The sequence below is a fragment of the Chiloscyllium plagiosum genome, unplaced genomic scaffold (assembly GCF_037043375.1).
Source record: "Chiloscyllium plagiosum isolate Xiang-an unplaced genomic scaffold, Cpla_swu_hap1 HiC_scaffold_35, whole genome shotgun sequence".
NCBI lineage: Eukaryota > Metazoa > Chordata > Chondrichthyes > Orectolobiformes > Hemiscylliidae > Chiloscyllium > Chiloscyllium plagiosum.
Genome location: NW_028270173.1, coordinates 35,287,101 through 35,431,279, shown reverse-complemented (window position 1 = coordinate 35,431,279; position 144,179 = coordinate 35,287,101). Strand labels below are relative to the sequence as shown.

The 144,179-nt window shown below is 44.8% G+C and overlaps 1 protein-coding gene across 5 annotated transcripts; it reads right to left on the bottom strand.

Annotated features, from left to right (window-relative positions):
• Window positions 1-32,568: 32,568 nt before the first annotated feature.
• LOC122541316 (netrin-G1-like) lies at window positions 32,569-74,381 on the bottom strand. 5 transcript variants are annotated; one of them, XM_087978901.1, is made up of 8 exons: window positions 74,000-74,381; window positions 73,117-73,330; window positions 67,168-67,760; window positions 46,684-47,327; window positions 38,245-38,417; window positions 37,002-37,028; window positions 35,386-35,451; window positions 32,570-33,924 (listed from the first exon to the last, which is right to left on the bottom strand). In XM_087978901.1, the coding sequence occupies exons 3-8, from the start codon at window positions 67,408-67,410 to the stop codon at window positions 33,695-33,697; spliced, it is 1,383 nt and encodes a 460-aa protein (XP_087835027.1). In that variant the 5' UTR covers window positions 67,411-67,760; window positions 73,117-73,330; window positions 74,000-74,381; the 3' UTR covers window positions 32,570-33,694. The 5 variants fall into 5 exon arrangements, with proteins under 5 accessions (XP_087835029.1, XP_087835027.1, XP_043533893.1 ...); XM_043677958.2 differs by lacking the exon at window positions 73,117-73,330; XM_087978902.1 differs by lacking the exons at window positions 73,117-73,330; window positions 74,000-74,381 and adding an exon at window positions 72,667-72,929.
• Window positions 74,382-144,179: the final 69,798 nt, after the last annotated feature.

Below are 144,179 nucleotides of genomic sequence, written 5' to 3'. Positions count from 1 at the left end.
ACAGGAGTAGTGAAGTCTTACTTCATTTGTTTCGCTTGATAAGACTGCATGCAGACTGTATGCTGTTTTGGTCTCATTTTACCAGCACCGCTGCATACCTCATTGAGCCATTGTTAATCAGACATCTATTGACGTCACCTTTAAATATACTCAAAGGTTGAGCTTCCAAAACCCTCTGGGGTAGAGAATTCCAAAGATTGACGGATAGTCTAAAATAGCACCATGCTCCTCTGTTTATAAATTCTGTTTCATGGTTTATGGTCCCCCCTCGAAGGAAGTATTTTACTGTCCATCTCTTTAAATATGTTATAGGTTTTAATAAGAATATTTCTCATTCTATCAAAATCTAGAAAATGCAATCCTAGACTTCCCAATGTCTTTTCATAGGACAGTCCTACCATCATTAAACCAGTCTAGTGACCCACCATTGTACTCACAATGTGGTAATAATAGCTTTTGTGAAGTAAGGAGACCTATTCAACACAGTCTGACCAAGCTCCTACCCAACTGTCGCAAGACTTCACTACTCCTGTTCCCAAAATTCTTTTGATGATGGCTAACATTCCATTGGCATTCCTTATAGCTTGCTGTTGTCGTTGAATGAATGATTGACGAGGTTTTTTCTAACTACTCAGCGTTTAAAAAATGTTCTTCTTTCCTCCTGACAAAGTGGATCTAACCTCACATTTTTCATACTGTACTCCATCGTGCCCAGTCAGTAAGCCTGTCTAAATCCTCCTGAAACTGCTCTACATCTCCCTCACAATACACATCCCTGCTTAGCTTTGTACCATCTGCATATTTGGAAATGTTACTTTGGATGACCTATGCGCCACCCATCAATCATCACAGAAACATTCAGAGGAGCAGATGTTGGAGGTGGAATGAGCTCAGTGAAAGTAGCAGAATTGAAGATAGATTTATCAAACACGTCTAACAGAAAATGCTCAGCTTCACTCTGCTTTTATCCAGTTATTGTAAACTATTTTCATTCTCTGCCACTCAGACATGAATGAGAGGAAGAAATTCCAGTCTCAATGAGCTTGCTGTCAGGCGGTTCTTGTGTTGACAGCAATGAATGAATCGAGTCCCACACATCACACCCTCAACACAATAAACATTGTATTAGCAACTCATCCATCTCTCACTGCACTGCATTTGAGCCTAATGGAACAATATTAAACAGCTGGAAGTGGAAACATGTATCTACCAGTGATAGTCACTTCTGAAGTGGAAGACAGAAGTGACTATCACTGGTAGATACATTTTATGCTTCAGTTTCTGCTGGTACCATCTAAATACCTAGAGTAGATTCACCGTTATCAGCCTTTGCTGGTATCAGTCCAACCTATTGATACCACATGGGGAAAAATGATTGCACAAAATCTTCGGCAGAACTAACTCAGTCTTGACGAGCAGGAAATGGATTTATGATATTTAGCTTAGCAGCTAGTTACATCACATCTGAGATTCATGATTGTCTCCTGTCAGCCTCAGTTTAAGCTGAAGTTACTGCTTCAGCTGCATGTTGTTCATATTAAGAATAATTAGGGCACAAACTCGGGTGAATGCATTTACAACTTATAAGATACCGAGACTGACCGGCGCAGCTTAGTTAGTTGACCCTCTCAAGGACAAGCAGCAAGCACCTCTCCATTTTCAGGGGGTTCCAAGAAAGTCCAGCAAGCCAAAGGTTCAATCAGAAATATTACAAATTCTTGCAACTCTATGTCAACACAAACTGTCTAGATGCATCATCCATGGAGTTTATAGGGGAAAAAGAGAGAGCAAATTTGGGGTCTCAGTTCAAGTCATGTTATTATAGGGGCTGTTATGAGATTGGAGTGGGCTGTATTCTGGGAATCTTGAGGTGATAGTGTCACAACAACTTATATTCGTATAGATTCCTGAAAGTAATAGGATGCTTTGAAAGTTTTTCCACAAGAACATATGCTGACAAAATTGGGACACTTAACCCATGTAAAGAGATATTAGGATTGGTGACCTGCCTTAAGAAGTGTCTGAAAGGATGACATCGAGAGATTTGGATGTAGAGAGTTTTAGGAAAGGAATTAGTGCTTACTGTAGCGATTGTAACAAGGTCAGCCAGCTGGACCTCATAGAATTGTCCCTTTATTGGAGCTGTTCATCTGGTCCAATTAGGGAGCCCTGGCTGACATACAAAGAGTGAATGCCAGGGATACTGATACTCTGGTGCCTGACTCTGTCTGAGGTAGTACTTTCATCAATGGCTATGCATTTGTAAATAAAGAATGATTGATAATGGAACACTGGCCTCTGAAGAATTATTTCACTTTGCACCAATTCAGCTTAAAATATAGATATCAATGGTGGAACAGTGAAAATTGGTGCATTTCAAGAGGTCAGTTCATGGTGAAAGATGAAGATCAAGGAGATATGTCTGTCTATAGCAGGGTCGCCGAAATAGATAGGGGCAAGGCTATTGAAGAATGAGAGTTAACTCTGTATCTTGTGCTCAATGTCTGGTACCTGAACTAACATACCTCATTTCACCAAAATAAACTGTTTGGAAATCTTCACTGTCTGAAATCTGGTAGTCTTGAAATCAATGGATTTCCAAATGAATAGGGTGGTGAGAGACTGGCCTATTGTGTTGAATATTGTGAATGGATTTGTTGTCTTTTCTCGTACAGTTCCATTTACAGAGAAGACTAAACACAGACTCAGCAGCGTTTATTCTTAGGATGTGTGAGTGTTGAAGTCAAGGCCAAAAACATTATTGCTCACTCCCAGTTGGCTGTGGTGGTGGTGCCAGCTTCTGAGTGTGAATATCACTGGAAAGATCAGTATTTATTGTCTGTCTGTAAATGCACCTGTGCTTCTGCAGTCTGTGTGGTGGACGTACTCCCAGAGTACTGTGAATCAATACAAACACTGAAAAAGAAATGCCGGAAACAAATAAGTATTTACTCAGAGTCTTTCACAGATCCCTGATGATGGCTTTCTAATACCTGCTCTGTGCACTGTTTCCTCCCTTTGTAGTCTCCTCCAAACCCCTTCTCCCTAACTCTGTGACTGCCACCAGCACCACAACCCTCCTATCTTGAAAACTGACTTCTTGGGCTCTGCTTTCAGCTATCTCAACCCGAAGACGTGGAACTTCCTCCTAAAAGCCATCTTAAAACTCAACTGTTCGAAAAGATCTTTGATCACCTACCTAAATATCTCCTTGTACAGTTGATACTGTGTTCAATAACCTCTCCTGTGATGCGGCTTGCAATGTTTTCATGCTTTCGAGGTCGTAGATAGCAGCAAGTTAGCACAGCAATAGGAGAAATAAGATATTGTGGCGAATGCTTCACTTATCGAGTGTCTTCTGCAAACAATTGCTGGTTTTCAGCTCAACTCGCCTTCCCTGCCCTATCCAATATCCGTCAATTCCCTTGGTCGATTTCAATAGCTGGCAAGGATATTATGGTCAAGTTTTGTTTTTTTTGGAAGAACACGAACAGTGGCATTTCTGTTTTAAAAAAGAAATTGATGGATAGAACACCAATTCAGGAAACCATTCACAATATGGAAATCGAGAGGGGATTTGGCACCATTCCCATTTGAGTCAGGATGAAGGGGGGGACGTGCAGTGAGGTGTTGTTGCAGTCACTTGCTAATGAATATAATTGCCCAACTAGAAAATTCCCTGTCACTGATTCTGGGTTCTGTAACTCCTTACGTGGCAGATGATCCCAATTCCAGAGCTGCATCTCTGATCACACATCTGGCAGGTGGTGGAGTTGGCCCTTGGCCTTGAAATTTTTAGCTTTCCTTTCTCCGCTTTCCTTTTCCATACTTCTTCTTGCCAATGGGTGTTCTCAGGGAATTCTGTCCCATCCTAACAGAGCTTCCGCCATGTCATATTCTTCTGAGGGAGGGTCTCCCATGCATTGACATTTCTGTTGCATTTCTCAAGGGAAGACTTCTGGGAGTCTTTGAAACATTTCCTTGGTCCTCCTCTCGGTCGAACGCTTTCCTTGCTGAGTGAAAATGACTTGCTTTGGCAATTGGAACTCAGGCATCCTAAACACGGGACCAGCCCAGCAAAGTTGGTTTCAGATGAATATGGCTTCAGTACAGATTCTAATACAGGGCTATTAATCCATGGCCCTATTCTTGGGACCTGGGTTTGAATCCCATCACGGTGAAATTTGAATTCAATCAAACCTAGCATCATGGTGACTGTGTGACCATTGTTGATAGTTTGTAAAACACAACCAGTGGACTAGCAGCATTCAGGGGAGAAAAAGTGACAATCCTCTTGGTCTGACCTAAATTTGACTCCAGACCCATAGAAATGTAATTAACCCTGTAATTGAAATTTGCCCTGCTGAAGCATTTAACACCATCTTGCCAACTCTGCAATTAAATGCTTGGTGATAAGGTTAATTAGTGACTGCTTGACTCAGCTGAAATTAAACCCAACAATTGCACATTTATTGGCCTCTTAGGAGTTGCCATAAGGTTGTTTAATATTGACGCAGGTCTCCATGAAATCTCGCCACATCAGGTGAAACATGACAAGGAATCTTTCTGTTGATTATCACCCCTTCTTGGCTGAGTTGAAAATCACGCAACACCAGGTTATAGTCCAACAGGTTTAATTGGAAGTACACTAGCTTTCGGAGCGACGCTCCTTCATCAGGTGATCTCACCTGATGAAGGAGTGACGCTCCGAAAGCTAGTGTACTTCCAATTAAACCTGTTGGACTATAACCTGGTGTTGTGTGATTTTTAACTTTGTACACCCCAGTCCAACACTGGCATCTCCAAATCATGCCTTCTTGACTGATGAAGCATTATTCCTCGATGCTGAAGACATGTTGAATGAAGCACTGAGGGTGGCAAGAGCACAGAATGTGCTCCCAGAAGGGGACTGCAATTTCATCAGCAAGGAATAGAGATATCAGCTGAACATGTGGCTGTAAGGATGATGCAGGAGGGAGGGTTTCAGGTACTTGGATAATTGGGACTCATTCTGGGGAAGTTTGGACCTGTACAAACAGAACGGTCTTCACTTGAACCACAGGGGTACTAATATCCTGGGTGGGAAATTTGCTGGTGCTATTCGAGTGCGTTTAAACTAGCTCAACAGGGGGATGGGAACCTGAGGTGTAATTGCAGTGCACAGGAGGATGAGAGTAGGAGAGGGACAGGGACAGGATTTCATGATCACAGGAATGTGATGGCAGACAGCAAGCTGGTTTGAAGTGTGTCTATTTCATTACCAGAAGTATTGAAAAAAGGTAGATGAGCTTGCAGCATGGATAGATACCTGCAACGTCGATGCTGTGGCCATTTCAGAGACATGGATAGAGGAAGGTGAGGAATGGATGTTGCAGGTTTCAGGATTTACATCTTTCATTAAGAACAGGCAAAGAGGTAAAAGAGAGGGAGGAGTGGCTTTGTTAGTCAAGTATAGTATAACGGTAGCTGAAAGAACTTTTGACGAGGACTCGTCTACTGTGGTAGTGTACGCTGAGGCTAGAAACAGGAGAGGAGAGGTCACACTGCTTGGAGTTTTTTATAGGCCTCCACAGAGTTCCAGGGAGGTAAAGAGAAGATTGGCAAAATTATTCTGGGTCGGAGTGAAAGAAACAGGGTGATCATTATGGGGGACTTTAACTTCCCCAACATTGACTGGAAATGCTATAATTCTAGTAAGTCGGATGGACCAGTTTTTGTCTAATGTGTACAGGAGGGTTTCCTGACACAGTATGTCAAAAGGCTGACAAGAGGAAAGGCCACACTGGATCTGGTGCTTGGTAATGAACCAGGCCAGGTGTTTGATTTAGTTGTAGGTGAGCACTTTGGAGAGAGTGACCATAATTCAGTTACATTTAGTTTAGCAATGGAAAGGGATAGGTACATGCCACAGGGCAAGCGTTATCGATGGGACAAGTGCAATTATAATGCGATTAGGCAAGAATTAAGATGCATAGAATGGGGTAGCAAAATGCAGGGGATACAGACAATGGGAATGTGGAGCTGGCTTAAGGAACAGATATTGTGTCTCCTTGATAGGTATGGCCCTGTCAGGCAGGGAGGAAGTGATAAGGTAAGGGAACCGTGGTTTACTACAGAAATTGCACCTCTTGTTAAGCGAAGAAGGAGGCTGATGTATTGATGAGACAAGATGGTTCAAATGAGGCAATGGAGAGTTACAGATTAACTAGGAAGGATTTAAAGAGAGAGTTAAGAAGAGCAAAGAGAGGACACGAGCAGTCTTTAGCAAATAGAATAAAGGAGAACCCTAAAGCTTTCTATAGGTATGTGAGGAATAAAAGGATGACTAGGGTAGGAATAAGGACTGTCAAAAACAGAAGTGGGAAGTTGAGTGTGGACCATGTGGTGATTGGAGATATGCTAAACAAACATTTCTCATCAGTTTTCACTCAGGAAAAGGAGAATATTGTAGAGAAGAAGAATGAGGTATGAGATATTAGACTAGAAGAGATCTAGGTTAGTTACGAAGAGGTGTTATCAATTCCAGAAGGAGTGAAAATAGACAAGTCCCCTGGGCTGGATGGAATTTATCTGAGGATTCTCTGGGGAGTTAGGGAGGAGATAGCAGAGCCTTTGGCTTTGATATTTGAGTCCTCATTGTCTACAGGTTTAGTACCTGAGGACTGGAGGATTGCAAATGTTGTGCCCTTGTTCAAGAAGGGCAGTACAGATGACCCAGGTAATTATAGACCAGTGACCCTTATTTCTGTTGTATGAAAGGTTTTGGAAAGGATGATCAGAGATAAGATTTATAATCATCTAGCAAGCAACAATTTGATTTCAGATAGTCAACATGATTTTGTCAAGGGCAGGTCGTGTCTCTCAAGCCTTATTGAGTTTTTTGAGAAGGTGACCAAGCATATAAATTAAGGTAGAGCAGTTGATGTGGTATACATGGACTTCAGTAAAGCCTTTGATAAGGTTCCACATGGTCAGCTGTTGGAAAAAAAGCAGAGGCATGGGATTGAGAGTGATTTAGCAGTTTGGATTAGAAACTGGCTTTCTGAAAGAAGGCAGCGAGCTGTGTTTGATGGAAAATATTCAGCCTGGAGTTGGTTACTAGTGGTGTGCCACAAGGATCTGTTTTGGGACCACTGCTGTTTGTCATTTTTATAAATGACTTAGACGCAGGCATAGGTGGATAGATTAGTAAATTTGCAGATGACACTGAAGTCGGTGGAGTGGTGGACAGTTTGGAAGAATGTTACAGTTTGCTGGGGGACTTGGATAAATTGCAGAACCGGGCTGAAAGATGGCAAATGGAGTTCAATGCAGCTAAATGAGAGGTGATGCACTTTGTGAAGAATAACAGGAAGGCAGAGTACTGGGACAACAGAAAGATTCTTGGTAGTGTAAATGTGCAGAGGCATCTTGGAGTCCATATACATAGATGCCTGAAAGTTCACACTGGTAGTGCTGTAAGAAGGCATACGGTGTGTTATGTTTCATTGGTAAGGGATTGAGTTTTGGTGCCACAATACCAAGCTGCAACTATACAAAATGCTAGTGCAGCTGCACTGGGAATATTGTGTACAGTTCTGGTCGCCAAGTTTCGGGAAGGATGTGGAAGCATTGGAAAAGGTACAGAGGAGATTTACCAGGACGATGCCTGGTCTAGAGGGAAGGTCTTATGGGGAAAGGCTGAGAGAATTGGGTCTGTTTTCATTGGAGAGAAGAAGGCTAAGAGGGGATTTGATAGAGACAGATGAGATAATTAGGTAGGGTAGACAGTGAAAGTCTTTTTCCTCAGAAGATGACGTCAGCTTGTATAAGGAGGCATAACTACAAATTGAAGGGTGATAGATTTAAGACAGATGTCAGAGGCAAGTTCTTTACTCAGAGAGTGGGAAAGTCGTGGAATGCCCTACCTGACAATGTAGTTAACTCAACCACATTTGGGAGATTTAAACAATCCTTGGATGAGCACATGGACGACATTGGGATAGAGTGGGAGGATGAGCTGAGAATAGTTCACAGGTCCGGCGCAACATTGAGGGTTGAAGGGCCTGTTCTGCACTGTATTGTTCTATGTTCTCTGTTCCATCGTATTGAGAGACATCATCGTTTTGGAAAATTGAATGGTCTTTAACTGGATCTGATACTCAAAACTGAGCATCCATGAGGTGCTGTGGGTCACCAGCAGCAGCAAAATTGTACTCCAATATAATCTGTATTTTCATAGCCCAGCATATCCTCCATTCTACCATTACCACCAAACCACGCAGAGCAGCAGGCATATTCTAAACATAAAGGGCCATCCTGGTAAAGCTGTCATTCTGATGTAGCTACGACACAGGACTTCTTGCATGCCAAATAGTGGAAACAGCATATAGCAGATATGGTTCAGCGATCCCACAAACAAGAGGTCAGATCTAAACTTTGCAGTCCTGCCATATCCAGTGGTGAGTAGTAGTGGGGCAATTAAACAATGAACAGGAAGGTGGAAACTCCATAAATCTCCCTGGCTTCAAAAATTGGAGCATGCATCACATCAGTGAAAAATAATTTGCTGAAACATTCACATTTACCTTCAGCCAAATGGATGGTCCATCTCAGATTTCTCCTGAGGTCTCCAATATCTCTGATGTAAATCCTGAGCCAACTTAGTTCAATCTACATGATATCAAGAAACAGCAGAAATCATTTGATATTGTAAGGTCTATGAACCATGAAAACCCCTCCAGCAACTGTACTGAATACTTGTGCTTAAGAAGCAATGATGCCCCTAGCTAGGTTGTTCTAGAATAGCATTAATACTGGCATCAACCTGACAATGTGAAAATTTATCTACTAAATGTAGTCAAATCTAACCTAGCCAATTACCACCCTGTCTAGTCTACTTTTGATAAGTAGCAAAGTTATAAAAGGTATTGCCAACAGTAATACTTGCAAAATAATGCTTGTAAAAATATCATCTTATCACTGACATTCAGTTTAGCTTCTGCCAGGTTCACTCAACTCTTGAACTCTTTATCATAACAGGCACAAAGGATCTAAAGTCAAGACGAGAAGTGAAGCTGAATGACATTGGCATCAAGCCAGCACTCAACTGAGTATGGCACCAAGGTGCCTGAACAAAACTGGAGTCAGTGTGAACCAGCGGAAAATTTTCCAGTGGTTAGTATCACATGTAGCACAAATAAAATGGTTGTGGTTGTTGGAGCTCAATCGTCTCAGCACCAGACAACACTGCAAGAGTTTTTTGGGGAATTATCCTCAGTCCAATGAGAATCGTTTACTTTATTGATGACTTTACCTTAAATAATATGGCTAAAGGCAGAGATGGTCATTGATTGTTGCACAATGATCAACAAAATTTCTCAGATACTCAATCGGCCATGTCCATATGTAAGAATACCTGGGCATCATTCAGGCGTATGCTCATAAGTGCCTACTGTCATTTGTGTCATATAAATTCCAGGCAGTGATCATCTCCAGCAAAATAGCATCAAACCATTATCTGCTTAACTTTCAGTGGCATTGCAATCCCTGCATTTTCCATTAAAACATCTTGGGAGTTTTCATTGACCAGAAACTCAACTGGACTAGTTATATAACTACAGAGAAGACAAGGTCAAAGGTGAGGAATACTGCAGTGAATAACTCACTCCTGACTTTCTGATCCCTGCCCACCATCTACAAGGCACAAATTAGGAGTATGATGAAATTCTCTCACTTACCTGAAGGAGTGAAGCTCCAACAGCACTCAAGAAGCTTGACACCACCCAGGACAAAACAGCCAGGAAGTTGATAGTGGGGGATTCGGTGATTGCAATATCATTCAATTTCAAGGGAAGGTGGTTAGACTGCTCCTTGTTGGAGGTGATCATTGCTTGCCATTTTTGTGATGCAAATATTCCTTGTCTTTTTTTTAGCCCCAGTCTTAATATTGTTCAGGTTTTGCTGCTGAATACAGCTACCAAACTGGAAAAAAGTATTTATAAATTACTGTTTCACCTGGAAGATGTGTTTGTGGTCTTGGATGTCTCAAAGAAATGAAAGATGGCATTTACACTCAGGTACATGTCTAGGAAGATGGCAGGTGAATTGGACAGGGTATTGAAGGTGATGGAAGAAGGACCCATGGTGTTCCAAGGGAAATGGGCAAAAGAGGAAGGTTTTCTTTAGTGTAATTACATTTGGATTGATGGAAGTAAAGTGCAAAATTCTGTTGAACGTGCAAGGGAAACCTTATCTTGTTTCTCATAGGGAGAGAAAGGCAATCATGGCAGTATCGTGAGAAACAGAAATGGCACAGTTGAGAGCTCTTGCCAGCAGTGGACTCTCAGAAAGCAGTGGTGTTGGAGCACCAACTGAAAGCATCTGAAAGGGAGAAGGAGAAACTGGCAAACAAGAAATAGAGTCCTTCCTAGAAACAGAGGGAGAAAATCCAATCAAAAGAAATGTCAGACTCTGTTTGGTAATCGTATTTGGTGACTAATCCCTGAAATGTCACTCAAGATGTTAAGAAAGTGACATGTTAGACAATTTCCCACATGAAAATGAGCAAAGAGCTGAAATCAGTAGCAAATTGATGCACTTGTCCAAGTCTTAGTGAAAGAAGTAAATGAAATCAACACAGTTATCAATATATGAAAAAATAACTAGGGGATCCAGATTAAAATTAGAGTCCCTCTCCCTCTCCCACTGCAACTCCCAGGTCATTTCCTCTGCCCTGAAGCTCTTCAACCATGTCATGACCTCATTTCCCCTTCCCCATCTCACCCTACTTCCAAACTTCCAGCTCAACACTGTCCGGACTTGTCCTACTTGCCTATCTCCTTTTCCACCTATCCACTCTACCCTCTCCTCCCTGACCTATCACCTTCATCCCCTCCCCCACTCACCCATTGTACTCTATGTTACTTTCTCCCCACCCCCACCCTCCCCTAGCTTATCTCTCCACGCTTCAGGCTCACTGCCTTTATTCCTGATGAAGGGCTTTTGCCCGAAACGTCGATTTCGCTGCTCCTTGGATGCTGCCTGAACTGCTGTGCTCTTCCAGCACCACTAGTCCAGATCTGTTATATATCAATCAAAACAAAAAGAAGCAGAGTTGAGACTGCTCAGGCTCTTATAGCAGTTCAACTCCATGAAGGATGATCCTATTTTTCACTTCGGGGTCAATGTACTCCAGCTACGAGGATGTTGAACTGAGATCATCAGTGAGGGTTTTCATTACCATCCAGAGTCGGACAGGGGCAGACTAGCTTCCAACAGAAAGTGCGAATGAATAGAACCAATGACAGAATTTCAAATGGGATTGACAAAATGTATCAGCAGGAGACTGCAAGGAAAATTGGGGCTGGGTGTCGACCTCTCAGTGTTTAGTCAATGGTCTGCTGTGGGTTTGGGGGCAATCTGGGTTTTAGTGGAATTTGTTCCTCAGACTAGGAAGAGACATGGGCAGAAAAATATAAGCAGATGTCTGGAGTGCAGCACTGTCCTCAGAAGGAAGAAATCAATGTGTGCAGTTGGAGAAATATTGACGAGCAGAAGATTGCATGACCAAGGTTACTCCCATCCACAGTATTATGCATCTCACTCAACAAAACACTATAAAGAAAAAGTGGGAAAATTCCACTTTCAGATATATGTGTCATTTTCAGAGATGCTTCCTGTCTTAGAGTAGCTAATAGCATAGATGGAAGTATGGGGTAACATGTGCCAAGCCTCTGAATCATAGATAATGATAGGTCTGTCAAACATTAACCAATTTGAGAATTAAATGGTGTAAAGGCCATTGTGCAATATTCAGTTCTTATAAGAGAACTGATTGGAAAAATACAGTGTTCATGACCACAGATTCTCAGAATGTTTTTTTAAATTCAGTTGTTTGACTTCGGTGTTGCTGACTGGCCAGCATTGAGCCCATCCCTATTTGTCCTTGGGAAGGTGGTAGTGAGCTGCCTTCTTGAATCACTGCAGTCCACTTGCTGTGGATTGACTCACAATGCCGGTACAGAAGGAATTCCAGGATTTTACTCAATGACTGTGAAGGAATGGCAGCATCTTTCCAAGTCAGGGTGGTGAGTGGCTTGGAGGGGAACTTGCACTTGGTGGTGTTCCCAAGTACATGCTGCCCTTGTCCTTCTAGATGGAAGTGGTCATGGGTTTGGAAGGTGCTGTATAAGGATCTTTGGTGAATTTCTGCTGTGCATCTTGTAGGTAGTACACACTGCTGCTACTGGGCTCCAGTGGTGGAGGGATTGAATATTTGTAGTTTGGTGCCAAACAAGCAGATTACTTTGTCCTGGATGGTATCAAGCTTCTAGAGTGTTGGAACTTCACCAATCCAGGCAAGTGGGGAGTATTCCATCACACGCCTGACTTGTGCCTTGTAGATGGTAGATAGACTTTGGGGTGTCAGGAGGTGAGTTACTCGCCACAGTATCCCTAGTCTCTGACCTGCTCTTGTAGCCACTGTGTTTATGTGATGAGTCCAGTTAGATTTATGGTCAAAGGTAACCCCAAGGACGTTGACAGTGGGGGATTCAGTGATGATAATATTGTTGAATGTCTAGGGGCAGTTTTAGAGTGGCTCTTAACATTGGTCATTGTCTGGTATTTATGTGGAGTGAATATTACTTGCCACTTTTCTGCCCAAGCCTGGGTATTGTCCAGATCTTGTTGCATTTGAGCACAGACTGCTTCAGTATCTGAGGAATCATGACTGGTGCAATTATCAGTGAACATTCCCATTTCTGACCTTAGGGCAAAGGGAAGATCATTGATGAAGCAGCTGAAGGTGTTGGGCCCAGGTGACGACCCTGAGCGACTCCTGCAGAGTTGTCCTGGAGCTGAAATGATTGACCTTCCACAACAACAATCATCTTTTTTTGTACCAGGTATGACTCTAACCAGACAGAGGTGGGTACTGCAGATGTTGGAGATTAGAGTCAAGATTAGAGTGGTGCTGGAAAAGCACAACAGCATCTGAGGAGCAGAAAGATTTACGTTTCGGGCAAAAGCCTTTTTATTAGGAAGGGCTTCCTGATTGAAGTGCTTTTGAACAAAACATTGATTTTCCTACTCCTTGGATGCTGCCTGACCTGCTGTGCTTTTCCAACACCACTCTAATCTTGATTCCAACCAGTAGAGTGCTTCCCCCGGTACCCATTGATTCCAGTTTGCCAGGGCTCATTGATGCCATTCACGGTCAAATGCAGCCTTAATGTCAAGAGCGGTCACTCTCCCCTACCCTCTGGAATTCAGCTCTTTGCCAATGTTTGAACCAAAGCTATAATGAGATCAGGAGCTGAGTGACACTGGAAAAACATAATCTGGGCGTCCCTGATGAGGTTGTTGCTAAGCAGGTACTGCTTGATAGCACTGTTGATGACCTCTTCTATCACTTTACTGATAGTGGAGAGTAGGCTGATTGGGCGATAATTAGCCGAGTTGGATTTATCCAGCTTTTTATGTACTGGACATATCTGGGAAATTTTCCACATTGTCAGGTAGATACCAGTGTTGTAACTGTAGAGGAAGAGCTTGGCTAGGGGAGCGGCAAGTTCTGGAGCACATGTCTTCAGTACTACAGCTGGACTGTTATCAGGGTCCATTGCCTTTGCAGTTTCCAGTGTCTCCAGGTGTTTCTTGATATCCCATGGAGTGAATTGAATTGGTGTATGTAATGCTGGGGACCATTGGAGCTAAGATGGATCATCCACTCGGCACTTCTGACAGAAGCTTGTTGCAAATGCATCAGTCGCATCTTTTTTACTGATGTGCTGGGCTTGTCCATCATTGAGGATAATTGTGGAGCCTTCTCCTCCACTAAATTGTTTAATTGTTCACCACCATTCATAACTAAATGTGGAAGGACTGCAGAGTTTAGATCTGATCCATTGCTTGTGAGATTGCTTAACTCTGTCTATCACTTGCTGTTTATGTGATTTGGCATGCAAGTAGTCCTGTTTGGTAGCTTCTCCAAACCTCATTTTTTAGGTATGCCTGATACTGCTCCTGGCATGCCCTCCTCCATTGAATCAGCGTCGATCCCCTGGCCTGATGGTAATGGTTGAGTGGGGGATATGTCAGGCCATGAGGTTACAGATTGTGCTGAAGTACAGTTCTGCTGCTGTTAATGGCCCACAATGCCTCATGGATGTCCAGTCTTCAGCTGCTAGATTGGTTCAAGATCTGTCCCCACTTAGCATGTGCTGGTTTCACACAACACAATGGAGGTTATTCTCAATGTGAAGTCAGGATTTTATCTCCTCAAGGTCAGTGTGGTGGTCATTGTTACCTATACTGTCATGGACAATGCTTCTGCAGCCAGCAGATTAGTAAGGACGAGGTCAAGTATGTTTTTTCCTCTTGTTGGTTCCTTCACGACATGCTGCAGACCCAGTCTAGCAGTTAAATCTTTTAGGACTGGACCAGCTCGATCAGTAATGTTGCTGTTGAGGCACTCTTGGTGGTGGACATTGATATCCCCCATCCAGAGTATGCTTGTGCCCTTCCCACCCTCAGAGCTTTATCCAAGTGTTGTTCAACGTGGAGGAGTATTGATTCATCAGCCAAAGGAGGACAGTACATGGTAACTTGTAAGAGGTTTCCTTGCCCATGTTTAACCTGAAGCCATGAGACTTCACGGGGTCTGGAGTCAATGTCAAGGGCTCCCAGGGCAACTCCATCCTGACTGTCTAACACTGTGCCGCAACCTCTGCTGGGTCTGTCCTGCCAGTGTGACAGGACATATCCAGGGATGGTAGTGTTGGTGTCTGGGGTGTTATCTGTAAGATATGATTCCGTAGGAATGACTATGTCAGGCTTTTCTTTGATTAGCTTGTAAGACAGCTCTCACAATTTTGGCAGTAGCCCTCAGATGTTGGTAAGGAGGACTATGCAGGCTCAACAAGGCTGTTTGTGTTTTGGCTGTTGTCTTTTCCGGTTCTAAGGTCGATGCTAGGTGGTCCGTCTGGTTTCATTTCTTTGTTGTGACTTCCTCGCAATTGATACAACCTGAGTGGCTTGCTTGGCCATTTTAGAGGGCAATTGAGAATCGATCGCATTGCTGTGGCTCTGGAGTCACATGTAGGCCAGACCAGGTAAGGATGGCAGATTTCCTCCCCTAAAAGATATTACTCACCCCAGAACCAGATGAGTTTTACTGACAATCGACAATGACCATGATTAGACTCTTAACTCCAGAATTTTATTGAATTCAAATTCCACTATCTGCTTTGGTAGGATTCAGACCGACGTCCCCAGAACAGTATCCTGTGTTTCTGGATTAATAGTTGAGTGATAGTACCACTTGGCCATCACCTCTCCGGATGGTGTTGATGAAGGGGACTAATCAGCAACAGAGCAACTAAAGTATCTGAAATAATTATACTTGGGTATCAGAGGAGGTCATTATCCAAAGGATTTGAATGCAGTAACAGCGCTATCCAACTCTTTATCTGTCAGTAACTGGTTAACATCAGTTTCTGTTGGTGTAATTTAAGTAGAGACAAGCAATATCAATACATTATACTGTATCCCTTAACTGGCAGGCAGTCTCAACCAACAATACAAATATTCCCCCTGGCCATTGATTATATTCAGAAACACAGAGACAGATCCATGGAGTAGAGAGATCAGTCACTTCAAACAGCAGTCTCAAAATAGAACCAGCTTCTTAAGGTTAGTGACAAAGGTATATTACAATTGAACAGTGATGTGTACTCCCAGTACTATCGTCCTTTCTGTGAATTTTCTGAGCTGATTCAACTGTGAATTTACCAAAATGGAATTACTGCTTGGAAATGCTCTCCTCCACTAGTGGAGCAGAATGTAACATTATCAGTCTCAAAGTACAGCCAGACAGCAGCTAATGTTCTCATTTAAACCCAATGGCCATAGTCACACACCAGGAACACCAATTACACCAGGACTCGTGTCGCATATTTTACAAATTCTGTCAAATAATTACATATTTTCTCTGTACAAAGTGATCTTTCCCTTTGTTCCAAAAGCAGCTTTTGGAATTAAACTCTATATTCAGGGAACCTCTAAGTTACATACATTTTCTATTCATCGATGTTATTACATACATCAGGAGCAGGTGGACCTGGAAACGGGTCGTCTGTTCAGAGGTAGTGACACTCACTCAACACCACAAGAACCATTTAAAGGATGAGGTACATAAGATAATAGTGTATACCTCGATGCTGGTCCACAAAAATTAGGTTCACACCATGCAAATATTCTTAATCAATCACAAAAGACATGAGCAGGTGGGACCAAATTCTAAGTCTTATAGGCCATAGAGATGGACACTGCTATTATGCCATAAAAGCCCTACTTCCAATTTACAGTATACTTCACTAATAATATTGTGGTAGAGGTTGGGAATTTGAAAGGCGTTGTTAAAGGAGCTGGACAATTTCCTTTAGTGCATTTTGTAGACGGCACATTCTGTAGCCACTGTGCACAGTGGTGGACAGAATGGATGTTCAAGGTGATAGATGGCAAGCCATCCTGAATGGCGGTGAGATTCTTGAATGTCATTAGAGTATCCAAATGAGTGTTTTTTTTTCATCACACTTTGTATTTGTGCCACTAAGATGGCTGAGGGAAGTCAAGTGATGAACTACTCACCAGCTCTGAACCAAGCTGGAAGACTAATTTCATATATAACCAGTCTAGTTTCATTTATGGTTAATGGCAGCCACTCAGGATATTGATGGTAGAGAATTGAGTGATGGCAATGCCATTGAATGTCAAGATGAGATGGTCAGAAGCTAACCATTTGGAAATAGTCATCGACTGGTACTTTTTCGACATGAATATCACTTGTAACTTATATCCTAAGTCTGTTTCCTCACTTGTGCCTGTGGACACACACTTTTCCAGCATCTGATGGTGGTGGGTACTAACCATCATCAAACTTCCCCAGTTCTGACCATCCAATGGATGCAAGGTTATAGCTAAAGCAGTGGAAAATATTTGGGTGTAGGACACTGCCTTGAGAAACTCTTGAAACAATTTACTGGGGCTGCACTAATTGTTTCCAGCAGCCACAACCAGAAGCAAGAAGAGATTGCTGGGAATGCAAAAAAGCAGGAACGGGACCTGAAAGCTTTGCACTGATTGTTGGAAACACAATGATAAACCAATGTTCATGCTACCCTGTTGAAACTACCAGAATAGAAAATGCTGTTCAAGATAATTAAGGAAGTTCTCTCTTAACTATTGAAAAATGGTCAGGATGTTTGAAGTTATGCAAGTTTTGTATCTAAGAAAGAGGTATTCCAGAAAAGCATAAAAACTTGGTAAAATTGTAAGAGACATGAGGAAAATTCAGTCATGGATTGCAGCTGATGATTCACTTGATGATCTTGATGGTTTGATGGAAGAGAAAGTATTTACAAGGGGTTTTCATGGAAGTTTTGAAGCTACTTCTCTGTAAGTAGTCACAATACAATGTGATTTAGCAAGCAGAGTCAAGGCTGGAGGAATTGTTCCTAGTGTGCCTTTTGAAGGATATGTTTTAAATATACAAATAAGCTATAATGCATCACTGAAGAGGTAGGGCTTGAAGCTGGGTCTTTTGACTCAGAGTTTACTGGCACTTCCGTGCACCATTATAGCTCCCAAGGAGCAGTGTTGATATTGGTTAATGATTTGACCAACATTGAGGGTAACATGACGCCAACTGATTTGTAGTAGTTGTTCAATCTTACTTTACTTGCCAAACCTCCTATAACTACTGTCACCACACGTACGAAGATCCCTCAGTCAATTAAGTACGTTTCAAAGTAGAAATTGATAGATTTCCAATGATCAATATCGTAAAGGGTTATGCAGAAAGTGAATGTAAAAGGCATTGAAGTGTTCGATTGGCCATTGTCATACTATATGGTGTTGCATATTGAATGGACTGAATGTCCTCATGTTTCTTTGTCCCACCAGTGAGCAACTAAAGGAAAAACAGATCAATATGGCGAAATAATATTTTCACATGAAAAATTAATTTACTAAGAAGATAGATGAGCAGCTGGTGAGAAAACCTGAACATCAGTCACAAGAACTGAAAATGTGGTATGAGGACTTAAAACTTCTAAATAATAAATTTGGCAAAGTAAATTTCACAAAAGGAGATCTGCAGTTTAAACTGGATAAACGTGACATATCAGAAGCCTTTATGAAGTGTACTGAAAAATACATGGAACAGGAAAGGGAATTGCTGAAGAACCATAATGAGGAATTACAAACTCATACTGACAAACTACTGTAGTTCCATCAATGAAAGAATAATGAAAGCTTCAAACTCTGATACAGTCTGAGCAACAGGAAAGATGAGGTGTGCAGTGTTAATGAAAAGATCCAGATGTTAAAAGCAGCTCAAGGAAGCAATCAGTAATCATAGAGGAAAAATTCTAAAATGACTGGCATGTCTTTATAAAGTGGCCTCACTTGTGTGAGGGTTCTATAGATGAATCTGAAACAAAGGCAACTGGTCTGACTTAGCAGTGGATAAGATGTTTGAAAAGATCAACAAACTTGAAATTGAATTGCAGAATAAAAGAGAAAATAAATATTTGCAGAAAAATACTAGAAAGGATTGGAATTGAAGGTTGCACTTTGGAGGTGTTTGCAGGAAGAAAATTAAGGTGTGCAGAAGGCTTTGGCACATCTCTTGGACAAACTAAGAAAACAGCTTGCTCAAAGAAAGCAGAAGTCCCTCAGTGCAGATCTATTCATCTGATGTGAACCAAACAATGAACCAACAAAATCTGATCTGGAAAACGTGATTTAGGAAGAAGAGGAAAGTAAGGAAAAAAAATCCAAAGAAGGTTGGAAGATTGTGGTGTGTGTGTGAATTGCATTGAAGACTTAAAGTGAATTCCACAAAAGTAGATCTTCAGCTAAATTGCCAAATTTAATGCATTCAGAAGACTCTATGAATTTGCTTAAAGAATGTTTCAACAGGAGATGGAATGCTCGTGAAAAAGAACAATTAGTCGAGCACAGAAATCAACATCAATACTGACAAATTACTATAGTTTCAACATGATAAAGTACAATGGAAGTTTTAAACTCTGATGCAGTCTGGACAACAAGGAAGATGAGAAGACCAGTGTGGAAGAAAAATTGAAAGTGTTAGGAAAAGGAGTAAAAGTCTATAATGAGGAAGCCATTGACATCACTCAAAGAATTCACTAATGCCTGTTTGGAATAGGACTGGGAGAAGATGGACAATTTCAAGTTGGTCACAGTATAATGCACTTATTAATTGAACAAGAATCACATCTTAAGAATATTGTTGAAACAGACAAAATGATTTTCGTGATGAGAACAGAGAGGAATTGTTGGCCCACAAAGAAGGCCTTTGACCTTATTTAATAAAAATGGGAATTTTACATGAGCATATAAATAGAGTCACACCTATGACCAATGCAAAAAGTGAAAAATTAGCTGTGGAGCTATAGGAAAGGTGTTAAAAATATGCAGGCATTGAGTTATATTAATGCTAGAATGCTTAGATGTTAAACCATGCTGGTACTACTTATTATATGTACCTGCTTTTGTCTAAGTTAACCTTTTGTAGCTTTACATCTATACATACAAGTGTAGAAATGAAAGGATTATATGTATTAAGGTAAAGGCAAAGTCACCATTGTCCTGCCAGACCATAGGCTGGTCTTCCATTAGAGGGAGATAACCTATTACCACAGATCAGGTGATGAGTACGCCCTTCATGGTGACCTCACCTGATGTGGAAATTGAACCCATGTAGCTTGTATCACAAGCCAGTTGTCAAGATAACTGAGCTAACCAATCCCTCATATGCATATCCTTTGATAAGCTATTTGTTTTAAGATTATGATGATAAGAACTTGTATTTTTAAAGCCATTGTTAAGAAACCTTCACTATGGTGTAAGTTATATTTTCTTCCTAAGGGGATGGTGTTGTGAAAATGAGAGATCCAAATCTTAACAAAAGAACATAATAGGGATAGAAGTAGGCCATTCAGCCCTCAAGCCTGATATTCTATTTGATCCAGGCCCCAAGAAAATCTATAAGCCCACGCCTCACAGCACTCAACTTGCTGATATTTTTGAAAATCTAACTCCCTGCACAAAACACTATATAGGACAAACAGGAAGACAGCTAACGATCCGCATCCACGAACATCAACTAGCCACGAAACGACACGACCAGCTATCCCTAGTAGCCACACACGCAGACGACAAGCAACATGAATTTGACTGGGACAACGCTACCATTATAGGGCATGCCAAACAAAGAACAGCCAGGGAATTCCTAGAAGCATGGCACTCATCCACAAACTCCATCAACAAACACATTGACCTGGACCCAATATACCGGCCACTACAGCGGGCAGCTGAAACTGACAACCAGAAGTGGCAGGGCCAGGCCACTATAAATGCTGGAGGAAACACCACAGAAGCACTTCACAGGAGGCTCCCAAGCACTGAGGATGTCACCTAGACAGGGGATGAAACGTTTGCAACAAAAACTTCCAGCTCGGCGAAAAGAACCACAGCAACGAGCACAAATCTTCTCACAAACTTTGAATCTAACTCCCTCTTTACTTTCAATCATAAAGCTTCCACTACTCTGTGGCATGGAGAACTCCAATAGTTCACTACCATCTCAAATTTAAATGAGTGACACCTTATTTTGTCATGATGGTGAGAATCTTTCCAGGCTCTGAGTTACGTGGGCTATGAAGAGTTGAGTGCTGGAATTGTGTGAAATTGTCATCTCGATGCCAAGATGGTCTCGCTGCAACATCTTCCTTTCGATGAAGAGGCATGGTGAGATTCTCACAGGGAGGGCAAGTTCCCAATTGGTGCTCATTATTGTTTGTTGAGGAGCTTGTTGATAGTCCAATGCAATACGAATTGGAGTCTTACCAAACTCATTCGATGAAGTAGCCATTGCGCAGACTCAACACATAAACCAGAGTTTGTGACGGGTTCAACTCACCGCTTGCTCTAAAATGCTTCAAGTTGGGCACTGGACTATCGATATCTCAGACACACTCACTGGGCACCAGCCATATGCACAGATGTTGGCATTCAAACGTGTCCTATTCTCTTTGTAACTTCATGGTCCATCTTCAATCCACTTACTTGATGTTTTTGCACTTCAGTGCTTCATTTCAGGCTGCAAGGGCTACTATCATTGAATTGCTGCAGCAAAGACATTGTGCATTCAGGGACACAGCCAGCTCATGAACTGATCCAAACTGCATCTCACTGTCAAAGTGTTCATTCATTCTGAATCTCCCTGAATAGTCGCAGCATTCCTACCCTGCATCACTTCATCTTGCCTTGGTGTCCTCAGCCAGAGTCAGAGAGTCACAGAGATGTTCAGCACAGAAACAGACCCTTCAGTTCAACTCGCCCATGCCGACCACATATCCTAACTTAATTCAGACCCATTTGCCAGCATTTGGCCCACATCCTTATAAACCTTTCCTATTCATATACCTATCCAGATATTTTTTAAATACTGTAATTGTATCTATCTCCACCAATTCCTCTGGTAGCTTATTCCATATACGCACCACCCTCTGCATGAAAAAGTCATCCCTTAGGTCCCAGATTGTCTTGCCATACTATTTAATATAGACTCAAAGCAGGAAACTTGATATATTTGTCAGCAGGCCTCAGTCCAGTCAAGGGGATAACCTTTGCTCAGGGGATCCCAGTACAGCAAATCAAGCGTAGTCTCCAAAAACTGTCCAGGCCCTGCTTAAGAAGGTCAGAGTTAGAATACTCTCCTCCTCAAGTAGAAGCTGAATGATAGGCAGCACCTCAACCATATTGACTCTTTCTGCACAATTATGGTCTGCTTTGGTCTTGGAAAGAGGGAAATAGGTATTACTGAAGATGAAGGTGAGTGGCCCAGCTATTACTGTTGAAACAGGTTGGGAGGTTTCATGAATGAATGATACGGAGGCACAGAGGACATGCATGGAGATCAGTGTCCAGTTTGTGGTGGGCGAGGGTGAGTGGGGAAGATATTGCACACATTTGTGAGAGGGTAGTTTGTGATCCTTGGTGGGAGGCATATACAGTAAGAGGGTTTGAAGAAGTGTGGAGAGAAGTACTCGATGTGGTAGCATTTTAACCACTGGAGTGCAGAAGGATATTGACTGCCTTCCTACAGTGCTGGCATTTCCCCCAGATGGCATGGACTGCCTTGAAATGGGTGGCAACATTGGAACAGAATGTCATGGTCTAGTGACATGGTCACCACTAATAGTCCTGGCAAAAGAAAAGTCCCATCTGTGCACCACCACCCCACCCTTCCGGAGGGCAGGATGATGCCCAGCAGGAGATCAAGGCGATGTCTGCAACCCGGGGCAACGTTTTCACCCTGTCTGCCTTTTCTGGGTCAAATATCAGAAACCATGCAGAGGGCAGCTCCAGAATTCATTTTTATTCATCTGTGGGATGTCAGTGTCACTGGCTGTGCCAGCATTTATTGCCCATCCCCAGTTGCCCCTTGCGAAGGTGCTGGTGAGCTGCCTTCTCAAACAGCTGCTGTCCATTTGATGTGGGTTGACCCACAATGCCCAGAAGGAGAAAATTCAAGGATTTTGACCCAGTGACAGTGAAGGAAATTTCCAAGTCAGGATAGTAAGCGGCTTGGAGGGAAACTTGAAAATAATAGTGTCCCAATGTATCTGCTGCCCTTGCTCTTCTAGATGGAAGTAGCTGTGGATTTGGAAGGATCAGTGTGAGAATTTTGATGGATTTTTCATTGATAGTGCTTACCCAGGTACACAATACCCTATTGGTGAAGCCACGGATGCTAGTGATGTCAGTGAATTCCAGCATCGCTGATGATTGGGGTATCGTTTCAGAACAGCACATGGTTAGATTAGGTGGAAATATGCAATGATTCTCACCATAAGGGCTCAAACAGCTTAAAAATGGCCAGGTCAGTAAGATATGGTTACGACAGCGCACTCCATCTTGTGGGACAATCACTCCATCAAACACAAAATGAGGCAGAGGGCAGTTTTCAATGTTGAGATTGCACTTTCTATGCCCTATTTCTAGATTAACCCAACTCGCAGCAACATCTTCTCAAAATCTACCCTGCTAAGCCCTGTTTCAATAAGGTCACCCCTTATTCTTCCAAACAGAAATGGATAAAGGCCTGATCTATTCAGTCATTAAATATCAGACAACCCACTCATCCTAGAAATCAGCCTCGTGAATCTCTTTTGATTGGACTTCAAAGTCAGTACATCATTTCTTAAATGTCTGTACTATGGTCCAAAATTCTGCTATAACACGCACCTTGTTAATGCAAATTCACTGTAACACAATTGACAAATTCGGGACACTGTTGCTAAAGTGGAAACTTTTAAAGCTTGCATTGGTTATAATGCAATTCTGCTCCCACTAGTTTAAATGGTACTGCTATTATATGATTTTCCCATAACATGGGGTTGCAAGAGAATGGAACTACCACTTTATAGCAGAACTGACTGTACTTTCCATCCTTAACAATGCCACCCAACCTCCTCAACCTGTCTATTCTTTTGGAACACCAATTACATTTGAATGTTGAGTTTCCTGTCTTGGTCACACCACAACCACAAACACAGACTAAGCGATCACTTTACAAAATACCTTTAACTCTGTTCATAAGAATGACGCTAACCTCCTGGTTGCTTGCCATTCTATTAAACCACCTTGCTCTTACGTTAGCATTTCTGGCCTGGGCCAGTTGCACTGTTCCAATGTTCCGTCTCTGTAATAGTTATCAAGTCATAGTCATTTACCCTGCATCTCACTTATTCCTTGATATTTTTTAAACATCTCAGTTAAATCCTCCACTACCCCCTCTCCCTCAAATTACTTTAAAACCCAAGTCATATGATTTATCAAGACTCTGGCCATGGCATGGTTTTAAAGGAACTCATTGCAATAGAAGGTCTGTTTCCCAGTACTGGTTCCAATGCCCCATGAATTGGACCCATTTCTCATACTCTGATCTTCGAACCAGGCAGTTACCACTTTAACATGATGCACCCTGCATTAATTTGCATGTGGCCAAGATGGTAATCCTACATTGTTACCTTTGTAATTCTATTTGTTAATTTAGCTCCTCATAATCCTTCAGCAGAATCGCTTTCCCACCTGTGTAAATAATACCTACATGAGCCACAACAACTGGATTCTTCCCTTCCTACTAACATTGACAATAAGTGAATAGCCTGTTCTTTTGTTGGTCTCTGGTTTTCTTGAATAGAATTGAATCCATTTCCCTAATTATGCTGTTATAAATATTAATTTCAATAAGATTAATTTGAAGGATACATACATATACTTTCATTTTCTTTCATACGACTCTTTGTAAAGGGAAGGTGCACCAGATATAGCAAGAAAAGACTGTAGCTGAAATGAGGAGAGGTTCACATGCAGACTTAAATGAAGGGCAAAAAGGTTTGCTCAAGTACTGTCTGATGATATGGCTTCAGAATACAAGCACATGGTTGTCTCCATGGACCAGATGATGGCATCAGTGAAGCAATAAATTCAGCAGAATATTCAACATTTTCTCAATATGTGCAAGAATCTTCATTTCATTCGTCAGGGTTTAGTGGCGAGGTGAGAGATGGCCAAGGGACTATGACATCCTTCCTGGTGACCCATCCTCTCAATGATGGGTTACTGATAGTGAGGAAAAGCAACAGAGAGGAAATTATCAGCTTTGAAGATACCAGAGGTGCTCTGATACACTTGGGTGGCTAGGGTTATCAGAGTTAGAGGGGTGTGTCCTTTAAGGGTCACACAAATCAGCTTCAGAGTTTACTACGGACAGTGGTTCAGTGGTGGACTGTGCTCCTGGCGTAGTGTGATGTCGCTGGATTAGTAAAGCAGAGGTATTGGTTAATGCTTTGGGGTGGGGAGGGGTGGTGAACATGGTTCAAATGCCATTATGAAAGCTGTTGACATTTGAATTCAATAAATAAAGAATGGAACTGCATCTCAGGAATAGTTACCATGGCAACTATCACTGACTGTTTATTTGGTTCAATAAGATCCTTTCTTCCATTTTGTGATTTTTTTTGTTCTTGTTCTACAGATGACAGTTTGGGTGACAAGTTAATTTGGAGGACAGTTAGTAAAAATTAAAGAGCTGGATTCTTAGCACGTGGGGTTTACCTGTAGCCTCAACCCTTTTTGAGAGAGGTGGGCCACCGCAGGAGGCTAAAGCAAATTATCTTCCCTTTTAAAACCATTTTACCTACTCTCTGTCTTGCCATTGTCCCTTTTTGAGTGTTTATTTTGTTATTGTTACATCTGTCCTTCCTGGACAGAGTTAGTTATTTATTGTCAAGATTAGAGTGGTGCTGGAAAAGCACAGCAGGTCAGGCAGCATCCAAGGAGCAGGAAAGTCGACATTTCGGGAAAAATCCCTTCATCAGGAATCAGAAATGAGGAATCAGTCATTCGTGATGAAGAGCTTTTGCCCAAAACATTGATTTTCCTGCTCCTCGGATTCTGTCTGACCTGCTGTGCTTTTCCAGCATTTTGTCGCATCTGCAGTACTCACTTTCGCAGAGTTTGTTATTTATTCTTTCTTATCCATTCAGTGGGAGGATTATGTCCTGAAAGAAAAAATAAAAATCTGAGTTCTTCCTCTGTTGCCATTGCCTTCTAGACAAGAAAAGGATTCTGAACAGAAGTGTGGAAACTGGTGTTTGTACAAAGCTATGGGTTTGCAATAAACCCTATGTAAATTGCTGAAACCCTTTTACTGTCTACCATAACAAATGGATGTCCATATATGAAACAATGTTCCCAACTTGGAAGAGGTTGGAAGCTTGGTGTTCTGCACACTTGTTACAAAATTCTTTTGTGAGATGTGGGCGTTACTGGATGTGGTGGCATTTGTTGCCTATCCCTAGCACCTCAGCACCACCTTCTCAAATGAAACCAGGGATGGGACAGGGAATGGAGGAGAGCATTCAGCTCTTCAAACCTGTTTCGCCAATCAATATTACTGAAACTGATATGATTGGAACCTCAAATCCACATTCCTTCCTCCCACTTGAAAATGTCTCACTTGTTTAACAAGAACCTATCAGCCTCTGCCTTCAAGGACTCTCTTTCCATCTGGAAAAGAGCTCCAAAGACACATGACACCTCAGAGAAAAATATTTGCTTCACCTCTGTTTTGAAGAAGTCACCCCTAATTTTTAAACAATGACCTTTGTTCTAGATTCTCTGTAAAAGGAAAGGTCCTCTCCATATCTACGCTGTCAAGGCCTCCCAGGACCTTATATGTTTCAATCAAGCTGCCTTCCAATCTTCCACACTCCAACATCAAGCCTAACCTGTCCAACTCTGCCTCTTAAGACAATCCACGCATTCCAATGAACCTCTGAAATGCTTTCAACATTTTTACATCCCTCCTTAATAATGTGACTGACACTGTGCACAGTATTCCAGTGGTACTCCCATCAGTACCCTGTATAACTGAAGCACAACTTATGTATTCAATTCCCTTCGCGATGTGATAACATTGCATTAGCTTTCTAAATATTTGCTGTAACTGCCTATTAACCAATTTGTGATGCAGGCATGAGGAAATATATATCCCTTTGATTCTCAAAGTTCTGCAAACTCACAACATTTAGATAACATGCAGTTATATTTTGCTTCCTGGTAAAATAGACACTTCCCCACATATCTTCCAACATTAGGTTCATTTTGCCAGATCCTTGACCACAGTCACGGTATTTATATGGCTGATCCATTTCAGTTTCTGATCAATGATAGCCCACAGAATATTGATAGTGGAGGTTTCAACAATGATAATGCCTTTGAATGTCAAGAGAAAATGGTTAGATTCCCTCTTGCTGGAGATCTTCATTCCCTGGCAACTGCATCTCACAAACCTCACTTGCCATTTATCATCCCAAGCCTGCATACTGTGCACGTCTTTCTGCTTTTGGATAAAGACTGCTTCAGTATCTGAGGAGTCACAAATAATGCCGAACATCAGTGAACAAACCTACTTTTGAGGGAGTAAAGGTCATTGATGAAATAGCTGAAGACAGTTGGTTCTGGGGCACTACCTCGAGGAAATCCTGCAGAGATTTCATGGAGCTGCGATGACTGACCTCCAACAACCTTAATCATCTTCTTTTGTGTCAGGTCTGTCTGGAACCAGCAGAGTTTTTTTTTTGATTCTCATTGACTCCACCCTTTTGAATTCCTCGATTTACCTATCTCCACCACACTTCCAGGCAATGCACACCATACCCAAACTACTTGCTGTGTGAACAAAATTGCTGACTTTGCACTTCCTTCTTTTGTAAAGCTATTGAAAACTTTCCCCTCTGTTTATGGATCCATTTATGACTCATACCAATTTCTCATTTTCCATTCTGTTCAGACCTCTCATGATTTTGAAAAATTCTGTGTCATCTAGCCTTCCCCTCTCCAAGGAAAACAGATAAAAATTCCCCAATCTTTCTTCATAACTGAAGTTTCTCATCCATGAAACCTTTTTTGTAAACACTTTTGCACCCTGTCCAATGCATTTTCATTCTTCCTTTAGTTTGATGCCCAAGAACTGCACACTTGAGGTCTAGCCATGTCCTGCATAGAGGTCTCCCCTTGAACTCTATATCCTTGTTATGAAATATAGAATACTTTGTATTTTATTAGCAGTTCTCTATAACTGTTGTGTCACCTTTATTGACCTGCAAACATATATATTCAGATTTCTCAGCTGTTGCACATCTTTTATAATAGTCCCCTTTAATTTATACTCTGTCTCTCCATGTTTTTTGTACAAAGTACATCACCTCACACTTTTCCACATTGAACATTATCTGTCTCCATTGGATCAGTGCAAGGTCATGTCATGAGAGCCGTCTACTGAGAGACGCTTACTCCAGCAAAGCTCTTGACATGTGTAAATGCTCAGATGTTGCCTGCCCTCAGCTGAAGGGTATTATTGGGAGATCTCTTCCCAGCATTGAGCTCACCTAGTGCAGCTGATTGAACATAAGCAGTGACTCCATGCAGCCTGAGAAAGGACACTGATAATGGAATACCTATTCTGCCAATGGATTTCCTGCATTTTGTGGAAGCATTGCTGCTGGTGGTTCTTGCTGGATTTGAGATGTAGTCTGCATATCATCCATGTTTCCAATGCTGCCCTTTAGATAATGAGCTTGGTGCTGGGTTTGAGGTCTTTGCTGTAAAAATATATCCGGTCCAAAGATCGTACAGGCACATTGGGTACAATATTGAATTTCATCCTCTATACCAACCCTCACTGAGAGAAGGCTCCCATCCAGCACTGGGATTGTTTAGTCAACTCAGGATCTAAAACTTTGAAGTGGAAGATGTTTACTAGACTGGTATCCATATGTTGAATTAGGCAGCAAAAGACTTTCAGAGACTTACAGGGGTTTTATTGTAAATTTATCATTTAGCACAAACACGAGTTTCCACCTTTCCCTTCTCGATCCTTTCCCTGTCCAGTTGCCATTGGGGAAGAACCCAACACTTTTATTTTCCTAATTAACAAGCATTACTCACCATGGTGAAGAATTCAACCTTTTTTTAAAATAAATTCACCAGTGTCACTAGATAAAATACCAATTAACAAGAATAGGGGAGGTTAGGAAGAAAGGGAAGGTATAAATTATAATGGAGTTAGAGGGACAAATAAGGCCCTCCAACCCCTGTAGTGCCCACCTTTGAATGAGCCCAGGCCCAACCTGCTCATAAATAGAAAGTGACCATAGTTCCAGAGAGCTGCTTTCTCATTAGAGAGAGATGACTCGTGGAGGTTTAATCTGAGGTTCACCAGGCCTCAGGCAAAGGGGAGAGGTTGAGAACGACAGTCCTTCATGAAGACCTCAGCCATTGCAAGAATTGAACCCACACTACTGGCGTCACTCACCAGTGTAAAACCAACCATCCAGCTGACTGACATTCAATCTACACTTAGCGTTCAGCACAGAACATTTTTTTAAAAAAAGATAGATTTCTTAAGCAGGAAGGCAGACACGACTTGTTCAACGCCAATTTTTTTATGTGTAATGAGTGGTGGTGGTGGAGGAGGGTGGCGGGGGGGGGGGGGGGGAGGGTTGGTGTACTCCAAGGAAGTTATTTCCTCCAAACACTGGGTTATTTTTCCACTCAACATGCATGGCTCCAATTAAAAGCGAAATTCAATTTTTATTCTTGAGTAGCAAGCAGATTTTAAATCTTTCTATATGCTGTTAAACCATTCACTAATCAAGTGCAGACTATTAAATTCTGATGAAACTGCTCAGCGGAGACTCTTGAATCTGCCGAGGGATTTTTTTTTTTCAAATTTGATAATCTGAAATGTCAGAGAAAAGGATCTTTGACCATGATTCCCTGAAAGCAGAGAATGTTCGTCATGTTCTAGAGGCAAATTAGGAAGAGGTTCTCCCCAACACCAAAGAAAAGTGTGATTTGTGAAGCTGTTCAGGAGGCGATTGTCTGAATTGTTTTAATATTTCCTGTTTTATTATTGTCAAAACTTTGTATCCTCTGTGCGAAACAAGTTCAACACTAAGCACACGTAAGCAGATGGAAAGTACTTCACAAGCAGTTAGGCATTTCACAGTGTAGTCACCGCTGTAATGTCGGAAACACAGCACTCAACGTGTGCACAGGAAGATCTCACACAGCAATGATTGACAAAACCAATCTCCAGTGTTGCCTGTACTCTCCTTCCTCCCTGAGTTTGTCCCTCTCCCCCTCCTCGCTCATCCCTTGTCGTTCCCAGAAGCTCCATGAATCAGAAGGCTGCCTCCCTGAAACCAGGACCCGTCATGTAAATTACTTGCTGATTGTCCAGTGATCAGGGACCAGTCCTTTGCTGCAAAACGAAGCTGCAGAGATATCCGTGCAGGGGAATCAGGTGCAGAGGGCAGACCCCATTGCTGGCATGACTGGGAGGAGTTCCACAGCCACAGGTGTATTCACCAAACACGGCCCATTAATATACAAACTGCGCGGCAGCTTTGGAAAACTGCAGGAAAATCAGCAACAGCAAAAAACAGAAACCGCTGGAAAACCTCAGCAGGTCTGGCAGCAAGAAAACAGGGTTAATGTTTAGTGTCCAGTGACCCTTCTTCGGAACTGGTGACAACGAGGAAAAGGTTGGCAATGTGCATAAAGTAGAGGCGAGGAATAAACGATACGAGTAGACAGAGCCCAAAGAGAGAACAAAAGCACCTGAACGGACAAAGGAGTGGACAGAGGTCAGCCTGGGAGAATGAAAAGCTGCTCGTGGGGACTGCTGATGTGTGACAATGGATTGTGCGTGTGTTGAGAGCCCATGAGATGACAAGTTAGACAGACAGGAGGCTGGAAGAACACAGCAAGCCAGGCAGCATCAAGAGGTGGAGAAGTCAACAAGACCCTTCTTCAGGACTGTAGGGGGCGCTGCAGATTAAGAGGGGTGGCGGAGCCAGGGTGGTGAAGTGGGAAATGGGATGATTAGGCCAAGTATATGGGGCTGGGGTAAGGACATGGGAGAAGGTGCTCAAGGCCTAAAGCTAAAAAAGTCATGATTTGGAGATGCCGGTGTTGGACTGGGGTGTACAAAGTTAAAAATCACACAACACCAGGTTATAGTCCAACAGGTTTAATTGGAAGCACACTAGCTTTCGGAGCGACGCTCCTTCATCAGGTGATAGCGGAGGGCTCAATCGTAACAGAATTTATAGCAAAAATTTGCAGTGTGATGTAACTGAAATTATACATTGAAAAATTGATTGTCTGTTAAGCCTTTCATCTGTTAGAATACAGTGATAGTTTCACTTCTTTCATGTGTAAATCACAAAACCTTTTTAAGTTGCATTCTCGGGTTAGCTGTTAACAATGGTGATAGCTGGGCAATATGTTGAATGTGTTAGCCCCCTGTGTTCTCTGTCTATAACCTGATGTTTAGATTAATTCTAATCTAAAAAGTGAGATAACAGAGTTTTACATAAATTCATGCAGTTTTTGAGCTCAGAGTTCTACATGGATGTATGCAGTTTTCGAGCAAAGTGCAATGTAACTCTGCAAGTACAAATTCACCCCACAAAATATATGTGTGCATGTGGGTCTTTATTTGTCTGCGTGTGTGTCTGTCAGGGTTGGGGGTTGTGAGTATGAGAAAGTGTGTGTGTGTAGTGAGTGCAGAGTGTCTTAAGTCTGCGAGGGGGTGCATGTATGAATGTGGGAGTGTGTGTGTCTATAAGGGTGTGTGGGTGTCTGTGTGTGCGTCTGTGTGTACCTGTATCCGTGTGTATGTCAGTGTGTGTGTAGGAATATCTGTGTGTGTGTGTAGTGCAATGGTGATCACCTGTAATGTGACATGAACCCAAGGTCCCGGTTGAGGCCCTCCCTATGGGTACCGAATTTAGCTATCAGCTTTCCTCTGCTGCCTGTCCCGAAGTCCACCTTGGAGGATGGTCACCCGAAAGTCCGAGGCTGAATGTCCTGGACCACTGAAGTGTTCCCCAACTGAGAGGGACCCCCCTGTCTGTTGATTGTTGTACAGTGCCCATTCATCCGCTGTCAATATTTCAATGTATAATTTCAGTTACATCACACTGCAAATTTTTGCTATAAATTCTGTGTTACGATCGAGCTCTCCACAATCACCTGATGAAGAAGCGTCGCTCCGAAAGCTAGTGTGCTTCCAATTAAACCTGTTGGACTATAACCTGGTGTTGTGTGATTTTTAATTTTAAAGCTATAGAACTCGACATTGACTCCGGGAGGCTGTCCGGTGCCCGAGCGAAAATTGAAGTGTTGCACTTCCAGCCTTGCGCTGACAGTCGTCGGAGCACTGCAGCAAGCCTGAGACAGGAGATGTTAGTCTGGGAGCAAGGTGATGTGTTGAAATGGCAGGCAACTGAGAACTTGGGGTCATTTTTGCGGGCAGAACGTACGTGTCCAGCAAAGCAGTCTCCCAGTCTTGTCCCAAAGCATTAGCTCTGATTTCTCTCTGCAGATGCTACCAGACCTGCTGAGTTCTTTTCCAGCAATTTCTGTTTTTGTTCTTGATTTCGGGCATCCGCAGTTCTTCCAGGGTTTTTTTTGCAGGAAAATCACATTATCTTAAATCCACAACAATCACTAAGCACGCGGAAGCTGCGTGATCACTTGCACCACAAGGAGATTGATCCAGTTTTTTCATGACCAGCCAGCAGCTAAATTTCGCAAGGTGGGGAGCTGGGGATTCTGCAAACCCCAGTCACCAGGGCTGGTTACACAGCAACCGCTCGCTAAAGGCCAAGGCAGACAGGGGGCCTCTTGAAATCTACTCCTCGCGTCTCCCTCGCATTGTGATTTGGAGATGCCGGTGTTGGACTGGGGTGTACAAAGTTAAAAATCACACAACACCAGGTTATAGACCAACAGGTTTATTTGGAAGCACTAGCTTTCGGAGCGCTGCTCCTTCATCAGGTGGTTGTGGAGCATAAGATCGTAAGACACAAATTTATAAATTGCTATAAATTTTGTACTCCACAACCATCTGATGAAGGAGCAGTGCTCCGAAAGCTAGTGCTTCCAAATAAACCTTTTGGACTATAACCATCACATTGCGAAGGCCTGATTCCCTACAGCTTGTGTCACACAAAGAAAAAGGGAGTCGAGGGGATGAGAAAGACTGGGAGGGAGGGTGGGTAAGTGGGCAACAGAGCAAGATGGAACATGGATAGGAGAGACAGTGAGAGGGGTGGATTCGGGAATGACAGGTCATAGAATCCCTCCAATGTGGAAGTAGGTCGTTCGGCCCAGAGAGTTCACACTGATCCTCCATAAAGCTTCCTGTATCTCCCGTGACTAATTTACCTAACCTGTACATCCATGAAGGAAACCCACACAGTCCCACAGGGAGAAAGTGCAAACTCCGCACGCACAGTCGCCAGAGGTGGAATCGAGTCCCTGGTGCTGTGAGGCAGCAGTGTCAAGAACTGACCCACCGTGCTGCCCCAAATAGCAATAGTTAATAGATAGCAATGCAAGTATGCAGGTAGGTGTGAGGAAATGGTTTGGGTGTGTGAGAAAGAAGGAATTAATGCTGCATTTTTTTTAACACAGATACGACCGACTGGATGAGACAATATGTCAAGGCCCTGTCAAAGATCCCACAATCACCATTTGGAAGCTGGGCAGGGAAGGTCTTCCCTGTGTTCTGACCAATATTAATCCCACACACATCACTAAAACAGGTTATCTGGACATTATCACGTCACTGCTCATCGAGGAGAATTCCTCAAAGCTTGTCAAGCGCTTTGGTAGGTCCTGAGATGGTGAAAGACTGTGTAGAAATCTCAGTCCTTTTTTCTTTGTCCCAAAGTAGAATATGTAATAATCGGCTGACAATGAGAGGATGAATTATGAGGAGCTGCCCGAGTCCTGTGAGGAGACACAGAGTCCAATTTCCCCACTGACTGTCCATTCCTTCCTCAGATCCAGTCGGCCTGGGTGACTGGGCAGGCTCAGACCTCAGCTGCAGTTTTCCTTTCCCGAGAGAGGGGGGGTTGGGGGATGGTGGGGTGGGGGAGAGGGAAGGTTGGAGCGTGTTTGAACGGCGCCGCAGTAAACGCTGCATCTGTCCTGCCGCTCTCCTCAGCTTTCCGGTGGCGCTGGAAGCGGCTCAGAGCAGCGGGCGGCCGTGGGCGGCGGTGAGCAGCGCGGTCAGCGAGAGCAGCGCCCGGTGCAAGGAGGGCTCCCGGGCCGATTGGGAGACGCAGCCTTCCGCTCCCTTCCTGCACTGGACTTTCTCACACAGGAGCCCGGTGTAGGGAGCGGGGCACCGGCACCTCCCGTTCTCCTCACACACACCTCCGTTCTCACACCGTGTTAGCAAGTTATCGCACACTCCCCCTGCGAGAGAGAAAACAAAATAAAATATACAATAAGGTCAGGCTACATGAAAGGCTTTGCAGCAAAAGCTTTAAGAGATAAGAAGCAGTCGCCAAAATATACAACTGGTGACCCGGAGAACACAGTGAAGAATAATTAGCGTGGATTCTAAAGGGGATGTGGACAGAATCTGAAATTAGCAAACAAACAGATTTTAAAAAAGAAAAACTACATAACTGAGTTGTCAAACAAATATAAAATGAGATGAAGTCGAGTCGCCATAATCCGAGAGGACTACAAGACTAGTCTCTCATTAAACAGCTTGGGGCAGTTTAACCTGAAGGTCACCATGCCTCAGGCGAGGCGGGGGAAGGTTGAGAAGGAGAGTGATTCATGGTAACCTCAGCCGGTGCAGGAATGGGACCCATGCTGTTGACATCATTTGAAAACCGTCCAGCCGACTGACTTTAAAATAGAGTACAAAGGGAGATCTGGACAGCGAAAAGAGAGAAAGAGTAGTCTTCATTTTACATCGAGTGAGGGAGGGAGCATATTCAGTGAGTATTTTTCCATTTAATCTTTCAAACCAATGTCATTCTATTACGAATTGTTGGTAGTAACCTCGAAACAGTAAGCCATTCAACCCATCAGCCCGTTTCCCCATGTTTTATTTGTTCATGGGTTGTGGGCATCACAGACCAGCCAGTTGTCCACGGGACAGATATGAGCCAACTACTTTGCTGCATGGGTCGTGAGACACAGAAATGCTAAGTCAGTCAGGATGGCAGATTTCCTTCCCCAGGTTTGTGTGAACCCACCTCGTTTACAACTGCTATAGGAAAGATGTTGGGATGGTAGCTAAATTTGCAAAGACACTGAGATAGTTAGGAAGGTAAGTCGTCACGTGAAGATAGCAGATCTATGCAAGGATATTAGTAGGTTAAGTTAGTGGCAATAATTTAGCTCATGGAGTATAACAGAGGAAAGTGTGAACTTCTCCTCTTTGGCATAAAGAATATAAAGGTAGTACAGCCAGAAATTCCAGCTTCAAATACTATTTTCGTTGACACATGTCATAATATGTCAGAACAGCTTGACTCAAAATATCTAAAACTTAAATGGAGAGAGATTGCAGAACATTATGGTACAAAGGGATTAAAGATCAGGCAAACGGAACATTGCAGTTTACTGGAAACCGATAGATTAGAAAAGGAGTAAAATTTTGCTGCAGCTGTACAGGTCATCGTAAGATTACATCAGGAATACTGTACACAGTTTTGAGCTGCGTACTTTATATTAAGAAGTACATTGAACTAGATGGAAGTGGAAAGGTAGCAAAATGGACAAGAAGCAGCTGTAAGATGACATTGGCAAAGGTGATGAAAATTTAAGGATTTAACATGCTAGAGGATAAACTAGGGATTGGGTCTCAGCGGATGCTCTTCCTGCTCAAAACAAGTCATAGCGTTTGTGAGCTCCTACCTTGCTTTGGGTTTGCAACATCGAGTGATGGGACAGTTGGACGTGGATGAATCAGCTTTGCATCAGCTGCATGAGTCAGAGGAAATCAGCAATTATTATTCCCAATTGGAGTAGGTATACACACACACACACACACACACACAGTCATCTCCACCTCACCATCAATAAAACAAAACAACACCAAGATATGGCAGAAAAGTAGGACTTAATGCAGCAGATTTTAAATAAAATCTTCAAGGAGGAGGCAGAACGTCTCCAGTGCTCAGGAACCTGAACACTTAATTTGTATACATATTTCTGCTGTGGTCGAGAGTTTGATGTTGGACACACTCTCGACTGTGATCTTCAGCACTTGCAGTCCTCACTTTCTCCATATTTCTGTTGTAGTACCACTTTTAGTCAGTTTGCCAAATCATAGCCACTCCTGTTTAGTAGATTGAGATTAAACCATTCTGGATCAGTGCCAGATGTTATGGCACTCCCAATAAGTACAGGGAGTGAAGCTCATATTTGGCCATTATAGGAAGTTACAGTCACTCTTGGTATGAGGCGTTGGTCACTTCCAGTCATTATAGTGAGTGATGGTCATCCTTCATCAATGTGGAGAATTGTCATCATTCTTGGTTAAGGTGGGGAATTATGGTCCCACTCAGTTACTGGCCATCTCTATGAGAAATAGTGATCTGTCTTTGTCAGTGTGGAAAGCTATAGTCACTCTAATGTATTGTAGGGAGTCAGTTCGCCTTGATTATTATGGAAGAGAAAGTGAGGACTGCAGATGCCGGAGATTAGAGTCAAGAGTGTGGTGCTGGAAAAGCAGAACAGGTCAGGCAGCATCCGAGGAGCAGGAGCATTGATGTTTTGGACATATGCAAAGTCATGGTCATTCCCTGATCAGCATGGCAAGTTATACCTATCCTCAGTCAGTTTTGGGAGGTATGGACACTCCCAGTTGGTGTTGTGAAGTAATTGTCACAATCAGGTAGTATTGATTTAAGAGTTCAATATGATAGATTGAGCAGAATGGTACAGACAGCATGAAAATGCTTAAATAATAGGGCATGAGCTAAACTTGGGAACATACGTGAACAGATTTTGGCTGGACACACTGTTCGGTTGCCAATGCATTGTCAAAGATAATGAGGTTGCAACAGGTTGCCATTAATCCTAGTCTCCAAAATTTTCTCCAGACATTCCATCCATTTTCCATTGAATATTCTCACAAAAACATAATTAAAAATGGCCTTTACCTGAGCTAATCATATGTTGCATATATGTGACAATTTCCTGGCTTCATGTTGCACCAGTTGAGGAGATAATATTTTATTTCAGGGAAATCAAATAAACAGACTTCAGATCTCAGTCTCTCTTCATACTTACAATCTGTTTGACAGTCACTGCCTATTCACACCTACAAGCATTCTATATACCTGTATTCACTCTTCTTATTACACATTCATTTCCAATGTTCTCCTTAACCTTTTCCACACCCGCTTCTTGCTCACCCATACGCTTATTTCTTATTGAAAAAGGCAGGAGGTTTGTGGGGAGTGGTTCAGTTCTAATACAGACAAGGTTTAGCAGGTCACAGGTCAGGAAGAGTAGTTCTTACTTACAGCCACTAGTGATGGTGTCAGGGAGGCCTGGAGAGAAAATTTAAAAAAAAATGTGTGTGATCTCTTATTAATAATCATTACTGATAAATGTTTACAAGCACCGCCCATTATATAGAGTGTTCACGAGTTTGATCTCAAACTCATGAACAACTAGCTCATCAGTGAGAGGCATGCTACATTCTCAGAGCACTCCCACAGCGCTCAGTCCTGCTCAAGAAACCTGTGAGATTACTGCACAAGTACATTAGCACTATGTATAATTAAAGTAAAAGAGCACCGGGTTAATATGTAAGGTGGCAGCAACCTCAGAAACAGAAATTGAGCACGCACAGCACTCCCTCTCAACCCACGCACTTTATTCTCTCTCTCTCTATCCCTTACTCTCCCCAGCACCACGTCATTGGACATTCATGTATCACCCTGGTAGTTGATTTTGGGATATTGCACACACAGCAATGGCCACAGCCATCCCTCCTTCCCTGCCTCCGTTTCTCCACCGGTTTCAGATATTCATTACGTCCAGGCTGGTTCTCTCTTCACTCATCTCCAGCTGTTTCCAGATGTTGAACCAGCTCTTTAACATTCCACTCACACATCAGTCTCCGCCTCACTGTTGCCTCTGTGTCTGAATGCGTGTGCAGGGAGAAGATCTGTCACAGTTAACTCTTACAGCTATTACCACCTCACCTGCTGCATAATGTTTAGCAATACCACCTTGCTCACTGACTCTGACATTGTGCCGATCGAGGCATACATTCAGGAGAGGCTTCAATAGAATAAGTAAGGAGAAGCTGCCTCAAGTGAGGGGAAGGTCAGAAACTAGAGGTCACAGATTCGAAATAATTGGCAAAGGAACCAGACGGGGAGATGAGGTGATTTCAGACAACAATTGTGATCTGGACTGTACTGCCTCAGAGTGCAGTGGCAATGGATTCAATCAGAAATTCCAAAATCCAATTGGACAACAAAAAAAAACTTTGCTGTGAATTGAATTAGACAGAACATTCAAAGGACCAGCAATAGGCCGAATGGCCTCTTTCTGCGCTGTCCGAATCTCTATGACGAATCTGTACAATGTGTCACTCTGTGTCTCTGTTCACACATGAACACACTCTGAAACGTCCACTGGGTTGGGTTTAGAATCACCTCGTTTTCAGGGTTTAGAATCAGGATGAAACAGGAAGTGAAACTCCCCCTCCCCCCACAGGTGCTAGACTGAGCCGGAGAGATGTTCATTACTCACAGACATTGGCCGTCCCTTTGGGGATGGGAAGGTACGAGCCTGCTCTCCATCGTCGGCCATGAAAACCTTTCTTGCATCGACCGCAGTCCGGCCCCGTGGTGTTGTGCTCACACTCACAGCTCAGCTTCCCCTTCTTCATGACACAGTTGTTGGCGTGAAGGTTACACTTGCACCTGACAACACACAACAGCAAAAAGCCACTGGTCAGCTCTGTGAGAGATCACATTCTCCGCACCGGCAGCCCGCACCTACTCCCCCAACCCCAACCCCCTCCTCATGACCAACTTCACAAAGAAACACAGCTGTCACATTTATCACATTTCAATACCAGGCGAGGGGTCTGTTTCTGGTTGGGGTTCTGCCTGTTAGTGATCAGATTCTGAGCAGCAACAAAGGTTAAGTTGGCAGAAAGTTTGTCACCGGGCTCAACAAAATGGATTTGAGTTTGCATAGCGCCTGTCACCGTCCGGCCCAAAATTAACAGCCGGCAAAAATGCCCGTGGTAACAATAAAAATGACCAGACGTTGCATTTTATGGCGCCTTTAAGGCATCAAAATATCCCATGGCATTTACTGCAGCATTGCAAGTGAGTGAGTCTTCAGCTGTTCGGGCGTTAAATCCCTTCGCTAATCTCCCACCGATTACTAAAGCAGGGAAGATACGTTGCTGCTGTACAAAACTTTGGTTAGGCCACATCTGGAGTTAGATACAGATATAGATACAGAATCCCTACAGTGAACCCCTCGGCCCAACAAGTCCACACCAACCCTTCGAAGAGTCACCCACCCAGACCCTTTCCCCTACTGCTCTACATTTACCCCAGGCTAATTCACCTAACCACATATCCCTGAACACTATGGGCAATTATAACATGGTTGATTCGCCTAATCTGTGCATCTTTGGACTGTGGGAGGAAATTTACACAGATACAGGGAGGATGTGCAATCTCCACACAGACAGTTGCCCGAGGCGAGAATCAAACTTGGGTCCCCTGGTGCTGTGAGGCAACAGTGCTAACCACTGAGCCACCGTGCCACCCACAGTTCTGTGTGCAATTCTGGTCACCACACTATAAGAAGGATGTGATTGCACTGGAGGGTGTGTAGAGGAAATTCAGCAGGATGTTCTTTGGGATGAAGCATTGCCTATGAAGAGATGGCTAAACAGGTACCTGATTGAGGTGTGTAAGATTATGAGGAGTATGGACAGTGTGGATAGGAAGCAGCTGTTCTCCTTAGTCAGACAGGCAGAATTTTAAGAAAAATAGGAGGTTGAGAGGGAATTTGACAAGAAATGTATCCACCTAGAGGATGGTTGGAGTCTGGAATGCCTGCTGGGAGAATAGTATCACAGAATCCCTATGATATGGAAAAAGGCCATTTGGCTCACTGTGTCCAAAATCCCAAAGCGCATCTCACTCAGACCAACCCTGTCAGGTTGCCTATGTGTTGGTTAGGATTAAATGTAGAGTATCCAGATAGGGGAATGTGTTCGGGTGGGCTAATCTTCAGAGGGTCAGTGTGGATTTGTTGGGCTGGAGGGCCTGTTCCCTCATTGTAGGAGTTCTATAATTCAGCTGTGGCTGAATGAAAAGTCTATACAGCTTCCACAAAAGCTTACATGAGAATTAATTTGGGTGGCACGGTGGCACAGTGGTTAGCACTACTACCTCACAGCACCAGAGGCTCGGGTTCAATTGCCAATTCGGGGGACTATCTGTATGGAGTTTGCATATTCTCCCTGTGTCTGCATGGGTTTCCTCCCACAATCCAAAGATGTGCAGTTTAGGTGAATTGGCCATGCTAAATTGCCCATAGTGTTACGTGCATTAGTCAGGTGTAAGTCTAGGGTAAGGGAATGGGTCTGGGTGGGTTACTCTTCAGAGGGTTGGTGTGGACTTGTTGGGCCAAAGGGCCTGTTTCTACACTGTAGAGAATCTAATCTAATCTATCCCAATAACCCGACATTTCCCACGACACAATCTACCTAACCTACAGATCTATAAACTGTGGGAGAAAACCAGAGCACACAGAGAAAACCCATGCAGACATGAGGAGAATGTGCAGACTCCACGCAGACAGTTGCCTGAGGTTGGAATCAAACCCAGGTCCTTGGTGCTGTGAGGCAGTGCCACCATGTCACCAAATTTCACCATCTGCCTGGATGGGATTTGAACCCACGGCCCCAGAACATTACCGGTGTTTCTAGATTAACTACCTAACAACAATACTACAAAGCCTTCATCACTCCTGATTCTAGAGGGAGAGGCAGGAAATCACACAACCTTTAAAAGATATATGGACAAACAGCGGAAATTCCATAACATTTAAGGCTATGGACTAAGTTCTCAAAAGTGGGATATATGTAGATAAGCCAGCACAGGTTCAATGAGCTAAAAAGCCTCTTCTATGCTACATGACTCAATGACTATGCCCCTTTTCTCTTCCAATACTTCAAACCTGCCTCTTTGGCTAAGCTTTTAGTCATTTCCTTTCCTTGACACAGCGTCAACACTTTGTCTGCATTACACTCCTATAATGACTTTACCATTTTTGTTACTACATTAAGTGTCCTACATAATTACAACCTGCATTTGTTGGAGATTTGAAAAGGCCTAAATTGTTGGGATGGTCTGCCTACCAATAGGTGTGGGACATTGTTGTCACCGACTCTGTGTTAATAGCATCAAGCCTCTGCTTAGTTTACCATCAAAGCAAAGCTTCAAAATCTACAGATTTTACAGTGCACGTTGTATTAATTGCCAGTTCTGAGCACGTCTTATGAAAGTAAGCAAAACCCATACAGCTCCTTGGAGACAAATGAATGACAACGTAAACAATTTCCTGCTCCTGTTCTCTAATTAGTGACTGAAGATTCTCCTTGATTAAAAGCTCGAGTGAGTCTCATAGAAGCCAAGTGTAGAATAATCAGGTATTATTCTAGACATACATACAAAATGGGAGCAGAAAAAGACGAGGTTGAGTCTCTCCCTCATTCAATAAACTCATGGCTTATCAATCTTTGTTTCAATTTTGACATTCCCATATACCACCAGCAACCTCTGCCTAACAAAAATGTAATCAACTCTGCCTTAAAAATGTTTAATGACTTGCCTCACCATTTTCTGTGGTAGAGTTCCAAAGTTGAACATGCGTCAGAGAGATAAAGATTTTCTGCTCATCTGTGTCCCAAAAGGATGATCTTTGATGTTAAAACCACTCAGGTCTTGATTGACCAACAAGTGGAAATGTCATTTTTTCATGCACCTTGTCAAGACCATCCAAGATCTTATACATTTCAATCAAGTCACCCCACTGCTTTCCAAATAAGCCCAGTTTGTCCAAACTACCTACTGATGAGACAACAATCTCTATTCCAAGTATCAATCCAGTAAACCTCATCTAAAGTCACTCCACTACATTTACATCTTTCCTTAAATATGGAAACCATAACTGCACAGACTATTCCAAGTGTGGTCTCACCATTGGACTGTATAAATAAAGCACAACATTTATACTTTCTTGCTCAATTCCTTTTACAATGAAGATTAGCATCCTGTTACCTTTCTTGATTACTTGCTGCACCTACATAATAACATTATCTGACTGATTCTTGAAACCATTCAAAATCGCTTTGCTCCTCAGTCTCTTTCCATTTAATTAACACTGCATTTTCATTCTTCCAGTTAGCATGAACTTCACATTTTTTCACATTATAATTTCTCTAGCAGATATCTGTCCACTAACTCAAACGATCTATATCCGTCTGCAATCCTCTTATGTCTTCTTCATAACATAATTTCATACCCATCTGTATGTAAGTGAAAGTAACTCCAATACCTTCACTCCACTCATCTGTTTATTTGATGTAAATTCTAAGAAGATGAATCCCCACACAAGCATTTCATCCATCATATTCGACAATCAGACAGGGAACCACTTGTACATACACTGGCTTTTGTGAGCCAGCCAGAAATACTAATGTGTTACCCCTTTAATTTGCAACAATAACCTTTGATGTGGCACATTATCAAATGTGTTCTGGAAAACAAAATATATTAAGGTGACAAACTTCTGTTAATCCTCAATTCATATTCCTCCTTTAATGAATTCCATAAAAAAGGTAAAACCTGATTTCTCCTTTATTAAACCATGCTGACTCTTCCAAATTATCTTGAGTTTTTGAAAGTGTCTGAATATAATCTCTGTAACTATCAATCTAACTGGCCTGTATCTCCATATTTTCTGCTTCTCTACTTTCTTGAATACAGGGCTTAAACTTAGTACTTTCTAGTCTCCTGGAACACTGTCTGAATTGAGGAAGGTTTGTAAAACTAACATCATTACATCTACTTACTGATTAGTCCTCTCTTTTCCAACACTAGGATGAAGTCAATTTTGCTCACAGCTCCATCAGTTTGCTTAAAATTGCTTCACTCATGACTAATTTTACTAAGTTCCTCTCTCCCTTCCACTTCCTCAATTATAGCTGTTACTAGTGTGCTTTCTTGTTGCTTGATACTAAGGACAAAACAAAATATTTGCTAATTTCCTTATTATCTATCAGAACTTGCTCAGTCACACTGTCTAGCTGACCAACATTCTTTTATTTACAATTTACCTTTTTAGCTACTTCATAGAATCCAAAAAGATCCTCTGTAAATCATTCCAATCAGAACCACTCCCTGAAACCCTGCATTTCCAATGTTTAATCTACCTAACCTGCAAAGCCCTGGATACTCTGAGCAATTTAACATGGCCAATCCACCTAATCTACACATCTTTGGACTGTAGGAGAAAACCAGAGCAACCAGGGGAAACCCATTTAGAAATGGGGAGAATGTGCAAACTCCACACAGACAGACGCTCAAGGTTTGAATTAAACCTTGGTCCCTAGAGCTCATACCAACTGAAACTCTTGCCATTAGCTTCCTCTCAAACTTTAACTTCTTCTGCCTGATTAATCTGATACTAAAAGATGACTGTATGTTCTAACTAATCATCTGGTGTATTTCTAAGCTTTCTTTCCCTGCCCTTTCATGTCATTCTCTAACTTTCATTTCCTATATTGCTATTATCCTTTCTTACATTTACTCTACTTCTTGATAATTCACCTACATTTACATTTGATTCCTTGTCACCACCTTTCAGTTAAAATGCTTTACCTTCCCATTTATGCAGTTCTTAAGAATGCTGAACCTAGCACAATTGAGATGTAGACTAACTCAGTATAGATCCAAATTGCACAGTACTGTTGCCAGTGACCCAAAAGTCTGAACCATAGTCTTTCTTCTAGAGTAACAAATGAATGGCAAGAGTTTCAGTTAGTTTCATATATTTCCCTGTATAATTTTATGTTTCCTATGTCAACTTACATGTGACTCAGGTAAAAGTCCAGAGATTTTAATTTTTGAGGTTCTGCTCTTTCTTTTTAGTGCCTAGCAGGTCATAATTCCTAGTTCTGTCTATGTTGTTGGCCCTGAGCCAATGTCCTGAATTCTGGCACTATGTAAAGATCACAACCAACTGGACTCTCCCTCTTTTGTGCAGAGAATGTTGTCAATCGACTAAATAGACTATCACCTGTTAATACGACTGTCCTTGTTGACTCACTAACTTGAATGTCTTCCTACACCATAGTACCATGATCTATTATCTCATCCATCCAGCATCCTACACCATCATCCAAACAGACTGAGTGATTCTCAAAGCTATTGGGCAATTGCAGATGCTGAAACTCCTGCACTCTGCCTTATCTTATCTGCATCACTTGCAGTCATACTTTCCCATACATGACCACTGATCAAGAACCTATCCAGCTGGTGTGACTGCCTCATGGTGCAAAGAATTCTTCACTCTCGCTGATGCATCATAGTGCCTGTAGTCATAAACTTTGAACTGAAGGTGTTCAGTTTCGAACACGTACTGCATACTTGTTTGCCCTGGAGGATAATGACATCCAGGAGCACCCAAACACTACAACATTGACACATTGCCTATTCTGCCGTCCTAATTAATTTATATATTCACTTATGTATACTGACTTTTATATATTTTGTTAACTTACAACCACTTTGTATACTATGTTAAAGCTCAAGAATAGAAAAAGATTGTAACCACTTACCAGAGACGAAACAAACAACTTGCTCCTTTCTCTGCAGTACAGCAAGAACCAATTCTGTACAGTTCTGCTGACTCTAGGTCTGCCTCTGACAGCGTGTCTTGGACTCCTCCTCTTCCCTGCTCCTCCAGGTGATACTCACTACCTGCCTTAGCTCTTCTAGTTGATACTGACTGTCTCTTGAAGGGTCCTTCTGTCTGGTCTTCAATATGGTTTTGGATTCCTGTCTCAGAATCTTTTCTCATGTGCTCCTCTGCATAATATTGACTGCCTGTTTAGGAGTCCCCAGCATGTCCATTCCTCTACAAGATGCTGACAGACTGATTGATGTCCTTTCACCCACTCCTCTAGATTATATTTACTGTCTGAATTTGGGTCCTCTCATGTACTCTGAAAATGTGTTGCTGGAAAAGCGCAGCAGGTCAGGCAGCATCCAAGGAGCAGGAGAATCGACGTTTCGGGCATGAGCCCTTCTTCAGGAGTGAGGAAACGTCGATTCTCCTGCTCCTTGGATGCTGCCTGACCTGCTGCGCTTTTCCAGCAACACATTTTCAGCTCTGATCTCCAGCATCTACAGTCCTCACTTTCTCCTCTCATATACTCCCCTCGGTCATGCTGACTGCCTGTTTTGATGTCCTTTCACCCACTCCTCTACATGCTGGTGCCTCCTTGTCTCAGGTTCTTTGTCTCACTCGCTCATTTAGTGAATGATTGAGTTCTGGAGATGGTGCTTTGGGTAAATGGGAGCTCAGTGACTGAAACTGAACAGAAATTGAGGACAAAGGAAGTGGTCAGTCCGAATAATTCAGAAGATTTTCAGTGGTTTTGACAGGGCAACTAAGGAGAAACTGTTTATGATGACACTAAAACCAGTAGCCAGAGGAATAATACATGTTGAAGATAATGGACACAAGAAACAGAGGGGGAGATGAGCGGATTTTTTTTCATGCAATGAACTCCTGAGATCTGGAATCTGCTGCCTGAAGGGAGAGAGAAAGTGATGATAAAATACATTTCAGAAGAGAATTGGGTAAATAATTGAAGGTGAAATGTTCGCTGAGATAGGGGTGTTCTGTGAAAAATTTTGGAGAGATCATTCAAAGAGATTGCACAGATAGAATGGATTGAATGACTTCTTTTCTGTACTGGTGGATTCTCTGAATCCTGATGAGACATGGAGTTGGCAGTGTTGAAAGGAATGGGTCAGAAATTGCCTTGCTGCTCACTGAGCATGAAAACAGATCCTCACGGTGAGCCAGACATCAGAACTGTAAAAGATCAGAGCCAAGCTCATCAGCAAGGAGAGGGGGAGCTGTCACAGTGCTACTCTGTACGGGCTGTCACTCAACCATTCAGCAAAGGTTTCACAATTCACATGGGCAGCTGACAGCGCTAAGTGGGCTGTGGGCTATGAGGAATTTCTATGCATCTCCATAAAACCTCACCAGTTACTGAGAGCTCGCATCAGTGACCCTGAGCAAAAGCAGCAAGGTGTTCCCACATTCCAAGAATCTCACAGAGTGAAAGTTCTCAATATCCCAGTACAGATAGCACGAGCCTAGATGTTAATACAGGAAGCAAGGATATAGATGTTAACATAGATAGCATGACTCCCAATGATGGAATGGATAGAATAAATCCAGATGTTAGCACAGAGAGCATAGATCCAAATGCTGGCATTGGCAGTGTGAATCCAGATGATAACACAGATATCGTGAAACCAGATGTTAGGGCAGATAGAGTGAATTCAGATGTTTGCACAGAGAACATTACCATAGATGTTGGCACAGATAGAGTCAAGCCAATGTTAGTGTTGCTAGAGTAAACACAGATGTTTGCACAGGGACCAGTAATCAGATGTTGACACAAATAGACAGAAACAAGATGCTTCCACGGATACATGAATCCAGATGTTAGCCCCAATAGAAGCACACAATATTGACTCTGACAGCAACCCTTAGATTCTCCTGTCATGGTATCCCTTGATATTGCTCCCCAGATGTTAGTCCTAATGATGATCCCCTAAGTCTCGACCCACATGGTGCTTCCAGATGTTCTCCAGGTGCAGGCCCCATATATTTCCCCCAATCATGCTCCCCAGTCATTGAACCTAACAATGACCCAAAGGAGACCCAGATGTTGACCTTGATAATACCTCCAGATGTTTCCTGTCATGGTAACCCTCAATAGTGTCCCCAGGTGGACCCCCCTTGCTAGTTGGCACTTTGGCTGCTCCCCAGATATAGACCCTGACCCCGTGCTCCCTGGATGTGAATGTGGGCTGTGACCCTGCCCAGGAAGGACTGTGGAGCTCTCACCGGCCACGGATGTCCAGGTTGGAGATGGCATAGAAGTACTTGGAGAGATTGTGGGGGTCGACGCTGGTGGGTCCAGTGGCCGGCCGCAGCAGCCGGAGCCGCAGGTCAGTCAGGGTGAAGAAATCTCTCAGCTCCTTGGTGGTGTCCAGTTGGCCATATAGTGAGGCCATGTCCCCAAAGCGGGGACCCCCAAACAAGGCCAGACGCTCCTGGATTTCGAAGCGGACCATCTTGTCCACCTTCCACACGTAGCCCCTGGAGTACTCCTCGGTGCAGATGATGTCCAGCACTGAGGCGGCCCTCAGATCCCGGGCCCTTCTTGGCTCCATCCCGAAGGAGTTGAGGCAGTCGGCTGCGTAGAACTGATAGGGCTGCCAGCTCCGCCCATGGTCCAGGGACTTCTCCAGGACCATCTGCTCTGGCCGGCCAGACTCAAAGGTGATGATGATGTCTTCGGTCAGCTCGATGCTCTTCCCCCAGGACAGTGTGATGTTGACCAACAGGGGCTTGGGAAAGCTCCTCCAGGACACACTTTGCCAAAAGCTGGTGGGAATCCTGCCTTCGTCATCCAGCATCAGCTCGGGAGGGTGGGCCAACTCAGGCGTGTGAGCATCACACTCATTGTTGCACATGTACGGGTTCTCCTGGAACAGAGAGGGGAACGGCATGTGTTAGACACAGAGTAAAGCTCCTCTACATGTTCCTATTAAATACTGCCAGTACAGGTACAACAGAGGGTTAGATCCAGAGTAAAGCTCCCTCTACATTGTTCCTACCAAATACTCCCAGGACAGTATAGCAGAGGGTGAGATACAGAGTAAAGCTCCCCCCTACACAGTCCCTTTCAAATGCTCCCAGGATAGGTACGGCACAGGGTTTGATGCAGAGTAAACTCTCCTCTCTACCTTCTCAACAAATACACTCAGGGCAGGTACAGAACAGGTTTAGATACAGAGTAAAGTTTTCTTTACAATGTCTCTATCAACTACTCCCAGGGCAGATATAGCATGGGGTTAGAGACAGAGTAATGCTTTTTTTAAACTGTCTCCCTCAAATCGTCACAAGACAGCTTTAACACAGGGTTAGATACAGATTAAAGCTCCCTTTACCCCATCCAAATAATACCCCAGAACATGCACAGCATGGTTAGATACAAAGCAAACCTACATCTACATTGTTTGTATGAAATACGCCCAGGATAGGTGCAGCCCAGAGTGAGATACAGAATGACATTTTCCCTACATTATTCCTGTCAAATACTGCTGGGACAGACACAGCATTATTTCAAATATAGAGCAAAGCTCCTTTGACATTGCCTCAATCCAATCCTTCCAGGATGGGGGGAGCAACACATGGTTACATACAGAGCAAAGCTTCCACTCCACTGTTCCTATCAAAACACTCACACATCAGAACAACACGGAGTTGCAGAGTAAAGCTTGCTTTACACTGTCCCTTTCAATATTCCCAGCAAAGGTACAGCATATGGTTAGACACAGAGTAGAGTTCCCTTTACACTGTCTCCATCAAACATTTCCAGGGCAGTTAGAGCGCAGATGAGATAGAGTAAAGCTCACTTGACTCTTTTTTAAACTAAAAGTATTGCCCCTTGACATTGTTTCCATCAAACACTGCCAGGATATTAACAGCATAAGGGATAGATACTTCTGCTCTGACTCCTTCAGTTACTCCCAAGGCAGGTATAGCACTTGGTTAAATGCAGAGTGAATCCCTCTCTACACTTTAACCTGAAAGTAAAACTCTCTCTACACTGTCTCCATTGAACATTTTCAGTGCAGGTACTGCACTGGTTAGATACAGAGTATTCCACCCACTGCACTGACATGGAATGTAGGAATATCCTCACAGTCCAATTATTTCCAGGAGAAGTTTTTCATAAATCTGTCAGTGCTCCATCACACTGCACTCTGTGTTGGACAGTTAGACAATGGGATAATTATATTACTGTTGTGCTGAAGAATGATGTTCACTGTCTAACTAAAAATAGTTTCACATCATCAAAATATTTACAGCCATGAGTTATACAACAGCACAGGATTTGGGAAGCAATCGCTATTCCTTGAGTAGACTGCAGGATCATGGAGAAATAGCAGGGGGAGTGGGACTAGATAGATCTTTCAGAGGATTTGCATAAGTAAAATGCATTGAATAGCCACATTCTGAACAATGTCATCCCCTGACTTTCACAATTATAAATTAGGTTGGTGTGTGCCTTAGAGGAAAACATGGAGGCAATGGTATTACCCTTGATGAGCTTTGAGTCAGAGTCATAGAGATGTACAGCATGGCAACAGACCCTTCGGTCCAACTCATCCAAGCTAACCAAATATCCTAACGTATTTTGCCCATATCCCTCCAAACCCTTCCTATTCATATACCCATCCATATGCCTTTTAAACATTGTAATTGTACCAACCTCCACTACTTCCTCTGGCAGCTCATACCATGCACGCAGCACCCTCTGTGTGAAAAAGTTGCCCCTTAGGTCCCTTTTAAAGGTTTCCTCTCTCATCTTAAACCTATGCCCTCTAGTTTTGGACTTCCATGCCCTGGGGCAAAGACCTTGACTATTCACCCTATCTATACCCCTCATGATTTCATAAACCTCTATAAGGTCACCCTTCAGCCTCCAGTGCTCAAGGGAAAACAGCTCCAGCCTATTCAGCCTCTCCCTATAGCTCAAACCCTCCAACCCTGACAACATCCTTGTAAATCTTTTCTGCACTCTTTCAAGTTTCACAACATCTTTCCTATTGCTGGGAGACCAGAACAAAGGCAAGCGCACTAGCTTTCTTCACTATCGTGATAACCTGGGACTCCACTTTCAAGGAACTATGAACCTGCACTCCAAGGTCTCTTTGTTCGGCAGCAGTCCCCGGGATCTTACCGTTAAGTGTATGAGCGTTGCCCTATCAAAATGCAGCACCTCATTTTTGTGTCGATTAAACTCCTCCTTCTCTGGGTCTTCTAGATTATGAAGGGAGTGTATTTGGAATGTGCTGTAGATAGGCCTTAACGAGTTGCTTCAATGAATCTTGCACATGGGGCACACCTACAGCCATCGTGCGCTGGTGGTAGAGAGAGTGGAGTTTGTGATGTACCGCGAAAAGATTTCGAGTAAATCGTTGTCGTTAATCACGAACTCCAGGCAGAATGCAGCCGCCGTGCGTTGATGGTGGCGAGCGGAGTTGTGGGAGATGCTTTCTCAGGACGGGGACGGGGCACACCGCGGCGCTATCTGAATTCTGCAAAATAGGTCCTGCCGAAAACGATTCCACCCTGTAAACCATGTACAAGTGAAATCTGTTTCATAGTGGATGTTTGCGGCAATTAAACAAACTAATGTGTGTGCTGAAGACGGAGAGTGTAGTAACACACAGAGAATCGAGAACAATTAATGTATAATTGTCACAGCATCGACTAAGGAAATTAACCAAAGCTACAGATTAGGGGAAGAAATATTTTTAGTCCTTTATGTAAGTCAAATTGAGTGAATACTAGTAACCGAACCCAAAAGCTGCGTGGAGTATAAATGAATAATTTAACAGTACAGATGTTAAGTGCTCCTGAATCGCTGTATGCTCGATACATCATTAACAGCTCAGTGTCCCAGTCCTACACCTGATGCTTCTCAATAATGATGCTGTTTCAACAGTGAGGAATCTCGAGTGTCAGTCGCTGGTGGGAGTTCAGTGGAAAATCACAGTGGGAGTGAATAGAGACGCAGAGGGGAGATCTCACTCTACCAATCCTTTGCATTATCTCTCATTCCCAATCCCCAATCGGGCCACAATTTGCAATAAGATTGCTTGTTTCCCGTTTTGCCCTGCATCAGCTTGTGTCGGGGTTACCACCAGACTGTTTCAAATCTTGGCTGATCGATTCCTTCTCCCTCTGTAACCTTCTGCTCATGTGAAAACACTGCTGCCTTTAGCCTTACTTACACTTTAGCCTCCCCTACCCCCACTCGTGGTCTACAATGGACGCCAGCAACCGCTCAGTTTAAAAATTCTCGTCCTGGTGTTCAAATTCCTGGTCTTGCTCTCAACGCCTCCAGACCACATTCCTCCCAAACCCTTGCCTTTCTTCAATTCTGGCCTTATCGAGCATCGTCCCATTTCAAAAAATGGTTTGTTATGCTGCACAGTACCGTCTCACCTACGGTTCCTTTTGTAAACCCCTGGACGCACTCCCTTCCATTCAGTCACTCTTAAAAAAGAGAATCGCACCACCCCTCCTACGATGTGGCTCGCTGTCAATTCCTGTCTGACTTATCCTTCTGCAAGGAACCTTGGGAATATCTAATTACTGTCGACGGTGCTACATAAATACAAGTTGTTGTTGAACCAGTAATTGATCATCACCACCCGGCCAAGCCAGAAACTGAATCCGCTCTGGCTGCATCATCACGGGAAGGGAAGAGCTTTTAATATGAAGGATCGTATAGTTCAGAAACTGTTTCTGTCACGGTGGAGTGTAAATGCAGGCTCTTATGAATCATTGTTACTGCAACAAATCCACTCACCCCCTGACGTTTATTTCAGAGCTTTAAGTGCTGTTATCTTGGATTTACAACGTGTCGTGTGACTGAGATCCTGTCGCTATCGCTAACGAAAGCATTCGCTATCGGCACGGTTCATTCCCCTGGTTAATGGTGTTCATTAGCAGGTTATTAAAGACAGAAGTTACTGGCTCCGTAAAGTTCACTCCCACAGAATCTTGTTACTTCCAAGCAGCGAGTAATTTGTCCTTTGTTCGAATTAATTTAAGCATTGGAAAATATCCCAAAGTGATGCACGGGGGCATGAATTAAGAGGGAGTGAATGGAACTATGTCCCGTAGGTAGTATTAAGACTGGTGATGGATGGGGATGGAGTAAAGGATGCAGCTCGACATTACTTTCTGAGCTTACCATGAAGATCTCGCCTTCTCAACCTCTCCCTTCACCCGAGGAGCGGTGAACAACGTTGGGTTCAACTAATAACAGAGCAGCCCTGTGGTCCTCAGGGACGATGGCAAATATTATTTGTCACATGCCCGTGGTTGTGAAACGTGCCCTAGAAATGTACGTTTATTTCTATAGAACTGTGTTCATTTTCAGTTTCACTGACTCTTAACAGTTGCCGCTCAAGATGCTGACTCCAAGTGGTGTCTGCAGACAATTAGGTTGAGTTCATTTAAAAAAAAACACACACGTATTCTGGCCATTTGGCTTAACTAGTCCACGGTGATGTTTATTTAGCATACCAGCTTCCTCTTCTGTTTCATCCCATCAACGTATCCTTTATTTATTTTCCCCCCTCATCTGTACTCCTCGCTTATTCTCAAACTTCTCTATTATTAGCCTCCACCACTCCTTGCGGTGCTGACTTCCTCACTGTCATTATTTTCGTGGATTTCTTTTCCTCCTAATTCCCACTTGGTTTTATTACTGACTATCTGAAGTTTTCCTAGTTCCCCTCCCCCCACAATTGGGAACACCTCCTTTGCATTCACCTTTCATCATTTCCAAGCCCTCCACCACCCCCAGCACTAGAGCGCTGTTCAACGTGTCATAGCTCCATTGTGTTGGGCTGAAGCCAGTGCTAAACCAATCTGATGCAGCGAAGAAATGTTGAGTGCAGCGAAATGATTGTTACTAAGAATCCGGAGAAGCTGTGTTCAAATCCCTCAGTGGGCAGATTGAGAATTTGATTTCAATTTTAAAATTCCAGGAAGCAGTAAACATCAGATTGCAATGGAATTCCAACTAGCCCAAGAATGTCCTTCAGGAAGGGAAACCTGCTTTTGAACAGTCTTTTGATTTCCCAGGTTACAACAGGCAGATCCATCAGAACTGACATTTGGTCTCAGCTGACTCCCGGTGATGGACGTGTCGTGTGATCCACATTATTGACAGGGCCCTAGTCCACTATTCCTGAGAAATGACAGTCACTTTACATTAGACACCGAGCTTCAACATTTGCTGCCCTTACCTAGTCTTGAACAGTACGTGGCTCCAGCCCCACACGATGCTGCTGATTCTTAACTCCTTTCTAATGTGGCAAATTATACCACCATAAGCAGGAGTCCTGGGTGTCTTTGTACACCAGTCACTGCACGCAAGTGCAACAAGCAGTGAAGAAGGCACGGACTCCTGACTCTCATAGGAAAAGAATGGGAGGATATGAGCAAGGGTGTTTTGCTGCAATTGTACAGGGTTTTGGTGAGATCACACTTGGAATTCTGTGTGCAGTTTTTGGTCTCCGTATATGAGGAAGGATGTACAAGAGCGAATGTTTACCAGATGGATTCCTGGGATGGCAGGACTTAGTCTGAAGTAAGACTATACTGTTTGGGAATTTATTCATTGGAGTTTTGAAGAATGAAATGGGATCCCATAGAAATCCATAAAATTCTGACAGGGCTTGACAGGGTAAATACAGAAATGATGTTCCTGATGACTGGAGAGTCCAGATCCAGGGGTCACAGTCTAAGGATATGAGTTAGGCCATTTCGAACTGAGGTAAGGAAAAACATTTTCTCCCAAGGAGGGGTAAAATCGTGGAATTCTCTGCCGCAGAAAGCAGTTAAGACAAACGCATTGCAGGTTTTCAAAGAGTTTAGATTAGATTCCCTACAGTATGAAAACAGAGTCTTCAGCCCAACAAGTCCACTCCGAAGAGTAACCCGCCCAGATGCTATATTTACCCCTGACTAGGGCCCCTAGCACTATGGGCAACTTAGCATGGCCAATTCACCTGGCCTGCATATCTTTGGACTATCGGAGGAAGCCCACACAGACACGGGGAGAATATGCTGACTCCGCACAGGCAGTTGCCCGAGGCGGGGATCGAACGCGGGTCCCTAGCGCTGTGAGGCAGCAGTGCTAACCACTGAGACACCGTGCTGCCCTTAAGGCTGAAGGCATCAAAGGACATGGAGAGAAAGTGAGGGACCAGTTGGATGGTCAGCTGTGATAATATTGAATGGTTCAGCAGGTTCGAAGGGCCTGCCTCTGATCCTTTTTCCTCCCTGGTTCCGTGTTTTCAGTCATACACAATACTGCAGACGCTTGACTACCTCCTGAAATGGCAAAGCATGTCACCAAACCCACTACCAAAGATAATCATGGTGGCTGGGGATGGGAATAAGTTTCCGTGACTCCGACATTCCGCGATTGGATTTCCGAAAGGGAGAACCATTCTATGCCAAGGTCTTGTGAGGCAGCTCGATAGAAATCTAAGCACTGGAATTTAATTACGAAGGCAGTGAGCTGATAGAAATGAATGTTTGCACAAGTTAATGAAACTCAGAACTCTGCACCTGGTGTTTGTGTCCAAACATTTCAGAAGTGAGAAGACTAGGCAGAGGTTTCAGCGAATAGAACGCACACTAGAGAAAGAATGAGCATCTATAGTAAATCTCTTCCAAACAGTGATGTAAATCCCACATTATTGCCAGGACACTGTGTAGGTCAGTCCTTATACAGCACAGTCACCTTTCACTAGACGCTGCACTTTCAATTTAAATCCCCTCCCCCATTCACTCAATGGGTGATTTGTTTCTAATAAAGTGTCTCTAGGAAAAGGCAATCACCTCAGACTAATCTCCCTACTGGACCCAGCCTCATTCAGCTTCATGTCTGTGATCAATTTGTCACATAGCCCACCGATTCATTGCGAAACTGGATTGAAGCAACAGCTTTAATCCCTGTGTTTACTTTCTATTCCAGTGCTGAGCAGGGTGTTGGAGAGGAGGGGGTGAATACAATAACAGCTAACAGCAAGAGCTCAAAGACAAAAGAGAAAGAATTTCTGGTGAACAAGAAAGGTGGAAAAGGGATGAAAGATCGAGAGGTGCAGCACTGCCTGTAGCTTGCGCAGAGCAGGATTCCACAAACGGCAATGATATAATGAGGGATATATTATTGAGGAATAAATATTTCTTGAAGAGACAGAGAACTCGGAACTCCACAGCAAATATCTCTGGCATTGGGATTGAACTCACGACCTTGCCTGTCTTTTTGTATCTGTATTTATAATTAAATTTTCGTGTGGGCATTACAGAGAATGAGAAACAGAATAACAGGAGATGGAACTGAGACTCCTCATCATTCAAACTGGTCGATAAATAAATCCATCACTGATGACAGGGTCTGGGGTCAGTCAGTCATTGTCACATCAGCCAATAAATAATTCTTCAAAGATTGTCCCACTAAGCTGCTAAAGTGAACAGAACATTCCCAAAGGGAACAACGTAGTTAGGGAGGTCTGATCCAGGAATAAAGAGGCTTGTAAAGTTTAATGTGTAACCTGGTTTTTTGGGTCAGTGGTCAGTGAGTGAGAATTTGGTCAGAGTGAGGATTAACAGAGGAAAAGTCTCTGGCCCCAGATCACTTATTGCTGTCTGTTTCAGACCCTCCCATGTGAGAATCAAAATTTTGTCACTGAAGAATAGACTGTAATATTACAGCGCAAATGATTGGCTTGACCAGACAAAAATCCCATTGATTCTTCAAATTTGCTTCAAACAAGCACTTTTAAGACAGCAGAAAGTATTGATGACTCATGCAGTACAAATGGAGACCAAACAGTCCATTGTACCCATCCTGACCCTGAGAAACTAATCAAAATTGGTTAAAGAAAAGTCACTTATGATATCTGGAAAGAAATAATACTATGTACAGTTCTGGCTGCCACATTACCTAAAGGATGTGGACATTTTGGAGACGGTGCAGAGAAGGTCTACGAGGATGTTGCCTGGTATGGAAGGTGCTAGCTATGAAGAGAGATTGAGTAGGTTAGGTTTATTTTCATTCGAAAAAAGGAGATTGAGGGAGGACCTGATTGAGGGGTATAGACAGGGTGGATAGAGACAAGCTTTTACCCAGGGTGGAGGATTCAATAACGAGAAGTCACTCTTTCAAGGTGAGAGGTGGAAACTTTTAGGGGGATACGTGCAGCAAGTACTTCACACAGGAGGTGGTGGGCGTTTGGAACTCGTTGCTACCGGAGGTGGTAGAGGCAGGCATGGTAGATTCATTTAAGATGTGGCTGGACAGATGCATGAGTAGGTGGTGAGCAGAGGGATACAGATGCTTAGGAACTGGGCGACAGGTTGAGACAGTACATTTGGATTGGCTCAGGCTTGGAGGGCCGAAAGGCCTGTTCCTGGGCTGTAAATTTTCTTTGTCCTTTGTTTTTTGTTCAAAGGAAAACAATTGCTGGACTATCGAAGAAAGCTCTTTCAACAAGCTTGCATCAATGGGTTGAATGGTCACTTTCTGTGCTGCAAGGCATTACATTGAGAAGCAAAGGAAGAGACAATATAAATAATCCTGAGAGAACCTGGTTATCAGCTCACCTGCTGGTGGATCTTGCTCTGCTGAAATTGGTTACTGCATTTGCAATTCAGTGACTGAATTTTGAAATGTATTGCACAGGCAATGACGCACTTTGGGACCTTGTAAGGTAGTGAATAGTTCGATACCAATGCAAGTCTTAATGTTAAAGATGAAACCCAGAAACTCAACATTAACATTCATCGTCTGTCATGGCTCACTTGGATTTTTTTTAGTGTTGCTGCTGGGACTCAGAAATAATTGGCTGTCAGAGATTTAGCTGCATAAGTCAGACTGTGTTTCGACAGAAGTGCCAATGATCCTCCCTTTGTGAGTGAACCTCAAAACACATGTAGTGAATGTAGTGAATGGCTCAAGCAATTCTGAATGGTTTCAGAGGAGACGCTTCAGAATTCCCAAGACTTAAGCCAAATGCCAGGGGACTGAAATGCAGTAAATGTGATTCCTAACTTCAGGCTTGGGACAACAAACCATTGAATCATAGAGCCACAAGCTTCGCTTCCATTGTTGGGAATGAGTTGAAAATTTTTGTGAGACATAATATGAGGGACACCTTGGGAAACATGAGTGAATTCAGTGGGAGTCATAATTGATTTCTGAATTGAATTTAATTGAAGAGATGACCAGCTAAATAATGGAAGGAGATGATAGATGTTATCTTCCCTGGTTTCAGGAAATTGATTAACTGCACCACAGAATAGGCCATTGGGGAAGGCCCAAGGCCAAAGGGACTGGATGGCTGGATTGCAATGCAGAGTGGTGCCAACAGTACCAGTTTAATTGGCTGAGGTCACTGTGAAATTTCAACTTTCTCAACCCTTGCCCCTCGCCTTTGGTGTGGCTGTTTAGCAGTACCAGAAGGATCTTAGCGAATGGAGATAGGCAATTGGGAGGCAGAGGGAAAAGCTACTATGTAGGGTTAAGGAGAAGTGAATGCAGCATACTGAGAATGGGGAACACAATGGGGTTATGAGGTTAACCGATGAAGGAGCAGATGACTCGCACAAAGGGTGTTCCAAGTCTATTGGTGGGCTGGATGGGTGAGGGCTTAGGGGGAAACTCAGGAGGATGAGTGAAACTATAAGTGAAGCCACAGTCGTAGGGAAAGATTAAAGCATGTTCGGGGGAGAGAGCACATTAGAAGGGGAGGATTTAATGGTACACTGCTGCCCATATATCCACCAGAGCCATCACTGAATGTTTGATCTCCTGAAAATGCACTTCTTTGCCTGGAGTACTCCGGTACTCTCTGGACAGAGGCTCCACTAATCATGATTGTTGTTCCTTGCACAACGTAGCTCAACTACGGGTGACAATTTAGCAAGAAGGTGAAACGGACCAAACCATATGTCCATGCAAACAGGATAGAGGAGGAGTCCAATGGAGATACTGTTGGAGGCAAAGCTGCTAATGTTGCCATTTAAGAAGCCAGGGTGATGTGGTAGACAGGGTAAGTTAACCTAGTAGTGGCTACATTTGAACCTGAATGCTTTTGAACAGACGTAGATGAACATTCGCAGCATGGAGCCTTGGCTGAGAGACATTCCTATCATAAAGGCAATATCTGACTCCTAACATACATGTGAGCATTTTATGCTTCTTTATTGGTATTTGTTTTTTTATTTTGGTTTTGAGTTCCTGTCCAGATTTTGACCCAGAGCATTAGTACCGTGTCATGTTGGATGACATGCCCTTCCTGAATGGTCAGTGAGCAAGAGACATTAATCTATTGCAGACATTTTGAGGGCCTACAAAATACTGAGTGCCTGTCCAAAGACACACATCTAGCTCAAGATTTCTCTTTCCCACAGTCACATTCCTCCCAAAGGGCAACAGAGACTGACAGCCTTTGTTCTAGGCCCAACATCGCATGGTGCACACAATCACTTTGGTGATCAGCCCTGGTCTCAAAGTGTTAATTCTTTTTTTCTCCCAGACCTGCTCAGTTTTTCCCCCAATTTCTGTTTTTGTTTTAGAATCAATTAAAAGCCTTCTCTCGGTAGCAAAGGACCACATTACTGGATTACAAAGCAGTATTTGTGAACTGAAGCAATGTCCTAGTGGTATTATTGCTAGACAATTAATCCCTAGAGACCCAGGTGAAAGTTCTCAGGACCTGGGTTCAAATCCTCTTATGGCAAATGATGCAATTTGAACTCACTTATTTAAAAACGAACCTGGAATTAAGAGCCTAATGATGACCATGAAACCATTGTCAATAGTCAGGAAAAACCCATCTGGTTTGCTGATGTCCTTCAGGGAAGGAAACAGTTATCTTTATCTGGTCTGTTTGACATTCAACTCCAGACCCACAGCAATGTTGTTGACTGTTAACTGCTCTCTGGGCAACTAGGGATAGGCAATAAGTGCTGGCCTAATCCCATAAATATATAATAAAAACACAAACACTGCATGATTCTACATAATATTGATACCTGCAAATCCAGTGTGATTTGAGGACTCTTTAATCTGTCTATACCTATCATGACGGTTGGGAGCTTTCTCAACAGCTGAGCTTGAGGAGTCCCAGCTGACGGCTCTGCTGGCTTTGGCACCTCTTCCCCACCCCACCCCACCCCACCCTTCCCTGCCCTAATATTCCTGGGTTGTTCTGAGTGTCTCATGTGTAGATGCAGTTGCAACCTTCTCAGAATTATCAGATGGTGGTGGCCAAGTCATTGGCACAGCGGAGGCAGAGAGCCTTGGCACAACGGGACTTCCTGATTGTCTGGCTATCACTCCTTCACCCTGTCTGTACTTAATGGCACCTCCCTCACCCTATTAAGGGGATGGGGCATGGGGAGGAAGGGTAAAGATGTCTGAGCTCCATTTCATCCAGTCAGAGAATGAATGCATCCACAGACTGACTGACAGAGCAAATCCTGCCTCTCTACATTGCCTGTTACCTACTACATGTAGGCAGCCATCTGTTCACACATCCAATGGCATATGGTCTCTTTGCTACACGTTTCTGGCACCTCTGTGAAATGATCCCCTGCTATTTTTTAAATTTATTCATTCATGGGATGTGGGCATCACTACCTAGCCCAAAATCTATTGCCCATCCATAATCAACCAGAGGACAGTTAACAGTTAGCCACATCGCTGTGGGTTTGCATTCATACGTAGGCCAGACCAGGTAGAATCATTGAGTCCCTACAGTGTGGAAGCATGTCATCAAGTCCACACAAAGAGCATCCCACCCAAATCCACCCTGTCACTATAATCTTGCATTTCCCATTTCTAATAATCCACCTGGCCTTCACATCCTTGGACACTATGGGCACTTTACGATGGCCAATCCACCTAAGCCCATCTTTGGACTGTGTGAGGGAATGACAGTACCTAAAGGAAACCCATTCAGACACGGGGAGAATGTACAAAGTCCACACACACAGTCGCCCAAGGCTGGAATCAAACCCTGGTTCCTGGCGCTGTGAGGCAGCAATGTAACCCACTGACACATTGCACTATCCCAGGTAGGAACAGCAGATTTCCTTCCCTAATTGACATTAGTATTTGCTTATGCATCTACAAGAACTCATTAATTGCTGAGTGCAGATGCTTATCATCTGGAATGGGCTCATCAAGGACCTGTTCTTCAGTGTAGCTGTAACCTCCCTCTGTAGCTGTGTCCTTTGGTCAGTGTTGTCCTCACTAGAATGTGACCCTGAAGCTACTCTAGAATCTCTGCATTGGTGGAAGCTGGAGAGGAAGGCGCAGCCTCTGAAGGTGCTGCATCTTCTTCCTTAGAGGTACTGTTCAGAATGGTGCGAGAAATATGTATGGAAAATGGGGCTCTTTTCTTCTCTCATAGATGGGGAGCGAGATCCAGAAGCTGTATGGAAATACATAAAGTTATCACACAATCAAAGAAATGTTACGGTGCCAAAGAAGGCCATTTGGTCCATTGTGTCTATGTTGCCTCTCCAAAAGAACGTCATTACTTAGTGTCACTTTTCTGCCTATTCCTCATAACCTTTCATATTGTTTCTTTGCAAATGACCATCCAATGTCCTCTTGAATATCTCAGTTGAACCTGCTTCCACCAAACTTCTATGCAGTTAATTCCAGATTCATGTGAAAACGTTGTGTTTCATCTGAAAGTTGTTTCCTTTGCAAATCAATTTAAATCTGTGTCCTTGTTATAAACCAGACCAAGCCCCTCAAAACATGACAAGGAAATAGCTTAGACCCTAACATTTTTCTTATTTTAAAGGGAAGTGGCAGACATTGCATTACAGATGCAACTTAATTGGTCAAGCTACCAGCCCTGAAGCAAAACACACTTTATTCATACACTGGTTAAAATACAAGCAAAAGAAAGGAATGGAATGACTTAACTGTATTGGAAAACTTAACAGAATGATAGATTATTTAATTACTAAACAAGAACTATGCCAATATAGTAACACACCTTTGACAAAGGCAAATTCAGTAAAATAGATAGTCTCACATGCATTTCTAGCTGCACGAAGAGAGCCCCAGCTTTCAACTTTAGCAAAGTAACTTTCACAACCCCAACAGCTACTGAAAACCAAACTAAAAATCCAGGTTCTGTGGGAGCTTGAATCCACCCATTCAGGTTGCTTCTACTGTTCCAACTTTAAATAAACACACAAAGCCTCACAACTTGTTTTCTTCATCAGCTTGAAGTACGCTGCTCTACACCTCTGTCTCAACCTCTCCATGACAAAAAGGATAACATACACCTTATAAAGCCATAGTATCATTACACCTCGGATTCTTGATCCAATGGCAAGTGGGAACTATTTGTCTCTACCTACTCTATCCAGCCTCGTGATGTGGAAAATGTGCACAGATCTCTTCTTACCCTTCTCTCCAAGGAGAATAGACTCAACCTCTCATAACTGACAGTTCTCATCCCTGGAAGCATTCCTGTAAACCTCTTCTGCACTGTCTCCAATTTGATATTTCTGTGAGCCAAAATATTTTATTTAAGACATTACTATTTCATGTGCATCTAGGAATAGGAGCGTGGTATTTTTTCTCTAGTGAGATGTGTGTACACATCCAAACTCCCGTTCAGTGCAGGCAATGATCCTTGCTCTCCTGCCAGCTACACTGCCTGCAATTTGAAATGGAAGGGTGGGGGAGGTGATGGTCCAGGAACCTTAAATCAGGCACAGCCTCCTTTCTGTCTCCACACATTCATACTCATTATGCATGTCCTTCTCCTGTGACTAGTGAGTGACATTAAGAGAAATTAGCATGGGTACATGAACACATGGCCTGCTTTCACAGATTGAGATTTCAATCCTCAAAGCTATGAATGCTTTCTTTTTACCATCTGAGGTGGTATCAGACATCTCCGAATAAATGGTGCTTTTGTTTGGTCAAGGAGCAAGAGTACGTGAATGACAATAAAGTATTCAATGGTATATGGAACTAAGATAATCCTGAAGAATTCTGACTAAAGCTGCTATTTGTATTGTGTCCTTGCACCATGCAACCTATCAGTGAAAGTGTATTTTGTTTGTACATTCTCATGTGAAAAGCTGGTGATCTGGTGGTGAATGAGCTGTTAAATGTTGTAGAACCTTCAGTGTGTCAACTGTGAACCCCGGCAAACTCATTAAAATGTACAACACAGCTGGAAAGACAGGATGAAGGGAGGATGTCTCTCTTTGTGTGATGACAATCAAGGGGGTCATGGTCTCAGGACACGAGGTGGACCATTTTAGACAGAAAGGAGGAGAAATTACCTGATTCATGGGGTGGTGAACCTATGGAATTCTCTACCAAAGAAGGGTGAACAAGTCAAGTCACTCAATATATTCAAGGAAGAAATAGAATTCTGGAGGCTGAAAGTGTCAAAATGTGTGGGAAAGTGTGGGAATTTGGTGCTGAGTTAGAGGCCCAACCATGTTCATGTTCAAAAGTAAAGTGGGTTCAATGGGATAAATGACCTTCTCCTGCTCCGACATTCTAAGTATCTTATGTGTGAGTGGCAGTACCACCATGGTACAAATATGAAACATGGCTCTAGTTATATTCAGCGTACATGAGGAGTTTGATGGAAATGCCTTACCTATTGCAACCTTGTGCATGCAATGGCAAACCAACAATGCTAACTCACTCTCGTGGGGACATGCAGCACTGAGCAGACAATGGCACTTACTGTTGATGGAGTGCAGCAGATCATTCATCTGTTGACAGCACTTCATCCATTGAATCTTGAAGCACCCACAGGTACTGACCTCTATCCACACTGCCTTTGCCAGCAGACGGACTCCTGTTTCCATTTTGCAGAAACAGTACATCCCTTCTCCTCTAAAAATCCTGCAGGAGAAGATCAAATGTGGTATTGCTGAAGCACGGAGTTAGTTTCTGTCCAGTGTCAGACATCTTCCAGAGATGAGTGGATGCAGCCAACAGAGGTTAACTGCTGTTCCTGGCTTTCAGAAAGTTAAATGTTGTCTGGGTGCCTGTGGACCCAGATGTTGGATCCTGGAAGGTCCCAGTCAGTTTCAGAAATTCTGTCCCTGACCGTTTGGCATTCTACTTGCAGGTTAGTATTCTTACCTGCTCTAGACATGTTCAATGACATCTCTGAACAGATCGATTAGAAAAAAGAATGTAATGTCTCAAGCCAACCCAATACTTACTGGAGCCAAATTATCTCCTGCTTTTGGGAAAATTGCCACACTTATTTCCAATCGATCAAGATGTACTGTGTCTTACTATACCAGTGTCCCATTTCTCCCTCTCTGAGTCACACTGTGTCACACTGAAGAGTGTCCCATCTCTCTGTGGATCACACTGTGGCTAACTGTATCCAGTGTACTGTCTCCTTCTTTCCTATCTGCTTAAAGTGGCCCACATATCACTTGTGCAGAGTCTCAATGAGATTTGTTCTGTAGCTTGCAAAAAACCTCAGATCAATAAAAACTTCTCATTGAAGTGGAATTGCATGTGAACACATTGAGCTGTTGCAAGAAATGAATCTAGTGGGTGATTATAGAATTTGTGGAATATTCTACTTTCAACACTGGCATTGATTAGAATTAACAGACTCCTTTTGGGCCCAAGTGATGAAGAATTGACCATCTCCTCTCCATTGCCTTTCCCATCTCAATAATACTGTTTCGGTCTGCCTCTACCTCAGTTCATCTGTTGCTGAAAGCCTCAACTCTGACTTTGCCACCTCCGGACTGGATTATTCCAATAATGTCACAACCTCTCTTACTGCCAAGCCGCATCCCTGCTATCATGGCAGGGATACACCAGGGTTAGACCAGTCCCCAGTTTGGCAAAACATTTTTTTTTACTCTGTGGTTCACTTTCCTCCATGGAGTCACAACCCATTTGTCTCTGAAATCCTGATCCCCAAACTCACCAAATTATTCCTGCCACTTCAATTACAACCTCTTGAACATTCATGATCTTAACCACTCCGCCTCCAAACGCCTTGGCCCTAAATTCTGGAATTCCCTCCATAAATGTCTCGACCTCTCGCATCTGATTAACACTGCTGTATTTGACAAGGCTTTTCGTTACTGTTCTTTTTTTGTTGTTCAGTGTGGAAGTGCTGTCTGAATACGTTACTGTGCAGTCCATCTTACTCCGTGAAAGGCACTCTATCCAGGTGCAGTTGTTGTCATAAGCCAAAGCAAACCCCGAAGATTAGTGCCAGGGACGGGTGAATCCAATCTCCTGTCTCACACGTCGGACCAGCGGAAGCATATTCAGCATCTCCACACTAAAGAGAGCGGAAGGTGAACTGCCCCAAAATTCGATGGTGATTGGTCATAAGGTATGGAAAAAGCAGCGAAACTGCAACAGCACAGGCAATAAACCCATCCACAAAACATCTTCCCTTCAAACCCATGTTGTCTATGAGCTGAGTGTCTCTTCCGTTTTGAAGGACAAACACATTGCTCGGGGGCTGGCGTCACAGAAAGGCCAAACCGGCTTTGTAAGGACACTTTACGATTTGAAGAAAGGCTAGTGAAACAAATGGCATTTTTAAAAATGTGTCAGTTCAACAATGGCATGGCCAATGAGACAGACCTTTATTTTATTCCTGATTTTTGTTTTTGGAAATTCCCGTACTGCTATGGTGGGTTTTGAACTCATGTCCTTGGGATTACTCCTCCTGTAACTAACCGCAGTGTTCCTGAATCTAATTAACATTTACATTTCATCTAATTTGCAGTTTAAACAAAATCTATTGAATCGTAAAATGGATAAAAACCCATCCCATTCCATTTTGACTCACACACTCGATTGATGAATTAATCTTCGCGAGGTTTGCTTGTTTTTATCCACCCCATGTTGTGAGAAGCTGAGAAACTGGATTACTGTTTCCCCCGATCTCGTTTATTGAACACTAATAGTGACTACCTGTCTCTTCGCTGAGTGTGTGTGTGTGTTTGTATTGAACTAATAGGGAAGAGAGGGAGGCACAGACAGGTTTCTGAGCTTCAGTACTGTCGAGTGAATAGTCAGGGTTTCTGTTGAAAAGTGTCCAGGTAAGGCAGTTAGAGGGAAATTAATAGTGAGACTTTCATTGAGTATAGGAGTTGTGAAGTCATGTTGTAGTTGTTCGGAACTTTGTTTAGTCAACTTTTGGAAAACTGCATTCAATTCTGGTCTCTCTGCTATAGGAAAGATGTTATGAAACTTGAAAGAGTGCAGAAAAGGATGTTGCCTGGTTGAAGGGTTTGAGCAATTGAGAGAGGCTGAATAGGCTGGGTTCCCTGGAGCATCGGAGGCTGAGGGGTGATCTTACAGAAGTTTATAAAATCATGAGGGGCATGGAGAGGTTGAATAACCAAAGTCTTTTCCCCAGGGTATGGGAATCCAAAATTAGTGGGTGTAGGTTTGAGGTGAGGGGAAAGATTTAGAAGGGACCTAAGGGACAACTTTTTCACACAGAGGATGGAGAGTGTATGGAATGAGCTGCCAGCGGAAGTGGTGGAGGCTGGTACAATTACAACATTTAAAAGGAATCTGGGTGGTTATACGAATAGGAAAGGTTTAGAGGCACATGAACCGAATGCTAGCAAATTGGACTAGATTAATTTAGAATATCTCATCGCCATGGATGAGTAAGACCAAAGGGTCTGTTTCCGCGCTGTGCATTTTTATGACTCTCCTAAAAGCAGTTTCTCACTCAGTTGTGGACTGGGGACTCTCGCTTACTCTGGATTATTGCTGCAATATTACAAACCCCTACACCCACCGAACCCCGATACATTATATCAGCACAGCATCTGTTGAGGAATGAGTGTCTCTGCACCAACGTCACAGTCACAGTCTGAATACATTCTCACCCTGGAGTCTTTCCGTCTCACTCACCCACTCACACTGAATACAGAATCAGAGAAGCAAAATTCAGGAGATGGAACAGATTGGGAAAGAAGGAGCAAGGGAATGTGCATTTTTAAAAAGAAAATGCCGAAAAGTTACCGAATAAGAATAAAAAATACGGGATAAAGGAGTCGAAATTCGGACACATAGTCCTGACTATGAAACCTCTCAAGATTGCAGACGTGAAGTTAATATCGCAAGCACCAGGCGATTTTTCCTCCATTGCTGTGTTGCTGTGCACAAATTGAGGAATGCGTCCCCAACATTAAAAGAGTGACCACACTCCAAGAAATAAGTCGCTCACGGTGACGCACTTTGAAACGTCTTGAAACTGTCACTTACATAGAACCTGATCTCATTGCTTTCAGATACGCTTGCAACGTTACAGAATGGAACCTGCAAAATTTATTGCAGAAGATTCTTTTAAAAAGCAGATTACTGATTGACTTGGAGTATAATTCCCTGTGATAAACTGCATGTTCTGAAATATATCATACATTTTCAATAATTGTTGAACCATATGTCTGATTCCTACATCAGGAGTTTTCCCTCAAACAATACTGTACAAACTAGTCACCCTGAGGAAATGATTAGCTTAACAACATGACGATTAACATGTAAAAACAATCGTGAATTTACATCTCAATTGCTTACCGGATGCTTTATAGGGCTAAACCAGATAGGGTCAGACACTGTGAGATTGCAACAATTCCCACAGAAATCCAGTCTGGTGCATTTTGGCCTGATTCAGAACTTCATGAACTGAAATATTTCATAGCATCACCAAGACGTTTGAACATTATAAACATCAGTGACGAGAAACAAAATAGGACAGATTTCTCACTCCAGACATAATCCCACAATCTCCACATTAAATGAAGTCCCTCATCCCTGTTAACTGGTTTTAGCACTGTCTCCAAAAAATGAAAATCTCGGATGTTGTCTCACAATGGACACAATCTTCCAACCTGGGCCTGAGCAGTCATAGAGTGATAGAATCATAGAGATGTACAGCACGGAAACAGACCCTTCGGTCCAACTTATCCATGCCAACCAGATATCCCAACCCAATCTAGTCCCACCTGCCAGCACCCAGCCCATATTCCTCCAAACCCTTCCTATTCATATACCCATCCAAATGCTTCTTAAACGTTGCAATTGTACCAGCCTGCACCACTTCTTCTGGCAACTCATTCCATACACGTACCACCTGTGCATGAAAAAGTTGCCCCTTAGGTTGCTTTTATATCTTTCCCTTCTCACCCTAAACCGATGCCCAGTAGAGAAGAGACTTCCTCTATTTACTCTATTCGTGCCCCTCATGATTTTATAAATCTCTGTAAGGTCACCCCTCAGCCTCCGATGCTTCAGGGAAAACAGCATCACCCTACAGCTCAAATCCTCCAACCTTGGCAACATACTTGTAAATATTTTCTGAACCCTTTCAAGTTTCACAACATCCTTCTGACAGGAAGGAGATCAGAATTGCACATCTTATTCCAAAAGTGGCCTAGCCAATGTTCTGTATACTGGAGATGCAACATGATCTCCCAACTTCTGTACTCAGTACTCTGACCAATAAAGGAAAGCATAACAATGCCTTCTTCACTATCCTTTCACTTCTGTAGATTTTATAACACTTCCTTGATTTTGTACTCCATGCACCTGATAATGAATCCAATGTCAGAGTGCGAACGGAATCCACTTTGACAGAGGCCATTCAGTGAGCCTCTGTTCACAGTGCCAGACACAACAGAGGCTGGTTCAGAAATGATTGTACTCACCAGAGTGCAGTACATCTCAGGGGTTTCTCCACATGTGCTGTTGGGGGGATCCAGACTGATCTTCAGGAACCTGGTGAGCAGCGTGGTCTCTGGTTGGCAGGCCATGTAATCCCAACTCATCCATTTGTCCCAGTGTATCCGGGTCTTACATAGGTCATAGTGTCCCCAGGATGGGAAGTGCTGTGCAGAGAGAGTCAGGGTCACATAAAGGATCTGAAGGGGTAGCAGGCTGGATAGATGCATCACTCCAACTGGACCCCACTTAGAGAGGGGGCTATCTCAGTTCGTCTGGGGGTGTTTTTCTGCTCTTGTGCCACCCTCACTCAGGGACCAACTCAATGCGGGCAGATGTTCCTAGCCTTGAAACTCATTCTATCTTCTGCAGTGTTGGTGTAAATATTCCAGGAGTTGGGACTGTAGGTGATGTTCTGGTTGTTCTTATTTGAGATTTTGTTTTCTTTCCAGATCTGTTTGCTGTGTCAGGCAGATGTTCTGGGTGTCTGATACAGTTAGTGCAGGAAGCCAATGTGAAGGCATTCTCCAGACCAGATCCTGTTCCCCATTGTTCATGTCTTCTCTCACAAATCATTTGCCTATTAGAAAAGGAATCAAATACATAGATTTAAGAACAGACAGTGTCCCTAAACTTCAGCCTTCAACCACAATCCACCCTCAGACTTCACAGCTCACTTGAAATGCAATGTTGCAGGCATGGAGAGGAGTTGTCACTTACAGCAGTCACTTGGAAGCAGATATATTGCATACGTAAAAATTGCAAATACGACCAATGAATGATGTGTCTGTTTACTTCATTTGATCATGAGTGGGTTGAAGTATTGGCAAGGATGCCAGGGAGAGGTCCTCATCACATTGTTTTTTTTTCAAAATAGTCACCGGGGGATCTATTACATCCAAGTCGGATGTAAGGACTTCATCACAAAGGTGGCACCTTTAATAGTATAGCACTATCAGCTTTGAGCCTCTAGACCTAAAGCACTCTCTCAGTACTGGCCTTCTGACATTCCAAACTCACTCAGTTCAGACCCTCTGACAGTGTAGCTCTCCCTCAGTACTGACTCTCTGACAATGCACTCTCTCAATACAGACCCTTTGACAGTGCAGCACTCCCTCAGCACATACACTCTGACAGTGCAGCGTTCCCTCAACACTGACCCTCTGACAGTGTAGCACATCCTCAGTAGTGACCCTTGACAGTACAATACTCCTTCCAAGCTGCCCCCTGACAGAATTAAACCTCATTAATACTCCCAACCTGCCAGTGCCTTCCTGTGAGTCCAGATCCACAGCAGTGTTTGACTTTTAACTGCCTTTTAAAATTGTATTAAGCACAACTTTGAAAAAACATTTAGCAATGAGTAACACAACTGGCTTTACCAGCAACAGCAAGATCCCATGAAGGAGAACATAATTCTCTGACAGTGCTCCACTCTATTAAACCAACACTTGGAGTGCCAGATTAGATGTTGGCTCAAGCCTGTGGACTGAGTTTGTTTCAGAGTCAAAAAAGCGTGGTGCTGGAAAAGCACAGCCGGTCAGGCAGCATCCATGGAGCAGGAGAGTCAATGTTTCGAGCATAAGCACTTCATCAGGAATATGGGGGCATGGGGTGTCAGGGGAGAGGTGATCCCAAGGGGGCTGAGAGATAAATGGGACGTGGGTGGGAAGGTGGCTGAGAATGCGAGAGGTAGATGAAAGTGGGGGGTGATGGTGATAGGTCGGAGCGGAGGTTGGAGCAGGTAGGTGGAAGGAAGATGGACAGGTAGGACAGTTCAAGAGGGTGGTGCTGAGTTGAAAGGTTGTATCTGTGATAAGGTGGAGAGAGGGGAGATCAGGAAACTGGTGAAATCGCCATTGATCCTGTGTGGTTGTAGGATCCCAAGGCAAAAGATGAGGTGTTTTTCCTTTAGGTTTCTGGTGGCTAGAATTTGGCAGTGGAGTAGGCCCAGGACTTGCATGTCCTTGGCAGAGTGGGAGGGGGAGTTGAAGTGTTCAGTCACAATATCACCATCAGCTCACACCTTCATCTACCTATTGCATTCTTAGCTACCTTCCCCAACCCAAACACTCCCTTCCATTTATCTCCCAGACCCCCTAGGGTGCACCACCTCCCCAACATTCCTGACGAAAAGCTCATGCTCGAAACGTCGACTCGCCTGCTTCTCAGATGCTGCTTGGCCTGCTGTGCTTTTCCAGCATCACACTTTTTGACTCTGATCCCCAGCGTCTGCAGTCCTCATTTGTTCCTGCGTTTGATTCAGCTTCATCAGAAGACATAAAGAAGAACAAGGTGAAATAAGAAAAATAATGTGTTCTTGTTTTACCAGCATTGTTGAGAAGGTAATGGCATGGTGGTACTATCGCTTGATTAGTAATCTAAAAATTCACCCGAATGGTCTGCAGATATGGGTTCATGACTGTTGTTGAAACCTGACTACAATGTAAATCTGGAATTAAGAAACTTCCCTAAAGGCAAGTACTATAACCACCACTGATTCTCATAAAACCCCATCTGCTTCACAAGTGTCATTTAAGGAAGGGAATCAGTCATCCTTCCCTGTTCTTGCAAATATGTGACTCCAGACCCACTGCAATTTGGCTGTCTGTTAATTGTCCTCATTCTAATCAAGAGTGTGATGCCGGATGCTGCCCGACTTGCTGTGCTTTTCCTGCACCACACCCTTGACTCTGATCTCCAGCATCTGCAGTCCTCACTTTTGCCTCTTTCTAATTAACACTGACCCAGCCAGCGATGCACATACTTAGAACATATTTTTTCTAACTTTACTTTAAATCCTCTTGATCCTGAAAAAGGAAAGTGATTCTCATACCATGTTTGAAGAGTTTTCCTTTTAGCCTTGTTTAGTGACCATTCCCATGCCCTAATTTACAACACGAGGTGTTACTCTGAGCTGTGACTGTATCAAGATTAGAACTCAGATATTTATAGCTCATCCTTGAGAATAAATACTACGAGCTTTCATAAATTGCTACCCTGTGTGCAGAAAATAGTCTCTGAATGTCTCACTTCCTCCCACATTCCCCTTCAGCTTGCACGTCATCACAAACAACAGTCACATTCTGAACTGAACATCATTGCACAAATCCCTCAACACACATTCACCATCTCCAAACTTCAGACACTCACTCAACAATCTACCCACACCTACAACCCACCAGCACACACTCACCATCTCCAAACCCCTGACATACACTCACCTTCTTCAAATCCTGACACACACCATCTTCAAATCCGCCAACACACACTCACCATCTCCAAACTTCAGACACTCACTCGGCAATCCACCCACACCTATGACCCACCAGCACACACTCAACATCTCCAAACCCTGACACATGCTCACCATCTCCAAACCCTGATACACACTCATCATCTCCAAATCCCCAGCATACACTCATGGAGTCATAGAGTCAGACTGCATGAAGACAGATTGTTTGGTCCAACCAGTCCATCCTGATCCTAATCCGAAACTAAACTGCTCACTCCTAGCCCAGACCCCTACAAACCTTTTCTATTTATGCACTTACCTAAATGTCTTTTTAATGTTTGAACTGTACCCACATCCACCATTTCGTCTGGAAGTTCATTCCACATATGAATCACATGCTGTGTAAAAAAAATTGCCCCTCATGTATTTTTAAAATCTTTCTCCTATCATCTTGCAAAAATGCCCACTAGTATTGAAATCTGCCACCCTAGGGAAATATTCCTCCCATTCAACTTATCTACACCTCTCAGGATCTCCATAAGGTTACTCTCAACCTTCTAAGCTCCACGATAAAGTTCCCAGCCTCTCATTATAACTCAAACATTCTTTGCCTGGCAACATCTTGGTGAATCTCTTCTGAACCCATCCTCCAACTTAATAATATCCCTCCTTTAACTGGGAGACAAGAACTGTACACAGTACTCCAGAAGAGGCCTCAGCAACATCCAGTGTAACCTCAACATAATGTGCCAACTCCAACACAAAAAGGTCTGAGCAATAAAGACAAGCATGCTAAATGCTTGCTTAGCCACAATTTCCAAACACCAACACACAATCACCACGTCCAAACCAGCAACACAAACTCACCACCTCTAAACCATCAATTCACACTCATCATCTCCACATCCCCAACACACAATCACCATCTCCAAATCCCCAACACACACTGATCATCTCCAAACAACCAATAGATGCTCGCCATTTCCACATTCCCAACATACACTCACAATCCCCAAATCCCCACCACCCACTGACCATTTCCAAACCCCAACACAGACTTACCATCTCCAAATCCCTGACACACACTTACCATCCCCAAACCCACAACACAGACTCACCAACTCCACATCCCCAATACACACTCACCATCTCCATATCCCCAATACCCACTGACCACCTTCAAATACCCAACGCATGCTCACCATTTCCACACCTCTGAAATACACACACTATCCCCAAATCCCCAACACACACCTACCATCTCCAAATACCCAATACACCCTCACCATCTCTACACCCCATCACACCCTCACCATCTCCACACCCCCAACACACACCCTCCATCTCTAAACCCCCAACACATACTCCCTATCTCCAAACACCCAACACACACTCACCATCTCCAAACCCTAACACATGCTCACCTTCTCCAAATCCCCAACACAAACTCATCATCTCCAAACCCCCAACACACACTCACTATCTCCAAACCCCCAAAATATTCTCACTGTCTCGAAACCCCCAACACACACACACCATCTCCAAAACACCATCACGCACTTACCATCTCGAAAACACCAACACACAATCACCATCTCCACACCCGCAGCACATACTGCCCATCTCCACACCCCCAACATTCACTCCCTCTTACCACACCCCCAACGCACACTTACTATTTCCACACCCTCAACACATACTCACCATCCCTAAACCCTCAACACACACTCACCATCTCCGAACACCCAACACACACTCACCATCTTCAAACACTAACACTAACACACACTTACCATCTCCAAAGACAGGCAGGAAATGGAAGAGGTGAATTGAACAGGGACAATGAGGGAGAGGGAGAAAGGGAGAGATACGAAGGATGATTGAACAAACAAAAGAAAGATTGAGAGAAAGAAAGAAGGAAAACCAGGGAGAAATTATAATAATGTGAACAAAAGGATGTACGAGGCAGAGGGACACAGATAGATTGATGGGGTTAGAGAGCGACAGAGCGGGAGAGTTGGGAATCAATGCAGAGATCGAGATGGAGCGATGGGGATGAACCTGAAGGTAGGAAGATAAAGTAATGGAGAGATGGAGATAGAGATAAGGATCAAGATATCAAGACGGTAAGGTATGGAGAGAAATTAGGACAGATAAATGTACAGAGAGGTAGAGAGAGAGAGAGAGAGAGAGGCGGGCATGGAGATATGAAGATAAAGAAAGCTGGAGCGGGTCCCGGCGCCGTACTCACACATTCAGACTTCAAATGTAAATCCTGGAGAGAGACGGAAAGCGGCCCATCTAAGGATTCCGCATGGTCCTAAAGTCCTGCCTTCCAAAAGCCTTTAAATCCGCACAAATCAAACTCTGTGAGATTCTGCATGGTTTTATCTTGTGGAGTAGTCTACAAAACCTGAAGTCATTACAGCTTGAATAATAGTGGGGAGAAAGGTCAAAGTCTAGAGCCGAGTTTGAGCGTCTGAACTGCTTCGGGAATCTGCCTTGTCGCTATTTATTTGCCATCTTCTCGGGAGAACTGACCAATGCCCCATCTAACCGGGAAAGTATGGAGCGATCGAGTGGGACTGACAGGGTGACTTTTCTTAAAAAGCTTATCGGGTCGGATGGGCTTTTTAATCAGGAAACCCCCCTGCACCCCGCCATAACATTCCTCTCTGGCCACCTGAAGAATCAAACGCACCTCCTGATCCTGGATCGCCCGCAGGTTTCCCGGCCGCATTCCCAGTTTTCCCGAACGCCACAGACGCAGGGAGCAAACGACTGCTGGTGGATATCGCACTGCTGTTTGTGGGATCTTGCTGTGCGTAATCCGGCAGCTGCATTTCCGCGGTGACTACCGTTTCAGGAAAAGAAGTGTTTGATGGCTAGGAAAGGGTTTTGGGTTCATTGCTGGGCTGGTGAAAAAACAGGTGCTTCAGAAATGCAATTCCTTTGTTTCAGCATCACCAAGGGATGATTAGTGAATATCTGAGTGGGGTGGACCCTGTCCAGCGGAATAGAGAAGAGGTTTTATTCACTTCTTTGGTGTGTGAGAGGGTCTGTCTCACTCTGACCCTCCGTGTTCAAGTGGCCCACAACAACTCCCATCTTCTAACGCACCGCCCTCAGTCCCTCCCAGCTCCCGAATTGTTGGCATTCCAGAGCTTGAAATCCCGACTGGAAACAGGAATGAACTGGGAGTCCAGTGGGGTAAAATAAAGAAACATCCCAAAGGAATTCTCTGCCCCACACTCTGCCTCCACGCCTGGGACAACAGCAGCAATAACTCGGGGTTCATTGAAAGGTAGAAAGTGTTCAGAAACTGATCTTGGATTCGATTTAAAAGATATCCGAGGGCAGAGGAGGTAAGCAAGGTTTCCCGAGCCCCTGCATTTCTGGCCCATGGACAGTTTTGCTCGTAAAAAGGCGCTATACCAATGCAATTTCTTTGCGTCCACCTGGACGGTCCATTTTTTGTAATACCTCAGTGATCTTGGGCTGCAGGAGTCTTTAGTCACCAGAAACTATCCCCACCACCTCTCCCTCTCTCTCTCTCTCTCTGTCGCTGTGTGCCTCTCACTCACCGGCTGTTTCTGAAGGGGGTTTCCTACCCCGGGTTACTGCAATCTCCGATTGTGAACACAGACAGTTCCATTTTGAAGCTCCCAATTGGAGGCCGCCTTGATGCGCTGAGAGCCCGTGTGTGTGTGTGTGTGTCACTGGAGACGGGCCGAAAGTTCCCTCCTCCCCAGAGCTCGGCGCGTCCACACCTCCCAGATTCAGAGCAGCAGCAGCGTCGGCGCTGAGTGAATCACACGAAGGCAGCGCTCCCCGGCAGGCTGGGGAGAGGACATCACTTTCGCTCAGTGGAAATGCTGAGGCTGGGGAAAACTCTGCACACACACACACACACTTGGGGTTGTGGGGAATGCAGGAGACAGGGATCCGGGCTGTGTGGAGAAGCGAATAAATCAGCAAGTCAGACTCCCTACACAGAGGAAACAGGCCATTCGGCCCGCCAAGTCCACACCGACTCTCCGGAGAGCATCCCACCCAGACTCACCCTATCCCAGTAACCCTGCGGTGCCCATGGCTCAGCCACCTGACCCCCCCCCCCCCCCTCCCACCCAACGCATCCCTGAATACAGCAGGGCAATTTAGCATGGATCTATCTACCTAACCGGCGCGCCTTTGGACTGTGGGAGGTAACCCACACGGGCACCGGGAGAATGTGGAAACTCCACGCAGACATTCGCCCAAGGCTGGAATTAAACCTGGGTTCCTGGTACAGTGAGGCAGCAGTGCGGGGATCTGAATCCGGGATAACAAGGGAGTCCCACCGCCCCCAGCCGGGAGGGAGAGGGTTTTAGGTATCAGGAGCAGGAAACCAAGTTGAATGCGGACTGAACGTCGGGGGCTGGAGTGGGGGCAATTCCCGGAATCTCGAAATTCTGAGGCTGCGGTCACATGGTGTGATATTCACCCCAAATCGCCCTGAATTCCCAGCTCCGTTCAAATCCCGGGATCCGGAAACGGGGCTTCAGGGGATGGGATGGATTGGATTCTCACGGACACAAAGTCTCACTCCATTGACATGAAGCCCACCTGAGCTGAGAGACGTGAGGACAAACATCATTCAAGACCGAGGCTCCTGTGGGCTGGGGGACAGGAGGGGAGGCTGGGGGTGGAAAGTTGGACAGAGCGGAACCTGATGTCGACTCTCATTTATTGTCTCGGCGAAAGAGGGTACTGTAGATGCTGGAGATTAGAGTCAAGATTAGAGTGGTGCTGGAAAAGCACAGCAGGTCGGCAGCATCGCAGGAGCAGGAAAATCAACGTTTCGGGCAAAAGCCCTTCATCAGGAATGTGATGAAAGGCTTTTGTCCGAAACGTCGATTTTCGTGCTCCTCGGATGCTGCCTGACCTGCTGTGCTTTTCCAGCACCACTCTAGTCTTGAATCTCATTTATTGTCCACCTCCAAAGCACATAGACAGAATTACACTCTGAGCGGGAGGTAGATGTGAAACCAGACCAGCTCTCTCACTGTCTCCAAAGACAGAAATAACTTTCTATTGTCTAGCGCCTTTCGCGCGCCCCCAGCCTGTCCCAAACCTTCACGAACAGTGAGATGCAATTGCAGTTGTTGTTGTACGCGTGCAGTCTCTCCTGTGCGTTACACCCTCCCTTGCTCACCGGGGGTGCTGTCCATTCCTGCCCTCAGTTTGGTAGCACAGCCCAGTTTCATTTTCCTGATTGCCTCATCTCTACCATTCACTTTATCTCTGATTTTATTCAACACAGTCTCACTGGACTCAAAGTCTATAATGGTGAATTTATATTCCAGAATATATTCCAAATCACATCATTATCCAGTCAGCTACGTTTCTCTCAACCATAATATTTTAACCTTTCACTAATTGATCAGGGAACACTTTACAGTGGGTTGCTTGAAGACCATTTAACTGTGGAAAAGATCTGATGGACAGTGATTTTTGTTGAGACATAAACATTGGCCCCAGGATACTGAGGAAAACTCCAATGGTCTTCAAAATACCAGCTGTGGGATCTTGAAAACCAAACCAGATATGATAGGCAGGGCTACGTTTTAATGATGCTTTCAAAAATGGTATTTCTGACAGCACAACAGTCCCTCAGTGTTGCTTCCCTGACACTACAGCACCTTTTCACTCAGTATTGACCCTCTGACAGTGCAGCACTCCCTCAGTCCTGACCGTTCAACAGAGCAGCACTCCCTCAGTACTGACTCTTTGACAGTGCAGCACTCCTTCAGTCCTGACCATTTGACAGAGCAGCACTCCCTCAGTACTGACTCTTTGACAGTGCAGCACTCCTTCATTACTGACCCTCTGACAGTGCAGCACTCCCTCAGTACTGACTCTTTGACAGTGCAGCACTCCTTCATTACTGACCCTCTGACAGTGCAGCACTCCCTCAGTACTGACCGTTCAACAGAGCAGCACTCCCTCAGTACTGACTCTTTGACAGTGCAGCACTCCTTCAGTCCTGACCATTTGACAGAGCAGCACTCCCTCAGTACTGACTCTTTGACAGTGCAGCACTCCTTCATTACTGACCCTCTGACAGTGCAGCACTCCCTCAGTACTGACTCTCTGACAGTGCAGCACTCCCTCAGTACTGACTCTCTGACAGTGCAGCACTCCCTCAATACTGACTCCCTGACAATGCAGCACTCTCAGTACAGTATTCCTCCTCTAATGGTGTATCACTCACTTTGTACTAATCTTCCGACAGCTCAGATTCCCTCAATTCCCATTAATTCTCTGAATGTTCTGACACTATGTGCCAACAACAAATTGCTGATGAAAGGTGTGAATGCCTGCTTCTCGAAATGGCAATGTGTTTGGTCTGTAACTTAAACATGGGCATTGCATCAATCAGAGTTTGCCCTGAGAGACTATATGGAACAGATAAAGTCACATTTCAGTCAGCTGTGTCTCCTGTTCATGAAATGGCTCAAAACATTCAACTGTATTTTGCTGACTTTTAGATATACTGTTGTCCTGAGTAATGTGTTCAGGAATGGTACAACTCACATCTGGAATAGGTGGGGTTTGAACCTAGATTCAAAGGTAGGGACACTAAGACAATGTTAAGTGAGCTTTTTTTTTGCACTCAATACATCAGCACAGAATGTGTAGGACCATTATTGGCACTGTCTTCAGAGAGTGCAGTCTACTCTCTGTAATTCCCAACCAAAGTCAACCCACTCCCACCAAACACAAGACCAATAGAGGGTCTTATTGCCTCTGGATAAAACATTAAACTTAGGCCAATGCTCTCCACAGCTTGTGATATTTCAACATTTCAACTCATTCTTACAACCTGCACAACTGCGTTTGTTTCCAGCCATCTGTTGAAGTGGAATATTGAGGTTTTGGTGTTAAATATTTATACCTTGTCGACTGATTAAAGATTCTCACACACCACATTAATTCACCAAACATTGAAATGAAGGAGCAATTTATATGGTAACATAAGCATTGTTTATATATTCCACACCATTGGTAATCAGAATCAATTATTAACATCAGTGTTTGGGATGTGATTTTATTTCTCTCCACATTTTAAACTGTCGGCATTTTAAAGCATTTCTTCTGGGAACATGAGTGTCGCTAAGAAAGCTGGCATTGATTGGTCGTCCCTCTTTCCTGAGAGATTGTTTAACCTCCCAATATGGATCAAGTTAACCCTTCACTTTTAAAATTTTCTTTGAGGGTATTGCAGTATTCACTGGACATTCCGAGTTGCCTCTTGATATAACTAGCTTGTGAGGGCAGTTAAGAGTCAACTGCACTGCTTTTAGACTGGAGTTACATGTAGCCCAGAATAGGCAATGATGATTGATTTCATTCCCTAAAGGGCATTAGTAAAGCAGATGGATTTCAGTAACAATCAACAGCGGTTTCATTCTCATTATTGAAGCACAGTGGCTCAATGGTTAGCACTGCTGCCTCACAGTGCCAGGGACCTGGGTTTGATTCCCACTTCGGGCGACTCTGTGTGGAGTTTGCACATTCTGCCCGTGTCTGTGTGGGTTTCCTCTGGGTGTTCAGATTTCCTCCCACAATCCAAAGATGTGCAGGTTAAGGTGAATTGGCTGTGCTTAATTATCCATAGTATTTAGGGTAAAAGTAGGGGAATGGGTCTGGGTGGGTTACTCTGCAGAGGGTTGGTGTGGACTTGTTGTGCTGAAGGGCCTATTTTCATACTGTAGGTAACCCACTCTAATTGCAATTTTCACCATTTGCCTTATTAGGGTTTTAATGCAGGTCCCTGTACCATTAATCTAGAATTTGGGCTAATCACCTTCTAACATACCACTATGCTACTGCTTCCTTATACAGTTTCCTGAGGAAGTGGATATTGATTTTCCAAAAGCTTCAGATTATTTTTCAGCTTTGGCTGCTGTTGCAAAGGTGGCAGCCAATGTGTGCACAACATGATTTCACAAGCATCAATGAAATAAATTTTCATATAACATGTTTTGTCAGATGTCGGAGGCACTCTGGGATCAATAAGCACAGAATGGCATGTTCCAGGTTCATACTATGAAAAGAAAAAGAATGAATTGGGTATTCGTTTCCTGCCTTTCGTGAATTATGTCACCAAAGACTATAGCTTTAAGGGCAATCAGGAGGAGCATGACTGAATGAATCAAGTCTTGACCATTCTTCCATTCTCATGACACAAAAGGGGTTTGCATTTTTCACAGGGATTTTTGGATATGTTGCTTCCATATCAGAGGTGAGGTAAGCTCCTAGCTCAGGCAAGTAACTGTGATTGACAGCTCAATGCACTCAGCCCCAACTCCACAGCATAAGAGATGCAGTGTGCAGAAACTTCTATCCCCTCACCCCCACTCTCTGTTCCTCTTCCACATGTTTGCATTCCCGTACTGCTATCTTTTCTCTCTTTCTGTCCTTCTCTTGTGGTTTTTCTCTCTTAATATCTGCCTATTTATCTCCGACTACCTCATTCTCTGTCTGTTTGTCTAGCCTCCCTTTATTTGTGTCTTTATTTCTCCCAGTATCTCTTTCTTTCTCTGTCACTCTCTCTATATTTCCATCTCTCCATCATCCTTCTTGTCTCTTTTTGTTTCTCATCAGACATTCACTGTCTCATTCACTCTGCCTGTTGCATTATCTCACTGCCTCCCTTTGTCTGTCTCTCTGTCTGTCTCTATTTTCCCATCTTTGTCTTTCTCTTTTTGAATTGGATCATCACAATTAAGTTTACTGTAAACCTTCTCTGTTCCTGTATTTATTGAACAATTAATACAACAGAGAATCAGTATTGGAAGATCTCTATAACCCTGGCCTCTTGTGTCAGAACCTGGAACCAACCAGTGAGTTTATCTTAAACTTGATTTTGTGTAACGAGACAAGATTCAAGTATGACCTCAGAGTAAAGACATCCTTGGTAGAAGTGACCACAGTATTATTGAATTTTACATCCACATTGAAAAGGTGAATACTGGGTTTAAGGCTAAGCTTTTAAACTTAAGAAATGACATATGTGTGGCATATATGAAAGGAGAGCTAGTTGAAATGATCTGGGATAATAGGCTAGTTGTAAGAAGTATTTGGAAATTAGCACTATTCAATCAGAAGCTGAACTGACTAGCCATTACAAATACAGTGGCTGCAAGAGCAGGTCAGAGGCTAGGAGTAAGGCAGAGAGTAATGCTCTTCCTGATTCCCCAAAACCTGTCCATCTACAATGTCCAAATCAGGATTGTAATGGAATACTCCCCATATGCCTAGATGAGTGCAGCTTCAACAGCACTCAAAACGGTTGACGCCATTCAGAGGAAAACAGGGTACAATACTTGATTGGCACCACATCCACAAACATTCACACTGTCCACAAGTGATGCACTGTAGCAGCATGTGTACCATCTACAAATGCACTTTAAAAGCCCAGCAAGGCCCTTTTCACTGCCCACTCCAAAAGCATCACCACTACCATCTAGAAAGGCAATGACAGGCGGTGTAGATGATTGTCGTAGAACTGCAAGTCACTCTAAGTCACTCACTGTCTGGATATGAATAGCTATGGCTGTTCCAAGGTTGTTACTGGGTCAAAATCCTGAAACAGAATTGTGGAGTACATGAAATGGACAGTAATGGTTCAAGAAGACAGGCCGGCATTATCTTTTCAAGGGCAATTATGATTGAGAAATAATTGCTGGCCTGGCCAGCAAAGCTCACATTGAATGAATGAAGTTTTAAAAATAGGAACAGTGGTGTACATTCAAGGGATATTTTAGAATAAGTATATTCCAGTAATAAGGAAAAATACTAATGGGAGGACCCACCATCTTTGCTTAAATAAAGACATTAAAGAAAGAATCAAACAACAAAAGGGAAAGCAGAAAAATGCACAGAGGTGATTGACTGATCATTAGTCATAACGTTAAAGAACTACTGAAAATAACTTAAAGATCAGTCAGGAAGAAGACATTAAGGTATGCAAGGAAGCTAACTAGACTTATTAAAATGGAAAGCAAAGGTTTCTACAGGTATTTAAAAAACAAAGGGAAAAAAATAAAATGAATGTTGATCCTCCAGAGAGTGAGAATTGGGAGTTAAAATTAAATTATAAGGAAATAGCAGATGAAATTATCAAATATTGCACTGCTGTCTTCAATATTCAAGATTAAAAAAAAGCCATTGCAGTAATATCTGAATGTCAAGAGGTGGGAGGTTGAGCCGAATGCCATGAAATTAAAGTGACTGAGACAGTGGTGTCAAGCCAGATTTCCTTTATCCTGCTATCTTAAAAGAGATGGCTACTGAGGTAACAGATGAATTGGCATTAATTTTCCAAAATTCACTAGATCCTGAAAGGGTTCCATCAGACCAGACAGTAACAAATGTAACTCTTCTACCCAAGAAGTGAAGGAGAAATAAATCAGGAAATTATAGGTTACAATTAGTATGAATTTTAAAAATAGGAAGAGCGACAGACATTCAAGGGATAACAGTTAGCTTAATGTCTGCCATGCAGAAGATTTTAGAATTGCTCAATAAGGGGTTTATCGATGGTCATTTAGAAAAAAAATCAAAGTTATCAGTGAGAGGAAGCATTTATTTTTGTGAATGAAAAACATGTTTCTAGAATTTGTTGGAGTTCTTTCAAGGAGTAACATGCACTGTGGATAAAGGGAAGCCTGTAGACATGCTATACTTGGATTTCCAGAAGCATTTGTTAAGGTTTTGCATCAAAATATGTTGCACAAAGTATCAACTCATGTGTTGGGTTGCCACATTAGCACATGCCTCCCTTGTTTCTTGGATGGAGGAATTGCATTTTCTACTTTCCAGTTTTGAACTTGTCATTGGCATCTGGCAGAAAGCAGACAGTATGCATAAATGGTTCCTTTTTGGATTGGCAGGATGTATGACTGGGGCCTCAACATTTTACAATCAGTGACTTACAACAGGAGAGCAAAAGACATGGAAGTTCAATTTGCAGCTGAAAAAAGCACAAGTAGGAAAGTATGCCGTGAAGGGGATTCAATAAAGTTGCAGAAAGATAGATCTGACATGAAACAATAGATTAAAAATCTACCAGATGGAGGATTATGGGAGAAAAAATGAAATTGCTCACTTTATGAGGAAGAATATGAAAGCAGAATGTTGCTTTACCAGACAATGACAGCAGGCTCCAAGATGCAAAGGTATCTAATCGCTTAAATGACTTAAGACTTAGGAAGAATAGAAATGTAGGAAAGAGAGAAGGAGGATTGGTGTTTTGGGTGAGGGATAACATTATGGCTGTACTTAGGAAGGATATTCCTGGGAGATTGTTCAGTGAAGTTATATGGGTGGAACTGAGAAATAAGAAAGGGATGATTATTGGGATTGTATTATAGGAACCTCCCTCAGTAATCAGTGGGAAACAAATACGGAAGGAGATCTCGGGTACATGTAAAAATAATAGGGTTGTAATAGTAAAAGATTTTAACTTTACAAACATAGATTGGACTGCCATAGTGTTAAGGGCTTGGATGCAGAGGATTTTTTTTTAAAACATTTTGTGTAAGAACATTTGTTTTTCAATATGTGGATATACATGCTAGAGAATGAGCAACACTGACCTTCTGTTGAGAAATAAGGCTTTAGTGTCACTGCAGGAGTACTTTGGGGCAAGCGATCATAATTTTATGAGTTTTAAGATAACTATGCAAAAGCATAGAACTAGTCAAAAAGTTAAAGTTGTAAATTTGAGTAAGGCCAATTCTGAGGGTATCAGACAGGAACTTTCAAAAGTTGATTGAGAGATGTTATTTGCAGGTAAAGGAACTATTGGAAAGTGGGAGGCCTTTAAAAATTAGATAACAAGAGTTCAGAAGTAGGCTTTTTTTCCTGTTATTGTGAAGGGCAAGGCTGATAGATGTAGGGCATGCTGGATACTGGATGACGAGAGATATTGAGACTTTGGTCAAGAAAAATATGGAGGCAATATGTCTACTATAGACAGCTGGGATTGAATGAATCCCCAGAAGATTATTAGAGCAGTAGGGGTATACTTAAGAGGTAAATCAGGAGGGCAAGTAGGAGACATGAAATAACTTTGGCAAATAGAGTTAAGGAGAACCCAAAGACATTCTTTAAGTAGATTAATGGCAAAAGAGTAACTAGGGAGAGAATAGGACCCCTTAAAGTCAACATGGTCATCTGGTCTGTGGAACTACAGGTGATGGGTAAGATTCTAAATGAATATTTCAAGTCAGTATATACTGTGGAGAAGGACATGGAAGCTAAGGAACTTGGATAAATAAATAGTGATGTCCTGAAATGAGTTCATATTACAGAAGAGGAGATGTTGGCATTCTTAACATGCATGAAAGTTGATAAATCCCTCAGACCTGATCATGTGTTTCCCACCAGAACTTTGGGGAAGTCAGTAAAGTGATTGCTGGGCCCCTTGCTGAGATATTTGCATATTGATAGCCATGGGCGAGGTGTTGGAAGACTAGAGGTTGGCTAATGTGTGCCCTTATTTATGAAAGGCTGTAAGGAAAAGTCAGGGAACAGTAGACCAGTAAGCCTTACATCAATGGTTCGAAAGTGTTGAGGGGATTCTGAGGGACAATATTTATATATATTTGGATTAACAAAAACTGATTAGAGACAGTCAACATGGCTTTGTGTATGGAAAATTGTGTCTGACTAACTTGATTCAATTTTTTGATGAGGTGAAAAAGAAGATTGATGAAGGCAGACTGGTAGATGTTAACTATATGGACTTCAGCAAAGCATTGAACAAGATTCCCATGATCGACTGGGGGATCCAGGGGGAGCTAACCAATTGGTACAAAATTAGCTTGAAGCTAGGAGACGGAGGGTGCTAGTTGCTTTTTGGACTGAAGGACGGTGACCAGTGGTGTGTCACAAAGGTCAGTACTGAGTCCACTGCTTTTTGTCATTTATGCAAATGATTTGGATGTGAATGTAGGAGGTACGGTTTATAAGTTGCCAGGTGATACCAAAATAGGTGGTGTAGTGAACAGTGAAGAAGAATATCTCAGAATACACCAGGACCTTGATCAAATAAGTCAGTTGTCCGAGGAGTTGCAGATGGAGTTTAATTTTGATAAGTGTTTTGTGTTGCACTTTGATAAGGTAAACCAGGGCAGGATTTAAACATTTCATGGTAGGGCCCTAGGGAGTGTTGCCAAACAAAGAGACTGGAGGATACAGGTGCATTCTTCCTTGAAAGTGGAGTTACAAGGTGACAGATTGGTGAAGAAGGCATTTGACACACTTGCCTTCGTTGCTCAGAATATTGAGTATAGAAATTAGGATGTTATTTTGCAGCTGTACAGGACATTGGTGAGGACATTTGTCGGGTACTGTGTACCATTCCAGTTGCCCTTCTGTAGGAAAGGTGTGGTTAAACTTGAAAGGGCAGAGAAAAGATTTACAAGAATGCAGCTGGGACTGGCAGGTTTAAGTTATAGGGAAGAGGTTGATTTTTTTTCCCTGCAGCATCAGAGGCTGAGGGGTGACCTCATAGATGTTTATAAAATCATAAAGGGCTTGGATAGAGTGAATAGCTAAGGTATTCAAAACTAGAGGGCATAAATTTAAGTTGAGAGGGTAAAAATTTAAAAAGGACAGGAGGGTAATTCTTTCATATGGAGGGTGGTGTATGTATGGAACAAGCTGCCAGAGGAAGTGGTAGAGGCTGGCACAATTACAACATTTGAAAGACACCTGGGTAGGTATATGAATAAGAAGAGTTGAGATGGATATGGGCCAAATGCTGGCAAATGGGAATAGGTGAGATTCGAACGTCTGGTCAGCATGGGTGAGTTGGACTTAGTGTTTATTTCCATGCTGTATGACTCTATGATTCAAGTTATCTTACAGACTTAAGTAAACTAAATGCAGATACATGCAGATACATCAATAATTAAGAAGGCTCATAGAATGCTGCGTTTATTCAGATGCCAAAGTTAACGCATTGTGCTCAGTTATTTGGGACATTTGTGTGATCACATCTCGAAAATGTCTTCAATTTCTATACTAAAGAAAGGATGTAAATACACCTTCTGACACTGATGGATCTGGTGATCTCAGATTGATACCTGGAATAAGTGGGTTGTTTTTTGATAAGAAGTTGGGATTGTTTTTACTGGGGTTAAGAAGAATGCTTTTGATTGGATTGAAGTCTGTAAGAACCTCATCAATCTTGACAAAGTGAATGGGAAAAAAAAAGTCTCCTCTTGTCAATAGGTCTTGAAATAAGAGGTTGAAATCGGGGTCGCCCTTTTGGAACAGAGATCGAGGAGAATACTTTTCTTTCAGAAAGTTGTGTGATTTTGGAACTTTGTCTCAGTAAATGATGGAGGGGAGTAATTGAATGTGTTTAAGGTGGACATGGAGTCATGGAGTCATCCAAAATGGCAACTTATAAACCGTATCTCCTACATTCACATCCAAATCATTTGCATAAATGACACCCTCGGTCCGACTCGTCCATGCTGACCAGATATCCTAAATCAATCTAGTCCCATTTGCCAGCACTTGGCCCATATCCCTCCTAAACCTTCCTATTCATATACCCATGCAGATGCCTTTTAAATGTTGTAATTGTACTAGCCTCCACCACTTCTCCAGCAACTCATTGACATAGTCAGTCAAGGGAATAAAAGGTTATCAAGGGAAGATAGTAGCATGGATTTTTAATACAAAGAGGTCAGCCATGATCTTATTGAATGGTGGAGTAGGGTCATTGGTCCTCATGGGCTACATCTGCTCCTAATTCATATATTTGTGGATTGCTTCCTCATGTCACTTGCTTAGTAATTACTTTTTATTGATGCATTTTGCTGAAGCAGGGAAGACGAGGTTGAATCTCTGAAGAATACTGCAAAATTAAGAAACCTCATACCATTTGTGTCACATAAGCATCTCATTATCCAAATTCCAATTTCAGTTCAGACAAGCGTTAAAAACAACAGATGTACATTCCTCATCATCGGTTAATATCTTGCTCATACAGTCAGGCATTGCTTAAACTCATTCTAGCCTGGTACCTTTTGCTCCATTCTTCATCAGTGTCTGTATATTCCTAATCCCTTTTGATTCTACAACCTTTCTGGAATGTTCCATTGATACTAGCCCCAAGGCGTCCTGCAGAAACTTCTGACACTGGCTAATGGTACACACGGTTCACCTGATACAAGATTTGCCTTTTTTTTAACTGTAACAGGAATAAAATATCCATTTAATGGTGATATTCTAATTACTGCTAACAATGAGATGTAAATAAAAGAGTTTGTTGAATTTCCTGAGAAGCAGGCAACAGTCACTCCCGGAAAAGGCAGTGACAGAGACGTAGCAGATTCAGTTAGGACAGGCTAGTCTAAGAAAGCAGCCACTATAGCACTAAGTAAAATTCAGGTGCCCAGACTTCAGGGTAGGCAGAATCTACAAGGACTCCCCAAAACAGGAGTGGTATCTATCTATGGTGCCAGAATGATTCATGGATGCAGCTCTGAGCATCAAATTTCAAGACAAATTCAAAAATCTTTGATTATTAAGTATTAATTGTAAAAAAAATCAGCAAGGAAATATCCTCCATTATTAAACTCTCCAAACATAGGGCCTGGTATGGTAAGGGATCCTGCTTAGATGCATCTTGAAACAAAAACTGCAGTCTTGATTTCCTTACTTAATGAAGGATGGCAGTGCATTTTCTGATGGTGATGAACCTGGTGGTCTCAGATTGACACCTGCAATGAATGGGTTGCTTTTTGATGAAAGTTTGGATGTATTTTCACTGAGTTTAGAAGAGTGTTTTTTGATTTGACTGAAGTCTATAAGTGGCTGACAAAGTGAACATTAAAAAAAATTTTCCTCTGTCGATGAGTTCTGAATTAAGGGGATTGTGTCCACACTTTAGAAAGAAGGCCAGGACCTTTGAAGAGAGTGCAGAGAAGTGGTATTGGAATTAGCAGCTTTGGTTAATACTGGAGAGACTGGAGGAACCTGGAGTGCTCTCCTTAGAGCAGAGATGTTGAGGGGAGATTTAATGCAAGTGTTAACATTCATGAAGGGTGCAGAGTAAATAAACATGCTTCCACTAGAGCCAGCAGGTTTCAATACTAGAGGACACAGACTGAAGGTGAATTGTCTCCATACTGTGCTGTATCATTCTGTGATTCTAAGCTCCTGGTACATTGTAATTATATCACATTACAATCATATTATGTGACTTCCACCAACATGTGAATCCAACAGCCACATTGGAGACAAAAGTCAATGTTGGATCATATGGAGAATCTTAAATAAAAGATTCCTCTTTCCCAAGAGTGACTGAACCCTACCATTAGACGGAAATGTGAGATCTCACTGACTCACAGAAAAGGAGCCTGGCTGTGTAATTTCATATTTTGCAATGTTGACGACTGTTCAGTGAATGAAATCTCAGCATAGTTGCTATTAACCCTGAGACTAGGTCTTCAGCTCATTCTGTCCTGCTTTGACGAGTGGGACTTATTTCCTGTACAGGTCCTGAAACTGAAATAGAGGCCCATTGATTGAAGTGACGAATTGCAGACAAGTCGCAAAGCAGTGAATGATAGGTCAGTCCAGCATTTGGGCCTGGGCTATGGGTGAACTAAGACAGAAAGCACAAGGTCCCTATATCTAGTCACTGCGGCTCTGTGTCTCCTTAAGTCAGTGAGTGCAGTTTAAAATACTGTTTTTAATCCACTAAAATGAACCATGTAATAAAGTAATAACACTGACAGGATAATGGTACATGGCTGAGCACTGATTAAGGGCTGCTGAGCGTGTCTGGAGTATGTAATGAACACATTGCAATCGCTCTTTCACCAGCTGATGTATGACTCCATTTTCTCTTGTGAATATATTTCTATGTTCAGCGGCTGTTTGCTCGAACTGATCACATTTCTCCAGTCTGCCTTTTGAATAAATCCACTTCCAATAATCGCTCCATGGTTGATTGGAGCCTCATTAGAGAATGAGTTGGATGTTAGCATCATTCATAGTCAGAGGATTTACAAAGCTTAAATAGGCCCTTCAGCCCAACAGGGCCATTCTGGTGGTTTTACTCCTTATGAATCTCTACCTACTCCTCTTCACCTCATTCGATCAGCAATTCTTCTCTTCCCTATTCCTCTTATATTCAACAAGTTTTCCCTTTCATGTCTCTATTATATTTTCTCAAGTAAGCCATGTGTTCCACATTGTAAGTTCATTTGTCCTGAATTCCCTATTGGATTTGGTAATAAATTGTTTCTATTTATGGCCTGAGGTTTTGGCCTCCTCCTGGTCCTGTGAACTGTGGGCGGCACGGTGGCTCAGTGGTTAGCACTGCTGCCTCACAGCATCAGGATTCCAGCCTCGTGGAATCTGTCTGTGTGGAGTTTGCACATTCTCCCTGTGTCTGCGTGGGTTTCCGCCCACAGTCCAAAGATGTGCGGGTCAGGTGAATTGGCCATGTGAAACTGCCCGTAGTGTTAGGTGCATTAGTCAGAGGAAAATGGGTCTGGGTAGATAACTCTTCGGAGGGTCGGTGTGGACTGGTTGGGCCGAAGGGCCTGTTTCCACACTGTAGGGAATCTAATCTAATCTAAAAACAGAGGTGTAGGCAGTATGCTGGCTCTGTAGTTAGTACAGCTGCCTCAGAACATCAGGAACCTGGGTTCAATTCCAGCCTCAGGTGACTACCTGCGTGGAGTTTGCACGTTCTCCCTATGTCCTGGAGGACATAGCACAGGATCAGTACTTGGGACTACGATGTTGTGGCCATAACGGAGACATGGGTTTCACTGAGGCAGGAATGGTTGCTTGATGTTCCAGGGTTTAGAACGTTTAAAAAGAACAGGGAGGGTGGAAAAAGAGGAGGGGGTATAGCATTGCGAATCAGAGAGTGCATCACAGCTACAGAAATGAAAGTTGTTAAGGAAGGTTTGTCTCCTGAGTCAGTATGGGTAGAAGTTGGGAACAGCAAGGGAACAGCCACCGCATTGGGGGTTTTCTACATATCACTTAATAGCAGTAGAGAGATTGAAGATCTCATAGGCGGCATAATATGGAAAAATGCAAAAGTAGCAGGGTTGTTGTTATGGGTGATTTCAACTTTCGCAATATTGACTGGAATCTCCTAAGTGGATATGGTTTGGATGGAGCTAATTTTGTCAGGTGTGTTCAGAAGGGTTTCCTTACTCAGTATGTCGACAGACCGACGAGGGGAGAAGCCATTTTGGATGTCGCGGTGGGAGAGCTCTTTGGTGACAGTGATCACAACTGCCTCACATTTAGCATAGCCTTGGAAAGTGAAAGGAGCAATTACCGAGGGAAGTTATTCAATTGGGGAAAAGGAAATTATGACGCTATCAGACAGGAGTTGGGAAGTATAGACTGGGAGCAATTGTTCCACCGAAAGGGCACAGAAGCCATGTGGAGGCTATTTAAGAAGCAGTTGTTGCTAGTGATGCACAAATTTGTTCCTCTGAGATGGGTAAGAAGAGGTAAGATTAAGGAACGTTGGATGATGAGAACAGAGGATCTTCTCGTCAAAAGGAAGAAGGCAGCTTATGTAAGGTGGAGGAAGCAAGGATCTAAGACAGCTTTAGAGGATTACAGGCTTGCTAGAAAGGAGCTCAGAAATGGACTGAGGAGAGCCAGGAGGGTGCACAAAAAAGGCTTGGCAAGAAAGATTAGGGAGAACCCAAAGGCGTTTTATTCTTATGTGAGGAATAAGAGAATGATCAGGGAGAAGGTAGGGCCAATCAGGGATAGCGGAGGGAACTTGTGCGTGGAGTCTGAGCAGATAGGGGAAGCCCTGAATGAGTTTTTTGCTTCACCAAGGAAAGGGAACTTGTTAGAAATGAAAACTTAAAGGAGCTGGGATACAGCCTTGACCAGATCAAAATTAATGAAGCTGATGTGCTAGAAATTTTGGAAAACATTAAGATTTAAAAGTGCCCTGGGCCAGACCATATTTATCCTAGGCTGCTTCAGGAAGTGAAAAAGGAGGTTGCTAAGCCGCTGGTGATGATATTTGCGTCCTCACGCTCCACGGGAGTTGCACTGGAGGATTGGAAGGAGGCGAATGTTGTTCCTCTTTTCCAGAAGGGTAATAGGGAAATCGCTGGCAATTACAGACCAGTCAGTCTTATGTTTGTGGTCAGCAAAGTTTTGGAAAGAATTCTGAGGGATAGGATTTATGACTATTTGGCAAAGCATAGTGTTATTAAAGGCAGTCAGCACGGCTTTGTGAGGGGCAGGTCATGCCTCACAAATCTTATTGTGTTCTTTGAGGAGGTGTCAAGACAGATCGACAAAGTTCAAGCAGTGAATGTGGTGTATATGGACTTCAGCAAGGCATTTGATAAGGTTCCCCATGGTAGGCTCATTCATAAAGTCAGGAAGTATGGGATACAGAGAGATTTGGCTATCTGGATTCAGAATTGGCTGGCCTGGAGGACAGTGTTGAGTGGGGTCCTGCAGGGCTCTGTACTTGGGCCTCTGCTCTTTGTAGCTTTTATAAATGACTTGCATGAGGAGGTTGAGGGGTGAGTTAGTAAATTTGCAGATAGCACGAAGGTTGGAGGTGTCGTCAATAGTATAGAGGGCTACTGCAGGCTGCAGTGCGACATAGACAGGATGCAGAGCTGGGCTGAGAAATGGCAGATGGAATTCAACCTGGATAAATGCGAAGTGATGCATTGTGGAAGGTCGAACTCTAATGCTGAATATAGGATTAAAGACAGGATTCTTGGCAGTGTGGAGGAACAGAGAGATCTGGGTGTGTAAATACATAGATCCCTCAAAGTTGCCACCCAAGTGGATAAGGTTGTTAAGAAAGCATATGGTGTTTTGACTTTCATCAACAGGGGGATAGAATTTAAGAGCCGTGAGGTTTTGCTGCAGCTCTACAAGTCTTTGGTGAGGCCACACTTGGAATATTGTGTCCAGTTCTGGTCGTCCTACTATAGGAAAGATACAGACGCTTTGGAGAGCATGCAAAGAAGGTTTACCAGGATGCTGCCTGGGCTGGAGGGCTTACCTTATGAAGAAAGGTTGAATAGGTTTGGACTTTTCTCTCTGGAGAGAAGGAGAAAGAGAGGAGATCTGATAGAGGTGTACAAAATAATGAGAGGGTCAAAATAATAGATAGAGTCAATAGTCAGAGACTTTTCCCCAGGGCAGGATTGACTGGTACGAGAAGTCATAGTTTGAAGATATTAGGAGGAAGGTATAAAGGAGATGTCAGAGGTAGGTTTTTTACACAGAGTGTTGTGAATGAATGGAATGCGTTACCAGCAGTGGTGGTGGAAGCAGAGTCATTGGGGACATTTAAGCAACTGCTGTACAAGCACATGGATAGCAGTGAGTTGAGGGGTGCGTAGGTTGTTACCATATTTTACTTCAGGATTAAATCTCGGCACAACATCGGGGGCAAAAGGGCCTGTTCTGTGCTGTACTTTTCTATGTTCTATGCTCCAGTTTCCTCCCACAGTCACAAAGATGTGCATGCTGAGTGGATTGGCTATGCTAAATTGCCTCTAGTGTCCAGGGACATGAAGGAAGATGAATTAGCCATGGGAAATGCAGGATTTAGGTATGGTTTGCGTGCTGTTTTGAGGGTTGGTGTGGACTCAACAGGCTGAATGGCCAGCTACTGGGGCTCCTGTGGCTGTGTCCCTAACCCTCTGAACCCACCAAGTTCAAGGCTTACCTGCTCCAAAAGTGTGTCAGAACATATAGATTAAAAACAAAACCTGCAAATTTAAGGGTTCATGTGATACAGTGGTAGAGTTCCTGGGCCAGAGTGTCTGGGTTCAAGTCTTATCAGCTCCAGAAGGATGTCATGACATGTCAAAACAGGTTAATTAAAATAGCGATACTGTCAGTGAAGTCAAAGTATTAACCCACTTAGCATGCCCAAAATGCACATTCAAGAAACTGAAAGAAAGCTTTCATAGGATTACTATGACTCAAGAAGCTGAATGCACCCTCCTTTTCCCATGTCCCAGTAAATAGAGTCATAAACCACAGAAACAGACTCTTTGGTCCAACCAGTCCAGGCCGAACATAATCCCAAACTAAACTGGCCCCACCTTCCTGCTCCAGGCCATATCCCTCCGAACCTTTCCTATTCATGTACTGATCTAAATGTCTTTTAAATATTGTAATTGCACTCACATCCACCACTTCCTCAGGAAGTTCATTCAACATGCGAACTGCCCTCTGTATAAAAAAATTGCCCTTCATTTTAAATCTCTCTCCTCTCACCTTAAAAATATGCACACTCATCTTGAAACCCCCCATCCTGGGAAAAAGACAACTACCGTTAAGCCTATCTATACCCCTCATTATTTTATAAACTTCTATAAGGTCACGTCTCAACTTCTGGTGCTCCAACGATAAAAATCCCAGCCTATTCTATTCTTTACAACTCAAACCTTCAATACCCGGCAATATCTTGGTAAATCTCTTCTGAACTCCCTCCAGTTTAATAATATCTTTCCTATAATTAGATGACCAGAACTGGACACAGTATTGCAGGTCTCACCAATGTCCTATAAAACCTCAACATGACTTCCCAACTCCTAACGTTGAAACATATTTAAGACCTGAGTAGCTGTTTGATCTGCTTATGAATGGTGGAACAGGTTTGAGAGATTGAATAGCATCTTCCAAATGATCTGAGTTTTGCAATGTCCTTCTTCTACTTCTGTGTTGGAAGTCACTGGAATCTGGATGTTTAATTTTATTGAATGTGTCAGTGTGAGTCTGTCTCTGTCCTGGAAAAGCAGCAATTAACAGGACTGAGTGAGCTGTTGATGAAACGTGTCATGTACAGTTTCAGTCTGAGACAGGCTCATAGGTTCACATAAATACTGAGATGAAGATTACTGGAGTCCTTTCTCCGTTTGTACATGTAGGTACTCCTGTGTGATGATATAATAATTTGCACTCTCTCTGTTCACCAGTAAATGGTAGTGTTTGCTCTGGCAATGCCTGATCCACAGCTCTTTCATGAACATTTCTTTGCAAACTGGGGTGTTGTGTGATTGCACAGCCCTGGTTAGAGTTAATATCCATGTTCAGAGGCTAGAGGAATGCACTGTCAATAATCCACAGGTCACACTGTGACATGAAAATATTTCTCCAGTTATGAAAACATAACTAAACACCTTACCTATATCACACAGGTGTTGGAGGAAACACAATGTTATGAACATAAAATGTATTTCATAAAGATGCAAAGATTGGTTAACATACAAAGTCGGTGAGCTCCTGTGGCTGTATCCCTAACCCTCTGAACCCAGCAAGTTCAAGTCTTATCTGCTCCAAAAGTGTGTCAGAACATATACATTAAAAACAAAACCTGCAAACCACAGATTCAAAGGATCATGTAATATAGTGGCAGAGTTCCTGGGCCAGAATGTCTGGGTTCAAGTCTCATCTGCTCCAGAAGGATGTCATAACATGTCAAAATAGGTTAATTAAAAGTAGCAACAATGTCAGTGAAGTCAAAGTATAAATGCTTAACCCTCTTATCATGTCTAAAATGCACATTCAAGAAATTGAAAGAAAGAGGGAAAATATTTTTCTGCAGATATTGGTTTTCAGAAAAAAACAAACATTGTGTCATTGAGATTTTCTTGAAGGCAGAAGGATAAAATGTAAGGTGTGTAAAGCTCTGCTGCTCTGACAATTTCTGGCAGGAATGGTCATATAAACATGCACAGTCATCTCTGAAGTCATCCAGACAGAGCTTCCAGGAAAATACAATCCCAAGACGTTTCTTCAATCACTCTCTCAAAAAATAAAACAGATAAATTTCATACTGAACTCAAAAAGGTTTACTTTTTAGGAATGAGAGAGATTTGCCAGCGTTGAAACTTTATTGCTGGAACAGCACAGCAGGTCAGGCAGCATCCAGGGAACAGGAGATTCGACGTTTCGGGCACAGGCCCTTCTTCAGGAAAGGGCCTGTGCCCGAAACGTCGAATCTCCTGTTCCCTGGATGCTGCCTGACCTGCTGTGCTGTTCCAGCAATAAAGTTTCAACTTTGATCTCCAGCATCTGCAGACCTCACTTTCTCCTCAGAGATTGGCCAGCAGCTTGCTCTGAGCAGGATTTCCTCCAACTGAACCAAACAATAACGAAAACCTTCTCCAGTCCATTCACTGTTCATAAATCATCCCAGTGCATTCATTTGATTTACAGGAAGTCTTGTACAGAATTCTCTCCAAAGTTCACAGTGAACTTTCAGTGGTCTCTTTCAAAGAAACCACTGTGGGTATGTTCTGAAAACTTGAAACAAATTAAAGCTTCCAAAATCTTTCAGTACTTAAGTCTTCCGAGCAACATTAAATGTGAAGCTTCATACCAATATCCACTGTCTTCCTATTATAGACCAGAAATCACAAATTAGATTCAATATAAATGATTAGGTTTTTCTGTCAGACCCCATTAATCATTAGTTAGGATCAATATGCATGGATAATATCCATTGTCTTTTTATTAGACCATATTAATCATTAGTTAAGGTTAATACCCATCATTAATATCCACTGCCTTCCTGTTACACCCCATTAATTACAGCATGTTGTAGATTTCAGTAACTCTGTGTTAAAATATGTTTCCCCCCTGCCGCTTCTGGTTTCTTAGTCAACTGCCTTTAGTCTGGGTTCATTGGTCACTCATCTTCCTGGCATCGAGAACAATTTCTCACTACTTAACTGTTCAGAACTTTGAATGTTTCTAATAAAGTGCCCCATAACCTTATTCTGTTCAAAGAAGAATCATTTCGCCCTTTATAAAACTGAAGTCCCCCAGTCCTGACTGGCGTTGAGTGGTGCATTTTGTGCAATTCTGGCCATTGCACTTTAAGAGGGATGTTAAGGCAGTTGCTGAGGTGCAGAGGAGATTTACTGGAATGGTATCAGGAACTGGGGACTTCAGTTATATATTGTAAAAACTGCAACGATTCTTCACTGAACAGGCAAGGTTAAGGAGTGTTTAATGGAAATTTTCAAAATGATTAAAACATAAGTATTAAGAAAGGTGAGCAGCCAGGTTACACAGATTGAAGGTAATTGACAAAAGACCCTGAAGCAACAAAAGGGAAACACATTTTTCCATAGAGACACTGAAATCTTGTACACATTGTCTGAAAGAATGGTGACAGCAGATTCATTAATGACTTCCAAAAAGGAATTGGATTGATACTCAAAAAGAATAAATGTAGTTGGGCAGAAATAAAAAGATCAATGGCGTGGAATTAATTTGAATTTAGATTTGGGTTTGATCTGTATGTAAAAACACAGTGAAAAGTGTCTTTTTGCGTGCTATGTGCCAACTGTCACCATCTTCCCACGCCATCTTGAAACATTGAATATGATGCAAGATTTTACTGCAATAGAATTCATCTTTCTGTTTACTTCATGTTCCTCCTCACTGCTCCTCCAGCTGATATTTAACGCAGGCCTCAGGGTCCCAGGAATGGGCCTCTGGGATCTCTGTAACAGACCTCCGCCTTTCCCGGGGTGGAGCCACAGGCCTGGGGGCCTCCGGGTTCGGGAAACTCTTCTTCCCCACCTGGACCTGCTCCTCGCTCTCTGGGCCTGGGCTGCTCCTCCTTCACCTGCCGCTCTCCAGGTTTTAAAGGGTGGGGGAAAAGGACAGGAGCCGAGCAGAAGCGAAAAGAATAATAAGGGGAATAATGCAGACGGAGGTGGACGAGCCCCAGGCTCAGCCCTGCTAACTCCGCCTTGGAGTTACATCTGACAGCGCTTTCGAAGGGCCAGCACGGGCAGAATAGACCGAATGGTCTGTACCTGTGCTGCCTGAGTCTTCGATTCCATTTAACTCTGCCAGCAGCTCAGAGAAGAATGTGAGGCAACTTACAGATAATTCAATTTTCTCCGGTGTGTGATCGACCTCTTATTTTCCTCGCTGCCTGAGCTCAGGATCTTTAAAATTTTAGTCACAACTTTCCTTTTTCTTTCTAATAATTGGGAGAAATTATTGCTGGTTTCTGCCTTATTTTTCCACAGTTTCTAATGAGCCTTTCCATTATTTAACAGGCAGCATGAGTCTGAGTATTAGTTACAGGAGATTGTTATCACCGGTTGGTATTTACGGCCTTAGTGACGATTACCTGCTCAAGAGGTTGTGTCAGCTGAGGCTTAACAGCTTCACAGCTTCCAGTCAGTCCCTGAGGTTTCTTCGCACAAGCGTCACTGGAAAGAATAGTGCAATAAATGTGACAAAGAGCTAGCTGACGTTTTAACCGCAGATATATTTCTATTCTCTGAAGTGTTAGGGAAGTGAAGGGTTCGGGGTGGCAACGGCAGACTGGGGAATTTGGTGAGGCTTTGTGAATGCAATTCCCTCAGGTGTGAAGAAAGGCAGTCTTGCATTTCTCTAGCACCTCTGAAAGTAACGATCGGGCAACGAAGTACTTCTGAAGTGAATTCACTGTCACGGTCTGGGAAGCACATCAGCCAATTCGTGTATGACATGTTTCCACATCATTAAAGGAATCTGGGAATAGGAGAATTTTGCACTCAAACCTGAATTGCCAAGTCATCTCGTTCGTTGCCAAACTGTAGTCTCTATTCGCCTTAGTTCTGTAACCATGAAAGCTTTGGAGAAAAGAGCTGTTCCAGATTTCCAGTTGACCACCAGTGTCAATTTTCTGTGCTTCTTTTGAATTCTCCTTGAAACTTCGAGATCAAATTTTTACTCACTCCACAGTCATAGATATGTATAGCACCGAAACAGACCTTACAGTCCAACTTGTCTATGCTGACCAGATACCCTAAATTAATCTATTAACCTAGTCCCATTTGCCAGCATTTGGTCCACCCTTCTTATTCATACACCCAGCCAAATGCCTTTTAAATGTTGCAATTATACCAACCTTCACCACTTCCTCTGGAAGCTCATTCCATACATGCACCACTCTCTGTGTGATTAAAAATTTCCACTTGAGTCCCTTATAAATTATTCCTCTCTCACCTTAAACCGATGCCCTCTAGACTTGGACTCTACTACCATAGGGAAGAGGCTTATCTATTTACCCTATACAAGCCCCTTCATGATTTTATAAACTTTTATAAGGTCACCATGCAACCTCTGACACAACAAGGAAACCAACCCCAACCTATTCAGCTTCTCATTATAGCTCAACACTCCAACCCTGGCAACATCCTTGTAAATCTTTTCTGCACCCTTTTAAGTTTCACAACATCTGTGCTAATATCTCTTTATGTGCCAGACTTGATTTAACTAATACTCTTGTGAACCACTTTGGGATGTTTTATTACATTTAACATGCTACATAAATTGACATTATTGTTTTTTGATCCTGTCATTTAAATGAGTCCCAATTCACAAGAGATGGTAATGATCAGACAATGACTATCTGAGTTGAAGATTTCTGGGTCAGTGTTTCATTTGATTTATTCTCGTTATCCACTTATTCTTTCACAGAGATATTCATCCATTCTGTATTCGTTTTAATCTGCTTGATGATTGAGATTCGGATTATGTTAGTATAGCGCTGTGTTCCATTATATTTCCTTTAATCCTTGTTATATACTGCCTCAGACTCACTGGAGGAATGTTTAATTATTAATAAACCTGGCTCACCATCAGTCTCCACCTTTATAGCAGGGACATAAGATCATAGAAGCAGGAGGAGATGACTGAGACACTTGAACCTGTTTCACATTCAGGAACAGGAGGAGGCCTTTCTACCCTTTGAACTAGTTCTATGATTCAATGAGATCATGGTTGATCTGTATCCTGACTCCATTCTTTCATTTTATGTCCATATCCCTTAATCTTCTTTGGTGCAAAATTGCTGTCGACTTCAGATTTAACAGCATTAACTCATCAAAGAATGAACTGTCCTTGAGAAAGAGAATTCCATGTTTGCCCCACCAATTTGCCTCCTGCACATGGTGGAGTTTGAGTTCACTGAAATCCAGAATTAACATTCTAATGATCATTGTCGATTGTCACGAAAAGCCCATCTGGTTCACGAATGTCTTTTTGGGGTGGAAACTATGTTCTAACCTGCTCTGGCTTACAGAGCTGCAGCAATATAGTTGACTTGTAACTGACCTTTAGACAATTAGGGATAGGCATTATATGCTGCCCTTTTCAGCAATACCCACATCTGTGAATAATTAGAAAGAAATTGTGTGGAAACGTATTTCCTGATTCCTGACTCTAACCTTATGGTCTGTGCCCCTTGGTCTAGAGCTCCCCACCCACAGATAATGATATCTGAATCACCATGTCAAACATATCTGAGGAGAGTTTTGGGATCTGTTTTGATCTCATTTTCTTTTTAATGTACACTGTGTTGTACTTGATCATAGTCAAGATTAGAGTGGTGCTGGAAAAGCACAGTAGGTCAGGCAGCATCTGAGGAGCAGGAAAATTGATGTTTCGACATTCCTGATGAAGGGCTCCTGCCCAAAACATTGATTTTCCTGCTCCTCGGATGCTGCCTGACCTGCTGTGCTTTTGCAGCACTACTCTAATCTTGACTCTAATCTCCAGATCTACAGTTCTCATTTTCACAAGGTATATTTGATCATAGCTTATTGTTACTCTTACCACACGGTAACTCTGGGTGTTAGACATGTATTGTCTCAATGTTTTAAATTGCACAGTAATGTATTTTTATTTGTTTAAACCTCTTGAATCCTCTGTCTTTGTACACTTAATAAGCCCCTGCGCCTGAACTTTCGCTGACTTCAGAAATAAAAGGTTATTAATTCCTAGGTGGATTGTAAGATAATTTGACGATCTTCCAGGGATCACTGCATAATGTTGGTGGTCTGGTCAGTAATCATTACAATTTTATTCAAAACATTTCAGGCCATTGCTCATCTTTTGCTCTCTCTGTATTACTCTTAAGCCATACAATCCTCTGAGATATCAAGTTACAAACATTTTAAGACCTTTCATAATCCTTAATTATTATCACTTTAACTGGTGTCCATGCTTACAGCAACCTAGACATAAGATCATAGAATGCTATTTCTAACTTTTCAGTCTAATGGTTTGTTTTCTTCCTGTGATTCTCCATAAAACATATGTCAATGGCCAAGCCTTTGGACACATGCCCTGGATATTTCACAAAGTAGTTAGCATGAAATTCTTCCTCATGGTGTGCTTCACATCGCATTGTAAGTAGAAGTTACTATTGAATGTGGCAAATATTTAACACAGACCCAGTTACTATAATTATCAATGTGATATGTTTTTAATGATGTAGATTGAGGGATACATACTGGTCAGAAATGTGGGTAGCATTCCGCACTCTTTTTATCCATAGTATTGTGAGATTATTGTGTCTGACGCTGAATCCTTTAAGTTACTGAACTCCGCCTGATATAGAGGTCTGCCTGTCACTGAGCCCTGTCTGATAAGGAACTCAGTCTGATACTGAGCCCTGAGTAACACTGAGCCATGTCTGATACTGAGCCCTACCTCATACTGAGCTTTGCCTGATACTGAGGTCTGTCTGATACTGAGGTCTGTCTGATACTGAGCCCTGTCTGATACTGAACGCTGTCCGATACTGAACGCTGTCCGATACTGAGCGTTGTCCGATACTGAGCGCTGTCTGATACTTAGCGCTGTCTTACGCAGAGCGCTGTCTGATGCTGAGCCCTGTCTGATGCTAAGCCCTGTCTGACGCTGAGCCCTGCCTGATACTGAGCCCTGTCTGATGCTGGGCCATCTGATACTGAGTGCTCTCTGATATTGAATGTGGTCTGATACTGAGCTCTGTCTGAGACTGAACCCTGTCTGATACTGGGCCCTGTTTGAGACTGAGCACTGTCTGATGCTGAGCGCTGCCTAATATTGAGTGCTCTCTAATACTGAGCGCTGTCTGATACTGAGCCATGTCTGAGACTGAGCGCTGCCTGATATTGAGTGGTCTCTGATGCTGAGCGCTGCCTGATGCTGAGCGCTGTCTGATGCTGAGCGCTGTCTGATACTGAGCTCCATCTAGCACTGAGCCCTGTTTGATACTGAGCCCTGTTTGATACTGAGCACTGTGTGATACTGAGTGCTGTCTGATAATGACCCCTGTCTGATACTGAGCGCTGTCTGATACAGAGCACGGTCTGGTAATGAGCGCTGTCTGATAATGAGCGCTGTCTGATAATGAGCGCTGTCTGATACTGAGCACTGACTGTTACTGAGCGCTGTCTGGTATGGAGCGCGATCTGATACTGAGCGCGGTCTGATACTGAGCGCGGTCTGATGCTGAGCGCGGTCTGATGCTGGGCGCGGTCTGTTGCTGAGCGCGGTCTGATGCTGAGCGCGGTCTGATGCTGTGCGCGGTCTGATGCTGAGCGCGGTCTGATGCTGAGCCCTGTCTGATGCTGAGCCATGTCTGATACTGAGCCCTCTCTGTTACTGAGCTCCATCTGATACTGATCCTTGTCTGATGCTGAGCCATGTCTGATACTGAGCTCCATCTGACTCAGAGCACTCTCTGATGCTGAGCGCTGTCTGATGCTGAGTGCTGTCTGTTACTGAGTTCCATCTGGCACTGAGCGCTGTCTGATGCGGAGCGCTGTCTGATGCTGAGCGCTGTCTAATGCTGAGCCCTGTCTGATGCTGAGCACTGTCTGATGTTGAGCCCTGCCTGATACTGAGCCCTGCCTGATACTGAGCCCTGCCTGATATTGAGCCCTGTCTGTCACAGAGCGTTGTCTGATGCTGAGCCCTGTCTGATACTGAGCGCTGATACCGAGCACTGTCTGATACTGAGTGCCATCTGATGTTGAGCCCTGCCTGATACTGAGCCCTGCCTGATACTGAGCCCTGCCTGATACTGAGACCTGTCTGATACTGAACCATGTCTGATGCTGAGACCTGTCTGAGACTGAGCACTGTCTGATATTGAGTGCTGTCTGTTAGTGATCGCTGTCTGTTACTGACCGCTGTCTGAGACTGACCGCTGTCTGATACTGAGCGCTGCCTGATACTGAGCGCTGCCTGATACTGAGCGCTGCCTGATACTGAGCGCTGCCTGATACTGAGCGCTGCCTGATGCTGAGCCCTGACTGATACTGAGCGCGGTCTGATACTGAGCGCGGCCTGATACTGAGTGCGGCCTGATACTGAGCCCTGTCTGATACTGAGTGCTGTCAGTTGCTGAGCCCTGTCTGAATCAGAGTGCTGTCTGATACCGAGCCCTGTCTGACACTGATCCCTGTCTGAGACTGAGCCTCGTCTGATGCTGAGTCCTGTCTGATACTGAGCGCTGTCTGATACTGAGCGCAGTCTGATACCGAGCGCTGTCTGATGCTGAGCGCTGTTTGATACTGAGCGCTCTCTGATATTGAGCGCGGTCTGATGCTGAACGCTGTTTGATATTGAGCTCTTTCTGATACTGAATGCTGGCTGATGCTGAGCGCTGTCTGACACTGAGCGCTGTCTGATACTGAGCGCTGTCTGATACTGAGCGCTCTCTGATATTAAGCACGGTCTGACACTGAGCGCTGTCTGATACTGAGCCCTGTCTGATTCCGAGCGCCGTCTGATCCCGAATGCTGTCTGATCCCGAGCGCTGTCTGATGCTGAGCGCTCTTTGGTACTGAGCCCTATATGGGACTGAGCCCTGTCTGATACTGAGCGCGGTCTGATACTGAGCCCTGACTGATACTGAGCGCGGTCTGATACTGATCCCTGTCTGAGGCTGAGCCGTGTCTGATACTGAGCCCTTGCTGATGCTGAGCCCTGTCTGTCACAGAGCGTTGTCTGATGCTGAGCCCTGTCTGATACTGAGCGCTGATACCGAGCACTGTCTGATACCGAGTGCCATCTGATGTTGAGCCCTGCCTGATACTGAGCCGTGTCTGATACTGAGCCGTGTCTGATACTGAGCCGCGTCTGATCCTGAGCGCTGCCTGATACTGAGCGCTGCCTGATACTGAGCGCTGTCTGATGCTAAGCCCTGACTGATATTGAGCGCGGTCTGATACTGAGCCCCGTCAGATACTGAGCCCTGTCTGATACTGAGCCCTGTCTGATTCCGAGCGCCGTCTGATCCCGAATGCTGTCTGATCCCGAGCACTGTCTGATGCTGAGCGCGGTCTGATACTGAGCACTCTCTGATATTGAGCGCGGTCTGATACTGAGCGCTGTCTGACACTGAGCGCTGTCTGACACTGAGCGCTGTCTGATACTGAGCGCTGTCTGATACTGAGCGCTGTCTGATGCTGAGCCCTGTCTGATAATGAGCTCCATCTGATACTGATCTCTGTCTGGTACTGAGTGCTGTCTGATGTTGAGCCCTGCCTGATACTGAGTGCTGTCTGATACTGAGCCATGTCTGATTCCGAGCGCTGTCTGATGCTGAGCGCTGTCTGATGCTGAGCGCTGTCTGATACTGAGCGATGTCCGATACTGGGCCCCGTCTGAGACTGAGCACTGTCTGAGACTGTGTGCTCTCTGATACTGAGCCCTGTCTGAGACTGAGCCCTGTCTGATACGGAGCGCTGCCTGATACTGAGCCCTGTCTGATACTGAGTGCTGTCAGTTGCTGAGCCCTGTCTGAAACAGAGTGCTGTCTGATACCAAGCCCTGTCTGACACTGATCCCTGTCTGAGACTGAGCCTCATCTGATGCTGAGTCCTGTCTGATACTGAGCGCTGTCTGATACTGAGCGCAGTCTGATAACGAGCGCTGTCTGAGGCTGAGCGCTGTTTGATACTGAGCGCTCTCTGATATTGAGCGCGGTCTGATGCTGAACGCTGTTTGATATTGAGCTCCGTCTGATACTGAATGCTGGCTGATGCTGAGCGCTGTCTGACACTGAGCGCTGTCTGATACTGAGCCATGTCTGATTCCGAGCGCTGTCTGATGCTGAGCGCTGTCTGATGCTGAGCGCTGTCTGATACTGAGCGATGTCCGATACTGGGCCCCGTCCGATACTGGGCCCCGTCTGAGACTGAGCACTGTCTGAGACTGTGTGCTCTCTGATACTGAGCCCTGTCTGAGACTGAGCCCTGTCTGATACGGAGCGCTGCCTGATACTGAGCCCTGTCTGATACTGAGTGCTGTCAGTTGCTGAGCCCTGTCTGAAACAGAGTGCTGTCTGATACCGAGCCCTGTCTGACACTGATCCCTGTCTGAGACTGAGCCTCGTCTGATGCTGAGTCCTGTCTGATACTGAGCGCTGTCTGATACTGAGCGCAGTCTGATACCGAGCGCTGTCTGATGCTGAGCGCTGTTTGATACTGAGCGCTCTCTGATATTGAGCGCGGTCTGATGCTGAACGCTGTTTGATATTGAGCTCTGTCTGATACTGAATGCTGGCTGATGCTGAGCGCTGTCTGACACTGAGCGCTGTCTGACACTGAGCGCTGTCTGATACTGAGCGCTGTCTGATACTGAGCGCTCTCTGATATTAAGCACGGTCTGACACTGAGCGCTGTCTGATACTGAGCCCTGTCTGATTCCGAGCGCCGTCTGATCCCGAATGCTGTCTGATCCCGAGCGCTGTCTGATGCTGAGCGCTCTTTGGTACTGAGCCCTATATGGGACTGAGCCCTGTCTGATACTGAGCGCGGTCTGATACTGAGCGCGGTCTGATACTGAGCCCTGACTGATACTGAGCGCGGTCTGATACTGATCCCTGTCTGAGGCTGAGCCGGGTCTGATACTGAGCCCTTGCTGATGCTGAGCCCTGTCTGTCACAGAGCGTTGTCTGATGCTGAGCCCTGTCTGATACTGAGCGCTGATACCGAGCACTGTCTGATACCGAGTGCCATCTGATGTTGAGCCCTGCCTGATACTGAGCCGTGTCTGATACTGAGCCGTGTCTGATACTGAGCCGCGTCTGATCCTGAGCGCTGCCTGATACTGAGCGCTGCCTGATACTGAGCGCTGTCTGATGCTGAGCCCTGACTGATATTGAGCGCGGTCTGATACTGAGCCCCGTCAGATACTGAGCCCTGTCTGATACTGAGCCCTGTCTGATTCCGAGCGCCGTCTGATCCCGAATGCTGTCTGATCCCGAGCGCTGTCTGATGCTGAGCGCGGTCTGATACTGAGCACTCTCTGATATTGAGCGCGGTCTGATACTGAGCGCTGTCTGACACTGAGCGCTGTCTGATACTGAGCGCTGTCTGATACTGAGCGCTCTCTGATATTAAGCACGGTCTGACACTGAGCGCTGTCTGACACTGAGCACTGTCTGATAGTGAGCGCTGTCTGACACTGAGCACTGACCGATATTGAGTGCTCTCTGATACTGATCGCTGTCTGATCCTTAGCATTGTCTGATGCTGATCCTCACCTACTTGTCCTCACCTACCACCCCACCAACCTCCGTGTACAACATATCATCTGCCGCCATTTCCGCCACATCCAAACGGACCCCACCACCAGTGATATATTTCCCTCCCCTCCCTTATCAGTGTTCCGAAATGACCACTCCCTCCGTGACTCCCTCGTCAGGTCCACACCCCCCACCAACCCAAGCTCCACTCCCAGCACCTCCCCCTGCAACCGCAAGAATTGCAAAACTTGCGCCCACACCTCCCCCCTTACTTCCCTCCAAGGCCCCAAGGGACACTTCCATATCCGCCACAAATTCACCTGCACCTCCACACACATCATCTATTGCATCCGCTGCACCCGATGTGGCCTCCTTTATATTGGGGAGACAGGCCACCTACTTGCGGAATGTTTCAGAGAACACCTCTGGGACACTCAGACCAACCAACCCAACCACCCCGTAGCCCAACACTTTAACTCCCCCTCCCACTCCACCAAGGACATGCAGGTCCTTGGACTCCTCCATCGCCAGACCATGGCAACACGACAGTTGGAGGAAGATCGCCTCATCTTCTGCCTGGGAACCCTCCAGCCACAAGGGATGAACTCAGATTTCTCCAGTTTCCTCATTTCCCCTCACCCCACCTTGTCTCAGTCAAATCCCTCGAACTCAGCACCGCCTTTCTAACCTGCAATCATCTTCCTGACCTCTCCGCCCCCACCCCACTCCGGCCTATCACCCTCACCTTGACCTCCCTCCACCTATCGCATTTCCAAAGCCCCTCCCCCGAGTCCCTCCTCCCTACCTTTTATCTTAGCCTGCTGGACACACTTTCCTCAGTCCTGAAGAAGGGCTTATGCCCAAAACGTCGATTCTCCTGTTCCTTGGATGCTGTCTGACCTGCTGCGCTTTTCCAGCAACACATTTTCAGCACTGTCTGATGCTGAGCCCTGTCTGATACTGAGTGCTCTCTGATACTGAGCACGGTCTAATACTGAGCGATGTCCGATACTGGGCCCCGTCTGAGACTGAGTGCTGTCTGATACCGAGCCCTGTCTGGGACTGAGCCCTGTCTCGGACTGAGCCCTGTCTGATGCTGATCCCCGTCTGATGCTGAGCTCCGTCTGATGCTGAGCCCCATCTGATGCTGAGCCCTGTCTGATGCTAAGCACTGTCTGATACTGAGCACTGTCTGATATTGAGCCCTGCCTGATGCTGAGCTCCATCTAAGACTGAGCCCTGCCTGATGCTCAGCTCCATCTGATACTGAGCCCTAACTGATAGTAAGCTCCAACTGATACTGAGCCATGTCTGATACTGAGCCATGTCTGATACTGAGCCATGTCTGATACTGAGCCCTGTCTGATACTGAGCCCTGTCTGATACTGAGCCCTGTCTGATACTGAGCGCTGTCTGATACTGAGCCCTGTCTGATACTGAGCCCTGTCTGATACTGAGCCCTGTCTGATGCTGAGCTGTGTCTGATACTGAGCCCTTTCTGATGCTGAGCTCCATCTAACACTGAACCCTGTCTGGTACTGAGTGCTGCCTGATACTGAGTGCTGCCTGATACTGAGTGCTGCCTGATACTGAGTGCTGCCTGATACTGAGTGCTGCCTGATACTGAGTGCTGTCTGATTCCGAGCGCTGTCTGATTCCGAGCGCTGTCCGATGCTGAGCGCTGTCCGATGCTGAGCGCTGTCTGATGCTGAGTGCTCTCTGATACTGAGCGCCGTGTGAGACTGAGCCCTGTCTGATGCTGAGCCCTGTCTGACGCTGAGCCCTGTCTGAGTCTGAGCGCTGTCTGATGCTGAGCCCTGTCTGATACTGAGTGCCGTCTGATGTTGAGCCCTGCCTGATACTGAGTGCTGTCTGATACTGAGCTCCAACTCGTACTGAGCCCTGTCTGATGCTGAGCGCTGTCTGACGCTGAGCCCTGTCTGAGTCTGAGCGCTGTCTGATGCTGAGCCCTGTCTGATACTGAGTGCCGTCTGATGTTGAGCCCTGCCTGATACTGAGTGCTGTCTGATACTGAGCCCTGTCTGATACTGAGCCCTGTCTGATACTGAGCCCTGTCTGATGCTGAGTGCTGTCTGATGCTGAGTGCTGTCTGATGCTGAGTGCTGTCTGATGCTGAGCGCTGTCTGATGCTGAGCGCTGTGTGAGACTGGGCTCGGTCTGATGCTCAGCCCGGTCTGATGCTGAGCCCTGTCTGATGCTGAGCCCTGTCTAATGCTGAGCCCTGTCTGATACTGAGCCCTGTCTGATACTGAGCCCTGTCTGATACTGAGCCCTGTCTGAGACTGAGCCCTGTCTGAGACTGAGCCCTGTCTGAGACTGAGCACTGTCTGAGACTGAGCACTGTCTGATGCTGAGCGCTGCCTGATATTGACTGCTGTCTGATACTGAGCCCCGTCTGAGACTGATCGCTGTCTGTTACTGACTGCTGTCTGTTACTGACTGCTGCCTGATACTGACCGCTGCCTGATACTGACCACTGCCTGATACTGACCGCTGCCTGATACTGAGCGCTGTCTGATACTGAACCCTGTCCGATGCTGAGCCTTGTCTGATATTGAGTGCTCTCTGGTACTGAGCACTGTCTGATGCTGAGCGCTGCCCGATATTGAGTGCTGTCTGTTACTGACCGCTGCCTAATACTGACCGCTGCCTGATACTGATCGCTGTCTGTTACTGACTGCTGTCTGTTACTGACTGCTGTCTGTTACTGACCGCTGCCTGATACTGACCGCTGCCTGATACTGACCGCTGCCTGATACTGACCGCTGCCTGATACTGAGCGCTGTCTGATACTGAGCGCTCTCTGATACAGAGCACAGTCTGATACTGAGTGCAGTCTGATACTGAGTGCAGTCTGATACTGAGCCCTTTCTGATACTGAGTGATGTCCGATGCTGAGCCCTGTGTGATATTGAGTGCTGACTAAGAATGAGCGCTGTCTGATACTGAGCCCTGTCTGATACTGAGCCATGTCTGGTATTGAGTGCACTCTGATACTGAGTGCTGCCTGATATTGAGCCCTGTCTGATACTGAGCCCTCTCTGATCCTAAGCCCTGTCTGATATTGATTGCTCTCTGATACTGAGCGCTGCTTGATACTGAGCGCTGTCTGATACTGAGAACTGTCTGATGCTGAGCCCTGTCTGACAGTGAGTGCACTCTGATACTGAGCGCTGACTGATACTGAGCGCTGTATGATAGTGAGCTCCGTCTGATACTGAGCCCTGTCTGATACTGAGCCCTTTCTGATACTGAGTGCCGTCTGACTGCTGAGCCCTGCCTGATACTGAGCCCTGTCTGATGCTGAGCCCTGTCTGATATCGATTGCTCTCAGATACTGAGTGCTGCTTGATACTGAGCGCTGTCTGATACTGAGAACTGTCTGATGTTGAGTCCTATCTGATATTGAGCGTTGTCTGATACTGTGTGCCGTCTGATACTGAGTGCTGTCTATTACTGAGTGCTGTCTGATACTGAGTACTGTCTGATATTGAGCGCTGTCTGATGCTGAGCGCTGTCTGATGCTGAGCCCTGTCTGATACTGAGCCCTGTCTGAGACTGAGCACTGTCTGTTGCTGAGCCCTGTCTGATATTGAGTGCTCTCGGATGGTGAGCGCTGCCTGATACTGAGTGCTGTCTGATGCTAAGCGCTGACTGATACTCAGTGCTCTCTTGTACCGAGTGCTGTCTGATGCTGAGCACTGCCTGATACTCAGTGCTGTCTAATACTGAGAACTGTCTGATGCTGAGCCCTGTCTGACAGTGAGTGCACTCTGATACTGAGCGCTGACTGATACTGAGCGCTGGATGATAGTGAGCACTGTCTGATGCTGAGACCTGATTGATATTGAGCACGGTCTGATACTGAGCTCCGTCTGATACTGAGCCTTGTCTGATACTGAGCCCTGTCTGATACTGAGCGCTGTCTGATGCTGAGCCCTGTCTGATACTGAGTGCCGTCTGACGCTGAGCCCTGCCTGATACTGAGCCATTTCTGATACTGAGCCATGTCTGATACCGAGCGCTGTCTGATACCGAGCGCTGTCTGATGCTGAGCGCTGTTTGATACCGAGCGCTCTCTAATATTGTGCGCGGTCTGATACTGAACGCTGTTTGATACTGAGCTCTGGCTGATGCTGAGCGCTGTCTGACACTCATGCTGTCTGATACTGAGCCCTGTCTGATACTGAGCGCTGTCTGATACTGAGAGCTGTCTGATACTGAATACTGTCTGAGACTGAATGCTGTCTGATACTCTTCCCTGTCTGAGACCAAGCCCTGCCTGAGACTGAGCACTGTCTGATGCTGAGCACTGTCTGATTTTGAGTGCTCTCTGATACTGATCGCTGTCTGATACTAAGTACTGTCTGACACTAAGAACTGTCTGATACTGAGCCCTGTCTGATACTGAGCGCTCCCTGATATTGAGTGCGGTCTGATACTGAGCGCTGTTTGATACTGAGCTCTGTCTGATACTGAATGCTGGCTAATGCTGGGTGCTGTCTGAGACTGAGTACTGTCTGAGACTTAGTGCTGTCTGACACTGAGCGCTGTCTGACACTGAGCGCTGTCTGATACTGAGTGCTGTCTGATACTGAGTGCCGTCTGACGCTGAGTCCTGCCTAATACTGAGGTCTGTCTGATACTGAGCCATGTCTGATACTGAGCCATGTCTGATACCGAGCGCTGTCTGATACTGAATGCTGTCTGATACCGAGCGCTGTCTGATGCTGAGTGCTCTCTGATATTGAGCGCGGTCTAGTACTGAACGTTGTTTGATACTGAGCTCTGTCTGATACTGATTGCTGGCTGACACTGAGCGCTGTCTGATACTGAACGCTTTCTGAGACTGAGCCCTATCTGAGACTAAGCCCTGTCTGATTTTGAGTGCTCTCTGATACTAATCGCTGCCTGATAATAAGCACTGTCTGATGCTGAGCCCTGTATGATACTGAGCCCTGCCTGATGCTGAGCCCTGCCTGATGCTGAGCCCTGCCTGATGCTGAGCCCTGCCTGATGCTGAGCCCTCTCTGATGCTGAGCCCTGTCTGATACTGAGCACTGTCTGATGCTGAGCTCCATCTGAGACTGAGCCCTGTCTGATACTGAGCCCTGTCTGAGACTGAGCACTGTCTGATGCTGAGCCCTGTCTGAGACTGAGCCCTGTCTGAGACTGAGCATTGTCTGATACTGAGAACTGTCTGATGCTGAGCCATGTCTGCTATTCAGTGCACTGTGATACTGAGCGCTGCCTGATATTGAGCGCTGTCTGATACTGAGCATGTCTGATGCTGAGCCCTGTATGATACTGAGCGCTGTCTGATGCTGAGCCCTGTCTGATGCTGAGCCCTGCCTGATACTGAGCGCTGCCTGATATTGAGCGCTGTCTGATACTGAGCATGTCTGATGCTGAACTCTGACTGATACTGAGCGCGGTCTGATACTGAGCGCTGTCTGATGCTGTGCGCTGTCTGATGCTGTAACCTGTCTGAGACTGAGCGCTGTCTGATGCTGAGCCCTCTCTGATCCTGAGCCCTGTCTGATACTGAGTGCCGTCTGATACTGAGCCCTGCCTGATATTGAGCCCTATCTGATGCTGAGCCCTGTCTGCTATCGATTGCTCTCTGATACTGAGCGCTGCTTGATACTGAGCGCTGTCTGTTACTGAGAACTGTCTGATGTTGAGCCCTCTCTGATATTGAGCGTTGTCTGATACTGTGAGCCGTCTTTTACTGAGTGCTGTCTGATACTGAGCCATGTCTGATATTGAGCCATATCTGATACTGAGCGCGGTCTGATACTGAGAGCTGCGTGATATTGAGCGCTGTCTGATACTGAGCCCTTTCTGATACTGAGCCCTGTCTGATGCTGAGCACTGTCTGATGGTGAGCGCTGTCTGATACGGAGCGCTGTCTGATACTGAGCACCGTATGACACTGAGAACTGTCTGAGACTGAGCGCTGTCTGACACTGAGCGCTGTCTGATACTGAGTGCTGTCTGATACTGAGTGCCGTCTGACGCTGAGTCCTGCCTAATACTGAGGTCTGTCTGATACCGAGCGCTGGCTGATACCGAATGCTGTCTGATACCGAGCGCTGTCTGATACCGAATGCTGTCTGATACCGAGCGCTGTCTGATGCTGAGTGCTCTCTGATATTGAGCGCGGTCTGGTACTGAACGTTGTTTGATACTGAGCTCTGTCTGATACTGATTGCTGGCTGACACTGAGCGCTGTCTGATACTGAACGCTTTCTGAGACTGAGCACTATCTGAGCCTAAGCCCTGTCTGATTTTGAGAGCTCTCTGATACTAATCGCTGCCTGATACTAAGCACTGTCTGATGCTGAGCCCTGTATGATACTGAGCGCTGTCTGATGCTGAGCCCTGCCTGATGCTGAGCCCTGCCTGATGCTGAGCCCTCTCTGATGCTGAGCCCTGTCTGATACTGAGCCCTGTCTGATACTGAGCCCTGTCTGTTACTGAGCCCTGTCTGATACTGAGCACTGTCTGATGCTGAGCTCCATCTGAGACTGAGCCCTGCCTGATGCTGAACTCCATCTGATACTGAGTCCCATCTGATACTGAGCCCTATCTGATACTGAGCTCCAACAGATACTGAGCCATGTCTGATACTGAGCCCTGTCTGATACTGAGCCCTGTCTGAGACTGAGCATTGTCTGATACTGAGAACTGTCTGATGCTGAGCCCTGTCTGAGACTGAGCACTGTCTGAGACTGAGCACTGTCTGATGCTGAGCCCTGTCTGAGACTGAGCATTGTCTGATACTGAGAACTGTCTGATGCTGAGCCATGTCTGCTATTCAGTGCACTCTGATACTGAGCGCTGCCTGATATTGAGTGCTGTCTGATACTGAGCATGTCCGATGCTGAGCCCTGTATGATACTGAGCACTGTCTGATGCTGAGCCCTGCCTGATGCTGAGCCCTGCCTGATGCTGAGCCCTGCCTGATGCTGAGCCCTCTCTGATGCTGAGCCCTCTCTGATGCTGACCCTGTCTGATACTGAGCACTGTCTGATGCTGAGCTCCATCTGAGACTGAGCCCTGCCTGATGCTGAGCTCCATCTGATACTGAGCCCCATCTGATACTGAGCCCTATCTGATACTGAGCTCCAACAGATACTGAGCCATGTCTGATACTGAGCCCTGTCTGATACTGAGCCCTGTCTGAGACTGAGCACTGTCTGATGCTGAGCCCTGTCTGAGACTGAGCCCTGTCTGAGACTGAGCATTGTCTGATACTGAGAACTGTCTGATGATGAGCCATGTCTGCTATTCAGTGCACTCTGATACTGACCGCTGCCTGATATTGAGCGCTGTCTGATACTGAGCATGTCTGATGCTGAACCCTGACTGATACTGAGCGCGGACTGATACTGAGCGCTGTCTGATGCTGTGCGCTGTCTGATGCTGTAACCTGTCTGAGACTGAGCGCTGTCTGATGCTGAGCCCTCTCTGATCCTGAGCCCTGTCTGATACTGAGTGCCGTCTGATACTGAGCCCTGCCTGATATTGAGCCCTATCTGATGCTGAGCCCTGTCTGATATCGATTGCTCTCTGATACTGAGCGCTGCTTGATACTGAGCGCTGTCTGTTACTGAGAACTGTCTGATGTTGAGCCCTCTCTGATATTGAGCGTTGTCTGATACTGTGAGCCGTCTTTTACTGAGTGCTGTCTGATACTGAGCCATGTCTGATATTGAGCCATATCTGATACTGAGCGCGGTCTGATACTGAGAGCTGCGTGATATTGAGCGCTGTCTGATACTGAGCCCTTTCTGATACTGAGCCCTGTCTGATGCTGAGCCATGTCTGATGCTGAGCACTGTCTGATGGTGAGCGCTGTCTGATACGGAGCGCTGTCTGATAATGAGCACCGTCTGACACTGAGAACTGTCTGACACTGAGCCCTGTCTGATACTGAGCACTCTCTGATACAGAGCACAGTCTGATACTGAGTGCAGTCTGATTCTGAGCCCTTTCAGATACTGAACGATGTCCGATGCTGAGCCCTGTGTGATATTGAGTGCTGTCTGAGAATGAGCGCTATCTGATACTGAATGCTGTCTGATACTGAGCGCTGCCTGATGCTGAGCCCTGTGTGATACTGAGCGCTGTCTGATACTGAGCCCTGTCTGTTACTGAGCGCTGTCTGATGCTGAGCTCCATCTGACACTGAGCCCTGTCTGATGCTGAGCTCCATCTGATACTGAGCCCCATCTGATATTGAGCCCCATCTGATACTGAGTCCTGTCTGATACTGAGTCCTGTCTGATACTGAGCCTTGTCTGATGCTGAGCCCTGTCTGATACTGAGCGCTGTCTGAGACTGAGCCCTGTGTGAGACAGAGCGCTGTCTGATACTGAGAACTGCCTGATGCTGAGCCATGTCTGCTATTGAGTGCACTTTGATACTGAGCGCTGCTTGATATTGAGCGCTGTCTGATGCTGAGCGCTGTCTGATGCTGCAACCTGTCTGAGACTGAGCGCTGCCTGATGCTAAGCCCTCTCTGATCCTGAGCCCTGTCTGATACTGAGTGCCGTCTGATACTGAGCCCTGCCTGATATTGAGCCCTGTCTGATGCTGAGCCCTGTCTGCTATCGATTGCTCTCTGATACTGAGCGCTGCTTGATACTGAGCCCTGTGTGATACTGAGCGCTGTCTGATACTGAGCCCTGTCTGTTACTGAGCGCTGTCTGATGCTGAGCTCCATCTGACACTGAGCCCTGTCTGATGCTGAGCTCCATCTGACACTGAGCCCTGTCTGATGCTGAGCTCCATCTGATACTGAGCCCCATCTGATATTGAGCCCTGTCTGATACTGAGTTCCAACTGATGCTGAGTCCTGTCTGATGCTGAGTCCTGTCTGATGCTGAGTCCTGTCTGATGCTGAGTCCTGTCTGATGCTGAGTCCTGTCTGATGCTGAGTCCTGTCTGATGCTGAGTCCTGTCTGATGCTGAGTCCTGTCTGATGCTGAGTCCTGTCTGATACTGAGTCCTGTCTGATACTGAGCCTTGTCTGATGCTGAGCCCTGTCTGATACTGAGCGCTGTCTGAGACTGAGCCCTGTGTGAGACAGAGCGCTGTCTGATACTGAGAACTGCCTGATGCTGAGCCATGTCTGCTATTGAGTGCACTTTGATACTGAGCGCTGCTTGATATTGAGCGCTGTCTGATGCTGAGCGCTGTCTGATGCTGCAACCTGTCTGAGACTGAGCGCTGCCTGATGCTAAGCCCTCTCTGATCCTGAGCCCTGTCTGATACTGAGTGCCGTCTGATACTGAGCCCTGCCTGATATTGAGCCCTGTCTGATGCTGAGCTCTGTCTGCTATCGATTGCTCTCTGATACTGAGCGCTGCTTGATACTGAGCGCTGTCTGTTACTGAGAACTGTCTGATGTTGAGCCCTCTTTGATATTGAGCGTTGTCTGATACTGTGTGCCGTCTTTTATTGAGCGCTGTCTAGTACTGAGTGCTGTCTGATACTGAGCCATGTCTGATATTGAGCCATATCTGAGACTGAGCGTGGTCTGATACTGAGCGCTGCGTGATACTGAGCGCTGTCTGATACTAAGCCCTGTCTGATACTGAGCCATGTCTGATGTTGAGCGCTGCCTGATACTGAGCCCTGTCTGATACTGAGCCCTGTCTGATACTGAGCCCTGTCTGATGCTGGGCGCCGCCTGATTCTGAGCCCTGTCTGATGCACGAGCGCTGTCTGATATTGAGCCCTGTCTGAGACTGAGCATTGTCTGATACTGAGAACTGTCTGATGCTGAGCCATGTCTGCTATTCAGTGCACTCTGATACTGAGCGCTGCCTGATATTGAGCGCTGTCCGATACTGAGCATGTCTGATGCTGAACCCTGACTGATACTGAGCGCGGACTGATACTGAGCGCTGTCTGATGCTGTGCGCTGTCTGATGCTGTAACCTGTCTGAGACTGAGCGCTGTCTGATGCTGAGCCCTCTCTGATCCTGAGCCCTGTCTGATACTGAGTGCCGTCTGATATTGAGCCCTATCTGATGCTGAGCCCTGTCTGATATCGATTGCTCTCTGATACTGAGCGCTGCTTGATACTGAGCGCTGTCTGTTACTGAGAACTGTCTGATGTTGAGCCCTCTCTGATATTGAGCGTTGTCTGATACTGTGAGCCGTCTTTTACTGAGTGCTGTCTGATACTGAGCCATGTCTGATATTGAGCCATATCTGATACTGAGCGCGGTCTGATACTGAGAGCTGCGTGATATTGAGCGCTGTCTGATACTGAGCCCTTTCTGATACTGAGCCCTGTCTGATGCTGAGCCATGTCTGATGCTGAGCACTGTCTGATGGTGAGCGCTGTCTGATACGGAGCGCTGTCTGATACTGAGCACCGTCTGACACTGAGAACTGTCTGACACTGAGCCCTGTCTGATACTGAGCGCTCTCTGATACAGAGCACAGTCTGATACTGAGTGCAGTCTGATTCTGAGCCCTTTCAGATACTGAACGATGTCCGATGCTGAGCCCTGTGTGATATTGAGTGCTGTCTGAGAATGAGCGCTATCTGATACTGAATGCTGTCTGATACTGAGCCCTGCCTGATGCTGAGCCCTGTGTGATACTGAGCGCTGTCTGATACTGAGCCCTGTCTGTTACTGAGCGCTGTCTGATGCTGAGCTCCATCTGACACTGAGCCCTGTCTGATGCTGAGCTCCATCTGATACTGAGCCCCATCTGATATTGAGCCCTGTCTGATACTGAGTTCCAACTGATGCTGAGTCCTGTCTGATGCTGAGTCCTGTCTGATGCTGAGTTCCAACTGATGCTGAGTCCTGTCTGATGCTGAGTCCTGTCTGATACTGAGTCCTGTCTGATACTGAGCCTTGTCTGATGCTGAGCCCTGTCTGATACTGAGCGCTGTCTGAGACTGAGCCCTGTGTGAGACAGAGCGCTGTCTGATACTGAGAACTGCCTGATGCTGAGCCATGTCTGCTATTGAGTGCACTTTGATACTGAGCGCTGCTTGATATTGAGCGCTGTCTGATGCTGAGCGCTGTCTGATGCTGCAACCTGTCTGAGACTGAGCGCTGCCTGATGCTAAGCCCTCTCTGATCCTGAGCCCTGTCTGATACTGAGTGCCGTCTGATACTGAGCCCTGCCTGATATTGAGCCCTGTCTGATGCTGAGCCCTGTCTGCTATCGATTGCTCTCTGATACTGAGCGCTGCTTGATACTGAGCGCTGTCTGTTACTGAGAACTGTCTGATGTTGAGCCCTCTTTGATATTGAGCGTTGTCTGATACTGTGTGCCGTCTTTTATTGAGCGCTGTCTAGTACTGAGTGCTGTCTGATACTGAGCCATGTCTGATATTGAGCCATATCTGAGACTGAGCGCGGTCTGATACTGAGCGCTGCGTGATACTGAGCGCTGTCTGATACTAAGCCCTGTCTGATACTGAGCCATGTCTGATGCTGAGCGCTGCCTGATACTGAGCCCTGTCTGATACTGAGCCCTGTCTGATACTGAGCCCTGTCTGATGCTGGGCGCCGCCTGATTCTGAGCCCTGTCTGATGCACGAGCGCTGTCTGATATTGAGCGCTCTTTGATACAGAGCACAGTCTGATACTGAGTGCAGTCTGATACTGAGCCCTTTCTGATACTGAACAATGTCCGATGCTGAGCCCTGTGTGATATTGAGTGCTTTCTGAGAATGAGCGCTATCTGATACTGAATGCTGTCTGATACTGAGCCCTGCCTGATGCTGAGCCCTGTGTGATACTGAGCGCTGTCTGATACTGAGCCCTGTCTGATACTGAGCACTGTCTGTTACTGAGCGCTGTCTGATGCTGAGCTCCATCTGACACTGAGCCCTGTCTGATGCTGAGCTCCATCTGATACTGAGCCCATCTGATACTGAGCCCTGTCTGAAACTGAGCTCCAACTGATACTGAACCCTATCTGATGCTGAGGCCTGTCTGATGCTGAGCCCTGTCTGATGCTGAGCGCTGCCTGATATTGAGCGCTGTCTGATACTGAGCTTGTCTGATGCTGAGCCCTGACTGATACTGAGCGCGGTCTGATACTGAACGCGGTCTGATGCTGAGCCCTGTCTGATACTGTGCGCTGTCTGAGACTGAGCCCTGTGTGAGACTGAGCACTGTCTGATACTGAGAACTGCCTGATGCTGAGCCATGTCTGCTCTTGAGTGCACTCTGATACTGAGCGCTGCCTGATATTGAGCGCTGTCTGATACTGAGCGCTGTCTGATGCTGCAACCTGTCTGAGACTGATCGCTGTCTGATGCTAAGCCCTCTCTGATCCTGAGCCCTGTCTGATACTGAGTGCAATCTGATACTGAGCCCTGCCTGATATTGAGCCCTATCTGATGCTAAGCCCTGTCTGATATCGATTGCTCTCTGATACTGAGCGCTGCTTGATACTGAGCGCTGTCTGTTACTGAGAACTGTCTGATGTTGAGCCCTCTCTGATATTGAGCGTTGTCTGATATTGTGTGCCGGTCTTTTACTGAGCGCTGTCTATTACTGAGCCATGTCTGATACTGAGCCATATCTGATATTGAACCATATCTGATACTGAGCGCGGTCTGATACTGAGCGCTGCGTGATACTGAGCGCTGTCTGATACTGAGCGCTGCCTGATACTGAGCGCTGTCTGATATGGAGCGCTGTCTAATGCTGAGCACTGTCTGAAACTGAGAACTGTCTGACACTGAGCCCTGTCTGATACCGAGTGCTCTCTGATACAGAGCACAGTCTGATACTGAGTGCAGTCTGATACTGAGCCCTTTCTGATACTGAACGATGTCCAATGCTGAGCCCTGTGTGATATTGAGTGCTGTCTGAGAATGAGCGCTATCTGATACTGAGCCCTGCCTGATACTGAGCCCTGCCTGATGCTGAGCCCTGTGTGATACTGAGCGCTGTCCGATACTGAGCCCTGTCTGATACTGAGCCCTGTCTGACACTGAGCATTGTCTGTTACTGAGCGCTGTCGATGCTGAGCTCCATCTGACACTGAGCCCTGTCTGATGCTGAGCTCCATCTGATACTGAGCCCCATCTGATACTGAGCCCAGTCTGATACTGAGCTCCAACTAATACTGAGCCCAGTCTGACGCTGAGTCCTGTCTGATGGTGAGTCCTGTCTGATACTGAGTCCTGTCTGATGCTGAGCCCTGACTGACGCTTAACCCTGACTGATACTGAGCGCTGTCTGATACTGAGCCCTGTCTGATACTGAGCTTTGTCTGATACTGAGTCTTGTCTGATGCTGAGCCCTGTCTGATACTGAACCCTGTGTGAGACTGAGCGCTGTCTGATACTGAGCCCTGTCTGATGATGAGCCATGTCTGCTATTGAGTGCACTCTGATACTGAGCGCTGCCTGATATTGAGCCCTGTCTGATACTAAGCATTGTCTGATGATGAGCCCTGACTGATACTGAGCGCGGTCTGATAGTGAGCGTGGTCTGATACTGATCACTGTCTGATCCTAAGCCCTCTCTGATCCTGAGCCTGTCTGATACTGAGTGCCATCTGATGCTGTGCCCTGCCTGACACTGAGCCCTGTCTGATGCTGAGCCCTGTCTGATGCTGAGCCCTGTCTGATATCGATTGCTCACCGATACTGAGCGCTGCTTGATACTGAGCGCTGTCTGTTACTGAGAACTATCTGATGTTGTGCCCTCTCTGATATTGAGCGTTGTCTGATACTGTGTGCCGTCTTTTACTGAGCGCTGTCTATTACTGAGTGCTGTCTGATACTGAGCCATGTCTGATGCTGAGCGCTGTCTGATATGGAGCACTGTCTGATACAGAGCACACTCTGACACTGAGTGCAACCTGATACTGAGCCCTTTCTGATACTGAACGATGTCCGATGCTGAGCCCTGTGTGATATTGAGTGCTGTCTGAGAATGAGTGCTATCTGATACTGAATGTTGTCTGATACTGAGCCCTGCCTGATGCTGAGCCCTGTCTGACGCTGAGCCCTGACTGATACTGAGCGCTGCCTGATACTGAGAACTGTCTGATGTTGAGCCCTGTCTGATGTTGAACGTTGTCTGATACTGTGTGCCGTCTGATTTTGAGCACTTCTATTACTGAGTGTTTTCTGATACTGAGCCATGTCTGATATTGAGCCATGTCTGATACTGAACACTGTCTGATACTGAGCGCTGTCTGATGCTGTGTGCTGTCTGATGCTGTGTGCTGTCTGATGCTGAGTACTGTCTGATGCTGAGTACTGTCTGATGCTGAGCCCTGTGTGATACTGAGCGCAGTCTGATACTGAGCCCTGTCTGATACTGAGCCCTGTCTGTTACTGAGCCCTGTCAGTTACTGAGCGCTGTCTGATGCTGAGCTCCATCTGACACTGAGCCCTGTCTGATGCTGAACTCCATCTGATACTGAGCCCTGTCTGATTCTGAGCTCCAACTGATGCTGAGCCCTGCCTGATGCTGAGCCCTGTGTGATACTGAGCGCAGTCTGATTCTGAGCCCTGTCTGATACTGAGCCCTTCTGTTACTGAGCCCTGTCTGTTACTGAGCGCTGTCTGAAGCTGAGCTCCATCTGACACTGAGCATTGTCTGATGCTGAGCTCCATCTGATACTGAGCCCTGTCTGATACTGAGCTCCAACTGATCCTGAGCCCTGTCTGATGCTGAGTCCTGTCTGATGCTGAGCCCTGACTGATACTGAGCGCTGTCTGATACTGAAATCTGTCTGATGTTGAGCCCTGTGTGATATTGAACATTGTCTGATACTGTGTGCCATCTGATTTTGAGCACTTCTATTACTGAGTGTTGTCTGATACTGAGCCATGTCTGATATTGAGCCATGTCTGATACTGAGCGCTGTCTGATACCGAGCGCTGTCTGATACTGAGCGCTGTCTGATGCTGAGTACTGTCTGATGCTGAGTACTGTCTGATGCTGAGCGCTGTCTGATACTGAGCCCTGTCTGAGATTGAGTGCTCTCAGATGCTGAGCGCTGCCTGATACTGAGTGCTGTCTGATGCTAAGCGCTGTCTGATACTCAGCGCTCTCTGTTACCGAGCAGTGTCTGATGCTGAGCGCTGCCTGATACTCAGCGCTCTCTAATACTGTGAACTGTCTGATGCTGAGCCCTGTCTGACAGTGAGTGCAGTCTGATACTGAGCGCTGACTGATACTGAGCGCTGTATGATAGTAAGCACTGTCTGATGCTGAGCCCTGATTGATATTGAGCGTGGTCTGATACTGCGCTCCATCTGTTACTGAGCCCTGTCTAATACTGAGCCCTGTCTGATACTGAGCGCAGTCTGATGCTGAGCCCTGTCTGATACTGAGTGCCGTCTGACGCTGAGCCCTGCCCGATACTGAGGCCTGTCTAATACTGAGCCATGTCTGATACCGAGCGCTGTCTGATACCGAGCGCTATCTGATGCTGAGCGCTGTTTGATACTGAGGTCTGTCTGATACTGAGCCATGTCTGATACTGAGTTCTGTCTGATACCGAGCGCTGTCTGATACCGAGCGCTCTCTGACACCGAGCGCTGTCTGATGCTGAGCGCTGTTTGTTACTGAGCGCTCTCTGATATTGAGCGCGGTCTCATGCTGAACGCTGTTTGATACTGAGCTCTGTCTGATACTGAATGCTGGCGGACATTGAGCACTGTCTGAGACTAATCCCTGCCTGAGACTGAGCCCTGTCTGATGCTGAGCCCTGTCTGATACTGAGCCCTGTCTGATACTGAGCGCTGTCTGATGCTGAGCCCTGTCTGATACTGAGTGCCGTCTGGCGCTGAGCCCTGCCTGATACTGAGGTCTGTCTGATACTGAGCCATGTCTGATAATGAGCGCTGTCTGATACCAAGCGCTGTCTGATGCTGAGCGCTGTTTGATTCTGAGCGCTCTCTGATACTGAATGCCGGCTGATGCTGAACGCTGTCTGACACTGAGCACTTTCTGATACTGAACGCTGTCTGAGACTGAGCCCTGTCTGAGACTAAGCCCTGCCTGAGACTGAGCACTGTCTGATGCTGAGCCCTGTCTGATACTGAGCCCTGCCTGCGACTAAGCCCTGCCTGAGACTGAGCGCTGTCTAATACTGAGCCCTGTCTGATACTGAGCCCTGTCTGATATCGATTGCTCTCTGATACTGAGCGCTGCTTGATACTGAGCGCTGTCTGTTACTGAGAACTGTCTGATGTTGAGCCCTCCCTGATATTGAGCGTTGTCTGATACTGTGTGCCGTCTTTTACTGAGCACTGTCAATTACTGAGTGCTGTCTGATACTGAGCGCTGCTTGATACTGAGCGCTGTCTGTTACTGAGAACTGTCTGATGTTGAGCCCTCTTTGATATTGAGCGTTGTCTGATACTGTGTGCCGTCTTTTATTGAGCGCTGTCTAGTACTGAGTGCTGTCTGATACTGAGCCATGTCTGATATTGAGCCATATCTGAGACTGAGCGTGGTCTGATACTGAGCGCTGCGTGATACTGAGCGCTGTCTGATACTAAGCCCTGTCTGATACTGAGCCATGTCTGATGTTGAGCGCTGCCTGATACTGAGCCCTGTCTGATACTGAGCCCTGTCTGATGCTGGGCGCCGCCTGATTCTGAGCCCTGTCTGATGCACGAGCGCTGTCTGATATTGAGCCCTGTCTGAGACTGAGCATTGTCTGATACTGAGAACTGTCTGATGCTGAGCCATGTCTGCTATTCAGTGCACTCTGATACTGAGCGCTGCCTGATATTGAGCGCTGTCCGATACTGAGCATGTCTGATGCTGAACCCTGACTGATACTGAGCGCGGACTGATACTGAGCGCTGTCTGATGCTGTGCGCTGTCTGATGCTGTAACCTGTCTGAGACTGAGCGCTGTCTGATGCTGAGCCCTCTCTGATCCTGAGCCCTGTCTGATACTGAGTGCCGTCTGATACTGAGCCCTGCCTGATATTGAGCCCTATCTGATGCTGAGCCCTGTCTGATATCGATTGCTCTCTGATACTGAGCGCTGCTTGATACTGAGCGCTGTCTGTTACTGAGAACTGTCTGATGTTGAGCCCTCCCTGATATTGAGCGTTGTCTGATACTGTGTGCCGTCTTTTACTGAGCACTGTCAATTACTGAGTGCTGTCTGATACTGAGCGCTGTCTGATATTGAACCATATCTGATACTGAGCACGGTCTGATACTGAGTGCTGTGTGATACTGAGCGCTGTCTGATACTGAGCCATGTCTGATGCTGAGCGCTGCGTGATACTGAGCGCTGTCTGATCCTGAGCGCTGTCTGATATGGAGCGCTGTCTAATACTGAGCGCTGTCTGAAACTGAGGACTGTCTGACACTGAGCCCTGTCTGATACTGAGCACTCTCTGATACAGAGCACAGTCTGATACTGAGTGCAGTCTGATACTGAGTGCAGTCTGATACTGAGCCCTTTCTGATACTGAGTGATGTCCGATGCTGAGCCCTGTGTGATATTGAGTGCTGTCTGAGAATGAGCGCTATCTGATACTGAGCCCTGCCTGATACTGAGCCCTGCCTGATACTGAGCCCTGCCTGATGCTGAGCCCTGTGTGATACTGAGCGCTGTCTGATACTGAGCCCTGTCTGATACTGAGCCCTGTCTGATACTGAGCCCTGTCTGATACTGAGCCCTGTCTGATACTGAGCACTGTCTGTTACTGAGCGCTATATGATGCTGAGCTCCATTTGACACTGAGCCCTGTCTGATGCTGAGCTCCATCTGATACTGAGCCCCATCTGATACTGAGCCCTGTCTGATACTGAGCTCCAACTGATACTGAGCCCTGTCTGATGCTAAGTCCTGTCTGATGCTGAGTCCTGTCTGATGCTGAGTCCTGTCTGATGCTGAGCCCTGACTGACGATTAACCCTGACTGATACTGAGCGCTGTCTGATACTGAGCCCTGTCTGATACTGAGCCCTGTCTGATACTGAGCTCTGTCTGATACTGAGTCTTGTCTGATGCTGAGCCCTATCTGATACTGAACCCTGTGTGAGACTGAGCGCTGTCTGATACTGAGCCCTGTCTGATGCTGAGCCATGTCTGCTATTGAGTGCACTCTGATACTGAGCGCTGCCTGATATTGGGCCCTGTCTGATACTAAGCATTGTCTGATGCTGAGCCCTGACTGATACTGAGCGCGGTCTGATGCTGAGCGTGGTCTGATACTGATCACTGTCTGATGCTAAGCCCTCTCTGATCCTGAGCCTGTCTGATACTGAGTGCCATCTGATGCTGTGCCCTGCCTGACACTGAGCCCTGTCTGATGCTGAGCCCGGTCTGATATCGATTGTTCTCTGATACTGAGCGCTGCTTGATACTGAGCGCTGTCTGTTACTGAGAACTATCTGGTGTTGTGCCCTCTCTGATATTGAGCGTTGTCTGATACTGTATGCCGTCTTTTACTGAGCGCTGTCTATTACTGAGTGCTGTCTGATACTGAGCCATGTCAGATGCTGCGCGCTGTCTGATACGGAGCGCTGTCTGATACAGAGCACACTCTGATACTGAGTGCAACCTGATACTGAGCCCTTTCTGATACTGAACGATGTCCGATGCTGAGCCCTGTGTGATATTGAGCGCAGTCTGATACTGAGCCCTGTCTGATACTGAGCCCTGTCTGATGCTGAGCCCTGTCTGATATCGATTGCTCTCCGATACTGAGCGCTGCTTGATACTGAGCGCTGTCTGTTACTGAGAACTATCTGGTGTTGTGCCCTCTCTGATATTGAGCGTTGTCTGATACTGTGTGCCGTCTTTTACTGAGCGCTGTCTATTACTGAGTGCTGTCTGATACTGAGCCATGTCAGATGCTGCGCGCTGTCTGATACGGAGCGCTGTCTGATACAGAGCACACTCTGATACTGAGTGCAACCTGATACTGAGCCCTTTCTGATACTGAACGATGTCCGATGCTGAGCCCTGTGTGATATTGAGCGCAGTCTGATACTGAGCCCTGTCTGATACTGAGCCCTGTCTGTTACTGAGCCCTGTGTGTTACTGAGCGCTGTCTGATGCTGAGCTCCATCTGACACTGAGCCCTGTCTGATGCTGAACTCCATCTGATAATGAGCCCTGTCTGATACTGAGCCCGTCTGATACTGAGCTCCAACTGATGCTGAGCCCTGTCTGATGCTGAGCCCTGTCTGATGCTGAGTCCTGTCTGATGCTGAGCCCTGTCTGACGCTGAGCCCTGACTGATACTGAGCGCTGCCTGATACTGAGAACTGTCTGATGTTGAGCCCTGTCTGATGTTGAACATTGTCTGATACTGTGTGCCGTCTGATTTTGAGCACTTCTATTACTGAGTGTTGTCTGATACTGAGCCATGTCTGATATTGAGCCATGTCTGATACTGAGCACTGTCTGATACTGAGCGCTGTCTGATGCTGTGCGCTGTCTGATGCTGTGCGCTGTCTGATGCTGTGCGCTGTCTGATGCTGAGTACTGTCTGATGCTGAGTACTGTCTGATGCTGAGCGCTGTCTGATGCTGAGCGCTGTCTGATACTGAGCCCTGTCTGAGATTGAGCCATGTCTGTTGCTGAGCCCTGTCTGATATTGAGTGCTCTCAGATGCTGAGCGCTGCCTGATACTGAGTGCTGCCTGATGCTAAGCGCTGTCTGATACTCAGCGCTCTCTGGTACCGAGCGCTGTCTGATGCTGAGTGCTGCCTGATACTCAGCGCTGTCTAATACTGAGAACTGTCTGATGCTGAGCCCTGTCTGACAGTGAGTGCAGTCTGATACTGAGCGCTGTATGATAGTAAGCACTGTCTGATGCTGAGCCCTGATTGATATTGAGCGTGGTCTGATACTGAGCTCCGTCTGTTACTAAGCCCTGTCTGATACTGAGCCCTGTCTGATACTGAGCGCAGTCTGATGCTGAGCCCTGTCTGATACTGAGTGCCGTCTGATGCTGAGCCCTGCCCGATACTGAGGTCTGTCTAATACTGAGCCATGTCTGATACTGAGCGCTGTCTGATACCGATCGCTGTCTGATACCGATCGCTGTCTGATACCGAGCGCTGTCTGATACCGAGCGCTGTCTGATACCGAGCGCTGTCTGATGTTGAGCGCTGTTTGATACTGAGGTCTGTCTGATACTGAGCCATGTCTGATACCGAGCGCTGTCTGATACCGAGCGCTGTCTGATACCGAGCGCTGTCTGATGTTGAGCGCTGTTTGATACTGAGGTCTGTCTGATACTGAGCCATGTCTGATACCGAGCGCTGTCTGATACCGAGCGCTCTCTGACACCGAGCGCTGTCTGATGCTGAGCGCTGTTTGTTACTGAGCGCTCTCTGATATTGAGCGCGGTCTCATGCTGAACGCTGTTTGATACTGAGCTCTGTCTGATACTGAATGCTGGCGGACATTGAGCACTGTCTGAGACTAATTCCTGCCTGAGACTGAGCCCTGTCTGATGCTGAGCCCTGTCTGATACTGAGCCCTGTCTGATACTGAGCGCTGTCTGATGCTGAGCCCTGTCTGATACTGAGTGCCGTCTGGCGCTGAGCCCTGCCTGATACTGAGGTCTGTCTAATACTGAGCCATGTCTGATGCTGAGCGCTGTTTGATTCTTAGCGCTCTCTGATATTGAGCGCTGTCTGATGCTGAGCGCTGTTTGATTCTTAGCGCTCTCTGATATTGAGCGCGGTCTGATGCTGAACGCTGTTTGATACTGAGCTCTGTCTGATACTGAATGCTGGCTGATGCTGAACGCTGTCTGACACTGAGCGCTGTCTGATATTGAACGCTGTCTGATACTGAGCCCTGCCTGCGATTAAGCCCTGCCTGAGACTGAGCGCTGTCTGATGCTGAGCCCTGTCTGACACTGAGCGCTGTCTGATGCTGAGCCCTGTCTGATACTGAGCAATGTTTGATACTGAGCCCTGTCTGATGCTGAGCCGTGTCTGATACTGTGCGCTGTCTGATACCGAGCACTGTCTGATGCTGAGCGCTGCCTGATATTGAGTGCTGTCCTATACTGAGCCCTGTCTGATACTAAGCACTGTCTGACACTAAGAACTGTCTGATGCTGAGCCCTGTCTGATACTGACCCCTTCTTTAGAGACCGTAATGTCCCTTCCCACGTGGTCCAGTTGCCCTCCAATGCATCTCGTCCACATCCCGCCCCTCTGCCCTCAAACCCCATTCCTCCAACCGTAACAAGGACAGAACCCCTTGCTGCTCACCTTTCACCCTGCCAACCTTTGCATAAACCATATCATCCAACGACATTTCCGCCACCTCCAAACGGACCCCACCACCAGGGATATATTTCCCTCCCCATCATTTCCACTTTCCGCAAAGATTGTTCCCTCCGTGACTACCTGGTCAGATCCGCGCCCCCCCCCCCCCCCCAACAACCCACCCTCCCTTCCTGGCACCCTCCCCTGCTACCGCAGGAATTGCAATACCTGCGCCCACACCTCCTCTCTCACCTCTAACCAAGGCCCCAAAGGAGCCTTCCACATCCATCAAAGTTTTACCTGCACATCCACCAAAATCATTTATTGTATCCGTTGCTCCCGATGCGGTCTCCTCTACACTGGGGAGACTGGACGCCTCCTAGCAGAGCGCTTTAAGGGATATCTCTGGGACACCCGCACTAATCAACCACACCGCCCTGTGGCCCAACATTTCAACCCCATGGGCATCAATGTGGATTTCACCAGTTTCCTCATTTCCCCTTCCCCCACCTCACCCCAGCTCCAACCTTCCAGCTCAGCACCGCCCTCATGACCTGTCCAACCTGCCTACCTTCCTTTCCACCTATCCACTCCACCCTCCTCTCTGACCTATCACCTTCAACACCACCCCACTCACCTATTGTACTCCATGCTACTTTCTCCCCACCCCACCCCCTCTCATTTATCTCTCCACTCTGCAGGTACCCTGCCTCTATTCCTGGTGAAGGGCATTTGCCCAAAATGTCGATTTTCCTGCTCCTCGGATGCTGCCTGACCTGTTGTGCTTTTCCAGCACCATTCTAATCTAGCTCCTCCTGATACTGAGCCCTGTCTGACTCTGAGCCCTGTCTGACTATGAGCCCTGTTTGATACCGAGCCCTGTATGATACTGAGCCCTGTATGATACTGAGCCCTGTCTGACTCTGAGCTCTGGCTGATACTGAGCCCTATCTGATACTGGGCCCTGCCTGATACTGAGCTCCATCTGATTCTGCGCCCAATCTGATACTGAGCCCTGCCTGATACTGAGCTGTGTGAGACAAATTTAAGAAGCAAAAGCTCTTAGATGGGGTTGTGGTACAGATTCTCCCTAACCTAATCAGCGGTCAAAACTGGCATGAGTGGCTGAAAGGAATCCTTTTGTTTCAACATTATCTTCTCAGCCTTCTGCCTTCTAACATTAGGAATTTGATATATGGACAAAAGTGAATAAAATCAGCTTTAATAGGGAGAGTAAATCAATGCCGTCAAATGGATAATTCCTTAAAGATAGAGCATGTAGAAAATGGGCCAAATGGCCTCCTTTAGTGCCATCAGATTTTCTGAAGCTTTAACCTGACCTGTAAAGGACTGTATCAGATCGTCTCTCAGTCTGCATTTCTCCAGTGAAAATAAATTATTTCTCATTTAACGTATCTCCCCTCAGCATTTTTCATTCACGAATCAATTTTGTGTTAATTATAACAATAAAATGTGGGCAAATCTCACAGGGGACCACCTTTAAAGAGCAGGAATAGAGATAAACGATACCAGAGGTGAGGAACTTCTCATTATTTGTCTCTGTCTCTGTGAAGGAGCTGAATTATTCATCGGGTACCTGGATCACGCTGAGAGTCACATTGAAACTGGTTCAGATCTTTCACAAAGCATTGATAATCCTCCAGCAGTGGAAGGCTTCATTCAATATCATTTAAATAATGAATAATCGACCGGATTTTGTGCCCTAGGACTAGACAAAGAGAAAATAATTTATCAGAAGGAAATATAACTCAACAACCGCAATCAGATGACATGGAAAGAGGCCATTTGGCCTATCACGTCTTTGCTGGTTCTTTGCAAATGCTAAACATTTAATCCCGGAAAACTGAAAGAGGTCAGAGCACAGGCAAGCTATTCGGTCCATCCAGTCTGCTTTAATAGTTAATGAGGTCATGGATGGTCTGCTAATCCTCAACTCCACTTTCCAGTTTGGTCCCCATAACCTGGATTCCATTACTAATTTTAAAAAGGTTGTCTGTGCCAGCCTTGAATATACTTAACAAATCAGCTTTGACAGCCCTTCCAAGGTACAGAATATCACAGATTCACTGCCGTCTGAAATTGAAAATCCTTCTCATAACTGTCTTAAATGGGTGACCGCTTACTCTGAGATTCTGCTTTCTGGTCTGAGGCTATCTGATAAGCAGAACACCCTCTCTCTCTCTCTCTCTCTCCAACAAGTCGTCAAACAAACAAAGAATATTTCAATAAAATCTCCAATTCCAAGGAGTACAAGCTAAACTAAACTTACTCAAGCTCTTTTCTTGAGAAAAGCGCTTCACGCTGGATTCAACCTGGCAAATTCTCTGGACTGTGTATTGCCTGTATATCTTTACTTAGATGAGGGAAGTTAAACTGTTCACTGTATTACAGCTGAGGTCAGAGTACTGCCTTGTACAGTATTAGCAAGACCTCCCTATTTTTATACTTCACTCCTGGCAAAACTAAGCCCAAGATTCCAATGGTTTTCCCTATTACCCTCTGAGCTTAGATGCCAGCTTTTTGTGATTTTTAAAGTTAATTTGTGGGACATGGATGTCACTGGCTAGGCAGGAGTTTATTGCCCGTCCCTAGATGCCCTTGAGAAGATGGTGGTGAGCTGCCTTCTTGAAGCGTTGCACTCCACCTGCTGTGGGTTGACCACAATGCCATTAGGGAGGGAGTACCAGGAGTTTATCCCAGGGACAGTGAAAGAACGGTGATATATTTCCAAGTCAGAATGGTGAGTGGCTTGGAGGGGAACTTGCAGGTGTCTCCATGTATCTGCTGCTCTTGTCCTTCTAGATGGAAGTGGTTGTTGGTTTGGGAGGTGCTGCCTGAGGATCTTTGGGGAATTTCTAGAGTGCATCTTGTAGATGGTGCACACTGCTGCTACTGAGCATCAGTGGTGGATTGGTAATTTTGTATGAGCGTAAAAAACTTCTGTGGGGGTGAAGCATGTATGGGGCAGTTGTGTGTGTGTGTGTGGGATATGTGTGCATGTTGGGGTGGGAATGTGTGCGTGGGGAAGGAAATATGTGTGGGACTGATGTGTGTGGGGTAGGCAGTGTGTAAAGGGGCTATGTGTGAGGGTATGTGAGTGTTTGGAAGTTGCCTTGTGTGGTTGTAGTATAATTCGTGTGTCTGTGTGGGTGGATATGTGTGCATGTGGGATGCAAACCACATGCTGTCGGTCGACCCATAGTTCTAGAATTTTCACCTAGCGATAGTGAAGAACTTGTGATATATTTCCCAGTCAAGATGGTGAGCGGCTTGGAGGGGAACTTGCAGAACCTGGTGTTCCCATGTTTCTGCTGCTCTTGTCCTCCCAGATGGAAACAGTTGTCTGTTTGGAAGGCACTTTCTGAGGATCTTTCTATAGTGCATCTTGTAGATAATACATACTGACAATACTGAGCATTAGTGGTGGAGGGAGTCGGTATTTGTAGATGTGGTGCTAATCAGGCGGGCTGCTTATCCTGGATAATGTCAAGTTATTTCAGATCATTGGAACAGAACCCATTGTGGCAAGTGGAGAGTATTCCACTGTAGTCCTGACTTATGCCTTGTAGATAATGCACAGGCTCTGGTGAGTCAGAAGGTGATTTACCCACTGCAGTATTCCTCTGATCTGCTCTTGTAGTCAGAATGTTTACATGGTGAGTTCAGTTGAATTTTGGGTCAAGTGTAATTCCCATGTTGAAAGTGGGAGATGCTGTGCAGATAATACTATGTACTGTCAAGAGATAGTGGTTATTGGTGATGGTCATAGCCTGGCATTTGTGTGGCATGACTACTGCTTGCCACTTGTCAGCTCAAGCTTGGATACAGCCCAGATCTTGTTGCATTTGAACATGGGCTGCTTTAGTATCTGAGTAGACATGAATGGTGTTGAACATTGTGCAATCATCGGCGAACATCCCCACTCCTGACCTTATGAAGGAAGGAATATCATTGATGAAGCAGCTGAAGAAGGTTGGGCCTTGGACACTACCCTGAGGAACTCCTGCAGAGATGTCCTGGAGCTGAGATGACTGACCTCCAACAACCACAACCATCTTCCTGTATGTCAGGTTTGACTGTAACCAGCGGAGAGATTTCCCTTGATACCCAGTGATTCCAGCTCTATCCGGGCTCCTTGATGCCATACTTAGCCAAATACAGCCTTGATGTCAAGGGCTGGAACTGTTATCATGCTGGGATCCCCAACTCCCACTGTAGTGCAGCTTTTTGCAGTCTTTCCTCATTTAAATGATATTCAGCTCTCCTCTTCATCATGCTGAAGTGCATATAATGCATTTCCCTCATAATATTTCATCTTCCAAATTTCTTTCCCACTTAATCTGTTGGGCAGCACGGTGGCTCAGTAGTTAGCACTGCTGCCTCACAGTGCCAGGGTCCCAGGTTTGAATCCAGCCTCAGGAACCTGTCTGCGTGGAGTTTGCACATTCTCCCTGTGTCTGTGTGGGTTCCTCCAGGTGCTCCGATTTCCTCCCACAGTCCAAAGATGTGCAGGTCAGGGTGAATTGGCCATACTAAATTGCCCGTAGTTTGAGGTGCATTAGTCAGAGGGAAATGGGTCTGGGTGGGTTATTCTTCGGAGGGTCGGTGTGGACTGGTTGGGCCAAAGGGCCTGTTTCCACACTATAGGGAATCTAATCTAATCTAATCTCCCTGTGTGTCTTTGTGTCATCCTCAACACTTGTCTTCCCACCTATTTTTGTGTCATCTACAAATTTGGCAGATCATATATTCCATTATCCAATTTTTTTTTAGATTTTCTTGTCACGAGTGCTCAAGTGCAGAAGTACATAGTACAGTGAAATGTGTACAATGTACACTCCTGGCGCCATCTTAGATACAAAGGTACCTAGGTACAAAATCTTAGATACAAAGTGATGTAACATCTTAATATATATTATAAATATTGTTGCTTCAGGACTGAATCCTGTGGCGTTCCCCTCTTTACAGGCTGCTGTTCTGAAAATGCCCCCTTTTTCCCAACTTTCTTCCTTCTAACAGTCTGAGCCTAACCTCACTCAACATTCCTTCTAGACTTTAACTTCTTTGTGAATTCCATTCTGAAGATCCTGCATGAATGTTTATCCTCCAACTAAGTTTTGACAAAGAGAAACCGTTAACAGAGATAAATGGTGAAGTATGAAAGCTGAGCCTGCATTGCGCGGTGATTTGATGATTCTCATACTGAAAATGATGGTGAGCTGATCTCTCTCAGTGAGGCAGTCCAGTGGTTCATGATATAACATGCTGACAGGCTGTGATCACAACATAAGTATGTCAAACCGCACTCTGTCAACACATCACTGGGCGATATTTCCAATGGATGAGAAGAGGGCTCTTCTTACTATTCACGACTCTGACAGAGGACAGCAAATGATTGCTGGGGCAGCTCAGATTTCCTGCAGATATGTTGCCAAAACTGTGTTACTGGGCTGGAATTTCACTGTTGGAGCTCCAGATCAAACTGATTGTGTTTTGTTGAGTGATCTCAGCTTTGTCCCTCTTGTCTAACTTGCTGCTGCACCCGAAACACTTCTGAGTTGCAAAAGCGAGACCACGGACGTAACCCTAGCCAAATCGCTTTGTGATACATGACTCTGAGGCTTGTCTTTTAAATTGCACTTCTAACCTATTGATTAACAGGTTCAGAGGCCCTGAAAACCATCGTTCCAGATACTTAAGTCCATAATCAAGGCCAACAGTCCCAACGCAAGACTGCATTTGCAGAGAGACAGTGCTGAGAAGGCATGACAATATTGCAGGGGCTGCATTGATGGTGTGCTGTTCTGTCAGAGAAGCAGACCCTAATTGCATTTGTTTAGCTGTGGGTCATGCACTTGAGAATGTATAGATCAGCTTTGGAAGGTTTGCAACACTGACTCACTCAAGTAATACAGGGTTGTAAGAGGTAAATTATGATGACAATTTTATGTAGAAACTGCCTGCATAAATTCTAGTCTCAAGTATTGAGGGCTGACTTAATAGTGGTGATGAAAACTGTAGCGATCATTTGATATAAAAACAAACAGTGCTGGAGATACTCAGCAGGCTTGGCACCGTCTGTGCAGAGACAGAATTCTGAGGAAGAGTCATACAGTACTCAAAAGATTAACTCTGTTTGTCTCCCCATAGGTGCTGCCAGACCTGCTGCGTTTCTCCGGCCCGTTTTCACTTTTATTTCAGATTTCCAGCATTGGTACTACTTGATTTTAAAAGCGCTTGATGGTTCAGAGAGCCCCCAGTGAGCAAGCAAAATCTTAACATTTTGAACGAGGTCATTCAGTAGTTCATCCAAGAAAAACATATTCACACAAAGGGACTTAAAATGTGCAACGTTCTCCATCAAAGTCTATGAATGCTAAGGGTCAATTGGAGATTTCAAACTGAGACTGATTGAGTTTTAATGGGTAAAGGTATCAAGGGATCTGTTATGCAGGTAGATAAATAGAAATCAGGGTTCAGATTATCAACAATCTGATTTAATGGTGAAGCCAACTCAAGCAGCTGAATGGCCTCCTCCTGTTCTTATGGATTCTGTCTCAGTATCCATCTCACTATGTCAGAAACATGATCAACCATAACATTTATTTCCAACAAATCCATAAACAGTTTGTGTTCAGCTGCTGTCTGTTGCTGTGCGAGAGGTGAACGGTCACGCTGAGTGCGATTAATTCTTCATAACAGTGAGGAGAATCTTTAATTAACAGCCTCATTAAAACAACTTTGACCTGTCCGGATTTGAGCTGAGTCAGTCTACACTGCGTGCGGCAGCCAATTCCACCAATCTGTGTGACACCCAGAAACCCAAAAAATGCAGAACAGCTGGGTGATTCGGAATGACTCAATATGTGAATGAATGATTTACATAATGAAGGATGTGTTTATTAATGGTTGGCTTTGCAGTTTTCATTAATCTGAGTGATTAGGGATGAGTTGATGAGCTGTGGTTCAGTTTGTGATGCCTGGTCCCAGACTGGGAATGAGACTGTGCAATGTCAGGAATTCCGATCATATTCAGTGTCTGCGTCGCCTCCTGGAGAGGATCAGCAATCAGCTATGAGATATTTGCTCACATTTACGGTGAGGCAACTGGGCAGTTTGATTAATCAGCACAAGCCCCTTTCCAACTTGCTGGGAGGAGCTGTTTGAAAATCTGTTGTCGAGCTGTGATAGTATGGTTCAGTTATTGACTGTGGAAGGAAGATGTAGATTTAGTGTTTGGATGGAATGAATGGGGAAAGCCCATTTAGCTTCACAGACAGGTCAGTGACTAGGAGGCCAAAGACTTAAAGTCACAGAAAGCGTAGAGGGGAGATGAGGAAAATTGTTTTACATGCAGAGGCCGCTGGGTGGGTTGGTCAGCTTAGTTGGCTGGACTGCTGGTTTGCCATGCAGAGTGATGCCAACAGTGTAGGCTCAATTCTTGCACTGGTTGAGGTTACCATGAATCACCCTCCTTCTCAACCTCCCCCTGTTGCTTAAGGTGACCCTCAGGTGAAACTGCCATTAATCCCCTCTCTCCAATAGGAGAGCAGCCCCATGGTTAGTGGTCTGGAACTCACAAGCCGAAAGGGCAGTAGAGGCGCCAATCATCAACTCATTTAATGTGTGTCTGGGTTTGAAGTGTTGAAACCCACAGGGCTATGGACCAAATGTTAGCAAGTGGGATTGTGCTGGGTGATGGTGGTGGGGAGTGTGGTTCACTTCTTTGTCACTGCAACAACAATGGGCCACAAGGCTTCTTTCTGAGCCATAAACTTTCTAAGATTTATGAGAGGAGGGGATAATGAATTTCCTTATCTGTCATGACTTAACCTTGTACAAGCATGAAAAGCAGAAATTTATCTTCAGAACATGAGGCAAGAGCATCTGAATTCATTCTAATTTTAGTTTCAGTTATATTGTATTCGTTCCTTTTAATTCAAATGTAAGCATTGCAAGCCAGCTTTGCATTGGCCTTGAAACACTTTAAGATGACCTTTAATTGTGAGAGGCACCACATAAATGTAGATCCACCTTTGCATGGAAATTGGCGGAGAATGAAACAGGATTTATTTGAGCCTTCAAGTGGCGGGTTGATTTGTGAGATGTTATCAGTGTTTGACACTGTGCAAAATGATTCAATCTGTCTTGTCTTTAAGCCGAGTGAAACGTTATTACTCTGGGAAGATCTCAGTTATATCTGGAGTCTGCACCAGCTATAGTGACAGCACAGTCTCAGACTGGGAAGGATTAATGTGATCCTCAAGCTATCGACATGTTACTGCTTCACAGTGTCAGGTAGTCCCAGGACAGGGAAGCTTTCATTTTGTTCATTCACAACATGTGGACATCAGTGGCAAAGCCAACAGTTATTGTCCTTAGAAACTATTTTGGGAAATGAGCAAACATAAAAACTTCCAACAGATGCTTGGTATTCACAAGGATTAAATTGCCCCATTTCATTTCAATGATGTATGTCAGTGTGTGCTTTCATATTTCAGTTCACTGATGTGGTGACTAGTTCACTTTGAATATTCTCCTGTGCTGTCAGTGTGATTAGATATCAGTCAATCAACAAGCAAGATTGCAGAGCATTCCACTTTTGATGAGCCACCTCTTAGAATCTCATCACTCTATCTGGTGTAGGTGCACTCATAATTCTTGCAACTCTTTTAGTTAGTAAGATCTCAGGCTGCATACCTGACAAAAAATGTATTTTGTGAACATCAAAAATACTGACATTCTATCGAACCACCTCAGATTGGATTATGATGCTTGAAGAAAAGTTTATTTCTGTTGTACTTTCTGCAAATCTCCATTTGAAATGTTTTGTTGCACTGCATGCCTGACATGGAATTTGTGAACACTAAAAGTATGACAATTGCATTGAAGCACGTCAGAGTGAAATATGTCATATGTTGACACATTAGATTTTACTCCACGTACTGTAATTTTAAAGTAAAAAATGTTTCATGTATTTTCCTAAAATTTGAATATATTTTTGAGAAAAAAATCACAGCTTTTTCATTCATCTGTCTACTTTTGACATGAAATGAATATATTTTAATCTGCATCAGTATAAGGTTAATCTGCATTTACTTATCTATCTTAATGCCAATTTTGAGATCCTGCTGTGCATTACTTATATCTAGAAATTTGTGATTCAGAAGTAAGTATATGTCCGACAAACTGAGTCACAGCTGATGCTTTTTCTCAATCCTAAGGTGGTGAAATGTGCAATAAATCTTTCCTTTTTTGTTGTTGGCCCATCGCAATGACCTTTAATGTTTATAAATGACTCTAAAGAGGAACCAGACGTGAGGTGAAGAAAGCCCCAGTGATGGAGAGCTTGGGGAACCATGGACCTCAAGTCACTGAACGTGCCAAATACACTCAATTCACTGAATATCCCGTCCCTAGCCTGTCAGATACTGGACCCAAATGATTACTTTCTGAGAGAAATATCTATGATTTATGCTTGATGGGATCAATACTGTTGTAAGGGATTGGGATGGACGCTATTGACCCTTCACTTTAGCTCCCAGACATTACAGAATCTTCTGACTTGCTATCAGAAATTGTTTAATTGCAAATTGTTACCAAAGTTAAAGATTTTAACAAAGTATGCAGAAGTACCCAACTTTTGTATCATTTTAATTCCAGAAAAACAGAAAGTATGGATCAGGTATATATACATTACAAGAGCAGCTGCTAATCACAAATACATAGTTACTTACTTGTAGATAGAACCTATGAACAGTTGACATATAACTCAATGAATTAAAACTCTAACCCTCTTTATAAAAAGCCACCTACACACACAAATATAGACAGCCATGAATAAAAGCATTGATACAATGGACAGAGGAAAGAAAATGGAAAAGCATTTCAGTGGTCTCTGTCCATGTGGAAGCCAATTGTTGACAGGCCTTAGTCTCCATTTCACAAACCGACTTGCTATTTGTTGCTAGTCAGAAGTGGTTTATACACGACCCCTAGTGCCACTTCATCTGGAAATAAAATAAATCGCTGGTTGAACAATAACACTTACTCATGACTTGCTTACTTTGTAAAAGGTGCATGACTATTTTCCATAGTCAGTAATTTTAAAACATATTCCCCTTTCCATTTTTGTCCTCAATAAAAAAATACAATAAAATACAGAGGTATTTTAAAAAATGTACAAACATTAACACATCATAGAAATATGCCTGTCTCTCATGAAGTCAATGCAAGATCTCCCTCACATGATCTTTGATATCGTCACAAGGAAGATGTTGCCTATGTTCATCATGGAATTAAGACTTAAGTAATCCTATCAGATCCTTACATTACAAATATTAAATGGCTTCACCATGCCCACTAGGAGCCTCTGCTTTGACAGACTATTCTCTCAGTCAAACCTCATTTGTGGGAGGATTGTAGGATTAATAGGAAAGTTGATTAGTACATTAATGAATGAGATGAAAATTGGTTGATTGGTGAATAGAGAGAAGAACAGCCTTAGATTAGCGAAGGATATAGATTGGCTCTGAAGTATTCTGAATAAGGGTCGCTGGACTCAAAACATTAACTCTGCTTTTTCTCCACAGATGTTGCCAGGTCTGCTGAGTTTCTACAACTATTTCTGTTTTAAGTTAGATGGGGTGATCAATGGCAAATGTAATTCAATCCGGAAAAGTGTGAGATCATGGACTTGGGCAGGACAAACAAGGCAAAAGTAATTCATGATGAATGGTAGGACCCTGGGAAGCACTGATGATCAGACAAACCTTGGTGTGCATGCCCCCTGGTCCCTTAAGGTAGTGGGACAGGCAGATAAGTGGTTAAGAAGATGTGTAATATTTGCCCTTATTAGCTGAGGAATAGAGCTTAAGTGCAGCAAGGTGATGTTGGAACAGCATAAAACTTTGGTTAGGGCACAGCTGGAGTTTTGTATGCAGTTCTAGAATTCATGTTATAGGAGGGATGTGATTGCACTGGATAGAGTGCAAAGGGGATTTAACAGGCTGCTGGCTTGGGATGGAGAGTTTTGGATATGAAGCAAAATTGGACAGACTTGGGTTGTCCTCACAGTGGGGGAGGCTGAGGGGAGAACATGGTGAGACGTATAAAACTATGAGGAGCATAGATATGGCAGACAAGAAGGATCTTTTCTCCTTGGTTGAGGTATCAATGAGCAGGGGAAGTGGATTTAAGTTAAGGGGTAGGATATCTAGGGAGGCTGTGAGGAAAACTTCTTTCACCTGGGGGATGGTGGGAATCTGGATCTCACTGCCTAGAAGGGTGGGAGAGGCAGAGACCCTCATAACGTTTTAAGAAGAATTTAGATGCCCATTTGTGATGCCAAGGTTATGGGCCAAGTGCTGGAAATGGGATTAGAATAATTAGGTGGTTATTTCTGACCAGCAGGGACTCGATTGGCCGACAGACCTTTTTCTGTGATACAGCCCTCTGACTCCACTTTGGAAAGTTCTCCCTTCTTCTGGGTTGTCTGCTCCCAGACAAGGTGAAAGAGCTGGTCATTGGCAACATTATCCTGTCCGATTAAAGCGTTCAAACCTGCATGTGCCAAAGGGAGAAGCAAAAGCACACATAGGGTCAAGGATATTCAGAACAAACACCTAGACAATCAGAGCTAATGAAATCAAAGCTACAGGATAAAACAAGTGACGTGTCACATGAACAAGAGGAAAATAAATAGACAGACATTCTCTGAAACAATGAGAGAGACATTTGGAAATGTTCACCCTGTCCCCACGACGGGGGGAGGGGGTTTGCAGAAAATGTCCCCAATCTGCAAATGACTACACAATCAGTCCGAGGATAAGAAAAGTGAAATGATTGGAGATTCAAGTGGAAACAATTCCACTTTATTAAAATTTAAGCAGGAGACATCAGGGCCATTTATAAATAATGAATAAACTGTGTGCTGAAAGCCGGGTATGTTTGACCTTCAGATCAGCGCTGCAGTGTCTGGGGATTTCTCGAAAACCTTTCATTGAAGCTTCCGCTTGTGTTTCCACAATCAGCAATTTCTGACAGTGCTCAGAATTCAGATTCTCCAATCACAATCGGGTGAATTTTTGGCGAAAGAATTAAGGTGAACAGAGAAGAGAACAAGAATTGCATTTCTGTAGCACCACCTCAGGACATCCAAAAGTGTTTCAGCGCTCATGAAGAAGCTATTTTAAAATGTAGTTGTGTGAAAAATTGCAGCCAATCTGCACACAGCAATATTCCACAAACAGCAAGGTGATAATGATCAAAACACCTGTTATCACAACCTTCACTGAGGGATAATTGTCAGCGAAAACATTAAACAGCTCTTTTTTTGAAACGATGCTTTTGGATTTCATACATTCAGCTGATCAGAGTGACTCAGTGAAAAAGTCTCAATTGACATCTCAGTGTTGCCCTCATTGAATATGAAGCACACCGTCAACACTGACCTTCTGACAGTGCAGCACTCCTTCAGTACTGAACCTCTGACAGTGCAGCACTCCTTCAGTACTGACCCTCTGACAGTGTGACACTCGCTCAGTACTGACCCTCTGACAGTGCGACACTCCCTCAGTACTGACCCTCTGACAGTTCAGCACTCCCTTAGTACAGACCCTCTGACAGTGCAGCACTCCCTCAGTACTGACCGTCTGACAGTGTGGCACTCCCTCAGTCACGACCCTCTGACATTCCACATTGCCTCTGTACTAACCCTCTGACATTGTGGCACTCCCTTGTACTGACCCTCCAACAGCACGGCACTCCCTCAGTACTGACCCTCCAACAGTATGGCACTCCCTCAGTACTGACTCTCTGACAGTGTGCCACTTCTTCAGTACTGACCATCTGAGAGTGAGATACTCCCTCAGTAGTGACCCTCTGACAGTGCGGCACTCTCTCAGTACTGACCTCTGATAGCGCGGCACTCCCTCAGTACTGACCCTCTGACAGTGCAGCACTCCTTCAGTACTGACCCTCTGACAGTGTGACACTCGCTCAGTACTGACCCTCTGACAGTGCGACACTCCCTCAGTACTGACCCTCTGACAGTTCAGCACTCCCTCAGTATTAACCCTCTGACAGTACGGCACTCCCTCAGTACTGAACTTTGACAGTGCAGCAGTCCCTCAGTACTGACACTCTGACAGTGCTGTACTCCCCCAGTACTGAACTTTGACAGTACAGCACTCCTTCAGTACTGACCCTCTGACAGTGCGACACACCCTCAGTACTGACCCTCTGACAGATCAGCACTCCCTCAGTGCTAACCCTCTGACATTGGGGCACTCCTTTAGTACTGAACCTCTGATAATGCAGCACTCCCTCAGTACTGACTCTCTGACAGTGTGACACTCCCTCAGTCATGACCCTCTGACATTCCACATTGCCTCAGTACTAACCCTCTGACAGTGTGACACTCTCTCAGTACTGACCCTCTGACAGTGCAGCACTCCCTCAGTACTGACCCTCTGACAATGCAGCACTTCCTCAGTACTGAACTTTGACAGTGCAGCACTCCTTCAGTACTGACCCTCTGACAGTGCGGCACTCCCTCAGTACTGACCCTCTGACAGTGTGACACTCCCTCAGTACTGACTCTCTGACAGTGCGGCACTCCCTCTGTACTGACCCTCTGACAGTGCAGCACTCTCTCAGTACTGATCCTCTGACAGTGTGACACTCCCTCAGTACTGACCGTTGACAGTGCTGCACTCTGTCACACTTGCCCTTGTAGAAGTGGTGCAGTTTGTTCGCTTGGGCCCAGACATTATCTTCCAATTTCTCTGCATGATGCTTTGAACTGCTGATCGTACTGAGTAATCTATTAGCGTACCTGGAAGCGTCTGTGTTTGGTGTTTTATGGACCAAAGACTCTCTGATCTCGCAATGACTCATCAATTAGTACTGTAAAGCTTGAAATCAGTCTTGGACAGAGTTCGGTTTCCACCTGCTGATTCAGGAGTGAGATAGTCGATAAATGGATCACCTTCATTAAAAATTCAATACTTTCTCCTAGGAATAATGATCAAGATGAAATAATTACAGGAATTCAATGAGGGGATAATGTAGTTTATGGATTTCAGAGCAATTTATAAAAAGCTCAGGAGAACAGATTCTGCCCCGATGACATTATTGTATAAATTAGTCAAATTAAATATTAGTGAATCAGAATTAAAATTGTTGCCCTGATTTACTGAAGCTGTTCAGTTTCCGTGCTGGGATTCTATCCAGCAGAGTTTAAATATTATGTTATTCCATCTGCACAATTCTCTGATTATTAATTATGAATATTTCAGTACATTTTCTGCTAACAGTCATCAGTTTTCATTATTGCGAAGTCCTTCACCACTCAGTTGCAGTTGGATGGGAGCAGGTTTTCTGATCAACAGGTTCTTTAGACAGAGTGCACATGGATATTGGGAGTCCTTCCATGTTCTGAATTCATTCTCAGAATGTGGCAGCCACCAGAATTTATTGCCCATCCAACATTACCCCAAAAAGGCGATGCCGGGACTTCTGCTGAAGCACAAATCCTGACTTCGATGGAACTGAGTGTGTCACTCAGACTCTTAACAGGGTAATTAAGCCTCAGTCAGGCTGGTGTCTGACGGGAGTTACATATCATTCCAGATTTTGAAAATGTGGCAGGTTAACAATATTAATAAAACCAATCTTTGTTTTTTCTTTGGCAGTCTGAAAGCTTCATAATCACTTTTAGAGGCCAATTTGTTTTTTACTGATTCCATAACCCCAATGTGTTCAACCAAAACCTCAGTTCTGAGGGGTTGCTGCACTGATGGAGGGTGAGCACTGGGGGAAAATTGCATTACTAGAGGGTCAGTACTGAGGGAATGCGGCACTGTTAGAGGGTCAATACTGAGGGAGTGCGGCACTGTTAGAGGGTCAGTACTGAGGGAATGCGGCACTGTTAGAGGGTCAGTACTGAGGTAGTGCGGCGCTGTTAGAGGGTCAGCACTGAGCCAGTGCCACACTTTCAGACGGTCAGTACTGAGGGAGCACTGCACTGTCAGAACAGCAGTACTGAGGGAGTGCTGCACTATCAGGAGATCAATATAAAGGGAGTGATGCACTGTCACAGGGTCAGTATTGATGGAGTGCTGGACTGTCAGAGGTATGCGCTGAGGGAGTGTCGCACTGTTAGAACGTCAGCACAGAAGCAGAACTGCACTGTTTGAAGATCAGTAAAGAAGCCACCCATACTGTCATAGTGTCAATGGTCAGGAAGTGACGCACTATCAGAGGATTAGTATTGAGCAAGTGCCGCACTGACGTCGGGTCAGTACTGAGGGAGTGCCGCACTGTCAGCCAGTCAGTACTGAGGGAGTGCTGCACTGTCAGCCAGTCAGTACTGAGGGAGTGCCGCACTGTCAGCCAGTCAGTACTGAGGGAGTGCCGCACTGTCAGCCAGTCAGTACTGAGGGAGTGCCGCAATGTCAGAGGGTCAGTAATGTGGGAGTGCCGCATTATCGGAGGGTGAATACTGAGAGAGTCCCTGCATTAAACAGTTTATAAGTATTGAGGAAATGCCTCACTGTTAGACAGTGTATGTGAGGAGTGCTCTAATGTCGGAGCATCGGTACTCAGGGAGTGCTGCACTATTTTTTAAAAAAAGCCTATGAGAACAGATTCTTCCCTGATAACATTATTGTATAAATTATCCAAATTAAATATTACTGAAACAGAATTAGTATTGTTGCCTTGATTTATCAAATCTGTTCAGTTTCTCTTCTGGGATGTTATCCAACTGAATTTAAACATTACTTTTTCCATCTGCACGAACCTATGATTATCAATTATAAATATTGCGATGCTTCATCTGATAGCCGTCACTTGCCTTTATTATCCCGAATTCACACTTTTCTCAATGTTAATTGGATGGACTAGAACCCAGTGAAGTTGGCAGGCTATGTTTCCTAAAAAAGATGAATCAAACAATTATTTTTCGGCAATTTGACAGCTTCATGAGACTTTTACTGAGACATAGCTTTTTTTCAGTGCACAGTTCTAACATGTAAACCCAGAGGAACAGCTCTGAAGGACTGTCCCATTGTCAAGATTGCATGGAGATGCAATAACTCAACTTTCAGAGGGGCAGTACTGAGGGAGTGCTGCACTGTCAGAGGGTCAGTGCAGAGAGAGCACTGAATATTCAGAGGGTCAGTACTGAGAGAGTGCTGCACTGTCAGAGGGTCAGTGCTGAGACAGTGTTGCACAGTCATAGGGTCATGATTCGGAGATGCCGGTGTTGGACTGGGGTGTACAAAGTTAAAAATCACACAACACCAGGTTATAGTCCAACAGGTTTAATTGGAAGCACACTAGCTTTCGGAGCGACGCTCCTTCATCAGGTGATTGTGTCATAGGGTCAGTACTGAGGGAGTGCCGCACTATCAGAGGATCAGTACAGACAGAGTGCTGCACTGTCAGAGGGTCAGTACAGAGGGAGTGTCATACTGTCAGAGGGTCAGTACTGAGGAAGTGCCACACTGTCAGAAAAAAACTGAAAGGTCTGAAAGTGCATTAATAACCTGGACCAGATGGGCTACACCCAGAGATAGCTGAGAACCTTTTTCGAGATATTGGTGGTGATTTTCAGGAATCACTGGAATCAGGGACGGTCCCAGATGACTGCAAAATCGCTAATGTAACCTCACCTGTTTAAGAAGGAATTAAGGTAAAAGATAGGAAATTATAGGCCAATTAGCCTGACCTCGGTCATTGGTAAGATTTTGGAGTCCATTGTGACAGACAAGATTTGTGAATATTGGAGGCGTGAGGTCTTGTTTCGAGTCTGTCTGTGTCTTTTGTTCCTAACATCGGTGTTTATAAAATACCACATTGACTGTCAACAGATTATGTGCTTTTTGAACAAAATAGAATGTACCTGCAAGTGCAAATATACAAATGCAAATTCATCCCACAGATTTATATGTGTGTGCGAGTGGTTGTGGTGTGTGTGTGTGTGTGAGAGAGAGAGAGGGGGAGAGTGTGAGAGAGTCTGTGCATCTGAAAAAGTGTGTGTGTGTTTGAGAGACACTGTGAGTGTATGTATGTGTGTGTTTGAGAGAGTGTGTGTGAATTTGAGGGAATACATGCATCTGAGAGAGTGTACATGTGTGTGTGTGTGAGAGAGAGTGGTTCTATGTGAGTGAGTGATTGTGTGAATATGTTTGTGTGCATGAGAGTGTGTGTGAGAGTGTATAGTGAGGTGGGGTCAACTGTAGTGTGACATGAGCCCAAGATCCCGGTTGAGGCCATCCTGATGGGAACCAAACGTGGCCAAAAGCCTCCAGTTGGCGACTCTGCATTGTGGTACACTCCAAAGTCCACTGTGGAGGATGTTGAACCGAAGACTCAAGGCTGAATGCTCTTGACCAGTTTATGTGGCATTGGAAAGGGAATTTGGAAATGACAGTGAGGTCACAAAAATTACATCCCTGAAATAAAATGAAGGTCAGATTCTGCAAAGAACGTTTGAATGGAAAGACAAGAATCTTGCTGCTGAGTGACAGAAGGCCTGTTTGTGTCTATTAGCATGCATTAAGATTCCATGATTACACCATTTCTTCTCACTGCTGTGTCGTTTCCTAATCTCCCTGACACCAATGACAAGTCCAATGTGAAAGTCAGAGTATCTGGTGCCTCCAGTTGGTTGCTTGCTCCCCTGTGCCTCTATTTCAAACAGCAACCATCAACATGTCAGGGTGCACTCTATGATCAGTGACTATCCTCACACACCCCCTCTTCCACAACGTATGGCAATGGACCAGCTTCATTGCGCATTATACATGTCTGATGCACTTACAATGAGGTGCTGTATTTTGCAGCACGCAGGCTCCTATCATTGGAAAAAGCTGTTACCAAGACACTGTGCAAGCAGGTTAATCATCATAAAATCACCATAGTCCCCAAGCCTGCTTTTGCATGAGAGAGACAGAGAATGGGGGCGGGAGGGGGAAATTGTGTGGAGAACTGGTGGTGAGATTAACCTGGGATGAGGTTGAGAAGGTAAGACTTTCATGGCAACCTCGGCCAGTGTGGGGATCATATCCATGCTGTTGGTGTTATTCTGCATCACATGCCAGCTGCCAAGCCAACTGAGCCAACCGTGATTTCCATATGCATCAAATATGGCCTGAAAGAATATCTGAGACCTAATGGAATTAGAGAAACAGTAACGGATATTCAAAGTTGTGAGAAAATTTGTAGCTCGGGTGCTCGTTGTTTTGGTTCTGTTCGCCGAGCTGGGAATTTGTGTTGCAGACGTTTCGTCCCCTGTCTATGTGGCATCCTCAGTGCTTGGGAGCCTCCTGTGAAGTGCTTCAGTGATCTTTCCTCCGCCATTTGTTGTGGTTTGAATCTGTCGCTTCCGGTTGTCAGTTCCAGCTGTCCTTTGCAGTGGTCGGTATATTGGGTCCAGGTCGATGTGCTTTTCGATTAGAACAAACAGTCTTACCGCAAATTCAACCCAAACTCTGGGTCAGATATGTAGATGATACCTTTGTAATCATTAAAAACATAGAAATAGAGAAAACACACCAGATCATCAACGCCACACTCACAGAAATCCGATTCACTAGAGAGGAAGAAAAGGACAACCAACTCCCATTCCTAGACGTGATGGTACAGAGAACACCTAACGGAGAATTCACCACAAAGGTATACAGGAAAGCCACACACACAGACCAAGTCCTGAACTATGAAAGCAACCACCCCAACACACACAAAAGAAGTTGCATCAAGACACTATTCAAAAGGGCCACAACACACTGCAGTATACCAGAACTGCAAAAAGAGGAAGAAGAACACCTATACAATGTATTCGCCAAAAACGGATACCCGCGCAATTTCATCAACAGATGCCTAAGGGAAAGACAACGGAGCGAGGACATGCGTAACCCAAAGGACTAGCCACACTACCATACATCAAGAGCATTTCTGAACTGACAGCCAGACTACTGCGACCACTAGGACTCATAACAGCACACAAACCAACAGCCACTCTCAGACAACAACTCACCAGAACGAAGGACTCAATACCCAGCATGAGCAAAACCAATGTAGTGTACAAAATCCTATGTAAGGACTGCACAAAACAC

Coding starts and splice junctions, on each gene's coding strand:
- LOC122541316 (XM_087978901.1), bottom strand. CDS start 67,410: ATGCATCTATCCAGCCTGCTACCCCTTCAGATCCTTTATGTGACCCTG. Junction 38,418..46,683: donor AACCTGGACATCCGTGGCCG/GTGAGAGCTCCA, acceptor GTGTGTTGTCAG/GTGCAAGTGTAACCTTCACG. Junction 35,452..37,001: donor TGACACCATCACTAGTGGCT/GTAAGTAAGAAC, acceptor TGACTCATGCAG/CTGATGCAAAGCTGATTCAT.